This window comes from Rosa rugosa, chromosome 5, assembly GCF_958449725.1.
Source record: "Rosa rugosa chromosome 5, drRosRugo1.1, whole genome shotgun sequence".
In the NCBI taxonomy this organism is placed as follows: domain Eukaryota; kingdom Viridiplantae; phylum Streptophyta; class Magnoliopsida; order Rosales; family Rosaceae; genus Rosa; species Rosa rugosa.
The window spans coordinates 7859934-7976780 of record NC_084824.1 but is presented as its reverse complement, the minus strand read 5'-3'; the positions used below and the strand labels follow the sequence as shown (position 1 = coordinate 7976780).

The 116847-nt window shown below is 38.9% G+C and overlaps 12 protein-coding genes, 1 long non-coding RNA gene and 1 pseudogene across 14 annotated transcripts; 10 read left to right on the top strand and 4 right to left on the bottom strand.

The window, feature by feature from the left end:
- Window positions 1–9112: 9112 nt before the first annotated feature.
- LOC133711146 (triphosphate tunnel metalloenzyme 3-like) lies at window positions 9113–12742 on the bottom strand (annotated as a pseudogene).
- A 6220-nt stretch (window positions 12743–18962) lies between these two features.
- On the bottom strand, window positions 18963–21048 carry LOC133708246 (pentatricopeptide repeat-containing protein At1g08070, chloroplastic). The gene has a single exon (XM_062133707.1). The coding sequence runs from the start codon at window positions 21046–21048 to the stop codon at window positions 19300–19302; it is 1749 nt and encodes a 582-aa protein (XP_061989691.1). The 3' UTR covers window positions 18963–19299.
- A 222-nt stretch (window positions 21049–21270) lies between these two features.
- Window positions 21271–23488, top strand: LOC133708248 (caffeoylshikimate esterase-like). Its single transcript, XM_062133709.1, has 8 exons — window positions 21271–21588; window positions 21701–21730; window positions 21810–21939; window positions 22020–22166; window positions 22255–22388; window positions 22488–22625; window positions 22824–22922; window positions 23001–23488. Exons 1-8 carry the CDS (start codon window positions 21289–21291, stop codon window positions 23217–23219), a joined length of 1197 nt encoding a protein of 398 aa, XP_061989693.1. The 5' UTR covers window positions 21271–21288; the 3' UTR covers window positions 23220–23488.
- Window positions 23489–23713: 225 nt separating this feature from the next.
- LOC133708247 (caffeoylshikimate esterase-like) lies at window positions 23714–26278 on the top strand. The gene is made up of 8 exons (XM_062133708.1): window positions 23714–24095; window positions 24195–24224; window positions 24320–24449; window positions 24568–24714; window positions 24803–24933; window positions 25469–25606; window positions 25720–25818; window positions 25911–26278. The coding sequence occupies exons 1-8, from the start codon at window positions 23817–23819 to the stop codon at window positions 26127–26129; spliced, it is 1173 nt and encodes a 390-aa protein (XP_061989692.1). The 5' UTR covers window positions 23714–23816; the 3' UTR covers window positions 26130–26278.
- Window positions 26279–26881: 603 nt separating this feature from the next.
- LOC133708245 (uncharacterized) lies at window positions 26882–29523 on the top strand. Its single transcript, XM_062133705.1, has 6 exons — window positions 26882–27094; window positions 27567–27699; window positions 27815–27918; window positions 28224–28395; window positions 28502–28642; window positions 28976–29523. Exons 1-6 carry the CDS (start codon window positions 27045–27047, stop codon window positions 29315–29317), a joined length of 942 nt encoding a protein of 313 aa, XP_061989689.1. The 5' UTR covers window positions 26882–27044; the 3' UTR covers window positions 29318–29523.
- A 7575-nt stretch (window positions 29524–37098) lies between these two features.
- LOC133712296 (zinc finger protein JAGGED-like) lies at window positions 37099–39641 on the bottom strand. The gene is made up of 5 exons (XM_062138407.1): window positions 39383–39641; window positions 39121–39233; window positions 38654–38785; window positions 38274–38358; window positions 37099–38159 (listed from the first exon to the last, which is right to left on the bottom strand). Coding segments are annotated over exons 1-5 (900 nt in total). The 5' UTR covers window positions 39385–39641; the 3' UTR covers window positions 37099–37591.
- Window positions 39642–45666: 6025 nt separating this feature from the next.
- Window positions 45667–48190, top strand: LOC133709612 (large ribosomal subunit protein uL15c). Its single transcript, XM_062135404.1, has 4 exons — window positions 45667–45825; window positions 45909–46266; window positions 46403–46554; window positions 47782–48190. Exons 1-4 carry the CDS (start codon window positions 45760–45762, stop codon window positions 48004–48006), a joined length of 801 nt encoding a protein of 266 aa, XP_061991388.1. The 5' UTR covers window positions 45667–45759; the 3' UTR covers window positions 48007–48190.
- A 14735-nt stretch (window positions 48191–62925) lies between these two features.
- On the top strand, window positions 62926–65135 carry LOC133710427 (uncharacterized). Its single transcript, XM_062136493.1, has 4 exons — window positions 62926–63323; window positions 63590–63761; window positions 63891–63954; window positions 64367–65135. The coding sequence occupies exons 2-4, from the start codon at window positions 63622–63624 to the stop codon at window positions 64676–64678; spliced, it is 516 nt and encodes a 171-aa protein (XP_061992477.1). The 5' UTR covers window positions 62926–63323; window positions 63590–63621; the 3' UTR covers window positions 64679–65135.
- Window positions 65136–66342: 1207 nt separating this feature from the next.
- LOC133709718 (uncharacterized) lies at window positions 66343–67948 on the top strand. Its single transcript, XM_062135554.1, has 4 exons — window positions 66343–66520; window positions 66736–66901; window positions 66993–67056; window positions 67231–67948. The coding sequence occupies exons 2-4, from the start codon at window positions 66747–66749 to the stop codon at window positions 67519–67521; spliced, it is 510 nt and encodes a 169-aa protein (XP_061991538.1). The 5' UTR covers window positions 66343–66520; window positions 66736–66746; the 3' UTR covers window positions 67522–67948.
- Window positions 67949–81343: 13395 nt separating this feature from the next.
- LOC133712193 (uncharacterized) lies at window positions 81344–82030 on the top strand. The gene has a single exon (XM_062138297.1). It carries the CDS (start codon window positions 81435–81437, stop codon window positions 81843–81845), a length of 411 nt encoding a protein of 136 aa, XP_061994281.1. The 5' UTR covers window positions 81344–81434; the 3' UTR covers window positions 81846–82030.
- An 85-nt stretch (window positions 82031–82115) lies between these two features.
- LOC133712192 (ribulose bisphosphate carboxylase small subunit, chloroplastic 1) lies at window positions 82116–83442 on the bottom strand. Of its 2 annotated transcripts, none has more exons than XM_062138296.1 (3): window positions 83194–83442; window positions 82952–83079; window positions 82116–82580 (listed from the first exon to the last, which is right to left on the bottom strand). In XM_062138296.1, exons 1-3 carry the CDS (start codon window positions 83368–83370, stop codon window positions 82343–82345), a joined length of 543 nt encoding a protein of 180 aa, XP_061994280.1. In that variant the 5' UTR covers window positions 83371–83442; the 3' UTR covers window positions 82116–82342. The 2 variants fall into 2 exon arrangements, with proteins under 2 accessions (XP_061994280.1, XP_061994279.1); XM_062138295.1 differs by having other exon boundaries at window positions 82945–83079; window positions 83194–83433.
- A 6676-nt stretch (window positions 83443–90118) lies between these two features.
- LOC133712880 (uncharacterized) lies at window positions 90119–93327 on the top strand. The gene is made up of 3 exons (XM_062138991.1): window positions 90119–90476; window positions 92532–92737; window positions 92898–93327. The coding sequence occupies exons 1-3, from the start codon at window positions 90375–90377 to the stop codon at window positions 93163–93165; spliced, it is 576 nt and encodes a 191-aa protein (XP_061994975.1). The 5' UTR covers window positions 90119–90374; the 3' UTR covers window positions 93166–93327.
- Window positions 93328–110978: 17651 nt separating this feature from the next.
- Window positions 110979–112291, top strand: LOC133713077 (LOB domain-containing protein 42-like). The gene is made up of 2 exons (XM_062139202.1): window positions 110979–111241; window positions 111352–112291. The coding sequence occupies exons 1-2, from the start codon at window positions 111052–111054 to the stop codon at window positions 111870–111872; spliced, it is 711 nt and encodes a 236-aa protein (XP_061995186.1). The 5' UTR covers window positions 110979–111051; the 3' UTR covers window positions 111873–112291.
- A 2729-nt stretch (window positions 112292–115020) lies between these two features.
- On the top strand, window positions 115021–116847 carry LOC133707906 (uncharacterized). The gene is made up of 5 exons (XR_009845406.1): window positions 115021–115840; window positions 115973–116027; window positions 116400–116496; window positions 116596–116699; window positions 116790–116847. It is a non-coding gene; the product is annotated as an uncharacterized LOC133707906 (long non-coding RNA).

The following is a 116847-nucleotide window of genomic DNA, read 5'->3' as shown; positions in this document are numbered from 1 at the left end:
TATTGTTCAAGTAAACCCTATTTTGTGTTTGGTCCAAACCCTAGGTTACTTGACCTAGTGGTAATAGGGTTAAATTAGAAGGATCTAGATTCCTATTCAATGTACGATTACTTTCCTTGTATGATTAAGATTCTATGCATTGTAATCCTCTATATAAAGAGGCCCCTATTATCAATAAGAATAGACAGAAAATTTCTCTCAAATTCAGTTTCTCTACAACACGTTATCAGCACGAGCCCTAACCCTAACTTTAGAAACCAAAACCCCAGAAATTGATCAAGCTCCGCCAGATTTGCCTTGCCTGCGCTACTACTGCCCCCGCAGCCCCCGCGTCGCAACTCATCGCTAACCCTACCAGGTTAGCCTCGCTGCCCCTGTAGCGCCCGCAAGCACTGCTTGCCTTCTACCTTCGCGCGCGCTCGCCTGCCCTCGCGACCGCGACTCACCAGCGGCCTCGCGGCATCTCCACAACATCCCCGCAACTGTCCTCGCGGCCTCGCAACATCCTCGCAGCAGTCGCATCCCCACAGCATCCCCGCAACTGTCCTCGCGGCCTCGCGACATCCCCGCAGCAGTCGCATCCCCGCAGCGGCCCCGCAACTGTCCTCGCGACATCCCCGCAACAGTAGCATCCCCGCAGTGGCCCCAAAACAGTCCTCGCGACATCCTCGCAGCGACCCTGCAGTATCACTGCACAGCCCAACCAACATCTTTTCCGGTCAAGAATTCCGGCATCTTTTCAAGGTAAAATTTTCTAAAAGTTCCCGTTTTTGAAGTTTTTCAATTTCTTCTTCTTTTTCTCGGGGACTTCCAACATCCCTTCTTCTACCCCCCTTTCTTCTTCATAGGGGAGACCAATAGCCGAACTGTGGGGGTTCGTGCTCACTCCAAGCTTGGAGCTTGTAGAGTCCTCCAAACTTAGAGTTTGTTGAGAAGAAAACGATCGACCACATACATCGTCGTTTCTATCTAATCCAAAAACCTCTCTTGAAATCGGATTTTCTTGGAAGCGACTACGCTAAGAAAATCCCTAATTTCTTGGAAGCGACTCCGCTCAGAAATTTTATAGTTTTTCGTGGTAGCCTTCTTCGCTCCGAAACTAACCCTATTTTCTTGTTGTTTTTCAGGATGAATAACCTGAACAAGTTGAGCTTTGCTCCACTAGAAACAACAGGCGCTGGATACCACAAGTGGGTCCGTGATGTGCGTCAGCATCTTAAGGCTGATGGGATCCTGAGTACGATCCAAGAGCCAAGTCAGGACGTACGTACTCCTCAACAAGCTGCTGTTTTTGAAGCAAATAGAGCTACGAGAGAGGCGAATGAAGATAAAGCCATCATTCTCATGACAAGGCACATGAATGACATGCTCCAAAATGAGTACCTCAATGAGGAAGACCCAAGAAGACTATGGGTAGAACTCGAGCAGCGTTTTGGCAACGTCCGTGATTCCCTGCTTCCAGACTTAGAAGTGAGATGGCATAGCCTCCGCTTCTGTGATTTCAAGTCTATACTTGACTACAATTCAGAAGCACTTCGTATCAAGTCTATGATGGAATTCTGTGGACAGAACTGATACGATGTTGATCGAGAAAACTCTCTCCACCTTCCCCGTCTCTGCATTAATGATAGCCAAAAACTATCGGATTGATGTCAATGCTAGATGCATCACAAGATTTCATGAGCTAATTGGTGCCTTGAACGTAGCTGAAAAACACGACAACATACTTGTGAAGAACTATAACTCTAGACCCGTGGGAACCAAGTCAAATCCAGAGTCTAATTATAGTCGCGCCTCCAAGGGAGGACGCAAAGAGCGAAACCCTAAGAATAGGGATAATTCTGGACATTCTGGTCCATATTCTCGCCCTAAAGAGGAAGGAAACCGCCAAGATAGGCGTGCACGGTACCGTGGAGGTAAACGTGTGAAGAGAGAGAGAGGCCAAGCCTCCGGTTATGGTGGTAACGCCACCAAAGGCAATAACCGTCCTCAAAATGCTCCCAGAGCGCCTCGATCAAGGGAACCTGACCATAATGATGCTTGTCTCAGATGTGGATCAAGTGGACATTGGGCAAAGAAGTGTACTGCATCCCAGAACGTTGTAAACGCATACAAGATGTATTGTGAAGCAAGGGAGGCAAATTACATGGAACAAGAAGATCAAGATGGTGATCTCGATCTAAGGGTGGAAGACTACAAGGATCAAGACCCAGAAACTGGCGATTTTGATTAAGTCTTTTTATTTTCCAAGAGATGTAGGCAATTGCCATATTGGTTAAAGAAACGATGATGTAATTCCGTTTGGCTTATTAATAAAAGTTGAGTTCTTTTCTTTATGACTCCTTTTAATTACAAGCTTTTCTTTTAGGAATAGATGAACTTCAATGTCTTGCGGATAGTGCGACTACGCACACCATTCTACGACATAGGCAATTATTCTTGGAAATGTTGCCTACATATTCATCTGTGACTACGATGGCTGGGCCATCAGGTTTAGTTCAAGGACATGGAATGACCCAATTCCTTTTGCCTAATGGCACCTTGATTAAAGTCACTGAAACTCTCTACGCTCCTAAGGCAAATCGAACCTTATTGAGCTTTAAAGATATTAGAGCCAACGGATTCCATGCGGAAACGCATAGTGAGAACAGAATAGAATTCCTCTGCATTACCTCTAATGATTGCGGAAGAAAGCGCATCTTAGAGAAGCTTATGTGTCAATCTAGTGGACTTTATGTCACTACAATTCGACCTATTGAATCCAATAATGTCATAAGAGAAGATCTCTTGGATTCAGACACATATGGGCTTTGGCATGACCGACTAGGACATCCTGTTCGTGATATGATGCTCCGTCTACTAAAGACTTCACACGGACATCCATTATTCAGAGTGAGAAGAAGCAAGCATCGAAAATTGATTCCAGGACTTAGCAAGACCGCAACAATTGCAGCATCTGGCGCTGCAGCCGTCTTGGGGCGCCATAGGGCCGCCCAAGTCCCATGTGATGGCGCCAACCATGAGCATGACGCCATGCTTGTTCCTCCCAATGACCATGACACCATAAACAAAAATTCCCATGGCTCGAATGCCATGATGGGAGATGTAGTCACACATTTTGTTTCTAATAGCGCTACAGTCGCTCAGGCCCAACCAAAATCCTCCTTGGTTGCTTCTAAGGCCCCTCGCTCTTTCTGCAAAGCTTGTTCATTTGGGAAATTAGGACCGAGACCGTCCTACGCAAAGGATCCCAAAATACTCATTCCGTTCTTACAGAGAATCCAAGGGAATATCTGTGGACCAATTCAACCATCATGCGGACCTTTTAAATACTTTATGGTATTGGTTGATGCGTCGACACGCTGGTCACATGTCGCGCTGTTGTCCACTCGAAATGCTGCTTATGCTAAACTCCTCGCCCAGATTATTCGTCTACGGGCTCACTACCCTGACCATCCTATTAAGTCAATTCAACTTGATAATGCTGGAGAGTTTACATCGAAAACATTCGATGACTATTGCATGTCACTGGGGATTGATGTAGAGCATCCAGTTCCCCATGTTCATACCCAAAATGGTCTCGCAGAAGCCGCTATCAAACGACTGCAGATGATAGCACGGACATTGGTTATGCGCACCAATCTCCCTGTTTCTGCTTGGGGATATGCAATATTGCATGCAGCGACGCTAATTTGTCTACGACCCACTGCCACCCAATCTTACTCTGCGTTACAGCTAGTGACTGAGTACGAGCCTGATATCTCGCACTTACGCATTTTTGGATGTGCCATTTATGTGCCTATTACGCCGCCACAGCGTACTAAGATGGGTCCACAACGACGAATGGGCATTTATGTTGGATATGAATCTCCAACGATCGTCCGCTACCTTGAACCCTTGACAGGCGATCTCTTTACCGCTAGATTTGCGGATAGTCACTTTGATGAGATAGTCTTCCCATCGTTAGGGGGAGATAAGAACACATATGTTCAACAGGAACGACAGGAATTGTCGTGGTCTGTCCCCACTATGTCTCATCTCGATCCCCGTACCGCACAGTCAGAACTTGAAGTGCGAAGAATAATCGAGCTCCAGAACGTAGCAGACACTCTGCGGGATGCGTTTTCTGATGTTGCCAAAGTGACGAGATCACACATACCTGCTGCAAACGTGCCTGCAAGGATGGATGTCCCTAATACTGGACACCACGCCTCTCCTGTGACACCAGGAGATGGCGCCATTGCCCAACATGGCAATGATGTGGCATCTATGGCCGCAGGTCCCGCAAGAAAGCGCGGTAGACCGATTGGTTCGAAGGATACTCGCCCTAGAAAGAGAGCGAATGAGGCACAAACAAATCCTTTGATCATCGATACTCAAAATCCATCCCATGAGAATGTTCCGGATTATGGTTATGTCCAAGAGACATCATTGGGGGACGCCTCAATGTCAGAACCTATCCCTGAGAACGTAGAGATCTCTGTTAATTACACTAGTGTACATGGGACGTGGGAAAGAAACTCCATCATCATTGATGATGTATTCGCATATTCAGTGGCGCGTGAGATTATTGAGACCGATGACATCGAACCACGCTCCGTTGATGAATGCCAACGTAGAGTTGATTGGCCAAAGTGGAAAGATGCGATCCAGGCAGAACTTGATTCTCTAGCGAAAAGAAAGGTATTCGGACCAGTTGTGCCAATACCGCCCAACACCAAAAAAGTTGGTCACAAATGGGTATTCGTTAGAAAGCGTAATGAGAAAAACGAGATTGTAAGGTACAAAGCTCGCCTTGTGGCGCAAGGTTTCTCACAACGCCCTGGAATCGACTACGATGAGACCTATTCTCCCGTAATGGACGTCATAACGTTCCGCTACCTTGTCAGTTTGGTAGTTTCCGAAAAACTGAACATGCAGCTTATGGATGTGGTTACTGCGTATCTATATGGGGATCTAGATACAGAGATATACATGAAGATTTCAGACGGAATTCAGTTACTCAAATCAAGTGGCTCTAAACCACGGAGCGCGTTTGCGATTAGATTGAAACGCTCACTATATGGATTGAAACAATCCGGACGGATGTGGTATAACTGTCTAAGTGACTACTTGATTGGAAAGGGATATGTCAACAATGAACTATGCCCATGTGTGTTCATAAAAAGGACAAGTTCCGGATTTGCAATAGTAGCGGTTTATGTAGATGACATGAACATAATTGACACCCTTAAAGAGTTAAGGGAAACCGCTGAACACTTGAAATCCGAGTTTGAGATGAAAGATATTGGGAAAACACGGTTTTGCCTCGGTTTAGAACTTGAGCACCGTAGAGATGGTATCCTGATTCATCAATCAGCTTATACCCAAAAGATGCTTAGGCGTTTCAACACTGACAAGATTAAGCCTTCAAGCACCCCAATGGTCGTCCGTAGTATTGATCCAAGGAAGGATCAATTTCGTCCAAAAGATGACGATGAAGAAGTGCTAGAGGCAGAAGTGCCCTACCTAAGTGCAATAGGCGCATTATTGTACTTAGCACAATGCACAAGACCGGATATCTCATTCGCTGTGAACTTGCTAGCTAGATATAGCTCTGCACCAACACGTCGCAATTGGACTGGTGTTAAAGATATCTTTCGATACCTAAGTGGTACGATCGATATGGGCTTGTTCTATCCCTATAGAGAGAAGATGGATTCGGACCCATCAAGTGCCAGGGACGCCACACATGGTGGATTGCGTTCCCTCTCCCCATCCCAAAACGATATAAGTGTTTTGGAAGGTTTTGCTGATACTGGGTACCTCTCTGACCCACACAAAGGTAGCTCCCAAACTGGTTATGTTTTCACCATGGGAAAGACCGCGATATCTTGGATGTCTACAAAGCAGACCTTAGTCACTACCTCTTCGAATCATGCAGAGATTATTGCTCTTCACAAAGCAGTTCGTGAATGTATATGGCTTCGGTCCATAGTTACGCATGTTCGAAGCAATTGTGGTTTGAAGTCTACCACAGATGAGCCAACAAGCATTTATGAGGATAATGCTGCTTGCATTGAACAAATGAAGCAAGGCTACATCAAAGGCGACAATACCAAGCACATATCGCCTAAATTCTTCTACAATCAGCAACAACAGAAGCTCCTCAACATCAAAGTGAACCAGGTTCGATCTGAGGACAATGTGGCAGACTTGTTTACTAAGTCATTGCCCAAATCCACGTTCGAGAAACATTTGGCAAGAATTGGCTTGCGGAAATTATCTGAACTCCCATGATCGTAGTCATCAGGGGGAGGCGCAGACATCAGGGGGAGATGTCTACATGTTCGTCTCGAAACGTGAAGGGTGTGTTGTGCTCTTTTTCCCCTTCGACCGAGGTTATTTTTGTCCCACTGGATTTTTGTTACTCGGCAAGGTTTTTAACGAGGCAACGAGAGAAGCACCGCGTTTGGGCAACACAAGGGGGAGTGTTCAAGTAAACCCTATTTTGTGTTTGGCCCAAACCCTAGGTTACTTGACCTAGTGGTAATAGGGTTAAATTAGAAGGATCTAGATTCCTATTCAATGTACGATTACTTTCCTTGTATGATTAAGATTCTATGCATTGTAATCCTCTATATAAAGAGACCCCTATTATCAATAAGAATAGACAGAAAATTTCTCTCAAATTCAGTTTCTCTACAACATATATATAATTCTTTCTTTTTTTTTGGAGTAAAACACGGAAAATAATCCGTCATAATTTCATTAATACGCATGTCAATGAGACCATTATATACCTTCTCACTGCCTTCTATAGACAGAACAAGGATTCGTGGTGAAAACTACAATGATACATAGGAATAGACCAACTATATCCCTTGATATATATATCTTCTGCCTGCCTTTTAGTATATATACCATGCGTTTTGTCATATATTTATATATTGTTTCCCTTGGTAAAAAAACTACTTGAAAAAGCAGTGATTCATGTTTTACTAGCTAGTTCACCAAACTCTATAGCTCTATCCCTCGATAACGACCGAGTCGACTAATAAAATAATCTAATAATTATTAATTAACCCCGCTGATGATGCTATATATTGTTTACCCGTTCTAGCAAGGAGAAGATCACTAATACTCACCTTGTGTTTGGTAATATATAAGCACAACGAGTACTAATTAACCCATCAAGATGTATGATCAAAACCTCCCTGCTAAGATGGAGCACTATCCAAGTTCAAGCAGACGTTGAAACTTTTGATCTACAATGCCTATCAAAATTATCGATTTACAAGGTTCGTCAATCTCAAGGGGAGATGGATTGATCAAAGCGGTATAGAATAGTAATGCTTAGTGACAACACGAGGCTTATTTATGTTTGTCAAACCCTAAACCTTAAGCTCATATAAACTTGTCCGACCATAACAAGAAAAGAAACTATCCCAAGACTTTACCCCTCAAATACCAAATATTTCATTTTTATTTCGTCATTGAAATGAAATACCCAAGTAATCAAAGTAGCGAATAACAATAAGCTTTCAAATTTGTGAATCCTATCAATCATAATTTCAGTTATTTATGTCATTATGTGGACTGTAGGTTACTAACTACATATGCTTTGTATAAAGTCAAAATCAACTATTTTGTAAGAGAAGTCAAAATTAATTTAAAAAATAGAGATTCAAACAACAAGTAGGATCCAAAAATTGAGTGATGCATGAATTTGCATATATGAACTAAATCAACTAATTAAGGAGGATGCAATCCGATGCATTATTGTTAAATTGTCAGAAGAATTCAGTACAAGATGCATCTTTTCTCTTGCTTAACTCACTTGTTTAATCCAAGTCTGTTAAGAGTAATGATCTTTCTCTCTCTCTGTTCTCTTTTAATATTGCATACTCCAACCTCCTCTTGAGGAGGTTCATGCTCCTAAACCCATTTCATGCCTAAAACCCAAGTTATTGAAGCACACCTTACAGGCCTCCAGAGATTGCTGCATGCCATTCAGGGTTCATAGCTTGCTGTCATGGCTTAATTAGAAACCATTAAGATTGAGATTCTACTCCTTATAGCATAATTTTTGACGTAATGTCGGAAACCTAGCTAGCTTTGGCCATTTTTCTTTTCGGTCAAATCAAAAGGTCCTTTGCTTCATGATCAATGTTAGAGACAACAGTAACCTGCACTCAAATAGTAAATTACACATGTTGGTTCAAATTATGTGTGGCAGTAGCAATACCAATAGAAATAAGGCCCTTCGACAATATTCCCGCGTGCAGATACGTACTAGAACTCTTTGCCAAGTTTTTAAGTTGACCCCAAATTGTTCTTTTCCATTAGAGATTAAAAAAATACAAAAAAAATTAAGTTAGAATCTGACATGTAGCAAACATCAGCTGCAGCGAAGAACCCTGGCAGTCTTTTTTATAAAATTAGATACCTTTTTTTTTATTGCTAATAGACGCACAAACACACTAACACTAGTCTATATCCAGTTGTTCATAGTTTCTTATTGACTTGATTTAGTTTCCATGCTTACCAAGACAGTTGACCCAAAAAAAAAAAAATTAAATTCAGTTTACTCCCCTGAATTTTAGAGCTAAAATAAGTTTGATCATTCTTTCTGAAAATTAATCGCGATGGTTCCTATACTCTCAAATAACATCACCCGAGTCCAAAATTTGAATTTGGCTCGAAAAGTGACGTCATTTGCTGAGTTGGAGCCGACATAGGAGCCCACTTTTCAGACTTCAAACCCCCCAAGAATGGCAAAATGGACATTTCTAATTTAATCTAATTTTTAAATTTTTCTCTACATTTTCTCTCTTTTCTTCTCTCTCTCTCTCCCTCGTTTCAGATGAAAGACGACGTAAACGACGACGTTTCGGAGCTCCCCTCTTTCTCTCTTCGTCTCCTTCCCTAAACCCCCAACCCAAAGCCTCCTCTTCATCACCGGCCCTCATTTCGGGACCCGCCGGTGCCGTTTAGGCAGCGATGCACCGCCGCTCCCAGACATCCTCCAATGTGCCTCGAAGGCCTCATCAAGACCTCAGACCTGGTACCTCATTCTTATTCTTCTTCCTCGAGCTTCTCCTTAGCTCCATCTGGATCAACACTCTCACATTCAATCTGGATCAACACTCTCACATTCAATCTCATACTTTGTCGAATCCACCTCCAATTTCAACCCTTTCCAATCATACACATCCCTCAGATTCCCAGACCCTCCCATCCTCACAAACCCCAAATTCCTCTCTCACCTTCCTCAAAACCCTCGACTCCACCGCCATCAGCTTCTTTGGCTCGGCGGCGCATTCTACCCAATCGCCGGGTCCAGCTCCTTCTCGTCCTCCTCCACTCGACAGACACCGTCGACCCACGCCGACTTCACCTTCAGCGTCACCGTGCAGAGAGGGTCCCGGTCGGAGAATCGAAGACTGGGACTGCTAAGCGCGACGAGAGCTCGACTTTGGAGCCATTGAAGAAGAGATTCTCCTGGCAATGGGTTCCGAGGTGGAACGACGCCAGCGAGGTGGTGACTTAGCCGTGGGCGGAGTTAAAGGAGGAGGTGACCATTTTTCCGGTCGGAGATGGTCGGAGGAGAGGATGAAGTGGTCAAGGAGGTGTTTCTATGAAAGAGAGAGTTTGAGGAGAGAGAGAGAGTTCGTGAGGGGGTAGAGAGTTCCTTTTTTTTTTTTTTTTTTATGAATTTAGCTTCAGAGGTTATTTTGGGAATTTACTCTTCTTAGGGGGGTCAATGGCTGAAAAGTGGGCCCCTTGTCGGCTCAAACTCAGCACATGACGTCATGTTTCAAGCCAAATTCAAATTTTGGACTCGGGTGATGTCATTTGAGAGTATAGGGACCATCGCGATTAATTTTCAGAAAGATGGACCAAACTGATTTTAGCCCTAAAGTTCAGGGAAGTAAACTGAATTTAATCTAAAAAAAAATTACCAACTAAGATAAGGATTTGACCCCAACAACCAAAATTATTCAATCGTTCCATATAGTTTGATCACTAAACGATCGTTAAATTTCTTATGATCCTATACTGTAGAAAAAGAATTTGTAATCTAAACTGAAGAGAACGAACAACCTTACCCTTGTAATATCGAATCCCAACTATCTTAGTATATAAAAATTTCAATGATCCAAATTCTGAAGGGTGCTTTGCCAAAAAAAAAAAAAAAAATTCTGAAGGGTGCAGTTTCTTTTGCAATCATCATTCTAAGAAAAATCAGCTAAAATAAAAAAACATGAATTTCAATGATCATTTAACACATAGAGTTCCCCAACAAATTTAGTGGGAAAAGATAAAAGTGAAATAACGATGATAACATCAATTCCACTGGTGGATTTATCGATGAAAGAAAAGGGAGGATAGTGATGGTTATACAACGTGTACGAATAGAAATCTACGTTGAAGAGGTCTCACAACTGAACAATCAATAATGTATTGTGACAAATGATGGCGTGCATGAACTCTAGCTCCCATTACTCCATGCCTCTGTGTCTTAACTGGGACTTTGGGAGGCAAATAAGGATGGCATGGCCATAAGATCTTAGTTGATTGGTGGCGTTCATCATCGATCAGTCTCAAACTCTCGATATTGCGGGGGCCAGGCCAGGCATGTGTCTCTCAGGCTCAATATCACATGCTTGGCCCTTACAAGTTTTTTTATTTTTATTTTTTATATTTATTTATTAAAAAAAAATTCGATCAAGCAAGTGAAATTTAATTAATAAAAAGAAAATTACAAAGAGAAATGAGCTAGCATAGACATAAAAAAACACCGTTAACCTCCTATCAAAATAATACAAATTAACGAAATTAAAAATTAGAAAGACCTAAATGATCCCTCTTACAATGACTCACCATAAAATCTGGAGTTGAATCCCACCAAGTAAAGCCAACTGATGAAGCACCATATATAGTTAGCAAGGGCATCAGCAGCTTGATTGCCTTCATGAAAGATATGGCTAGATTTGAAATGCATTTGAGAGATACGATGCAAGTAATTGCTCCACTACACACGAAGCCTCCAAGGCACCATAAGAGAAAAACAAAGAAAAATAAGTTAAATTGTTAGTGGTTCATGTAGCAGCTAATGGTTACATACCTGTCTTCATGTTGCATTGCTGTTTTTGCTTTGTGTTGCAATATCATTCATTCTTGGCAAACTGCTCTCCGTGCACGCACTTAATGCATCACCAACTAGGTACTTAGGCCATCTCCAACCCAAAGGGCTAAAAATGGCTCTGGGGCTAAATTTTAGCCATAAATTCTGTACTATTCATTGATCTGACATCAACCGTCTCCAACCCGTCAAGGCTAAATTATAGCCCTAAAATATATTTAAACATTTTGGATTTTTTTTTTTTTTTGATCGGGTTAGTTGTTAGTAACTCACACACCCATGTAGTGGTATCCCAGCGCCAGGACACTTGCACCGACATTGCGGCGAAAGCCTGGCAAAGCCAGACTAATCCACTGCACCGCAGACGCACGAACCCAAAGGGTCCCTCAAATCTGCTGGCGGGATGGAGCTGGGATTCGAACGCTAGACCTGGGGGTTCCAGACTAGGCCATTCGACCAACACACCACACCACGTGGTTATATATATATATAACCACGTGGTTATAACATTTTGGATTGGTTATATATATATATATATATGTGTGTGTGTGTGTGTGTGCGCGCGCGCGCGCGCGCGCTTATTTTTTAAATTGACTTATAGTAATTGAAATAATTTATATGATAAAAAATATTTTTTCGGTAGTATTTTTTTTTTAAAGATAATTTAAAATATTTATTTTATTCATGACAAAGTAATTTTAATATTTATTTTATTCATGACAAAGTAAGAAAAGATAAAAGTTACAAGCAAAATTTATTCATAATAAATAAAAGTTAGAAGGAAATTTTAATAGATTATAACAATTTATTTGGGGGACAATACTGGCTGGTCAGCCCGTTCTGACCAATGCCACTCATGGTCCAACACGTGTTTTTTTGGGCCTCTCTCTTTCTGTTCTCCTTCTCTCTTCTCCATTCCCTATCGGCTGCTCACCCCGACCAAGCTGACCATCCCCAAACCTCATTCCTCCTCCTCCTTAATCTTCAACCCCTTCTCCACTCCCTATCGCCGGTTTCCAGTCACCACCACCGCACCCACCCTCTCAATCAAAGTCTACACCGTGGATCGAGATATCTCCTTACTTGTCTCCGGTAACGGCACGTCTCCGGCAACGGCAAATCCTCCTCCGGGGTACTACCCTGCTTCGCAGCAGTACTATGCTTGCTTCCTCCACCTCCATCCCCGTCATGAAGCACAGCGCCACCGACGGGATCAGCGCGTGTAGAAAGCTTAATTGGCTTAGGGGGACACGTGTCTCCCACTTAGTGGTTATGGTCAGCCAAAGCTGACCAGGTATGGTCAGCGAAGTATCTTCCTTATTTGGGCAACATTAATTACTCATCCGAGTCATTGAATGCCATTTCCGGGCAGTACTCATTCGACGTCGAACCGGATGACGGAAACAACTCACAGAGTCGAATTTTCTCCATTATCTCCCTTTTCTTTCCGTCATAATACTCTTTACTCAAAGGAGTAAAATTGATGGTTTGCATTGCTAAAATAGCTTCTTCCCTATCACGTTCTCTTCTCTCTTCCTTGAGTTGATCTCTTCTTGCTCTTTCCTCCTTTGATTTCTGGAGATCTTCTCTTAGTTGATTTAGGTGTGCCACCATTTCTTCTCCAACGTTACTTTCGGCTTCTTTTCTCTTGGCAAGTCTTCTTCTTGCTGCATTTCGCCCAATTGGCCTAGGATTTTCAGTTGGAGAAGTTGTTGGTGGAGAATGGGTGGAACTTGTGATGATAGGTTCAACATCATCATCTAATTCGAATGAAGAATTTTGTTGTGATGTTGGTGTGTTGTAAATAACTTGTGGTGTATCTTCAAAAGTCGCCCAATTACATTCTTTGACCAATTTGTAACAATTGAGAAAATTAAAAAATTTTCCTCTATTGTCGTCCCGAAAATACTCTTCGGCTTGGCGTTTCTATAAAATGGCTAAAAAAAAAAAAAAAATTCAAACCAACGGCTAAAAAAAAAAAACCAACGGCTAGCTGACGTCAGCAACTAGCCGTTGCTGACATCATGCTCCCGTCAGCATCAACTGCAGCCCGTGGGCCACCACCAATCTGATCCATTTTTTTAAAGAGGCAAAGTGCTACTCAAAGTGCTATATTTAGCACTACAACCTCACATTTGGCCCTCTATTTAAGCCTTTTGGTCCTTAGGTTGTTGGGTTGGAGTCCAAATGGGCTAAAATTTAGCCCTTTAGCACTTTAAGATCATGGGTTGGAGGTAGCCTTAGGTAGTTGTGTTTTGTTCTAAAGGGAGATCTTGTACTTGTTGCCTTATTGATCGGATTGGTGTTGTGCTTGGATCGGAAAGCCATTCAGTTTGTGCATCTTCTTATGCTATAGCCAGTCGGTTCAACAAGAATTTGAGTACGCTCTTTCACATATCTAGCTAGCTAGCTAGCGCGCATTTGGTACAGAAATGCGAGGTCGAGTACATCAATTGTAGGAATCTAAGAGAATAAAAGATCTAGAGACTTGAGAGAGGTTTGGCATCATATATATCAATCAATTCATAAAATTTAGACCCACAATCATAGGACCAATTGGAACTAGTAACTAGCCTTACTTTGAAGCTAGTGACACGGGTATAAGATAAAGATCAAAGGTACGGCTGCCGTTATTGGCCTAATGGCCTATAAATCACGGTCTAATTACAGCCTTTTACTAATAAATTTTTGGATGGTGACGGGTAAGGACTAAGGAGTTCTAATGCCTCTCTCATTCCCTTGTCGAGCCAAAAAAAAAAAAAGTGCAATATTATCATATAGGTATTGGATTCACAATGTCTATCACTAATGAATTGAATGGATCACGTTTCTTAATGCAATAATATCTAATTTTCTATTTATATGGGTTCGTTTTCTCAAAAGTAGAGTTTGACTGTTTGACCATTTGCCATGAAGTACGTGGAGCTGTTAGACCTAGTATGTGGAAACCATCTTGAACATCAAGTTCAAAAGTAGAATATTCAATCTAAACCAATATGCAAGAAGCAAAGAAATGAATCATGACGTACGTACATATCGTATTGTAAGACGAGCTCACTAGGTTTGAAATTCCCATGTATATATAGCCCTTTGGTGTAAAACTAAATCGTGTAAGAATGAGTTCGTAATGACTATAATGACACGTGTATTTACTTGGAATATGAATGAATTAAGGGTCCTTGACCCAAAGCACCAAAATCTACTAAAATTATCTCACTTACCCCAGCAACAAATTTTTATTCTCACTCACCCATTTTAGTGTAAAAAGTCAATTTTGCCCTCGTTCTAATTAATAAACTACAGCCACTGCCACTCTCTCATCTGTCTCTCTCATTCCGATTTCTCTCTCCGCGCGCTCTCTCTCACTCTCCTATCTCTCCTCCGCCGTCTCAAAGCGCTTTCTCCGCCGTCGACTAGCTTGTCCTGGCTCTCCAACTCCGTCTCCGCCGAGATCGAGCGGCTCCGGCAGCGCCTGATTGTTCTCGCCTTCACGGTTCACCTTCTCGGCGACGGGAAGGTCCGGCGAGCTTGGGAGACTCCAAAGGGATGGGAGGGCTGTCTCTGCGCGCGCGCGCTCTCTCTCTCTCTCTCTTAGTCTTTCCCCGATCTATACTGTTTCTGCATGAGACGGAGAGGAAACTGTCCTTTTTTTATCTTTCAGGTAGCATACATGTCATTCTCCGTGAGACGGAGAGGAAACTATCTCTCCCTCTTTGACCTTTCAGGTAGCATACATTTCCTCTTTTTTGACTTGGCGTGGGTTTCAGCATTCTGGGGCCCATTACTCTCTTCAATTCAATTTCAACCTCAGCTTAACACTTCCAGAACGATGTGCAAACATTTTTTTTGGCAATAGATGTGCAAACTTGTGGTTGCAAAATCGCATGCCTTTTTTTTTTTCTTCTTAATATCTTTCTGGCTTTAGGACCTGCTTTATTTTTACTGGGCCTTTATAGCAATATAACATGGATTGAATAAGATAGATCAATCACGGTCTGGTGATTTATTATGGAGGTTGTTTATTAAGTTTTGCTTTTGGAAATATGTATCAGTGAGTAGGATCGATCATGTTAATAGGGCAGAAGGAAAGAAACAAAAAAAATTGAATATCTATCGGGGGGCAATAGACGTCTATTGGAGGGCAATAGACGTTTTGAATTGATATAATCTCTTCATTTTTTTCTTTAATCAAAGTTTTATTTGTCTAATTTTAGGAAGATTAGTTCCCATTCCGACTACCGAAAGTTCTATTGGGGGGCAATAGACGTCTATTGGGGGGCAATACATGGCTAATAGACATCTATTGGGGGCAATAGACGTCTATTAGGGGGCAATAGACGTCTATTAGGGGGCAATACATGGCTAATAGACATCTATTGGGGGCAATAGATGTCTATTAGGGGGCAATAGAAGTCTATTGGGGGGCAATACATGGCTGATAGTCGTCTATTGGGGGGCAATAGACTATCGGGGCAATAGACGTCTATTGGGGGGGCAATAAAAGTCTATTGGGGGGCAATAGATGTCTATTGGGGGCAAAAAAACATTTCCGGTGAGATTTTCAGCAAATTCCGGTGAGCGGCAACCGGTGACCAAAATCCGGCGACCGGAATCCGGCAAAAGTTGGCCGGATTCCGGCGACCGGTGACCGGAATCCGGCGAAAGTTGGCCGGATTCCGGCGGCCGGTGACCGGGCTCCGGCGAAGTCTCCTATGGTTTCTCTCTCTTCCATTTTCTCTCTCTCTTTAAGTTTCAAAGGGGTGAGGGTAAAATGGTATTAAAAAAATTAAAAAAACAAAAAAAAAATCTTAATGGGGTATTAGGGAAGACCTCCTTAGAGTGTTTTGGGTAAGAGGGAATTAAAAAAACTTAATGGGGTAAGTGGGAAAAAAATCTCTAAAAATGGGGTAAATGGATAAAAACCCATGAATTAATGATTCTGATGTATGAGAAATTTATTGTGTTTACTAACATAGATAGGAATGTGAATGATTCTAATGTATGAGATTCATGCGTTTACTAACATATATAGGTATTAGAATGGGTGTGGGTCTCACCTCATTATCAGGAATCGATTCATGAATAACTCTTAGTTTGATAACCAAGGGAGGGGGTATATATGGGTTTAGGAATGATTCCCATATCGATTCTTTTCTTCTCCCATTCTAGTTGTCTCTAATTCATAATTTTTTCCATTTCAAATAAGTAAACGTGTCATTAAATGAATTTCGTATCATTTATATGATTGTAAATACGTACGCCAATCATTGAATCTAAACCATCTTAGAATGAGAATGAAAACGAGAACGTGAGAAAGAATACTTCTGCTGTATTGCAAAAATGTGCATGCAACTCTAAAGTAAAAAAGATAATGTACATTCAAGTGTGGTGCGGTTTTTTCTTCGTGCATGCACATCTGAAGTAAAAAGGGTGATGTGCATTAAAGTGAAGAAAAAACCGCATCACACCTTATTGAAGTCAATTTTAGATAGAGGTTGGGGTTCAGAAATTTGCCGCGCTTGGATTCTTGCATTTAAAATTACCAAAAGCTAGCCAACAATGATAATAGGATGACCGATGAGCAACTTTATCCAAGTCAAGCATATGGAAATTAGTCGTTTCAAAAGGGGATTCGAATTTCTATCAGATGGCTCGTGCTGCATAAAGTGTCAAAGATTTAGAAGCCGACTAAAAGATCAGAGATGGTGTTGAATATGGTATTCAAGAGAATTTTCCCGGATTCAATTAAAGCTCAAATAATCAACATCATCGTAATCATCATTTTCAACTACTGAACTTTCTCCCATTCAGTATATCATGTCTCTAATAATTAACAAGCTGCATCCAAGAATTGATTGACCTCTACCCAACATCCATTGATGTATACTAAAGCTGCTTAGATTTGACGGATAGTGACGGTGAGGAGGAAAATGACCCAGAACAGAAGCAGCAGCAGCAACTTTAACCTAAATTCTCTCCCTCTTTAAGCTTTATATCGATCCTCAGCGGGACTTTTGGGGTAAGCTTAATTAATTTCTACAAGCTACTTGAATATCCTTTTGACCATAAGATGAAAAGTTCTAATCAATCATCTAGAATGGCTCTTTCTAAGATTTGATACTGGGGCTTAAATATCTTGACCAGTGAATTTCGTAGTTACTACTCTTCTTTCCATAATATTCATATGCAGATTCGGATTCGGATTGCATATTGCAGCTTTTGAATTCAACAGGCATGATCAAGCAAGCAGCCCACATGCTAGGCGTGCGCGCGCTCCCAATACATATGAAGATCGATGATAATGTGATCGCGTCTGCTCTCGACTATTAATTATATCAACATCACTGCACTGCTCTTAATGCTGATGTTGATGTCGATGATCGAGCCAGCTAGTTGATGTTGATGCATGCTGTATGGGATAGATTGACGTCACTTCTCTTTCATATATTGTTTTTGTTTAACTAAATGTTTTTGATAGTGAAAGGAAATTAAGCTAATGAATTGGAAACCAACCACCATAAGTATGATGAAAGTGAGAGATGATCTATATATATATATATGATATACCTTCGTTTAGCCATCACTTTCTGGTATGTATATATACGGCTGGCCGGTGATGAAGGTTATTGCAAAAGAAAAGATGCTTCGTGCTTACGTGAATATGAGGTTGTGGAACTATTTGTTTCTTTACTTTTAGGTTGATGTAATCATTCAACATGAATTGTATTTGGAGGAGGATAATTTGTATCATTTTCTTCGATTTCACAACAACTTTCCTTAAATCTTAAAGAGCGGCCTATGATTTTCAACTGTTGACTGTTGAATTGCTTTTTGAAGTTGAAATCACCAAAATTTATGCTACAATCCTCAACAAATATATTGTTAATCCTCCGCCAAAATCACTCTCTAGTTCAGTAAGCTAGCTACTTGATCAATGTGTTACATACGAGTGGTTACTTGTCTTCTTCAATTCATACATACATCGCCAAAAGTCACATTATGCAGCAAGAAAATGAGTTAGTTTGTGTCTATTCAGTTTGGTATATATAATCATCCGATTCACATCCTAAACTTCTTTAGGGATCAATGTTCACACCAACTTCATACCGACTTCAAACGTAACAAATTTATTCGTACGTTAAATAGAAGTAAAAAGATACTCTAATAGTTAAAACACACACCCATCAAGTCCAAATCACACCCATTAAACTACTTTACTCTAATCCACATGCAAAATGAAAGAGACATAAACCAGATTACGTATACTAGTGTCAAAAACAAATATAATCATCTGGATTTATACTCTTTTATTGGTGAACCATATCGATATACTCGATAATTATAAAATAAAAAACTTGCCAAGACTACCCATTTACACTGCATTTGTTGGTCATCTAGGCGTCAAGAATGAATATATAACCGCCGGACTTATCTTGATGAAGTGTTCAGTTTCGTTTTTAAGTAGGGATTAGGAGAGATTAAGAGATTAGATAAACAAATGATTGTTAGCTTAAGGACAAACATATAATACCAACAAGTTAAGCATGTCATGTCAGCTAGTTTATTAAGTTCAGAGGATGATGGGTTAGGTTTCATGTTTATATATAAATGAAGCGACAACCTAAGGTTTTAAGTTCAGGAGCTGTTGAAAATGGAACCCACGAGCATCAAACTGAAAATGGCTTTCAATTATCTATTCATGAAAGTAATTAAAATATAAGCAAATGACAACTTATGGGCTACAGAGTTCAGGCATGAATTATTCTTCCCCAGCTCCATTTCTTTGATGTTTTAGTTCTGAAAGAGTCAAAAGGCCTATGGCCTAAAGGCATATTGGGCTTTAGCTTAAACAAAGCAAAACAAATCAAACTGATAAAGATCCAGTGACTTCAGAAATGGAGGCAATGCGGGTGAAGCTTTTTTCTTTTGGTCTGAGCAGGAGAAGCTAGTAATGGGAAATTAAACCACCACAAAATGAATAAGTTTATAAATGAAACTATAGAGTTACGGCAACAATATGATAAGGCTTAGCTAATTGGATTGAGCTCATTCTTAGTCCAAAAATGGAACAAAAAACAGAGATTTTGAAGTGCCATACCTGATGATTTTAATTCTTGCAATCCAACAATATCAAAGATGAATAAAAGTATTCCCTAATTTCGGTACTATGACTAGTCTCCATGCCCAAGCTCCAGAATGTCTGGTACATATCCAGATGATCTTAGCGCACTGGTCAATCCCTTCAAGGCTTCATATATTTCCTCGGTCTCAGGATGCCTCTTATCCAAGGAACAAAATTCAACCACACCATGATTGGCCTCAATAGAGCTAATACCGGGGAATTTTTTGAACCCGGTATCCCTGATTGCAACTTTTAATCTTGCCACATCTTTCCATCTCCCAAGATCACCATATATATTCGAAAGCATGACATAATTGGCAGGGTTTTTTGGTTCAAGTTCAATGAGCCGTTCAAGAGCCAACTCAGCCAACTCAATGTTCTTGTGAGTTCGACATGCTCCAAGTAAGGCAGCCCAAATGACAACATCTGCCTCTATTGGCATCTGCCTCACAAACTCCACAGCCTGTTCCAAAAGACCGGCTCGTCCAAACAGATCAACCATACAACCATAATGCTCAATTTGAGGCACAATTGAATAGTCACTAACCATTGATTGGAAATACAACAGGCCATCTTCGACTAATCCTAGATGTGTACAAGAGCACAGAATGCCTATGAAGGTGATCCCATCTGGTTTCAATCCAGAAGTCTTCATGTGTGAAAACAACTTTAAGGCATCACCCCCGCGTCCATGTGTTGCTAAGCCACATATTATAGTGTTCCAAGTAATTAAATCTTTCTTATCCATGTTCTTGAAGACATCTACCGCATTGTCAACAACACCACATTTTGCATACATGTCAATCAACGCATTCCCAACATATACATTTCTCTTGTATCCTATGTTCTCTGCATATACATGCACCCACTTACCCAAATCAAGAGCTCCTAATCTCGCACATGCTGACAGCACAGTTGTTAATGTGGGATCGTTAGGAAGCACATTACCCTCAGTAAGCATCCGCTTGAAAGATTCCAGAACTTCAATGAAACGTCCATTGCGTGCATACCCGCCAATCAATCCATTCCACGAGAAAACGTTCCTCTCAGGCATCTTCTCAAACAAATCCTCACAAGCCTCAATGTCTTGATTACTTGCATAGCCATTCAATACCGTATTCCAGCAAATAACATCTCTTCTCGGCATCTTATCAAAAAGTTTTCTAGCCGTTACCATATCCCCCTGCTCAATATAACCAGAAACCATAGTGTTCCACAACACAACATCTCGTTCTGGCGCCAAGTCAAAAAGGCACTGTGCAGAAACCATATCACCACCCAAAATGTAGCCATTAATCATGGAAGTCCAAGCAACCACATTTCTCTCAAACATCTCACCAAACACCTTATAAGCAGCTCCAATTACTCCCCCAGCCGCATACATTTCGATCAGCGTCGTTCCCACAAAGGGGTTTGCTCTAAACCCACATTTTATCACAACACAATGCACCTCTTCACCTTCTACCAACCTACTCAATCTCCCACAACATTTAATCACAACGGGGAATGTATAGCAATTTGGCATTATGTCCATGCTCTTCATCCTTCCAAACAAAGCTACAACCTCCCTATGACTCTCATTCTTTGCATACCCTCTCAACAATGCATTCCATAGAGCAAAATTTGGTTCAGGAATTTGATCGAACACCTGGTGGGCATAACCCATTTGCTTCAGTTCCGCACATGCCGTGACTAATTTCGGGGTAACGTAGCCGTTCTGTGAAAACCCGTGGAGGGTTACCTGCGCCTGTATCTGGTGAAGTTGCTTTATACTCTTACATGACTGCAAGACTGACATGAACTTTTCTTCAACGATTCTGTGAGCCGATTTTTGGGCCGATGTAAGCGCAATCTTCGCTATCTTCACCTTCACCACACAAGTGAGAAACCTAGTTGCTTAATTTGCAAGCATCTATCCTCATGAACCCTGAACTTTTCATTTCTTTTTTCCAGACAAATATAACTTTTTTTTTAACCTTTTCTTGGGTCACAATATAAATACACTGACTTGTATTGACTTTCTAAAAACGAGTCAATTATGAATCTTTCCCTGAGTTTCCGATCACCAGAGGCGTCTCTGTTTCACCGGAGATATAGCTCTCCGATCAAACACCTGCAAAAACAGCAAGTACCCAATTCACTCTCGCTCCCCAAACTACAATTTCCAGTCCCCAAAACTCGGCTCAGGGTCACGGCTCGGAAAGGGTCAGCTATAGAAGGCTTAAGCCAAGAGATGAACACCATCGCCTCGCAGAACCTGGATCACGCGCCTGCTCGGAGACGAGTTCGCTCGGCATTCATCGACGTGCATAAACAACTGGACCATTGCCTGTTCAAGGTTCGTTGAATTTCGATCATTCATCACACTACTAGTATGAGATTCAAAGTTTTGATCTTTTGATAATTGAACTTATAAAAGTGCGTTTTTCATGTCGGTGATATTTATTCAGATGGATCATGCTGGCATCAGAACAGAGGAGGTAAGAAAGAAATGAATTTTTCTCTGTAATCTCATTGGTTTTATTGTTATGGATTTAAAACTTGAGTCTGGCGATTTAGTGGTATGGAAGGAATTCAAGGGGTATGGAAATTTTCTGCAAAAGCTGGTTGCCAAAACCAGGTGATCAAATCAAAGCTGGCTTATGTTTCTGCCATGGGTACGGGAGTACTTGCACTTTCTTCTTTGAAGGTTGGCCTCTATGTCTTTTCATTTTCTGATTGCCAAAATTTGAAAGGTTTTATCTTTACGCGTGAAATTTTGATTTTCAGGTATTGCTAGGAGAATTGCTCAGTCTGGGTACGCTGTGTATGCAGTAGACTATCCAGGTTTTGGTCTTTCTGAAGGGTTGCATGGTTTCATCCCAGACTTTGATGAGTTGGTCGATGATGTTATTGAACAATTCACTAGTATCAAAGGTGTGAAATTGATTGGTTAGAGTGGTCTAATGGCATTGGTGGTTATAATATGGTTGCTATTGGCTAATTGCTTTGTTTTGCAATTCAGGAAGATCTACTGAAGTGAAAGGTTTGCCCTTTTTTATAATGGGGGAGTCGATGGGTGGAGCTGTCACTCTAAAGATTCATCTAAAGGAACCGCATGAATGGGATGGAGTGATCCTTGTAGCTCCAATGTGTAAAGTAATTAAGCTCCTCCTCTGATGATGAGATGATGATTTAGTTTGATAATCACAATCCTTATTCTCTTTTGTTTCACCGATTCAAAAAGATTTGTTGAAGATTGCAGATGATGTGATGCCTCCAGCAATAGTGCTGAAGCTATTAGCCTTCATGTCTGAAGTTTTGCCTCGGGCAAAACTCTTCCCACAGAAAGATATAGCTCATCTAAGCTACAGAGAGCTCGGAAAGAGAAAAACGGTTAGCCCTATGTGCTTCTCTCAATTTAATTTGACGTGTATGGTGTTGTACTGGAAGAGCTTAGTGTACAAGATGGTTTAGTGATGACTATATAGGCTGCAGACTCATTGAATCAACCTCAATCAATTGTTGGAATGACACATGCTGTTTCATTATTTTCAACCCCAACAAAATACTGATGCTAGTCTATCTACATAGGCTGGTTACAATGTGATTTCTTATAAGGACCAAATGCGATCAAGAACAGCTGTAGAACTTCTGAAGGCCACTAGCGATATTGAAATGCAGTTGGATAAGGTCGGATGATATTTGTGGTTTTCTTTGCCAATTTCTTATAAACCAGCAGGAATTGACCAGATTCTAAACATGTTGCAGGTTTCATCCCCATTGCTAATTCTTCATGGAGAAGCAGATAAGGTGACAGACCCTTTGGTGAGCCAGTTGCTGTATGAAAAGTCCTCTAGCAAGGATAAGACTCTGAAGCTCTATCAAGATGGTTATCACTGCATCCTTCAAGGGGAGCCTGATGACACAATTTCCACCGTCCTTGATGACATTGTTACTTGGCTTGATTCCCGGTGCTTCCGAAACTAAAATATATTGTCATTTCTAGCCTCCTTGTATTTTGCAGTTAATTCCTTTCTGTATATCCCTTGAACATTATGATACACTGTGCTTGAACTGAACCTGGTGAAAGATGATAATATTACGGAGTTACAGCTCAAAAGTTGGGATTACGAGGGCTTCCCTATGTAATTCTGTCATTTGCTTCCGAGCTATATGGGCTACTTTAGAATATTGTCGAAAGACATTAGACTACTTCATTGTACCACATTAATTACTAATAAATTCCGATTCTATAATTTCAATATTTCGTAACATTATAGAATTTTTGATTAAATTCAAAATTGAAACGGTTGCCTTAAGAAAATGTACACCGGCAGAGAATCACAGGTTTTTTTTTTTTTTTCCGACTAGATGTGAATCACAGTTGTAGCCGTACTTTTTTTTATAATGGAATACCAACAGACAATGTAGATAAATATTTTACACATGCTCCATGTGCATCTTCCAAAGAAAGCGATGTCCACATTGGACGGTCAAAACTCTAGCATCAACCTTAGTCATCTGACTCGGTTTCATTCGAACTCTGAGAGCTCCGTGCTTAACGTTTTCCTCACCAAACTCACCATGGAACTTTCTCGAGCTCTGAGATTCCAGCAACTGGAGCTTCCTTTCTGCCCCCAACAACTCCAAACCCAGAGGCCTACATTTTCAGTCGCCGCCAGAAGAACAAGTCAGATAATAGTTGCAGCGGTCAAGACCAAGAGAAGAAGGCCACCCATTGAAGGCGTTAGCGAGGAGCTCAATTTGATCGCCGATCAGAGCCTTGACTGTGCTCCGGCTCGGAGAAGAGTTCGATCCGCATTCGTTGAGCTGCAGCAGCAACTTGATCACTGCTTGTTTAAGGTTGGTCTGTGATTACCTTACTACCCTTTGATTTGTTATCTATGAGTTAGTAGTCTGACTATTTATATTGCTCTTGAATTGCAATGGGTTGGTGGATAGTTGGCTCCAACTGGGATCAGAACAGAAGAGGTAAAGCTTGTTACTTTTGCAAATAAGTAGGTATATGGATAGAATGTGTGTACAGTATTATTTACTGTAATTGTTTCTGGGTTTGTACCTTGTAGTGGTACGAAATAAATTCAAGGGGGCTAGGAATTTTCTGTAAAAGCTGGAAGCCAAGAGAAGGTGTTCCGATTAAAGGCGTATTGTGTTTCTGCCATGGGTATGGTGATACTTGTGTTTTCTTCTTTGAAGGTTTGTTAAATTGTGGAGCTTTCATCTATGTTCTTGATTTTGGTACATTGTTATACTTGAGCCACATTTTAAAGGGTTATGCACAAGGGATGGTATTGGTGATATTTGGATTTTTCAGGTATTGCCAAGCAGATTGCGGCAGCTGGGTACGCTGTGTACGCCATGGACTACCCAGGCTTTGGCCTTTCAGAAGGATTGCATGGTTATATCCCGAGCTTTGATCAGCTAGCTGACGATGTTATTGAACAGTATACAAAGATTAAAGGTTTGGCTTTAGTCTAAACTGTGTTCGTTATCAGGGGTTGCAGCCTAGCCTTTAGACTAACTAGTTGTTTTCAAATTGTGCCTGACAGCAAAACCAGAGTTGAAGGGGTTGCCTCACTTCATATTGGGCCAGTCCATGGGTGGAGCTGTTACTCTCAAAGTTCACTTTAAGCAACCATATGCATGGGATGGCATAGTTCTTGTGGCTCCAATGTGTAAAGTAAGTTCATCCTTGTTCCAATGTATACATCTATTTAGCATTCATCAACTTCATCTTCAGTTTCAGTTTCCTATATGATATTAAGCTCTGAAGTATCGTTGACTTCACTTAGATTTAAAGACTTCTGTCTCATTGTTCGGATTTATGGTTTTAGCAAATTGAGACTTGTAGGTTTCTACTACTAGTTAGCTAAGTCTGTAGTATTGATACTAGTTGATTGCCTATTTACATGGACAATCTTGACAAGTAGTAGTCTTGTGATATGTGTCCCGCTTCACTCAAGGGAAGTTAATTTACCCTGTCTTACACAAGGCATGATAGGAACGGTGAAATATGTCCGTAATGGTGAGCCATTCTTCAAACAATTAGTAGAATTAAGCCAGCATAACACAAGCAACTCACAGAAGATGATGTTGATTTCTTGTGTGCAGAATTTGCTTAATAAGCTGGTCCAGAAGTTGCAGGACCTAATTTTGTGTGTAGACCAATGTACTTCACAATATGAAAATTTTTGCTGACATTGAGTTGCTGAAAGATTGCAGAGGATGTAACACCTCCACCAGCGGCAGCGAAGCTATTAACTCTTATGTCCAATGTTGTCCCCAAAGCAAAGCTTGTCCCGCAGAAAGACTTGGCCGAGCTGGCCTTCAGAGATGAAAGGAAAAGGAAACTGGTTAGTACTTATCAACATGTTCTGCTTGTGGGGCAAAATGTTATCTTGGAGAAAACAACTCAGTATTGAATGAAGATAATTGAGTCAATAATGCTTTGCTCATTTCTAATCAGGCTGTCTACAATGTGACATGCTACAATGGTCCCGTGCGATTGAAGACTGCTGTGGAACTACTAAACGCTACTAAGGAGATTGAGATGCGAGTGCATAAGGTAGGTTTTACTTTGTGATTTCCTGAATTATTAGTCGTGTTTAAAGTAGCTTAAAGGATAAATTAAGCAAATGGGGTATGTATATGGCACAGGTTTCATCTCCACTGCTAGTTCTTCATGGAGCTGCAGATAAGGTGACTGATCCCTTAGTGAGCCAGTTTCTTTATGAGAAGGCCTCAAGCAAAGACAAAACTCTAAAACTCTACCCAGATGGCTTTCATTGCATTCTTGAAGGAGAACCTGATGATAGAATCTTTTCAGTCCTTGAAGATATTATCACTTGGCTTGATCACCGGTGTTTGCTCAAGTAGACAAAGTTCTCTATTAAGACATAACCATTTCATATATTGTAGTCCTTGATTGCTTCTTCTTCTTCTTTTTATTCTCTCTTTTCTTTCCTTTTATGGGTAATAATTAATCTTCATTTTATAGAAATAATCTAAGATTAAAGTTCATCCGATGTAACCTGTGTTCATTCTTCCGTGTTGTATGCAAATGGAAATGTCTCCATCTCTCCACTAAGGTTAATCCTAGTGTACTTTAATTTTACAACTTTTATCCCGCTAGGGATGACATTGGAGCGGATTGGAAATCAGAGTCACAATGTTCTCCGAATCCATTCCACACCTTAATCTACACCCTTATAAACCCCCCACCCTTCTTCGGGGTTAAGAATTCAATGGATTGAATAGTTTGTTTTTCGTATTCTTTTTTAAAATTTAAATTCTTGACAAAGTTACAAGCAAAGCATCAAATATGGAATCTTAGCAAAAAAAAAAAATTGACTAGTTTTGAAAAAAAATTTAAGAATATAATCATAATTTCATGCTCGCATCATCTCTAGTTTGAGATCGTGGATTTCACGATTTGACCCCAAATTTATCCTCCTGACGGTATCGGAACCTGACCGGAGATATTTGCAATCCCTACATGTGTGGGTGACATTAGATGCCATCCGACCATAAGTAAAATTTCTAAAGTGTAAATGTAAAATGTGAAAAAGATAAAAGTTAAAATGTGTCGGTTAAAAATGAGGGTACATAATAACTAAAAATTGAAGACAGCGAAAGCCAAAGAGAGTCCATCGTGGTTCAAGAATAGATATAGAGAGTAGTTTGGGTTTCTGCTATCGTCTTCCTTCCAGAAGCTTAAAAATATCGTAAAGCCTTTGGTGAGCGATCAAAAGATTACCTGCGAGAGGCTTCATCGTCTTCTTATACGCATCCATGTCTCTCTTGAACCAGCTCTTCAATAGAGGCGTTTTCGGCACAAAATGGTCAGTCTTGCCTTTGGCCTCTACATAAGCGTTTCTTCATTTTGATCGATTTAATCAACTGGGTTTTGTTTTTCTTTTGATTTAGTTGGTCTATGAATTTGAGTCGGTCAACTAATACTTGGAACACGCTATTCAATTCTGTAGTTCAACCTGTGAGGCGTGTGTTTTCGAAATTCTTGTTTCTGTGAGATCCCCAATACAGTGTGGTACATTTCAGCATGTGGGGTTTTAGTAGGGGCAATATTTTGATTGGTTTTTTTTTTTTTTTTTTTTCAATATTATTGATTCATTTCTGCTGTTGTGAGTGAATTTTGGGCTCTAGATATTCATTGTCTTTAGTAATGGGTTGTTTCAGCTGAGTGTGATTATCAAATTAGGAGGCTTGGAGCCAAAATTTGTATTCTTTTGCATTGCTCTTGTTGTTGTTGTTGTTGAGTGGGTGTAAATGTTGATCTTGATGGTTTGTTTGTAGCAAAACATGTCTGAACTTGGCAATTTCGCGGATTAAGTTGCTGCAAAACAAGAGAGATATGCAGCTTAAACATATGCGCAAGGAGATTGCTCAGTTTTTGCAGGCTGGCCAAGAAGCAATAGCTCGAATTCGGGTACAAGTTTCAAGAGTTATATGGAACAATGTTTATGCCTGTTTGTTTAGATTACTCTGTACTTGAATTGTGATAGATAATGTTGTTGAAGAATGAACCTTTCATAATTTGGTAGGTGGAGCATGTTATACGAGAGCAAAACATATGGGCTGCTTATGAGATATTGGAGCTTTTCTGTGAATTTGTCCTCGCACGGGTTCCCATTATTGAGAGCCAAAAGTAAGTCCTTAGTGGTAGTTTTTTCAGCTTTATAAAAATGCTGATGTACTGGGGGATCATCTTGTCAAAAATGATCATATAAATCACTTGTGAATTACTATTTACTTATAAAGACTTTGGAAAGACTCGTCTAGAGGACAAGGATATAATAGGATTTGAAATCAGTTTCGGCATTGTGGTTTGTCTTAACCTTTAACCAGAATGGATATTTGAAGCCTGCTTGATCTGCACAGTTGTATATCATTCCATAATGTGTTCATGCCATTGCTACTCAATTATCTGAACCACTTTTCTCCTTATTACAGGGATTGCCCACCAGAACTACGAGAGGCTATATCAAGCATAATTTTTTCTGCCCCAAGATGTTCAGAAGTTCCGGATTTATTGCAGATCAAGAATTTGTTTACAGCAAAATATGGGAAGGAATTTATAGCATCTGCCTCTGAGCTTCGTCCTGATTCTGGTGTCAACCGAACTGTTAAGTGGTTATATTGGATATGCAAGTTTGAATTCTAAAGAAACAGCCATTACAGTAGTCAGAAAACTAATACTGCTTTTTCAATACATGATATGATTTGTGCAGATAATTGAAAAGCTTTCAGTTAGTGCTCCCTCTGGAGAGGCAAGGCTCAAGGTATTGAAGGAAATCGCACAAGAGTACAATCTGAATTGGGATTCTTCTAGCACGGAAGCGGAATTCAGTAGAAAACATGAAGATCTGCTGGTACAAATCTCAATTATGTTATTTCTCTTTTTTCAAAATGATTAGGTGTAGCTTAAACTTCTGACGTTGTTTGGTTGTTCAGAACCATGACCAGATTATGTTATCGTTCCTTGGTTTTGTTTTGACACTTGTTAATCAACAGTTACCCTATTATTATTTTTATATGAGTTCAGTGCCTTAACAGGGACTTGCTCATGAAATTTTGAAATAGCATCCGAGACTGGACACACATCTTGTAACTAAATTTTTGATTGTGGAATTAGAAATTTATTTCAATTTCTATTCTCTGTCATTTCCACTGATTAAAATTGGACCCTTTGCCATTATATGTAGGGTGGATCCAAGCACATAAGTGGTGGAGCTGCACTGCCTTCTCGAGCTCCTGCAAATCAAGTGTCTTTTAGTTCTCCGCCTTCTAATGGTGCACATTATATTCAGACCGCAGAGATTAAACCAGAACCTCAACAACACATTCCTGCTCCAAGATCTTTAATTCAGACGCATGTGTCAAGTACCGATGAGATTCAGCCATCAATTAATAATGATGCAGTACCAGTTAGGGAAACAAGACCACAATCATCTGTGATCCTGGAGAAAGCTCGAGCTGCCATTGCGTCTGCTGAACGCGCATGTGCTGCTGCCCGTTCAGCTGCTGAGCTGGTTAAGTCATTATAGTACTCAAATTGATCATTTGATCCCAGTGCACGAGGCACAACACTAAAGAAAACACATGTTACTTCGGTAACACCCTTCCAAATTCTCTTCAAAGAACGTGAAAAAGGGTACACTACTGGTGAATATGATTTGTATATCTTGTGATGGTGAAGAACTCGCATTTTCTCTGACATTAATCAACATTTACTGCAACCTATTTTCTACTACTTTTGTGTTTCACTCCAAGTACCAATATGTCTAATCTATCAGGCCCTCCTTGAGCCATATGTTGTGAATCATGATTTTGATTGCATCATTCGTTACCTAGCATTGAGGCAAAAGCTCCGAATGGAATTTAAATCTGCTTCAATCTCCTCCGACTTACTCATTTGTTTGCTGGACAGAAAAATTAGTCTAGCAAAGTTTACTCTTTCTTTTTGCCAGGGGAACTGTTACGGGGTTTGAGGTTTCAGACTCCTTCTACCATTTCTTTGCCAACCAGAAATAGGCTTACATTTCTATTCGAAAAAGCTAAGTTGAATTCAATGAACATGGGTGTAGTAAACATGGGCTTGCTTTTGTTCAAAATTTTAATTTGGGCGAACTGGGTTCTCTAATTCTTGAGGATCGGAGCTTAAGAAGCATTCTCTTTATCACAGTAGCTTAAGTATTTCTTGATGAAAACATGGATTATATTCACCAGTAACTTTTTTTTTTTTGTTCAAATATACACCTGCAGTAATATCATAATTACCAAAAACACTAGTTTTATTTCCCAGGGGCACATCAATAACATGAAATAACAAACCCTGTTAGGTTATAAGTAAAACCAGAGAAAACCAAGTCTGTTATTGACTTGCTCACAGCCTCACAGATGGAGCAGATAGTAAAAACCAAAACATTCTTGTTTGCTTTCCCAGAGATCAAGTACTCCGATCTACACAACACTGGCATGCACGAGAGGCCCGAGAGAGGACCCTAGCAAGCTATAGCTCGGTTTACATATAAGAGATCTCTGTTGCATGCCCTAGGGAGCTAGGCTATATGTAAAGCTAGGTTTCATTTTCATAGATGCATTGTTATCATGCTGGCTGGCAATATATGGAGGCAGAGACAAGTTTACATTACCTGATGTAGACTTGTACAATATAGTCACACTTCTCAACGATACACACACACAATATATATATATATATATATATATATATATATATATATATATATATATATATATATTATACACACACACACACCTAGCTCTCTGATACAACCAAGGAACCACGTCTGTTTCACACAGGGCACTGGTATTCTCATGCATGAAACTTCAGCAAACTCTTCTGAAAGGCACACTAGCTAGAGCCGTACTTGTGTAATATTCACTGTGCCCTACCCCAGAGCGAGAGCGAGAGAGAGAGAGAGTAGTGTTAAAGTTGTGTGTGACAAAGATGTAACATGGATTATTTACAGGAGGAGAGAACTGAACTGGTAATAAAGACAGAGACGAAGTTAACAGGACCAAAAAAGAGAACCTGGTGTGAATCATAACATTGCCATAACAGGGGATGAACCGCGTGATATCTAAGACACTCAACAAAACCAACTTTGATAATATTGTTGGCAACTAATTGATATTATGCATGAGACGTCCTTTTCAGTCTTGAATTTCGTTTTAACACGCACAGTTTCCATTGGTCATTTCACACCCTAAATTGTTGTAGCTTCAACTGAATAATTCTTCATTTATATTACTTCGTAAAAGTATCGGCAAAAAAAGAAGGAAAAAAACATATCAAATGGAGTGTACAGTAGAACCTAGCCTAAGCAGTGGTTGGCGATAGCAAAAGTACCCTACCCCTGAAATCTACAGCAGATGTAGGTGGGTATGGATATAACTTCCCCGAACCCGACACTCTATTGCCTTTTTATGAATCAATGTGTATATTTGTGTAGCGGACATGATAAGCACAACGTTTTAAGTGATTTTGTGAAACATTATGTAAATCCTTCACCCCCCCCCCCCCAATCAAGGAAATGTCCATCAGGAGATAATTTAGGCTTTCTCTTCCTTGAGACTGAGGATAACATTTCGGTGGTAAAGTATTTTACACATATACTAATTATCCTGCGTTTATTTTGATTTGGATTTTTCAATGAAGAATATAACTTTTTCAGAACAAAAATAATATATGAATATTCAAACCGATCATCATTTATCAAACGGAGTGGGAATATAGTAATTCCCCCGCCTCCTTAACATTCATAATAGTAGTAAGTATTTGATTGTTCTAAAGTAGCCAAACAAAGGCTAGTTTGTGATAGCCACACATCATGTAATTACCATCTCGTTAGGCTTGTTTTGGTCAGTACCGTTTTGTAATTACCATTTTTTTTTTTTGAGAGGGAAGACGTCAATAGAACCACACACGCACCCTCATGCAGTGTATCCTAGTTTTGTCAAACTAATCACTGCACCGCAGACGCACGAACCCTCATGTTAACAAACAAAGGTCCCTCAAATCTGCTGGCCACGGAATGAAGTTGGGAATCGAACGCTAGACCTGGGGGTTCCAGACTAGGCCGCTCGACCAGCACACCATACCACGTGGTTAGTAATTACCATTCTTAACAGACATATATATATATATATATATATATATATATGGCACACTTTCATCATATAATTTGCAAAGATTCGTATACCTCCTTCATTTTCATGCATGATCGAAGCTAGAAGTTCACGTTTCAGAGTCGCTGCTTGCTTTAAATGCATGCAGCTAGGGGTAGTACGTGTACACATGCTTTTGAGCTAAATGAGCTAGCCAAGTTTCTACTTTCTAACTAGTCAAATCAATTACACTGTAGCTAGCTAAAGCTCTCGATCTCTAAAATTAAATATATCCTCATATGCAGAAAATGAAGTTATGAACTCAATACTTTTTTTTTTTTTGATACTTATGAACTTATTACCTTGTATAAATATTTAAATTCTTCTGGCCAATCATAAATGCTTAAGCTTAATATAAACTTCACATATATAACCAAAAGATCAACTACTCACCATGCCATGCTCTATAACACCACCTATTTCTTTTATATTATGTAGAATAATAATCTCCATGACACTAATTTTCGTTCTGTTCCAATGTCTTTAACCTTTCATTATAAAAATTATTTATGTCATTTTGTTCATGATACGTATGAGAATTGTAAGGAAGAAAAAAAAACAAAAGATTTGAGTTGAATTTCCATTGGTCCAATTGGTTTGCCTATTCTAGTTAGCTCTATAGTCTATATCTAGTTTTTCATAGAACAAGACGGAACATGCACTAGTAATTACTGGTCAATTATACTGATGCATGCCAATAATCAATGCCAGGTGAATATTATGAACTAAAGTCATAATCTTCTTAACCGGATAAAAGAGATAACTAATAAGCAAAACAAACTAATTAATTAATCAATTCCGGGTTAATATTACGAGCTAAAGTCATTGTCTTCGTACTTAATCGGAGAAAAGAGAAAACTAATTAGCACAAGTGCACAATAAACTGATCAGTGGAACTCTGAAAACGACTAGAGAGGTGGTGATGATTATCGATTTATTGACGGTGAATAATATATTAATTAACTGCAATACTTTTTTTTTTTTTTTTTTTTTTTACGAAAAATTAACTGCAATACTTATCAAACTACTCTAGCTTTAGAAATATTAGATATTTGCAACTTTTTATTTTATTTATGAAAAATGGATAATACGTGATATATCTCTTGGATCAGTTCTGGCCTTATACTTTGTACTATAGAACAGTAATACCGCATGCAGCTGCTAGCTAAGCTAGAGATTCAATTATCCATGATCAATCCCTCTCTTTTTCTGTTTCTCTGGCCCAATCTTTGTCAACCAACAATATATACAGTGACCAGTTTGCAGTCTCGTACCTTTCTTCAATATATCTCTATGTCGATCCCTTTGATCATCTTGGGATCGCTCCGGTAGATAGATAGACATATATATATATATATATATATATATATGTATATATATATATATATATATATATATATAGAGAGAGAGAGAGAGAGAGAGAGAGGTAGATAGATAGACATATATATATATATATATAGAGAGAGAGAGAGAGAGAGTGTGTGTGTGTGTGTGTACAGTACAGTCGCTCCATGTATATTAATCGTCCTTAACTTTATTAAGCAGCATTTAGACCTTAATTATAGACACAACACAGTGAACACACCGACAAATACCCCAATCGATATATAATTGTTAAATATTTAACAGTGAGGCTAGCTAGGGCATGCCGTGCATTTCACAGATGAATGCTTATTCTTTTGCTGTATAGCTAGGTAGCTGTTAGCCTTTTAGTTGTCAGTGAAGATTGAATAGAAAACAAAAACCAATGTCAATTAAAGATGCAATTCCAATCAAATCAATGTTCCTTATCAACGTTTTCTCTTTGTTTTGTTGTTGTACATTTATGGTAGGTCTATGGTTCTTTACTTATTACTAATTGAATGCCTGAACATCTAGTCTGACCTAGTTTTTGATTCGGTCTGTAAAGATGAAGATTTTGAGGCGGACATTTATAATTATATACGTTTACTCTTCTTCTTCTTTTCTTTTCTTTTCCTTCTGTTCTCTTTAACTCTTTAAGCAACTGAAAGCCAGAGAAAGATGAATTAATCCATGCAGCTCTACCAATACTATTAATTAGCTTCATCAAGAATAGCAGACAAGTATTTTACCAAAAAATAGAATAAAAGATCGATAATCCAGTATAGACTTAATGACAATTATTAACAAAGTAATGATTTACAAAAACTAGATCTCTGCTATGACCTATCTCTTCTTCATCAAAAGAATAGATTGAAATAAACGAACTGTGAAAGATCTTCAGTTATACGGTGGGTCCAGATTGCTAGGTTTTTATATAACCTCTTAACCAGAAAAGGATAAGCATGCAATAGCTAGCTTCTCAGCTAGGATGGTCCTGGTCCGAATCAGATTGATGTAGTTCCAGGCCATGAGTTAACAGACTGATTTGATTTTACATATACACAGCTGCTTAATTAAATTATGGATCTGCAACATTTTTGTGGCGCTAGTTCTGTAGATGTTGCAGTCCATCTTAACCTAACCTGACCTGACCTAAACTATGAATATATTATATATGTGCAGCAGGTTTAGTCTGTATCGAGGTATACATATTTATAAATTAGTGGTCGGTGTAGCTAGATAGCTGTTAGCTAGCAAGGGTTTATAAGAGCCGCTTTCATTGGTCTGTGTCTCTCGTCTAGCTCCTGCTGCTCTACCTCTCTCTATTACACTTCATCGATCACTTCAAGTTGCAGTTTTAAGCACCTGAAAGCCCTAAATCGTCTTCAGTTCTATATTCAACCCCCAGCAATTGGCCCAAAGAGAGGTTAATCTGGTCTAATTACTATTGCAAATCATGCAATAGATTAGGGTCCTGTTGATATTACACTACTTACATTGAGCAGACTAAGATGTCTGGGAATTCGATCATGAGAGTTAATTAATACGAACAGTGGAAATCTAATTAAATTCAAGTTCAGAGGCTGTTTTCTACGAAGGAAGACAGGTGTGTATGTATACTGTATATGTACATATATCCAATGGCTGGGGCTTTCCAGGTGTATATGTATACTGTATATGTACATATATCCAATGGTTGGGGCCATGGGCGTAGCTAGCTAATAACTAGAGGGGTCAACTGACCCTCCTGTCGTAGTACTTGCCTGTATCAATTATGAGGCTTTAGTACTATTTCCATAGCTAATTCTTGTAACTTTATTCACTTTACCCTCCTCTACTTTAGATTTTCTATTCGAGGAACAGTTGTTGTATAGTAAAATATATGTATAGTTAGTGACTTTTAATTTGACTAAATTTTGCATATTTAAGTATCTAAGCATAAATGAATATATTTACGAACATTGTTCTCCGAGACCACTAATGAGCAACTAAGAGGCACTAGATGGACTAATGGCTGACCATTGAGGGGTTTGTTTTGTTGAGGCAGCGAATCAGGCTGATTGAGTGATTGTCAATGCTTTCTATGTCCTCTGGGAACTACCCTCGTTTAGTTCGTAAAAGGGAAAATAATTTATTTATTTTTCATTGGATAGGAAACTAACATTCTCACAAACTCTTCATCTCGTATTGAATAACATTGGAGAAGTGGTAGAAAAATTGGTAGGAAATTCATAAGTAATGCGATCAAATATTATAAAATTAATGAGTGATGCTTATAATTCCTGACTTTCATGAACGAGTATCTTATGCACCATGTGATGTACTATCAATATTGAGGTTTAACCTCGGTGCAATAAAACTTATGTTCTAACAAAAAAAATATTATAAAATTAATAAGTTATTAATGTAAATTAAGAGTGCGAAAAAATGAATCTCTTAGAATTATGGGAAAATTAAATTTTTTTTTTCTCCTTGTGCTTTAGACATGAACAAATATATATATTTTTTTCTCAGGCCTCAAATCCATGAACCAAAAGAGCTAGAATAACTAAAAATATCACATGACTTTATCGAACTGGCCGATTACGCCCTCACAACAAGTTTGAAATCGTTCGCCCATTATTCACTTTTGGAAAAATAAGACAAAATTCCTGTAGTCCTCAAATAATATCTAGGTTCTCGTTGTGTTTGCAATTAAAATAAAGAGTTGTGCAAGGGCCATGGTAATTTGTTTATGGATAAAAATATCAGTTGTTTTGTTTTTTTCAAAACAAAAATGTCAAAGTGTTAAAACTCAGTTCCAACCATTTATTTCCCACCAATGTTTAGAAGAGATCGAGAGATAGATGAAAATGGTGGTGAGGTTTCCGAGGTACATATATAACAAAATTTTGTTAGACTTTTAACTTTTTAGAGCATTTTTAGCAGACTCTCTATTTTGGCTCCTTAGCTATTTTGAAGAGCATGTTTAGCTTTTTATCTATTTTAGCAGCTGCACCAGACTCCTAAGTGACTCTCTATTATAACTTTTAGTTATCTCGCTCCTAAATATAGAGAGTGGGATGAGACTCTCTATAATTTAAAACATTCATTTTAAATTATTTTATGTAAATTATAAATACATTTAAACTATTAAATATTCATTTAAAAAATAATATAAATTTAAAACTAGCTAAAATAGAGAGTTTTGATGCCGACGTAATTTTAAAGTGGCTAACTAAAATGACTTTTTAGCTAAAGTGGCTAAACATTAATAATGTTCACCTAAAGTAGCCACTTTGCATAGTTACTAACCTTATATATTAACTAGGTAGGGATACTTACCAACTCAATTATTTTAGAACGTATGCATGTAAGAGTACCATATCTGTAGCAGTGTCTTCTCTTCTCTTCTCAAGAGTGAATCTGAAATAATTCAATTGTGCGCACTGTGGGGTGATACAAGTGCTTTGGAGTTTGGACTCTCTGGAGGGATAATTTGCAAAGTGGATCTAACAGACACTAAAATATACTTTGATTGTTTTCCTGGTGGTGTGTAAAGAAGTTTGCAGGAAAAAGTAACAATGGAATTGTGAGTTATCAGCAGGTCATTGCCCCCTACAGTGCAGGCATGGTGTGACACAGTGACTTACATAAATATATGACCCAGCAAAACCAGGAGATCCCCAATTTTGGGTGCAGAGAGAGAGAGAGAGCCCTCTTTCTTCTCACGGTCAAAGAGGTGAAGCCATCTAAATACCATTGAATACTCCACAGGAAAAGTCATATGAAATGAAGTCATAGAAGGCAAAGGTTAAAATATTCAATTATAGCATGCAAAACGAACTGGAAATGCAAAAAGGGGTTGGGAACTTTCAGTTCATTTCTAACTGGCTGTCCCACATCCCCTCTTTTTCTAGTTCACCCCTCTTTTCCTTTTCAGAGTTGGGAGTATACACAGCTTAGCGCAGAGTTACACACACACACACAAGTCACATACACAAGAAACCCAACAACCCTCTTCCAAATCCCCACAGCTTGAAGCCAAACTTGCTGAGCCTGTCCATGACCTCTAAAGCTGTCCCTTAGTCCAGTCCTTCCTGTAGAGAAACACCAAAACTCAGTCTCTCTCTTCTTCTTCTTGCATGTTCATGACCCCATTTTGTCAGCTTCTTTTGAGTCTCTCATCTCTCCCTGTCATTTCTGCTTGGCGTGTCAACAAATAGCCTAATGATACTACTTCAGACTTACTTACTATAACTCCATTAAAATGAAGAAAAAAAAAAAAAACCTGTTTCAATAATTAATTAGAAGCCATGTTGAAATCGGTTGATGGAAGGAGGTGGAGGGGGTTGTGTTCCTGAGTAGCTCATAGCTCCACCACCAACACCGCCTCCTCCTCCCGATCCAGTCAACTCCGAACTCAGGCTGCTGCTGCCTTGCCCAAACCCCCCGCTATGCGTGACCGGAGCACCAATACAAGTATAGTTGTTGTAACCGTTGTTGTTGGACTGATGATGATCTTGTACACCCGCCGTGGCGCCATAGCTCACATTCAGATGATGGCCATACTGGGATGCACTAGTGTTGTTACCACCGAGGACATGACCGACATAGTAGTCATTTTGGTGTTGATAGTGTGAAGAAGGGTAGGACATGGGGCGTGAAGGAGAGGGGTATAAGTAGGGCTGCGAAGGCTGTACGGCTTGCGGTGGTTGACCTGGGGCCGCTGCTGGCGGTGGTGGTATGAGTTGTGTGGAGGGAGAACCAGAAAACATTCTTGCAGGGAATCTCAGAGGTAATGTTGTTGGGTCACCGGGAGCTCCTGCAATTGGGTGGGGATACCCTCCTGGAGATGTCATCGGATGGCAGCAGCTATTTAATCAAAACCATGAAATTTTAATTAGCAAACTAATCACTGAAAAGATCAAAATGGGGGAGAGAAATTTGATCAAAAATTCACATGCATAGTTTGCTTTTTTACATTACCCTAAATGTGGAGGGCCAGGAGCGGCTAGGTTATCGTTGTTGAAGACCAGCTGACGAGCACGGTTTAGTGTCTCTGTCTCCCTCTCTGTAAACAAAAACCCCAACACACAAATCAAATCACATCAGAAATCCACAAAGACTTTCAATAACAAACCCCAACTTTTGTTTTTTACATTTGACATGACCACGCTATAGGCTTCATGGCTAGATCGATCCATCATCAACCTGGCAGTATCCCCAATTTTTTTCTCAAATATAAAATTACCAACTTTTCGAACTTTATACGGAGAGAAAAAACAGATAGTGAGAGACTGGTGAAGTGAATAATTTAATTTAAGTTAGACTTGCCTTCAGACCAAAAAAAAAAAAGTTAGACTTGCCTTGGCGGTGGCGGTTCATGTGTCCCCCAAGAGCTTGAGATTTGCAGAACTTGAGGGAACAAAACCTACACTCGTAGACCTTCCCACTCTCGTCTTTTCCATCTTTTCCGCCGCTTTTCTTTTTTCTATGGCCTGCAAAACCAACCAATCAATCAAATCAAAGCCTTCTTCGATGAGACTAATCCTAGCTATCCCTAGCTAGCTAAAATTAATTACTTAATTAATTACCCAAATCTCATATATTAACAGACATCAGTTTTAAGGAGAAAGTTAATTAAGGAGAAAGTTAAAATGTCCATGCCCTATGTAGACAGTTTTCATGATTCAAGGTTGTAACTTGGATGAAATAACAACTTGTTTCTAGAGTTGAGAAAAATATAAAAAGGAGCTCTGAAAAAAGAAGAAACAAAGGTTCACTTTTGAACGGCCTACGGCCCCTTTGGTCGGAAATTTGTGTATACCGGTACCTGAGGAGGAGGAGGCGTCCCCGTCGATGAATTGTTTACCATTTTCTCGGTCTCTATCTCTATCTCTGTCTCGATTATGATCATCAGGCAAGTTGTTGAGGTCTAATGGATTCCTGCAAAACACCAAAATAACAAATCCTACTTTAACATTAACGATGTACTAGACTTTGTGTGGGTTCAAGATGGAGTTGGATGAACTAGAGAGGAGGAGAGTTTGAAAGGAGTGTTAATGGGACTCTAATTAAGGACGATGATGACTTACATGGTACCGACAGAGAAAGACAGAAACGAAAATATGAGGCAAAAGCCCAAACCCAAAGCTATTTGTATCTCTCTCTCTCTCTTCTCTGTCTGAGTCTCTCTCTCAGATGAGATGTGGGATGGGGTTGGAACTTGGAAGTGAGTAGTAAAGCTATAGCTTTTAAGAGAGAAAATAATTCAAGGGACTTTGAGTTGGAGAGTACTGCAATGAAGAAGCTGGTTGAGTGATGGTGGAAGATAAAGAGCTTTGAAAGTTCTCTATCAGTTTTCTCTGCCAAACCCTTCGGATTTTGGACTCATCTCCCTCTCTCTCTCTCATACAATAAATTAAAATTCAAAAAGGAACAAAGGACGACAGTACTGGGTCTCGTGACTTTAAAAACGGCTTTAGGTATGTGAATTGTGAAGTGCCATTTTGGGTTCGTTGTTAAGAGTAATTTTATAGTAGTTTAAAGTATTGAAAATCTAAAACTCATTAGATTAGTCATTATTTATAGTGTATTTCACACAACAAACTTATTTAACTGCTCCTAACACCGAAATGCTATAAAACACCCGCTGTATAATTACATGAGATTTTCAATTCCTTGTTTGCTCATAATATCCCCATTTTCAAAATTCATAATAATGAAGATTACTGCTCTTCACCACAGGAGGAGATATATGTACGTATGGGAATCAAATAGCTAGCTAGCTACTTAGCTAGTCTCTGTCTTTATGCTTGTCCTGTGATAGCGGTAGCTCTGCTCTAGCCAGGCATGTATATAATTAAAGCCAAGCCAGAACCAAAAGAGTGAAAGCTGGTATTTATAAGCTATGGAAGTTGATCAGGGCAATCAGTGAAGACATATATTACTTACCACTGTAGTGAATGATCAGTAGCTACGATCAATAAATGTTAAAGATATATAAGATCGAGAATGATATATAGATCGACATAGATATATATGATGAGATTATATAGGTTATGTAATGGATGGTCCACAGTTTAATGCACAAAGCTACTAAGCTAAAGACTTAGGGCTCCTGGGTATCATTGTACCACTTTGACTGCCATGGATCATGGAAGTGTTACTATCAATGTCTGATTATCAATATTTTCATGATCTAACTTGGGATGGGCTCAACCTCAACCCCACCTAGCCATGTCTTGTTTTATTCCTTACTAGTACCTGGGTTTTTGTTCGTAGTCATTTTCAACCAACGTCGAGATTAAGCAAATTAATCAAGGGTCGATCGAGACTATATATGTGAATGTCCCATCCAACCCCATATTCATATACTTATGTCGATGAATGAGTACTGGTTTGGTTGTCTTAAAACTTCGTAATAATGCAATGCAAAGTTACTTTTAGACAAAAGCACCAACGCCTCCATACCCACTATGGACCATATATATGATTATGAAAGAGAATGTTTGGCTACGTACATTTTGGTTTACAATATGAACGGTTTGGTACGAGTTCGCAATTGAATCTAATTTGATCAACTGCCCTCTCTTTCTAATGAAAAATCTTTGTCGATGCCGAAATTAAGGAGATAATGGGGATCAAATGTGTGAATAACTCGATTACTTGAGAGCATTATATATATATAGCTACCTAGTTGTAATCCCTTCGATCTTATTAGATAGCTTAGTGAAATGGACGGTTAGGAAGCTCTATACAAGATAGATGTTGACTTGCGTATCTATGGCGCAATACATATGACGCCATTTTACATTGAGCGAAATGGTGTGTTCTATTGATCTATCATGGAATCCTTGACGGCAAATATATAGAAGGATTCAGTAAAGTAGGCAGTAGAACCCCCCTGCTTATCTTTTCTTTTTCTTCAATCCATGTGGTTTTGCTCAACAAGTTTGTATTGTTTTGATCTTTTCCCTAGGGTGTTAGGATAACATATATGTTTAAATATTTCAAAGAGGTTCAGGCATCAGCAGCCAAACTGGACAAGGGATATACATGTTCAGTAACTCAGTAAGTACGTGAAGGCCGTGCCCTAGGAGCAAACTTCTTTATCCAAGCCCTTAAGCAAATATTTACGAATTAGTGGGTTACTAATCCAAAAATCTTCGGCAATATGACATATAACAATAGTGTTCATCTGATCACCCGTGGCCAACTCAACGAGACCGTGACAGATCACATATGATAACCACATTTTTAGTCAAAAGAATCATGATAACTAAGATGGGTATCTCATATTTAGAAAAAATCAAAATAGATGCTGATAAATACATAAGTATATATTCAGGTGGTTGATGGACCACTCTACACATAGACCTCGAGGTGGACTCATGATTAGGATTTCAAATACAAATTTGTAAAGTCCGTCCATGCAAGCATGCATAGGCCGTGCATCCAAATACTGAAAACATTGTTCAAGTGGTCCTCTCCACCAAACACCAATTTATATGAAACCATCTTCTTCTCTTTTCTTCTGTACTTCAGCGCAAGCTAGCTAGTTACCTTCATCTTCTAACATTATTCCAGTAATAATCGTTTCAGTCATCCTTGCCAGTCATACATCTCTTTCTCCGGCGCAATTGAATTCGATCATGGAGCCCAGATCGAGCTCTATGCAACAGTTTCAGATTTATTTATCATACACATCAATATTGCTGTATCAATTTATGAAGCTGTTACATAAGTAGTGGCACAAAAATAAAGGAAAAACGACAATCAAAAAAAGATAGAGAGGGAATCAATGTACTAGTTGCAGCAGACCTGCGCAGATTGTTGAAGCTTAAACGTTTATTCTTACTTGGATTAAAGAATGCAACTTTCCGAACTTCAGGTGTACCCAATTTGATGTTTTATCGCCATTAGTGTGAAAGTCAAAAGCTCACTTCTTCTGGGCTGTAATTTATTCATATGAGGCCCTGAATTTCAATCGCTGTACACATCAGGCCCAATCAAAGGCGTCGGAATACTAGCTATATCAGTATAGGTGTTCGATTTTCAAAACCTAAATTGCATCACTTCAGTGCAGTTCGGTTCGATTTCGATTATTTTCAACAGCGTTCTAATAAGTTGAAGTGTAATTCTAACGAAACATTTCCTTCTGCTAGTATAATAAAACAAATATTACTTATGCTAAAAGATCAATATTCATTATTTTAATTTGAGTCGACTGACATGCGTTGAAATATAAAAAAAAGACTAGAAAAACTGAATTTGTAAGAAATAAAGTAAGTAAAACAAAATTTACAATAACAAAAGAAAAGAATAATTTTAGTCAAAGACCCCTAGAACGATGAATTACTGTTTGAGAGCCTACAATAGAAATTAATAAGATTTTTTTTTTTTTTTTGAATCGAAGGAGGTCAACTATTTATTAAAATTGAAAGATTACAACGATACGATATCAAAAGACATGAAGAAGGGAATAAAACAGTACGAAAAGAAAAATACATAGGAAATATAAGAACTTAATAACGCAAGAGCAGCAACGTCGAGACGCAATGCTGATTTTACATACGGATTACAGCCGTGTAGTGAATTGAGTAGTCGGTGGTTTGACTACTCATCAAACTCCAACGCACAAATTGACAAAAATCAACTTGGCGTAGGAATGAAGGCACTCTCCCACCTAAAGATCGAAGCCGACCAAGGGTGTCAGAACATGGCCATGTTGGTAGACGATTTTTCACGAACAAATACCATAGAATTGGGTTCTGAATCTAATACCAGTAAATCACAGGAGCCCCAATCAATTCTAACGAATCATAAAAAGCCCAACAAAGATTGTGGGCTGCAATCCAAAACCAAACTCCACCCGGATCCCAGACCCGGATCCTGATGCCAACGATTTCGACAGCAGCGCTGTTGGACACGTCCCGATGACCTGCAATGGAGGAGACTGCCAAACTTCTATAGCCATCGCTGACCAACAAATCGCCGCCATCGAAGTCCCAACAAGCCGACACCACCTCTCGGCTATCGCCACTAGAACCCAATCCCCTCACCTCGCACCAGGATTTGACGTTCTTCAGCCCCGTCCAGATAGCGTCATAGTCGCGGAATTGTAGAGAGATACCACCGATCCCCTCTAAAGTAGATGAAGATCCAAATCCACCGACAGAAAAAGAAACCGGATTCCCACCGCCCTTATCCTTCAACCATCGATCCAACCAAGCACCACCGCATCTACAGCGAGACCTCGCCCCAAACCCCTGAGATCACCGGGGCTGCTTCCCAGATCTCACTCCTCCCAGTAATCACCGCCTACCTCCGATGGTGTACCAACAGTAAATAGGCCAACGAACACAGCCCCAGCAACACCCAAACTCCGCTCAACAGACGCACTGCCTTTGAAGACAACGAAGACGAAGATGAAGAGGCAAAAGCATGAAATTTTCTCTATGAATGGAGTAGGTATAGGTCACGACGAACCAGATGGGCCGCCGCACCACAAACCCTAGCAGAGCGTCCTGCTATGTCAAAGTTCAGAAATTAATAGGGAAATTCGTCCAAACAGTGTCTGAACTTTTCCAGACTATTAATTTTCATACCTATACTTTGAAAAATTTCATAATGGTACATGAAGTTTTGGCCCCGATCCAATTTTCGTATCTAGCAATAGTAAAGTCGTCAACGACGTTAAATTTTGAGGGGTAAATCTAGAACTTCAGTATTCATCCTCCTATCTCTCTGCAACTTCACGCTTTGTACTCTCATATGGTTTCCTTCTCCACACCACCCTCGCATTTGGACCAAATTCTTATCCTATAGTCTCCCCATCCTCAAAATCTCAGCCATGAATTCTCTCAACCCACCTTGTATCATTAAACACTGCTAATGCTTCTCCAAATATCCTATTATGAGAATAACAATTGATTATAGTTGTCCACGAGATTAAATCCCTCATGGGCATTTGATTAAACAACAAATCTGCAGACTCCACATTACCAAGTCTCACATAGCCGTCGATCATAGTATTCCAAGTAGCTGTACACCTTTCTATCATCTCATCAAACAATGTCCTCGCCGAAATCATATTCCCTACACGGCTACACGAGTATGAGAAGAAACCATTGTAGTCCACGCAAAACCATCTCTCTCAGACATTTGATCGAACACCTTCTGGGCTTCACCAATTCGTCCCAGCTTCTGGTCCTGCAGTCTGAACAAACTTATGTGAACCAAACCCACTGAAATGGACGGAAATCCCAAATCAGATCAACAAAGAAAAGTGAACTGATGATGCCCATTTCACAAAGTAGGGTTCTTGGACTACTTGGATTTTCTGCCTGGAATTGAAGGGCTTGAGGGAGACGAAGGCGTGCCTATGGATTTGAATGTTGCTTCGGCGTCGGAGGAGGAGTTGTCGGCGGTGACGGTGGCGATTTTGGTGGCAGAGACGAAGCGACGCTCGTCGAGGCCGGCACTCCAGCCGACCAGAAATTCAGAGATTATTCTCGTTGAGGCTGTCTCTCCAGCCTCTCCAGATCGGAGATCTTTAATTTCTCGTCGAGGCCGGCGCTCAGAAACTTGCCGCCTTGTCGGTGAACTGAAGAAGAAGGCATGATTTGCCAACTCCTGCAAAAACAAATCATAATCGAAATTGAAATCGAAATCATAGAAAGGGTTGAATCAAATTCGGGGGCGCAGAGACACCTCCGTGGGCGGGCGCATCTGGAGAGGGTTGTGGCCGGGTTTGGGTTCACCGGTGGCGCGAGGCACAAAGTCGAGAGAGAGAGAGAGCGTTTTGTCCTTGGTTCGATGCAACAGCAATTCGAAGAAGAAGAAAGAAAGACATGGCAATTGCAAATCGCGAGTGAGGCTGCATAGTTCGAGTCGAGCCATGGCCAACTTTTTTTTTCTTTTTTTTTTTGTCGATAATACCTAAAGTTTCAGATTTACCCCTCAAAATTTAACGCCGATGACGACTTTACTGTTGCTAGATACGGAAATTGGGTCGGGACCAAAACTTCAGGTACCATTATGAAATTTTTCAAAGTATAGGTATGAAAATTAATAGTCTGGAAAAGTTCAGACACTGTTTGTATGAATTTCCCAAATTAATAAGATTTAACTAATTAGGTTGGATTGTGTTTTTATTGGTTTTTAGTAAGTACTAATTGAAAACAGCGCCATAAGCATTCAGTTCGACTTCGGTTATTTTTAGTCGGTTCAATTGTGTTTGTGGGTGTTTAGTTCCAAATCCAGACATATGAGCCCCATTGGGTTCGAGTGTTTTGTAGTACACATCAGGCCCAAAATGATCTAACGGGCATAAACACCAGCTGTTACTATAGGCCCAGAGAGCTAATCATCCAAGAAAAAGAAAAAAGAAGAAGAAGAAGAAAACGCAGCTTATCCTATCTGATTGTGTCACACTCTGTTAGCTCCAGCTACAGTCTTTCTGTTATCCATGGCAGCGTCCCCGCTCTTTCTTTCTTCAAGCCCCGCCCTGCGTTTCCCTTCTTCGCCATTCAAGGTTTTCATTCCTTCTCCGACTCCTTGTCTCTAATTGTATGAATTGCCTAATTAGCTGAAAAATGCGTTTCAATTTTTCCGCAGGGAAATGTGAGCAACTTGAGGCCAAGCTTATGTTCAATCCCCTCGCTCAAGACGACTCCGACTCCGACTCCGACTCCTCAGAGAAGACAGCTGGTGGTTGTGAACAAGGCGGCCGCGGCGGTAGTCGGGGCTCCGACTGGGAACGTCCGGTTCAGGCTGGACAACTTGGGCCCGCAACCCGGGTCCAGAAAGAAGGGTAAGAGAAAGGGAAGAGGTATTGCTGCTGGGCAAGGCAACAGCTGCGGGTTCGGTATGCGGGGACAGAAGTCCCGGTCCGGACCGGGTGTCCGGCCCGGATTTGAAGGTGGACAGATGCCGCTCTACCGTCGAATTCCCAAGCTCAAGGGAATTTCTGGAGGTATTGACATTTCATTGTTATATGCACGCCAGGTGTTTGATGAAATGTCTGAATGAGCTTGTGTATCGGTTTAGGGTTTGTGCATTGCTCGAAATGTGATGTGTAATTGGTTGTGTGTGTGTGTTTTTGTTGCAAGGTATGCATAAGGGGTTGCCTAAATATGTGCCTGTGAACTTGAAAGATATAGAAGACGCAGGGTTTGAAGAAGGAGAAGAAGTTTCGTTAGAGAGTTTGAAGGACAAGGGGTTGATCAACCCTTCGGGGAGAGAGAGGAAACTCCCTTTGAAGGTAGTGCTTGCTTGATTTGTTTAATTTATGCATTTAGTGGTTAACATGTTTTACATCTGAAGTTTTCGACTAAGCTTTGCTGTCAGTAACAGTTAGTTATAGGCTGTCAAATATGATATGCTGCTATAGAAGTATGGGAATTTTCTTGTAAGAATAGAAGTTTGGGATGAGTGATATTAATGCGTAAGCTTACATATGGTGATCGTAATTATTTATGCTATTTTGATCAAAAGGAGAATGAATCCGCAGTTACTCTTGGACTGTTTGTACAGGTTCACTTAGACTAAGTTAATAAGTTAGACATACCAACCATTGTAGATCTAGCCTCCATACCAAATGCAGCTCAACCTTAAACTAAATGCACACAAAGCTTGGGAAAATCACATACGTTGAGATACCATCTGTGTTAGTATAATATGGCATGAGTAACTCTCTCAAATGAAGTATAGTTGGCTCTTGAGCTTGTAAACAATTATGTAAGTATTAGTGTCAATAACTTTCATGTGTGTGTGTGTTTTTTTATCTGAACCACTCTTTTTGAATAACTTTGTTACTTGTGATAAGTTGACTTTTGCTCCTTTAAGGAGGTATAAGTTTTAGTTTGATTTTTCTTTTCTGCATATCCTGAGGGTAAAGGATAAATATGGACAATTATAAAGTCTGTATAAGCATTGGGTGATGAATAATGCAACTTAATCTGTAGTGGTTGGTAATACCTATCATCCCTCTTATCAGTTAACAGCTTCTAATAAAATCTAGATTGTTTGATTGCTACCAATTAGTGAATCATCTTGCGTGTTTCATCTTCTGCTGATTCCTCAAATGTTTGGTCTTGTTTAAAGGAACCGATACTTTGATGCGTTCTGGAATTTCTAGCCAAAACTTGTCCAAACCTTCTATATGATCGGGCTTTCTAATCCTGGAACCAAATTCAGCTTCTTGCCACCTACTTGATATGACTGAAAGATGCATTGAAACTTTAACTGAAAAAACTATATCATGGTATGAAAAACTAACAGTATCATAAGGGGAATTCTGATCCCTGATTTGGCCCACTAAATTTTCAATGCATATGGGATAGCATATACTTTTTATGGGGTTAGTCAGTTATCATTGTGCACCTCTTAATCAATTATCTGCATATTCAGTGGAAGCATGGTTGATTGCAATTCAAGTCACTGGAATTATAAACTGATTTAAATTCACTTGACTTCTCTCTATTTCAAGATTCTTGGTGATGGGGAACTCAAAGTGAAGCTGAGCTTTAAGGCTCGGGCTTTTTCTGCAGCGGCGAAGGAGAAGCTTGAGGCTGCTGGCTGTAGTCTCACTGTTTTACCGGGCCGGAAGAAGTGGGTAAAGCCATCAGTTGCTAAGAACATTGCCCGTGCTGATGAATACTTTGCCAAGAAAAGAGCAGCCGCAGCTGCTGCTGCTGAAGCACCATCTGCTTAGTCCACTTCTTGGCCACACTGTTCAAACTTGTAGGCGGAGTAGTACATGGTAACACATTTAAGGCTGTTCAATTTTTTCTTCCCTGTTATTATTTTTGTTTACCAGTTCAGGATTATTGACCAACTTCTGGCTGTTGTTTCATATATAAATATCGAAAGTAATCTCGTCAATCCTTCACATTTAACCTCATCACTCCCCAACCCTTGAATATGGCTTGAGGAATCTCATCAATCCTAGGTCAATTCTTTTGCTAAAGAGACTCCTAGCTACTTGTTATAGTTTCTTGTCCTAAGCCGCTGACATTTTTTGGACTATGCATGACGTATAGATCATATAAGTTGGACTTTCAACTACGAAGCATCCACATCCCTAACTAGGAAACATTTTAGGATAAATTAATGATATCGTAGTTGATGAAATTGTTCGGAATCTTCTTTGCTTTCCATGTCGTAGATACCTTTGAACTCGATTCTAATTCATTTTTAGTGAGTAGTGGTATTATTGTTGAGTGGTGCTCTATATTTAAGTCATAGTGGGATCGTCACGCCCATGTTTGCTTAATCATAAGAAAAAGAAAGGCACGAGGCACGGGATTTTCTGCCATTTTGTCTAATAACTTGGATCTATATTCTATAATCTATTGCCCTTAAAAACAAGGGCAGAGATAGACCAAACCCAAAAATGATGGCCATACTGACTAAAGTCGTGAGATGGAATCATTTGGGTGTCTGTTTAGACGAGGCATGTGAGATCATTTACACCAAAAAAGCATGGCAAACCCTTGCTTTCGTACCCCACCAATGTCTGGATTTTTACAATAGTGGCAAAGCAGAGCCTTGCTTTCTGTCAAATATCATCCTAAGCTAACTTGCTCAATCAGAAAATGTAGTTGAAAATTTTAATGTTATAGGTATTTGATGTGAGAGAGGTAATTTATGGTAGTGGTTAGGGAACTAACTATATCAAATATTGTTGAAGGTTAGGATCCTATAATTGAGCCTAAACTTATCAATGTATTACAACACGTGATACTTTGAATTTTCTAGGACAGATGTACTTTGTTACCGAATTTAGCCATTAAAAAACCCGAACATCATGTTCACCGAAGTTAACGGTTGAAACTCAAAAGAGGATTGAATTTTCAGAACAGTTATTATCACAGCTCAATGAATTGAAGTGGTGGGGAGGATTCTCTGGTCCCTGAAATCGGAATGCATCGCCATCTATATCTTAGGAAATTGATAGCGGTGTGGGTCCAAATCCCATTTTATTTGGTAGTTGTCAATTGCTCCATCACCTCCACATGACTAGAACGTAACAGGGATGGCTCAAAATGCCGTTCCACTAATCAAGAAACGTGGTCAAATGTGTCATTTCCTTCGCCAATCGGAAACGATTCCTTCTACATGAAAAAAATGACAACCTCTCTTCGCCAGTTTTATATTTTACGCGGCTTAGTTACTTCTAATTGGATCCCAATCCACGAGACCACGACAATTTAAAAGGTTGATTATTTTTAATTAAAAGTGGTCGGTCATATGAATAACATAGAATAAATTGATAATGACCTACCTACCCTCCCTGCAACTAATACCATCCAACGAAAACCCCGCCCTTCGAATAAGTAATAACCATAAACTAGAAGAAGCCCCAGTTATCCCGCGGTGAAACTGAAAAGCCTACGGTAGTTACTGTGCGTGAAAAGTTGAATTGAAGCACATCGTTTCAGTGTTTTTGTCTTGTAAAATATCTAGGTGGTAGAGTAGGTTCTAGCCTGCAATTAGTTTGACTGTCAGCTTTTTACTACTACCTGTCCAAACGTGGGTGAGGTACTAGTACTGCTACAGATATTTGTGGCGGGAAGGGTTTTAAAATGTGCTATTTTACCGCCCACATGTGCTACTGCTAAAATGTGGGCTGACCCCACTTTTTTCTTCTCTTCGTTTTGTATCGCATTATAGATATTTTGTTGTAAAATACTAAATTATTCATAACCCAACACGATGATAGAAGACTTATTAGTGAGATATTTTGTCACACTCCGAATTCTGAATTTAAGTAATTTATATTCGAAGCATGAACCTCAAATACCCTGTTTATAATCTCAGAATTTTTTTCTCAAAATCAACTGCACATTACACCTCTCAATAATTACATAAACCAAATCCTCAAGCTACTTATTACAGTACACTCTCACCAAAACAAATTATAAAGCTCAAGAGAGCACAATTCTCCTCACAAAACAAATGCTATAAATCTAATACTAATACTCTAAACCGCACGATCACAGCCCTGATTCTCCTGACCTGTAGGATTACCCGCTACACATTTTGAATAGTGTACCGGGAGTTGCAACAACACAAAACCCGGTAAGCTTTTGACAGCCCGTATGAGTAAACAAGAAAGAACTATTGATTTATTCAATTATATTTACTATAACTCAAGTAAACAATCAACACACTCACAAGGTAACTCCAAAAATCACAGAAACATATAAGTATATTCTCGATGCTTTCTTTTAAAACTCCACATTTGACTGATCACAACCAACAAATATTGCAACATTAATATGTGAAATAACATTAAAGCAAAGCATGCTTGATTCTCTTTTCACTAACACCTTCACATATTAACAATATATCACCAATAGATATTTGATCAAAATAATATAAGTACACTTTTCTTTTTAGTGAATTTTCGGATTAACTGGTAACAAATCATAAATACAAGTGCTAGGATCCAACGTACTATACCCAAAGCACAAGTAAACCAGGTTGACTGGTAACAAATCATAAATCCACGTGCTAGGGTCCATAATACCAAAGCACGGGAATCCACGTGCTAGGGTCCATAATACCAAAGCACGGGAATCCACATGCTACGGTCCATAATACCAAAGCATGGGTAAGCCGCAGCATACTGAGGACACCTCCAAAGTATGTATACCCAAGGTAGACACCTCTTTCCTATGAGTATAATAGTGCACTATCTACAGGGACCAGGGCCCAGGCTTAACGTCTCATAACACCAAAACGCATTTACCAGTAATTCATTTAAGCACGGGGTTGTAGAAATCACTCGGCTTCACAATTGTACTTCTCAGACATAATCAAATTCACAAAATACAATCTTTATGATTTATAGATTGTATATATGTATATGTACACCCACATAAAGAGACATATTATTTCAAGATAAATCTTTATTTCTTAAAATAATTTCCACATAATCACAAGTGGGCATATAAAATAGCTTTCACACCACATGATCAATATTTCATTATTCAACAATTAAAATGCGAGATTAATAGCTTGAATAATATCCAATCCATTCTCAATCATTTCATCACACCAATCACACATCAACCAATATATATATTCCACGTAAATATATATATACGTAATCATCCGCTCAGGGATGACCACTAATACCAACTATAGTTCAAGCATAAAAACCGTGAAATTCATTTGTATAATAAAATCATTTTACTTACCTATGGACCGTAGTTGATCAAGTCCATATAATTTAAAACAAATATTTATTCCACAAATATTTTCACACAATTGCAACAAAAATAAAGTAATTAAATTTATTCGGTTTGTAATATGAACCACGTGAGGTTTACTCACCTCTAATCCAGCTGCGTCTTCTAAAAAGCCAAATATATCAATCCGAATCGTCCACCAAATCAATCCATCGATCACCTAATCCAATAATGATCTTAACTTAGCCAACAACTCATAAACGTACTTAAACGACGATCCAACGGTCAGATCTGAATATAATGATGATCCAATGGTCAGATTCAAATTAAACGATGAACCAACGGTCGGATCTGAATTTAATGATGATCCAACGGTCGGATCCTCACGGATCGCCTTTAGGACCATCCTCCAAAATTATCACGAAGATCCAACGGTCCAATCTTCCTGAATTGCCCTTACTAATATCTCCATAATTTTATATGAAAATCCGACGGTCAGATTCTCACGAATCGCCTTCCGAATTACTGTTTTACAATTATACGAAGATCCAACGGTCGGATCTTCACCCGTGACCTCACAAAGTCATCGGTACAGTCATACGATCAACATATCTAAATTTGAAGCAAAACCAATGGTCTGATCTTCGCAGATCGTAAACCGAAGATAAAACGTAAAAACCGTAAATAGTAACGTAAAAACGTAAATCCACTATTTATCAACTTTTTCTAACATGACCATGTTATATATCAAAACGCTCGTATGGATGCATAGATCATCGCCTAGATAATGAAAACTCGAAATATGGTCTGACGCGCCGCCACAAGCGGCGGTCAGTGGGCGGTCAACGCGGCGGTCAACTCCGGGTCAACCACCTCCGATGGCAAAGCGACCAACTACAAACTTGTTCAAAATGAAAGGGTGATCGACTTCCATACCTGGAGCTAAGTCTGGTTTGGCCTAGATCGTCCTAAATCAAGCTTGGAAGTTGGATTAATCCTGTGCGTCCGATCAGATTTCAGATTAAATCAGGGACGTCGAAAAAGTCAAACCTTGATCTAGTGTTCTACACTCAAAATCGTGATGAAAGACTTATATGGGGATGATCAGGGGGAAGAGAAGATCACGAAAATGGGAAGGATCGGCCTCGGAGACGCCGGAAAAGTGGAGTTCCGTCCGGGTCACCGATCGGAGGCTGGGTTGCTTCGATCCAGGTCTGGGGGCAGCGTCGGAGCAAGGCGGTGGCACCAGGAGACTGGGCGGCTCACGGCGAAGCTAGGGATGGCCGGGTCGTGGCCGGAGGACGCCGGAGGACGGAGATGGATCCGGGTCGGGTCAGTCGGGTCGGCTGCGTAGGGAGGAGAGAGAACGGAGAGTTTGGGGGACCAAATTGCAATTTTGAGAAAATTTCGTCCTTCCGAAAAATTCAGGTTTTCCACCTATTTATAGAAAAATCCCAATTTTAAAATATTCGTAACTTATTCATACGAACTCCGAATATTGCGTTCCATATGTCCACGAACTCGTATCGACGAGCTCTACAACTTTCATGAAGTAAGTTTTCCCAAATTTTGAACGTATCAAAAGTCAATTTCCACGAGCCCCTAAATAACGTTCGATTTCGAAAATAAAATCGTTCGAACTAATTCCACAACTTTTCCAAGCTTCGTACTCGCTCCTACTATCGTGAAATCATTTCTAAAAATCCATGGAATTTAATTTGGATTTTTCGGGGTATTACATATTTATCTTCACAGTTCACACCAGCAATGTTATCGTAGAATTTGCTTAGTGAAAACAAACATTCGGTAAACCCTATTAGGTAGGCAAACTACTTGTTGAAAAAACAAAAACGAAAAAGTACATGCCATGTTTTGTACTTATAATTGTAGCTTATATATTTTTTTTTATCAGAAATTGTAGTTTATATTGGATAATGATGTGTATTGATTCTTTTAGCTTCATAAAAAATCTCCCCACCCTTTCAAAAGGAAAAAAAATAAAAATAAAAAATCTCCCTACTACTTTTAACTTGTTTCCATACACAGTCTATAATCCGTGTTAGTGTTCTTTAATAGAACTCAAACATATTTAAGATTTTTTAACGCAACTTTTGTGAATAAAATATATTCTCTTAAATATTTTGAATTAAAATTAAAAAGAAAACGTTCAATTCAGTTTTCAATTATTGAAATTTAAACGCACAAGTGTGAAAAATAATTTCTCGTGCCGTCGTGTATATAAATTTCTGTTCCAAAGTCAACAAATGAAATATCAACTTCATATCAAATTTTGATTTTCATGAATATATTCACCGAGTCTATTACATCAATTTTAATTTTAGAGAGTGAAATTCATAATCTATATTTTACAATCTACACTCATTTTTTCATTTTTGATTGAAATTCTTATAAAAAGACAAAACTAAGTTATTAAAGACAAAAATTTAAATTACTAAAAAATGAAACATGGAGTATGAAGAAATTGGAGAAGGTTACCAACACTAATGAATATTTGCTTCTCAAATATTTGCTTCTTGTTTTCTTGTTCGGGGTCTTCTGCGTTAGCAGTAGTGGTGGTAATCCTGGGTGGCGCGAGGTCGTGGCGTTGGGATGTGATCCTGGCCTATCTGGATCGGTGATGGTCTCGGGGTCTCAGCGTTTGGTGTTGCCTGCGCAAGAAGATCAGGCGACTGCGATCGGCTGGGGTGCGGACTGGAGATCTGGGCGGTGGCCTAGGGTGGGTTCTCGTTTTCTGCTGATGGTGGTCGAGGATTGCGACAGAGATGGCGATGTCCACTGCCTTGGACTGAGGTTGCCTGCGGTTTGGTGCGGCGAAGGTTGCGGTGGGCTGCTGGGTCAAATATTTTCGAGCGCCGTCGTTGAAGGGAGGCAGACTGGTGGTTGGCGGCTGATGGATGGGGTGCCAAGTGGATGGGTGGCCTGATCAATTCCAGCTGGGCTTGGTCCTCTGTTGGGCTTCCTTCTGCTAGTGTTTCTTGTTTGGGTCTGGGCCTATTTCTTTGGGCTTGGACTTTATTTATCTTTTACTATGGTTATATTGTAAGGACTTCGTCTCCTCTGGGGAAGGAGTTTGTAGGGTCTCTCTGAGAATATGTCGCCAAAAATGTCCGTAGCATCTGTGCCCCTTTGATTCTCATGGATGTTTTAGGGTAGTTTTGGCTGAGCTTCATGATCTTTAAAAAGGTTGAATTACTTAGGTAGTGACTCTTTTGACAGTCCCACAGGGATGGGTCATTATGTGTAATTTCGCTGATCAATGCAATGAGTTGACAATTCTCTCAAAAAAAAAAAAAAAAAAAACACTAATGAATAGTTGGATAACATTAAATATATTTTTTAATTATTAAAAAACTGTTAATTATAAATATCAGGAGTTTAAAATTGGGCCAATGATAAAAGAGGTCATTTTAAAGTACTATATTATAATTCAGGATGCACAAATGTCTCCGTGATAATTAAGGTCACCTCTTCACAACCTACTACTAGAGTTACATTTAATTACAAAACTGCCATCGACAGCTCTCTCTCCCCTTCAAGCCCGTCTAAACCTCTCTCTCTCTATCTTCTTCTTCTCCACACGGACACATACCTCGAAAGAGTGTGAATGGCGAGGATCGGTGTACGAGTTCTTGAAGCGGTGCTGACTCGCCGGTAATCGGATCACTCCAGATTGTTCAGGTCGATCCGGCGTCATGCGACTCCACTTCATCTCTTGATGTACTCATCATGATCTGAGAGCGTGACGTTGAAATAGAACGACTAGTCGCGCTCAACGAACTGGAGGCCGATGAAGGCGTGCTTGCCGGTGCCGTCCTCGATCTTAAGGACGAAGAAGCGTGACGAGTCGAGCACGGTCTCGACGGAGGTCGTTGGAGTTTGGATCCTCTGGTCGGATCTCGCGCTGGTCCTTGCAAGACACTACCCGGAGCTGACTCATCCAGATCTTGTCGGACTTGAGCCACTCGCCGCAATTGTACCTGCTGGTTGTCGACCGCGGCGGGGTTTTGTACACGGCGACCTCGCGCACCAGCAGCAGCTTCAGAATCCTCGTTGCTGTTGTCATCCATCTCCCTCGTCACTGTGAGTTCTGGTTTTTCAGTTTTTCAATATTATTAATTAATTTTCACATGCTAGAATGTATCTATGTGCTTCTGTTTGGTAGATTACTTGCTTTATTGCCTGAGAATTTAGAGATTCTGTTTCCCATAATAGATTAAAGTAGTAGTATTGATTATATGCGAACAAATCTTCAATTTGCTTTGACTTTATCTTATGGACTACCAGAACTGTTAATCTTGGTTACTGGCTCAAGAAGTATATGGGGTTAGAAATTGATTTTCTGTTTCATAATAGTAAACGCTGCTGCTATATTGCTTTTAAGATGTCATTATGTTTGTTGCTAATGGTACCTCTGCTTCATTTTTGATAAGGAAACAATATTATGTTACTTCATTGGTTCAATCTGCTTTGTACTTTTATGTGGGCCGTCATCTTTTTTTAATCTACTGAAGAAGATAAATTTCCTTTTTATAAATGATTAGAGTTTATCATCCAAATATAAAAGGTGAAAAATTTAGTTTAGATTGGTGTTAACTTTTAATCATGATATATTGATATATAAAGATTGGTCAGTTATGATGTTGTTTGCATGTAAGTAATGAAAGTTGTGATAGAGAATATAGCAATCTCCTGCTTCTTTATTAAATTGAAAACCTTTACCACATGTTTATACTGAATTAAATATCCTGTATTATTGGTTCTCCATTCCAAACTTATTGTTCTTCGTCATTCGTTGGATTGGGTTTTTTTTCTGGTTTTAGTTTTCCAAATTTCTGTTTGGTTTTTGGTGTATGCATTTGTGCTGTGCATCACTTTTCTTCAGAGAGAGAAATTGAAAAGATAAAGAATTTGCTGAATTCATATTAAGGATAAATAATGTTGTTCCTATACCTAAGCAGGATCAGAAGTTCCTCGAGTTATGCAGGGTGCCTGTGATTTATATTGACCCAATAGTTCATTCTAGGGACATCTTACCTTTGATGATTGAAATTTGAGGGCCCAATTGTAAGAGCTGTTCATAAAGATTACCACATAGAGGTCTGAGTAGGCATGCATTCTTGTAACCTATTTACTGGGCTTGTCACTCATCCCCTTCCTCTTTGGTTTAACTAGTAAGGAGTACATTATCTGTTAAAAGACATTGGTTTGGAGTGAAAGGAGATGGTTTTACTAGTTTCATAATCCCACCACTTAGCCCTCCCTGAATAACTTTTTTGGTTGACCCCGTTACTTTAACTAGTAGGAAGTGCATGATATCTTCAGGCAGTGCAGACATCAGCATTGCAAATCCAAAGGGTACTGGTTTGTAGTATAAAGATATGGCTGTACTAAAACAGTGAACTAAGTTTCTGCACTGCATTATATTTTTTTTGGTTGATCTGCAATGAAACTGACTTAATCTGCTAATAATATTACAGTCATTGAATGCCCAGTCGCGAGCAATTCTTATGCACAAACTGGATCGCAGTGGCAGTGGATCTTGTCTTTTCTAATTGTTGTATTTTTAATTGTTTTGGTTGGGCTTACATGTCATCACGGCTGTTGGTAGACTCTTGATATTGCTCCATATTGTCTCTGATAAAAATTACTTATTCATGCAGTTGCCTCAGACCTATGAGACTAAATTCCTCGAGAGCCGGTAGGATTATGCACATTGGGAATGTGAAGATGGCAACTGGTATGCCTGTTAGTTCCAATTTTCAGACGATGGAGTATTTAATTGTCCTCATGGCTTTGTGTAACAAGAAAGAATGTCATGTAAGAATGTCATGTTGAGATGAGAAAGTTGCATCTACATCACTTGGAATTTTTCAGTCAATGTAATGTGAAATTACAAATACTGTTTATAGACTATTTTTTTTATTAACTGTTATACACATCATTGATTAAGTCACTGGACAGTTAAGTCATTGGCTAGCCTAGGTCCCTAATTAGTGAGATCACTGGTCAAATCACTATTAACTTCAAGTCACTGATTATGTTACTAGCAAAGATACTGGCCATGTCACTGTTAACCTCAAGTCACTAGCCATGTTACAGTCATGAGGTTATTGGCCAAGTCATTGTTAACCTGAAGTCACTGGCCATGTCACAGTCATGAACATTTCACTATTAATCATTGGCCAAATCATTGTTAACCTGAAGTCACTGTCCAGTGAAGTCATTGGTCGAGCCAAGTCCCTAGTTAATGAGGTCACTGACCATGTCATTGTTAATCTCAAGTCACTGGCCATGTCACTGTCCATTGAAATTAACAACCAAGACTGGTATGGATCTCTAATGATGGTATAACAGTGACATGCAATGTGCTTTCCCAGTGACTTGGTTAGTAACTTATGTACAACAGTGACCTAGATTGTGAAAATGAAAAGATCATCAGTGACTTTAATAGTTACATGGTCAGTGACTTGTAATTGACTGTGACATGGCTAGTGGCATAGCCAGTGAATTGAGGTTAACAGTGACCTGACCAATGACTTCACTGACTAGTGATATAGTTAGTGACTTGGTTAGTAACTTGTGTATAACAGTGACCTAGTCAGTGACATGCAATGTGTCTTCCCAGTGACTTAACAAGTGACGTAGCCAGTGACTTGAGGTTAACAGTCACTGACCATGTCACTAACCAAGTAACTGTCAGTAGCCAAGTCACAACCAAGTAACTAAGTAACTGACCATGTCACTAACCAAGTAACTGTCAGTAGTCAAGTCACAAGTTAATAGCCAAGTCACTATTAATCACATGTCACTAACTAAGTAACTGACCATGTCACTAACCAAGTAACTGTCAGTAGCCAAGTCACTGTTAATCACATGTCACTAACTAAGTAACTGACCATGTCACTAATCAAGTAACTGACCATATAATGTAACATGTCAATCCACGGCCATGTTACTGGCCATGTCACTGTCACTAGCCATGTCACTGTCAATCCATGGCCAAGGCCCTAGTTAATGAGGTCACAAGCCAAGTCATTGTTAACCTCAGGTCATCGGTCAAGTTACTGGCCATGTCACAGTCATGAACATGTCACTGACCATGTCACAATCAATCCATGGTCAAGTCACTGACCATGTCACTGTCAATCCATGACCAAGTCACTGTTAACCTCAAGTTATTGGCAAAGTAACTAACCATGTCACTGTCAATCCCTGGTCAACTTAGTGACATGTGTATAACAGTGATGTAAAATAGATCTCTTGTGCGTCGTAAAATTTGGTTTAAGGCATGCTTTGCAAGCCGTAAAGTCAATTTTTTTAAATAAAAAAGAAATCAATTCTCTATTGTTCCAATGTCACCCAAAAATTTTATAAATAAAAAGAATATATAACAAGTCTGTCTAATTCTTTGCTTGTTGCAATTTCATAAGAGAACTTTCACTTATATAAAAAGTTGAGCTAGTATACAAACAAATGTTGTGGAAGCAATCACAAATGAAGCTTATAGCAAAACCAATACAAATAAAATGAACCTAAATTACATAGGATTAAAATATGCAAGCTTGCTTTATATGTGGTAGTGTAAAGCCACTGAGGTGGATTGCCTCAAACATTCACTGCACATTCCACTTCAAATACATCTTGTTTCATAAGAAAATAGCTTCACTTTGGATCTTCATGATAAATTTCAACACTTACGGATGCCTCTTGTTTCCTTACCACTTCATTTCCAGTAGCAAATCTACTAGCAAAATCCTTCAGCAACTTCTCAAGAGCTACAAATAAGAGAAATGTATAAACAACTAAATTATGTAATCATCAACGAGCAACAACCTGTAATGGTTTACATGATGGAAAACTAATGTATGTGATACGAATAAAAGCATTAACACAACTAAAAAGTGGTGATTCACACATGAGATTAAAAACATACTCTACTTGAAGAGCTGTCAATCTGCAAAGTGGTAATTCATACCAGCTGCTATTATACCAGTCCTAGAAATTACAGAATTTTAGCGATGCATAAGGACACAGAAATATAGAGGATACAACAAAATATCCTGTATCACAATTTTCTGTAAGCAAACAAAATGTGTGTGCTGCAAATTTTTAACCAACAAAATATCAGATATCACAGTTGCACCAATCACAAGCAAATAGCAAATAAAATCCAAGCTATTTGAACCTTTGACCTGCATCTCCATCCAATTTCCAGCAGCAGTCCAATAGATGAAGAGGATGGTAGCAGGTTCAGATTTCAGATCCTATTAATGAAGCTAGTGACTTTATGTTCTTCCACTTCAATTTACTATCTAGTACTAAAATACTGTATCCGAGTGCAATCATCTTTCAATTTTCAGTTTTGAGTAGAATGTAGCACACTAAACATCAATTTCTCAAACAATTTTATGAAATGCACAATTACGAAGAAGCATGATAATAGAATTGATTCAAACAGTGGAGGCCAACCTTCTTCACAGCCAATCTCTACAACTTGGGAACTCTTTAAGCAATCGAGCCTTGGCCCTACGAATCTCGGCATTCATGATTTGTCAGTCTGACAGTCAGTACCTAAAATTTAAATTGGCTTGGGAATTCAATGCCAGAGAAATGCTTATGTCTCTACAAATGTACCCCTGATAATATATTACTACTTTTTTTTGTAAATGTTATTGTTGTTGTTTATCACCAAATATTATGATTCTTATTACCACAAAAAAGATGTTGTAGACCTGTTGAAGCCCTAGGTATGAAAGAATCTAGTAAACCACTATGTCCTGTATAAATGCACACAGCCATGATAGATTACGTACTTGTTGAATTTGAATTAGCACTATCCACTCTTTTAGCAGCACTACCAGGTTCAACTAGGCTACAAGTAGATGCAGAGTCACTTGACCTCTCCTTAGACACATCAGATGAAACATCTGGCGTATCTGGCAAAAGGATTCAGCTCAGATTTGCTATCTGTATAAATTGAGAACAAAAGATCAAAGTGTTCTGCTCAAATGAAATTAGTTCATTGTTAACAATCCTAACGACTTTCCTTTGGGAATAAAGGTAAACCAGCTATCAGACCCAAGCTAAACTATATCCATGGACCTATTGCACCAGCCATTCTACTAACTTCTTGATTCCAGTTCTTAATTTGCACGTATATCACTACGTAACGAAAGCTACTAACAAGTGAAGAATAAGAAAAGTAATGTTTGATAAATCATCTTTGACTTTATTTAACAGCAAAACAAAATTAAAAGAACAACAAAGTAAACAAAACCTAGCTATAAGAAAATGATGACCTTCTAGCACTACACGAGCATTATTCCCTGAAGCTAGAAAATTAAACCGGCCATAATAATTTTAACTGATTCAATAGCATGCAACTAGTATTTGCTCTAGTTAGTATTGTTATTAGAAGATCCTTCCGGGTGATACATAGCTAAGTGTAGATTGTTGTTAACCTCTGTGAAGCACCATTAGCTGCAGTGCTGCACCATATCACCGACCTGAAAATTCTCAACTTGCACCATAACTTGCACCATCCTTGACCAGCCGCTTGTTAGACCATACCTGAGGTTTTGATACCTTACAAGGGTAAAAAAAGTATTAGGATGCCTAGGTGATAGGAACCACAATGGAATGGCTTGGTTCGAAGCAAAATTAATATCTACGTTGCATAAGAATTGGGGTAGAAAGTGAATATGTGGAGGGTTGGGAGAAAGTGAATATGTTCAAATAGCATATTCAAATAGCATAACGAAATTATGGGGAGTGAATTGGGGTAGAAAGTGAATTGCAACGACTTTCCTTTGGGAATAAAGATAAACCAGCAATCAGACCCAAGCTAAACTATATCCATGGACCTATTGCACCAGCCATACATAACATAATCAACGTTGGGAGTCTCAATTTGCAGAAGTATGTTACATATACAGTAAAGTGAACACATGACTAGCAAATATAAGTGTTACCTTCAAGAATCAACATGAGGATTCTGAAGCAAATATGTAGCATTATGCAGCATAGCACTAGCCTCCTCATTCGAAGCATCAATCGCGCGCAACTCTCTGATCTCCTCCTACCATTTCTCCATTTCCTCCTTGTGAATCCTACACAAAAAATTTCAGTCAGGCATAAACACAAACACCTTCCGGTCACTATTGAGATACATTTTCTTGTTCCTTTCGAAACTCACAGATTCAATCTACAATCACAGTCACTACTATTTCTCACAAGCATCTCATCAAACACCTTATCTGCACAAAAATCTATGCCTAATTCAACGAACCTCTCTTTGGAGTTTTTGCCAGAGCTCATTGGAGGAAGCTAATTTGGCCTGAAATTCATGCAACCTCCGGCCATATTCTTCATCAGATTGCTTCTGTTTCTGTATCTAAACACTTAAATTGATATGATCGAGCAAAAAAAAAAAAAAATCAATCGAAAAAATGCTTAAAGTGAATTTCAGAGCAAAACCTGAACAAGGAGCGACGAGACGTCGAGGACGAACACATTATAGAGCTAGGCGCAGCGATAGTCGACGACGTTCTCGTCAGCCGTTGTTTCGAGATCATGCCGATTAACTCTTCTTTCCTTTGTTTTATCGGCTAAGAAAGCTTCGATCTCTCCTTCTGATCTCGACCGTATAGGCATTGCCGGAAACGGTGAATTTGACGCCCCCGGTTCCCGATCGGGCTCGGGTTCGGGCGTGGAAGAAGGCAAAGGACAAATGATTGTCGCCGAAATTCTCATTGTCGGAGGACGAGGCTTCCAGGTCGATAGGCACGGCGGAGGAGATTCTCTCCCCGGACTCGAAGAAGCGGTCATCGTCTTCTTCGTTGTGGAGGTCGTCCTAGTTCATAGTGATAGTCCTCTTCCGCTCCATGGTCATCTTGTTGCATTTAGGGTTTCAAATTTCTGGGCAATCGGGCTCTACTGTAATGAGAATCAGAAACATGTATTAGGCTTTAAGAGTAGAATCGGAATCAAAAAATTAAAAACTGACCTTTTTTAACATCAACTTATTATTCATAAAGACTAAATTAATATTATTAACAATTCACAATGGACCTTTTTATCAAGTGGGAAACTAGATGACTTTTTTATCATTTCACTCTCTAAAGTGACCTTTTCTTTCATTTCCCTTTTAAAATTACTTAATAATTATCAGGAGTTTGAGATTACTACCCTAAATTTTTCGAATTTCGTGCAAAACAAAACCGCTTGGCATTTTCGGAAAAACAAAATAAATTAATACTTTCATTAAGATGCTGTACGCACGTGACACGTGGGAGCTACGGGTATAGTCAAAACAGGGGGAAATAGCAAGTTAGTTTCGGGTGCCAATATCGATGAGACTTCTCGCGGGAGGCACCGCCTGCATGAGAAACCCATTGTAAAACTACTTCATTATTTTAATTAATGTAATTTTAAAATCAAATCCCCAGAAAAAAAAAAGACGACATAGCCTCTGTGGTTCTTGTCTCTCTTCTGGCACGCTCCACACCTCTCACCTTCCCCACTTCTCTCTCTCTCTAGCTGTGCTGGTAGCCTGTGTTGCCCAATACCCAACCCTCTCTCTGCAATTTATTTATGATTCTCTCTTCCCTCTCTTTTTCCTTACCCTTTTTGGCTCTATAAATTCTGTAGAGCCCCCCCTCTATTAACCTTCTCTCCTGAGTCTCCTCCCCTTCGCCTAACTTTGCTTCCCTTCTATTCTCAATCTTTCTTTTCCACTCTGTTAATTATAGTATAGATTTCTCCCTCATCGGACACAGCTCAACCAGCTTAACTCATCACTCTTAGCTTAAAGGTAAACATCCTTCTTCTGTTTTTGGTTTTCTACTCCGAATTGTAACGAAAACGCGTCGGCGGTTTCAATTCTATGGTCATGGATCTCGTGCTTGTTCGGAAACGAACGTCTTCCAGATCTGCGGCTTAGTTTGGCCGGATCTATTCAATTTTTTTTTTCTTTTTTAATTAGATCAGATCGATTTTGGCTTGCCCTGATCTCTTGCAGAAAATTGGAAATGATTTTTCTCCGGATTGAAATTTAATTATTGATTTTGGTTTGACCAGGTCGTGCGTTGACGTTTCAAGCCGAGGAAAAGATGAATCACTGTGCGATTCAGCAGAACAACGCGTGCGAAGAGATGAGGAATTTCAGAGACGGCGTCGTTTGCCCCAAGCCTCGACGTTTGAGGAACGCAACTCTTCACGAACCCGTCAGATCTTATCGATGGCATCTAGGGTGAGTAGTTCACAATTTTTATTTTTATTTAATCCACTTTTGTGTTTTTTTTTTTTTGCTTAAGGGTTTCGAATAAATGGATAGTCGTATGAGCCTTTTGTTTATAATTTTTTGTTGATTGAATTTCAGCCACCAAGCTGAGCTCTGTGATGGGAGAGCAGGGTCAGATCTTTTGGAAAACCTCCTTACAAAGGTACAAATCCTTTTTTACTTGTAAGAGTTTCGGATTTGCAATTAAAATTATTGTTTGTAGAAAGGAAATTTAGGTATGATTTGAGTTACCATGCTCAAGTTATGTTTCGATTGTTCAGCAAGATAGTTAAATAGGCAGTTCAGGACATTCTGAACATCATTGCAGATTTGCAATTAGATTTAGTATCATTAGATCTGTTCTAGGTACCATGCCTTGTTTATTGGCTAGGATAGGAACTACTCGAACCCAATTGTTGTTCTTCCCTTGTCAAGAAGCTTGATTAGGATTTTTGGGCATACAGAAATCGGTGTGAATATGAGATGAGCTTTGTTATTTGCCTTCCTTGTGTGTGTGTGTGTGTATAACTTGTATGGTTTTCTAATACAAGTGTTTGTATTGTATTTTTGTGCAGGGTTCTTATGGTGTTGAACAATTTTACTGTACAGAAATAGCCTCGTCGCACCCATTTTATAGCGGGTCGCCACCGAGCAGAGTCGCTAACCCACTAATTCAGGATGCTAGATTTGGGGACGAGAAGCTCACCCCATCTTCACCACTGTCACCTATACCTCCCCCTTCAGGTCTGTCATCGTCTCCATCATCCTCTACAAGGAAAGGAGGCTGTGTTCGGGTCAGTTTTGGGAGCAAGCCAGCAGTGAGGGTTGAGGGGTTTGATTGCCTGGATAGGGATAGGAGAAACTGCAGAATCCCTACCCTGGCATAGAGCTAGCCCACTCAACAAACAATGGAAGAAGGTACATAAGATGAGATTAAGCTAAAGTTTGCTATAGACAATTACGAAACTTGGATAGCGTGAGAGGTAATTTTGAAATTCTCAAGCGAGGATGAAGGAGATCCTTCTGCCTTTTGTAAATATGTTCAAGAGATTTGTGTAAATGAGATGTGTCATGTAAGTATATGAGATGTTAACCAAATAAACAGGGGTCCTAGGTCCAATTTTAGGAGAGGTTTATGAGGGGGTGAAATTTGGTTTGAGAAGAGTCTGCACCACCCTCTTGTATTGTACATAGTAAGTCTGGTGGAAAAATTTTCTTTCTGTTACCATTTAGGTATTCCGGAGTTCCAATGAGCGGCTTATGAAGTGAATCTGTACAAAGGAAGTTGCTGTTGAGTTGATTTAAACAGTTATTGTGTAAATATACCATTTGTGTTTTTTTTTAGTTTTGTTCTGCTCTCCTTGTGATTGCATTCACCTGCTTTTCTAAATCGTGCTGTACCATGTTATTCAACTTCCATCCCCGAGCAATGTTCAGTACTAATTGGTGGTTTTGAACTTTCGATCTTTCATTTGTGGACTTCTCTGTTTATGAATTCGGGATCCTGAATGCTGTTTTAATCATTGGAATTGATCTCACAAACCATTCCCGGATGTTTATGGATCTCTAATCTCTTACAGTAATACACACTATCTGATGTTTTAACAACTCTCTTGGAGTAGTAATATAGGATGGTATAATATTGGCAATTGCAATTCCGAGGGATTCCAGGCTAGAGGGATGTCTAAGACTGCAACAGCACAATATGGGAAGTGAAACATGCAAAATTACAATACCGCCAATAGGGGATGTGATTGCAAAAGTTACTTATATCGTATGAATAATTCATAATTTCAAGGGAAAAATTCTCATATGGTACCTGTACTATGGTCTAATGCATATTTTGGTATTTAAACTTTCAAAACTACTCTAATGGTACTTGAACTATTGCTCCGTTTTTCCATATGGTACTTCCATCCAATCTGCCGTTAACTTTGCCTACGTGGCTCGTTCTTATAGGATGACATTCATCTCCTAAAAAATAAAATTACTAGGCAAAGTTAAATTACAGAATCTCATAAATGTCATAAAACATTGATGGGACTAGCAAATGTCATAAAACCTTAGATTTTTAGAATCTCCTAAATGGTATGGTAATGAGAATGGGAATTCCTAGAATCTTTGACAAATGACATAGGAGATATGAGAGATTTATTGGAGTTAAATTACAGAAAGAATCCATAGCAGCTCATATCTCCTATGTCGGAGAATCTTTGTATACATAAACTCTTATCGGAGAATCTTTGTATACACAAACTCTTATCGGAGAATCTCCTAAGTAATGAGAACGAGAATTTCAAGAATCTCCTAGGTAATAATAACGGAGAATGTTTGTATACATAAGTTTTACCAAACTGGTTACTTATATAAGACGGTTTGTAATTTAAAGTATCTAGATAATTTCCTTTCCTTCTAGCAGGAAAAAAAAAAAACATTTGTGTAACACAAAATTTATTGCAAAATATCAACTAGATTCTATTCGATTTACAACGTAAAAAATTGCTGAAAAAAATTTAATAATTCAATAAAAACCCCAAATGAGAGGAACCGAGCGTCGGTTCTCTCCTTTTATATTTCTTTCCCCATTTGGAGTTTTGGTTGTGCCTCTCTCTCTCACTCCCTATAAATCGCCTCCATGCCCTCCGTTCTTTCCCTTCGCTTATGTTTGCCTTCGTTTTCGTTCTAGTCTGAACAGACCCACCTCACCTCCAGCTCCACTCAAACTTGAGGTACTCCTGCCTTTACTTTCTCTCAAATCCTTCTCTAATTTCAAACGATCCGGTGCATTTTTGTAGCTTTCCAGATCCACGTTATCAATTTCAGTTTTGGATTTTCTTGTTCTAGATCTACCGGATCTAATTTAGCTCAAATGCAATTTCGGACGGTTTGGTTTTAATCGATTGCAGAATTAGCTGAGAGTTAATTGCTGTTTTTGTTTGAGCAGGTTTTTCGAAGATGAACCACTGCGTGATACAGCAGAGCAGCGCCCTTTCGGTTTGCGAAGAGATGAGGACGGCGAGAGACTCCGTCGTTTGCCCCAAACCGCGCCGTTTCGGACTCCGAAACGCCACCTTTCACGATCCCGGCAGATCTCTCAGATGGCATCTCGGGTAATTCAAATTTTGCTTTACTGTTTCTCAACATGTTTCCAAATTATGTGGAATTTTTGTTTTATTTATTTATTTAATTTGAAAATTCCAGCCATCAAGGGGAGCTCTGTGATTCAAAGGCAGGCTCTGATGCTTTGGACTGTATCTTAACAAAGGTATGGCCTTTGAATCCCCTTTTACCACATATTGTAATTTCAATTCGTAAACAAAATAAAAAAAATAAAAAAAAAGATTAGGGTAAGAAATCCATTTTTATTGGTGTCTGTTACATGTTGGGGTTATGGTTGTTAATATGCTTTATGCTTATTAAGATTGGATTTTGTTTGCAGGGGGTTGAACAGTTTTCTTGTACAGAAATAGGCTCGCCGCACCCATTTTTCAGCGGATCGCCGCCGAGCAGAGTAGCTAATCCATTGATTCGGGATGCTAGATTTGGCAGTGAGAAGCTCACTCCAGTGTCACCGCTTTCACCGGTGTCTTCATCGTCTCCATCATCTTCCACAAGGAATGGAGGAGGCTGTGTTCGTGCTATTTTCGGGAGTAAACCAACAGTGAGGGTCGAGGGGTTTGATTGCCTGGACAGGGATAGCCGAAATTGCAGCATCCCTTCCCTGGCTTGAGGGGTACATAGGAAAAGATTCAGCTTTAGAGTGTGCTATAATCAATCACAAAAATTGAGAAGAATATTGGAAATTCTCAGTACGGGAATGGAGTTGGTCCTTCTGCCTTGTGTAGATATGTTTCAAGGATTACTGTAAATGAGATGCGTCATGTAATTACATGAGAGTCTTTAGGCAAATAATTCAAGAGGTTATGAGGGGTGGATTTGGTGGAGAAAATGAGTCTCTGTACTACCACCCTCGTGTATTGTACAAAGTTTTGAGTCCATGGTTGGAAAATTTTCAATTTGTTTCCATTTAGGTGTTTTGGTTTTGATGAGCGGTTTAAGGAGGAAATCTGTACAAATTGAAGTTGCTGTTGAGTCCATGTAAACAGTCCTATACAATGTATATATTCCATAATTTACAATTTTACATTTGTCTTTCAGCCTTTTCTGTTTTCTGGATTTGTTCAACACGTTCAAATGATGCGACCAAGCATGCTTACGAATCACGCTAATTTGCGCCGTTACAATCTTTCAGCTGTTGGTCTTCAGCTATATCTGTTGATTTTACCTTTGATTTTTGTTTTTTTTTTTTTATGATAGATTTTAGCTTTGATTTGCGGACAAGTCTATTTGAATAATTGGAATCGATCTTACATCATAGATGCTTTATAAAAAGAAAGGATCATTCATCCATCTGTATGATCTGCTTTTTTCTACACACCTTTATTCCTAATGTTGAGCATCTATGATCGAGTAGTGGACCTTTTGTTTCTGAAAGCAAGTTGTCTTGTTGAAGCTAAACTGTATTGTTGAAATTTTGCCAATTGATTCTATCAAATTTGTTGAAGAACTTCTCTCTGTGTTTTGTGTTTCCCTTTGTGCTTAGCATTTTTGGGTCTGGTGTATACCAGAAATTGAAGTTTGGTACCGACTAACAAGATTATTTCACAGCTAATACTCGCTTGTCGTTTGTAATTGTAAGACAGACTCGGAAAGTAGATGCAGTGGTTTCCAATAAGACAATAAGTCAAGTGACTACTAACAACTTACTAGGGAGGATCTCACTTTAATACTTCGGATGGGTTGCACATGCATTGTCAACCAATCTCATCATTACGCACAAACTTTACTGCTGGTGTCGTTGAAATTAAGTAATCTCTTTTTCAATTTTTTTGTTCAAAGAATTGGATCTCAAATAAACATTAATCTAGTCTGGTACGGAGTTAATTTAATAATAATAATATTATTATTATTATTATTATTCATCCGTGAAATTAATTAAAATATCAAGGGTTATCTGTTTTTTTTTACAAATAATCATATAGATTTCATTAATACGGTAATGCCAGAATGATCATTACATATCATTCCGCTACCATGTGAAGATAGACAAGAAGTTGTGATGCAGTAAACACCACGTTGATACATAGGGTAAGATAATTCATTCGACATTTCATGCTCACTTATTTAAAGCGAGCCTATTAACTATAAAACAGTACGCATAGTAATAGGCCAGCTTAAAAGAAAACTAACTAGAGGGTGGGTATAAAAACCCACAATTCATTCTAGACCCAAAAAGGTCAGGCCCAGAATCTATCTTCCAGGCTCCAGGCTGAAACAGCAACCCCTCATGGCTAAAAGCCCCACTAGAGAGTCTAGACCCCAACAAAAGTCCAAAACTGACTAGGGCACCCAACCCAGATGGAGGCCCAACAGGCCTAAGGCCCAAAAGTAACTTCTCTGCTGGAGACCACCATGACGACGGCGCCGCCATCAACTTTTGCCGATCAGACATCCACCACGAGGAGAGAACGCCTGCCATCGACACCACCCAGAATCGGGTTCGATCTCGGGTCCAAAGACAACCCACCTGCACAGCCACCCAGACTAATCTGGACATCCAGAGCCACCACGGGTCCTTGGTGTCACTGCCTCGAATCACCGCCCATATGTTCCACCATAGCCAGCGGACTATAGTCACTCGCTTCTCCGTCGTCAACAGAAGCCAGCCCAAGCTTAGATGACCGCGAGTCGTCTTCCTCCAAAAATCTATATTGTTCTCTGTGCTTCGCCACCAGCTTTGAATGGAATCCAAGTCCAAGCGACAGCCCAACACCGCTTCGATTTCAAGAGAGAGAGCTCCACCGACACCAATTCGATTAAAAGATTGGGAGGAGTAAGGAGGTTCATCCTTGAGTTAGAGGGGGCCATTCACCTCTGGAAGGACTAGAGAGAGACTGCTTGGTGGTTCGATGCAGCCGGAGCCGCTGTATTTGTCGCCCCCGCAAACAAGTTGCGTTAGGGTGAGCGCAAAGAGGAGCGTCGCTTGGGAGAGAGTAGGGTTTCTCATATTTTGCATTCAAGGGTTATCTGTTGAACCGTGTGCAATACTATATATACTTAAGAGGAAAGAAATCTATATATTAACAAAAGGGATCCGGCTTCTCTGCTATAATATTAGATGTTAGGATCTGCTAGACTTTTTACGTCAATCCACCACGTCACCATAATATAATCGAATGGCTAAAAATGTTTTTATAAAATCAATTTCTCTCCCTTGCTCTGTAAACCAACCCAGAAAGATAAAAGGCAGGACCACACGAGAGACGACCTGATAAGACGTCAAGCATGAAAGATTGTATTGAAGCGCTAGCCATTTGAGTAAAGACAGAGAAGAGCAATGACCAATCCAGAGGAGACCATCCGTTTGAAAAAAAAAAAAAAAAGAGAAGGAAAGAAAGGAGAGGGGAGAGGGGAGAATAATCTTCTGCTTCAACGTCAATATTGGAGTGCTGAAAATTTTTCATCTTGAACCATTAGATCGTGGTTTGCTGATGTGGCAACCTTATATTAAATTATAGCAAATCTAATATTATAGCAGAGAAGCCGGATCCTAACAAAAGCATCTGCATGGATAGGAAACTGAATCAAATTAGTGCTCATCTAACTCTGGACGCGTTTTCTAGTGAGAGAAACTCCTCCTTCTCTCTAGCCAACCCAGCTTCCAGCTTTCCCCCTCCTCCCCCCTTTCTTGCTAGATCTAGATCTCTCCGATCTGGATCTTTGGCTTGAAAGTTGGGGGAGATATTTTCCCTCTTCGCGAGGCTTATCCCTACCCTTCTCGTGGTAGCTCCCTACTGCCCTGGTGGTGGCAAGTATGCTTTCCCTTTTGTCTTTGCTTTCCTGTCCTTCCCAGATCCCCTTTTCCAACCATTCCTAATCTTTAATTTTCAGCATACCCATCTCTCTTTGTCTCAAATATCTGATTCATCATGGTTAAGATGCACATCCTCCTCACCCATCGGACTCCACTTCACCAATTACTCCTTGGTCCATCGGAGCTCTGTCGTCGGCGTTGTTTGGATTGTCTGTTTTAACGGGTTTTTCCCGTCCCTGAGCGTAAACCCTTTGAATACGGTAGTGCAATAAGGGTCTGCACGGTCTTTGGCCGTCTGTCCCTTTGATCCCTCTGCGGATCAGTCTCCTTCTCCTTATCTTTTTTTTTTTTTTCTTCTGCTTTGGTTACTGTCTTTGTTTCTGAGGATGTTTTGTATGGTTTAGAGATTTGGGTTATGGAGATCTTTCGATGGGTTCTATGCTGCTGTACTTGCACGGGATTGTTTTGGTTGGACTCCAAGTCTTCGTCGGCAGATCTGGTGACGTTTCTGTGTCACCTTTGGGCTTGGCTGGTGGCAGCGACGTCACTACGTCATCTCTCTCCTGTTAGATCTGCACTGCGGCTGAAGATTGTAGGGTTATTTGGTTTTGTTTGTTGTTGTTTGTTGGTTTTTATTTTGGCCCGTTTTGGGTCTTTTGTTTGTAATATTGTTCTTGTTTGAATAAAAATCTTTCCATCACCAAAAAAAAAAAAAAAAACAAAAGCATCTGCATGAAGCCATTGATTGGTTGCCTTTGAACAAGTGTGGCTTAAAGAAGTGCTTTTGCTCATAAGTATTTGACTGGCCAGTTACTTCTCAGCTGGCTTGCCCTAGCCTCAAAGGTCTCCCCAGTCCCAAGCTTAACCATTTCATTTCAATTTGGGGCAGTCCCTCTCTTTCTATTAGTTCGTTGCTGACATAAAATGGGTGGCTGCTGCACATGGCGCTTCCATCACAGATAATCATAATAACTCACTACAGTCTGTGCACAGTTAAAGAAAAGGAAAGGCAATCATGTAAGAGATTGTTAGGGTACGTGTACGTCTAACTGCCAAACCAGAGAGGCTGAGGCTCTCCATATTCAAATATGATAAAGTAACTGAAGCCCATATCTTACTCAAAGTGGGCTGTGGATGGCGGCGGTGGAAGGTTGTCCTCTGCTGATAGGGTTGAGGCGTTGAGCCACATTTCCTAAAATATCTAGGAATGTTGTAGACATCACAAATATCTCAAATCCAGTTTATATGTTAGCAATTATTCATAAAGATCGAGTTCTGTGACACCACAATTTCTATCCACGTTCATGAGTTTCGCAGAGTTGGTTTTAAACAAATTCGGGATCAATTGTAACTTACAGAGGCAAATAGTTACTTTGATTATAAAGGCCGGGAGAAGTAAATTATATGTTTTTGTTACTTTATAAAGACAAACGTTTAGAAAATTAAAGAAAAATAAGAGAGGAAAACAAAAATTAAAATAGTTTGAAGATCCTATAAGGAGCCTAGAGGGGGGTCAATAGGCTCACAACGAATTTTTTTCGTTCAAAAACTTTCTCAGGAATTGCAAATGGATGATCAATCATGAGTACTGATATTGAACATAATGTATGTAAAATCAAACAAGCCAACAAAAGCAGTAAAGAATACATGTTTTGTTGACACAGTAAAACCCTATCGAGGGAAAACATTTGTGTAGCTTTTAACTCTTGAAAGACCAAAAACAAATCACTAATGAAAAACATATTACAAATTTACAACACAGGGATTGCACTGATCGCGACAATCCTTCCTAGACTAACTCACTTGGCTGTGTGTAATCACTCATTGCTAAATGTTTATACAAGTGATACACTCAGAAATCTTAGCTATGAACACAGCAAGTTCTTCTTGGAGATTTCACCTTTAAAGCTTGCAGAACCCAAATGACCTCATGGGATGCAAGAGATGAATATGCATGAATGAGTGGTTTGTGTTTTTCAGATTGCTTTCAACATGGAACAAGACACTTTGAAAAACAGAAAACCAAAGAGAATAACTAGTGAGTAACAAAGTGATTGAAAAGCAAAACTATTTTCAATCCAAGAGAAGGAACAAAGTTTCCATATATATATATATAGAGAGGAGGAAGAAAATCAGTTCACCAAAGAGAGCCCCTTAATATCAGTTGGAGTAGGTAAAGCCATACTCCTAATTTCATATTGCAATAGTAAACCCATACCCCTTAATTTCAATTGGAAAAACCAATTTAGAAGTCAACACCCAAACCCCTTAATCAAAGCTGACACAAGAATGGAGGTCAAAGAAAGAATCCATAACTTTGTAGCAATTGAAGGACCAACGGATGCCATGCATGAGCTTACCTGAGCCATGAGTATGAAGTGTAAGACTTAATGTGGACTATCAATATTCGTCAAGTATTACAATAAATAAGCTGCATACTTATAGAACAAGCAAATAGACATTCCTAGTGTTAATCGGTTCATGTTAGATTTCCTATTGATATCAGTACTGATTTAAGAGGTTACTTTGCTAATGAGGTATACCTAATTGCATATGGAACAAGAATAAGGTTGGCCTAAATGTAAAAGGATTAGGAAACCTTTATGGGAGACACCTAATCCTCAATGCCTATTTATAGACCTTGATCTCTGCTCTAACAATCACATACAAGCATTCAAGTTCTCTGCCCCATTAGTGAGATTGCCTTCATCAGATTGTTCAGAGGAGAAGATCAAACATGTCTTTTTCAGGTTAGTGTTACGTGCTTTACTTTTTAGTCATTACTTGTATTGGTGTGTTCTTAAATTGAGTGCAATATATACATGTTTATGTTAATTACTTCTTACATGAAGGACAACTTCTGTTCTTCAACCTTGATCTTCGACATCAAGACAACCACAATAGAGAAGAATATTGCAATTAAACAACGAGGTCTTGGCTTTCAGACTTGGACTTTAATGGGTAGAGTTGTTTTGTTAAAATAAGGAATGTCATATACATTTTATACTAACACAGTCAGTGTTTTTCAAACAAGGAAATAAAATAAAAAATGCATAGATCAATAAACTGTGTGGATAAGAATAGGTGAAATTGGGTTATTTTGAATGGTTGAGTTAGGAGGCTAGTCATTAGAGAAGAAACATAAGGAGAACTACCAAAATTTTATCTGAATAAGCAAAATGTTCGAGAATCGTTGTTGCGATTTCGTAAACTAAATTTAGATATACAACTTTCACAAGTAAAAGATGTCATTTATGTTGTCACGTCTTGTAACACATATAGGAACCCATAATAGGGGTCATTTTTTCGTGACTTTGCAAACAATCAACCTTTCTTCTAAGGATAAGTATACACCACCAGAACTTGTAGGATAAGATGGGCATTTAGACATAAGTGCGATTCTTCAATTCAAAGTTTTATGACCCAACTTGGCCGCCAGATTAGGCCCTATATGAGCCCAAGGGACAAAGCCTAGGTCGGCCAGCCACCACTCAAAAGCTGTCATTTCAAATTAAACAAGTTGGAGCTATTTTACTGCCCTCTTGGCTTTTGCTACTTGCCACCAACAACTGGAGATAGCTTTCTAGTTGTTGTCACAATCGAGATATATAAACATTATCGTAGGAACCTATTTATTCCACAGACACTGTTATCTAATCGTAAACAAATATTTGGGAACTGTCAAATGACAACGTGTTTGTGAATCCTGATGACTGCACAAAATCAAAAAGATCTATTCTGACCAAAAAATGATGGCGCACAGAAAATCTTGAAAATCCCGACTGTTATCTCATTATAGATGCAGAGGATCAAGTTGATCAACTCCCACTCCTGATAACATAGATCTACAGTCCCATATTTTTCCCCAACAAGTCTATTTGTAATTGTTGAAAATAGACCACGATATATGAGAATATATATATATTAGCATTTCTCCATACATGCTCAAGTTATTATTATTATTTTTTAAATAAAAAATAAAAGAGTTGCTTATTGTAGAGAAAATAAAATAGGAGAGAGAAACGTGGGTTGTGGGTTTTTTTTAAAATTTTTTTTTAATAAAAATATATTTTATAAATGTCTTAATTATCCTTGTGATTTAATTAATTCTCAAAATTTATTAATATTCTATGGTCAATTCTGTCAAAATTTTAGAGTTTGACTAACAAAATCTATTCTCTTAATAATAGTATATAAAAACTTATCACCAATTTGGCTGAAATTTTACAGAGATGATCTATACATTAGGACCTAAAAACTGAACGGTTAATATGTAAATGTGTGATCGGAAAATGGGGAAAAAATGGAAATCCATTCCTTTTGCTTAGGTACGGACGTCCGCACCCAAGAAGCTCTGTATATATAAATTAGATTCATCTAGATCGCTCTATTTATTGTCAACTGATTTAGATTGATGACTATAAATTTGATAGAATGAGAGATGGATTTGTATTATTTATAGTCATGTTATAAATCTTAAAAAATATTGCTCAAATTAGGGCTAGTTTGGGATTGTTTTGACTTAAAAAAAAACAGTGTTGTGAGAATAATCAGCTGTGAATTAAAACTATTTCATGTTTGGTAAATAATACTTTTAAAAGTGATGTCAGTACATAAAACAACTTCTAAAAGTTACATTTGTGTTATTTCTAAAATCTACTTCCAGTGACCTATAATTTTCAATTAAAGCAGTTTTTGTTATAAAGTAGAGAAAAGATGAAGAGAGAATAGTTGGAAAGAAGTAGAAGTGTTCTCATCGAGTCTCATTAGCCTCCTTTATATAGAGGTAGGGTTTACATCAAAGTACATAACTAATGAGTATTTACATGGACATCCACATAGATAATAATATTTACAACACTCCCCATTGGATGTCCACCAATGAATGATGATATTGGACGCGCTTATTGTTGCCTCGTTAAAAACCTTGCCAGGTAACAAAAACCCAGTGGGACAAAAATAACCCTGATCGAAGGACAAAAAGAGCATAACGCGCATATGTCCTAGGTAGCATGCTTCTAGATGCTCCCCCTGATGAGAATCTCCCCCTGATTGTTGCAAGCCTCATTCATGTATGCGATAAGCTACATGTACCATGTATAGTAGTTTGATGTGTCTATCACTGAAGTGAGACCATGTGTGCTTTGCATATAGGGGCTCATCACAAAATTTCATACCTGCAAAGTTAAAGCAATACTAACAAAGCTGGATGATTTTCAATAAACCTTACCTCATATGATAAGGTTAGGAAACAATCTCATATGCTCAAAATCATACACAAAGTAATAGCTAAACAATATAAAGAAATTGACACATTTAACTTTGTATAGTTTAAAACATTGAAAAATCATCATGGCATACCTAGCCATACACATCAATATCTTTGTGTATTGATATGTCTCATATAAGCTCTTCAAGAGCTCTAAGTAATTCATAACTTTGCGAAAGTTAGAATATGTTGCAACATTATATTCATAATTCGAATTCGATAGTAGTCTCTTCATAGTACTCATTAAGGCAATTTAGATCTCGTTGACTAGAACGAAATAAGTACATATGATGAGCTAGCTTTAGACTCTTTGATTCCATGAGTGGGCTTCAGGCTCTTTCAACCTTTCATGGACTTGAATCATTCATGTATTTGAATCCCTTGAGGATTTGATAAGCAATACGCTTATTATGACACTTTGCTTTTGAGATTTTGCTTTTAGCAATATGTCTTTAAGATCTTCATAATATACGATGACAACGTGCCATAAATCTCTCGTCAATATAACAGCTATATGTAACACTGTATTTATAGAAAATTGTCATTCGTATAAGGGAGCTAGAGAAGATGTTCACAATCTCATGTCTCTATAAATAGACATTGTACGTGTCATAGTGATTTATCTTCACTTTTGCAAATACCCTTTTGTGTACTTGTAGGGTTAAAGGTCTAAGTATTTCATCACATTTCAAATATTCAATTTCATTGGAATTGCCTCTTTCCAATTTGGCCAATAATATACTTTGTCGACATTCATAATGAAACGTGGTATAGCATCAATACAGCCCTTAATGATTTTTGGTAGCTACCATATGTAAATTATCATCAATGATCATTAATCATAGATCCCACACATTCTTATATGCATGCATTAGCTGTAATAAGCTTATTGATATTGGGTACCCATGCCACTTCTGGGGCATATATTGTCACTTCTAGGACAATCATCTCTCATAGATGGATTATGTCGAGAATGTGGATCTTTTTACTTATAATCTCCTGTAGAGCGTTATAGGGCTTGTATGAACTTCTCTCTTTGGAAGCTTATAACTTTAGACCTGGTGGATACATTCCACACAAATTCACGCCGTTATTTAAATGACAGTACTCTTTCCTCCCCCTAACGGCGGGAAAACTGTCTTATTTTGACCATGCTCAAAAGATGCGTTCAAAAATCTATCACTTTCTTTAGAGTGAAGATGTTCATTGGCTGGTGGCGAACCCAAACCAAGTTTTAGGTCAAAAATGTTTTGTCCATTAGCATCAACCATATTGATATATTATTGTATCACTAAGACATCATTTCATAATGGCGTACTTACACCCTTTGTATGTGTAGCCATATTAGGAGCTGTGATATTGTTTAATGACATTCTCTTCAAGAGAACCATGTCAATTGGATACATTTGCATCCCACAAATCAAATGGAGTCTAGATTGTTTGTGCTAATATGGTTGGTTTTAGGGACTTTAACCCAAGCATGCATATGCCTTTGCATTAAGCATATAATTGTCACTTTGTTTTATTAATTCACTAACTTAGGTATTTCTCAAAATCAAAATGAGACGGTGGATAAATATCTCACACAAATTCATATAGTTCTTCAGGAACAATATTTCTCCCCCTCATTGCAGGAGGATTGTCTCATTAAAGTGACAACTCACAAATATGCGGTAAACAAACAATTTGCTTGTGAGTAAGGTTAGCAGTCATCAAAACTTGTAAGTAATTCCATGCAACATGGTCGACAAAGATGACGTAACCGGTCAAACCAAAATTGTGTATTTGGTTCAATGAACTTCTGGTTCATGACATTATATGCCTAAATTTACTGTATAAATTTGACACAACATGTATGAGGTAGCAAAACAGTCTTCTCCAACCATATTGGAGGTACTTAGTGTGTCAATATTTCAAATTTGGTACCATGATAGTAGCTCATTCGGAGTGATAAATCAAGATCTACAACTCTTGATATAAATGTTACCTTACCTTTAGTAAACATCAATTGTGAAATATTGATAATTGCAATGGACCAAATTCATTTTGAACTGCTGGCCAAAATGATGTACTCGAAATTTCGAGTTAAAGACTACCATTCATAAAACTTTATCACATGGAGAACCTCTAGTTCCTTGTCACGTATATATGTATAGTCACTAAGAGGAGGAACTTCAGGCCCTCATATAATCATACAATAAACTTGAGATTTCGATTTTCTTTCATTTTATAACAATCTCTTGAGGAACATGACGTTCTAAGATAATCAGACTCAGAAACATTTAGTTTCAATGGGAACTCAAGAGGTTACAAATAACACAATAGTGCTTTCAACTTTGCTTATTGTAAGCAAAAGACATCAAGGATGTGTGATGATCTCAATGTTCTTATTAGTCAATGAAATTCAATTTGACTAATGCCCTTTCAAAAGTGGCTTGATAATCATCCACCATATAGTGTACCATAGGTGACACACGCCTAATTTACAATTTCCTCACATGTGTGGATGTTAGGGCAGTATTTACATTGACTCCTGATTTCTCTCTTGCCATGATCCACTTCTGGTGGCATTTCATGGTGTAGCCATGTCAATCGGCTTTCTTGCTATATAATGAGACCATGATAGTGTGAGATTGTACATCATTGGTAATAATATTATGTGCTCTTCTGGAGCCAATAATCAGATATGTAAAATCTGAGATGATTATTATATTATCTTCATGACCATAACTTAGAAATGAGGGACTTTATATTGTCATCTAGTGAGTATGATCATTGAGGAACTGAGTTCCTCATGTAATTAAGGATCAAGGAACTACATGTTCTGATCTCTTTTAATTACAAAATAAATGATGTTTAAATCATGAGTAATTGAGGCTTCAGGCTCGAATTTTTGTTCTACGAACTGTAAGTTCTAAGATTTCGTAATTTGAACTTCAGGTTCAAATAAATTTGATGCTCGAAACTTCAGGCTCGAGGTAATTAAACTGAAGTTTTGATTTCACTTTTTAACTAATTTTTATTTTGTACTCGAAGCTTCGGGTTCGAGTTTTTACTGTTAGAACTTCGGGTTCTACTATGTGGTACTTTGAACTTCTGGTTCAAAAAATGTACACTCGAAATTTGGAGGTTCGAGATATCAGATTGCTGGTCCGTATAAAAAAAATTACTTTAATGAAAGAAAAGAAATTAATAGAATGCGAGCAAATAAATAAAATAATAATGGAAACTTCTGGTTCCATTAATGAAGAGAATACACAGAACTTCTGGTCTGGTTCATGATAATCTTCTATCTTTCTTCAAATTGCACAAGAACGTAATATTGTCTTCTGGACAAATTCTCTTTATAAAAAAAATGTATAGTCAAGAGGCTTCTGGCATTGACTTGGTGTCCATCCTCGAACTACAGCTTCTGGAGGTGGTTTGAACCCCATTATTGAAAAAAAATAGAGGAACTTCAAGCCCTCTTATAATTGGGGATTAAGATAAGTTTATATATTCGATTATATAGCTCTGAGGATCTTCTGGCCCTCGTAATTGTATAAACTCTGGGAAACTTCATGTCACAATATTTCACTATATGATCCTTGAGGAGCGTCCTCTTGTAATCAGATAAAGAGACTTTAGGTCTCAATCAATTTTAATTACAGAATAAGATGGTCTGATCAATCAATAAATCAATAAAACAAAGGTTAAATAAAAATATACCTTAATCAGTTAAGCTCACCCATACCGGGCTTGTAGACCAAAGGAAAACTAGTCCACTATTTCTGGAATAATCAATTGTTTTGATACAGAACCAAACAAATTTATTTCCTCACCGAAGACTGCAACAGTTATCAACTGTGTGTTCTATCAACCAATTTGGTTAATAACTCCGTCGTGTACGACTTAACCTTGCATATGTAAAAAGATAATCAGTAACAAAGCATATATGAATTAACTAATTGATATGCTGTAGTAATGAAATATATATATGTGATAGAGAAAGAACAAGTCTGTTCTGCATGATTATCAAGTCATATATTATATAAAATAAACATGATATATAAGACTCATAGGAGATGTATCAAACTTGAAAACAAAAACAGAAGAAACAGGAATGTCATGGTGCGATTAACATATATGAAACAGGAATCAATGGCACCCATTTATGATTATAAGATTTGATTAAGGGCAAAGTGGGCTGCGATTCCTATTATCTCATAATGGAATCTAGTGAAAGCAAACGTATAACATATATAAGGAACAGTGTTCGTGCAATGAGTAATTAACAAACATCAGCTAGATTATATACGATGCCGTATATCTTCATAAACCCTTATATACATAATTGACATAGATTATAAATAAACTCATAGATCATGAGTTATAGTTAAGAGCAACAATGTTGCACCATAAAACTCGTAGATCATCATAGAGTTTTCAGAAAAATGAATAAGAGCAAAGCGTGCTGATAACGTGTTATAAAGTAGAGAAAAGATGAAGAGAGAATAGTTGGGAAGAAGTAGAAGTGTTCTCATTCAGTCTCATTAGCCTCCTTTATATAGAGGTAGGGTTTACATCAAAGTACATAACTAATGAGTATTTACATGGACATCCACATAGATAATAATATTTACAACAGTTTTTTATTTATTTATCAAACATAATAAAATCTAAAATTTTAGACAAAAACTGATTTTTTTTTTTTTTAAAGCGAAGCAATCCCAAAGAGAGCCTTAAAAAATAAACAGTTTAAATTCTTTTAAAAATATATCTCTGAAAAGAGAAAGCTAATTTTTTTAAATAAAATTAAAAACAAAATATCATTTTCTCATTCAACTTACTTTAATGAGAATCTGTTACATGTACATTTTGTTAATTCGGTGCATATTCTCATATAATGACAACTACTTTGAAAAACTCATAAGTAATCGTATGTTAAAATTTGCGCTGAATTATAGAATCTCACGTTGAAAAATCTTAAACATCAACCAATTAATTTTCGAATGATCGAAAAATGCCTGATTCTTTTACATAATTGGTTTATCAAAATCTTCTTTTATCCACTGAAAATACATCGAATTTGACACCATTCAGTAGAATGATCGGTGTATGAATATTTTAACCAAACTGGGCTTGGCCGACATTCATTCAGCTAGTTGCCCAGTTGTCCTCTGGAAAGTTCAATAAAGAACTGCCACTACTTGGCCTTTTGGTAGTTTTTAGGGTTTACGCTTCGAAAACGACAAGGCAAAGGCACGTGAACACTCTCCACAAAAATATCAACCACTACCGCGCTGCCTCCAGGCTCTGAATTGAGTCAATTCTAATCAAACTACTTGTCCAGATACCAAAACAACCGTCCATCTTTACACCAAAAAAAAAAAACAACCGTCCATCCCTATATATACCTATATAAAGTGTTATCATCATCAATATCTTCTTGCCGTCTCATTCTTCGCTTCTTCTATAATAACCAGCCTTCTTTGTAAGAAAGAAAACCCCAATTGCATCAATGAAGAGGCAGAGACGTGTAGATCATGGTGGTGGTGCTACCGCGGAAGCTCCAAAGCTTGACGCTGCAACAATGTCAATGCCGCGCAAGAAGCCCAAGATCAGAGCCGCTGCCAAGGTGAAAGAAGAGGCGGCCATCAAAGTGGAAAATGTGAGTCTTGATGGTGGAAACGATCAAATGGTGGCGGCTCAGGTTGCGATGGCGGCGGCGGAGGAGGAGAATTACTCGTGTAGTGATGGGTCAGTTTGGTTGGATGAGCAAATGTCATGGGGGTCAGTTTGGTCACCATTGTGGGATGTGGAGTTCATGGGTGAAGCACACTATGGATTGTTTAGTGATCATGTGGTTTGGGATGATGATATTTGGGGATTAAGGACCACCAGCAAGGAGATTCCAATTTCGAACCGATGAGAGTGACAATTGATACGTTATCAGATCAACAATTCTGCTTTTGTATAAGATCTTTTTCCATAGAAGGAAAAAATATATAGTATGTGGCTGTAGAAAAATTGGAGTTATGTAGTAACATCTGGTGTTTGTATATGAACAGAATATTCAGGCCTCTAATTTTGAAATCGAAATGACTTGTCTGCAAACCCCAGCCTGCAAATACATATTAGATCATATATAGTTCACTTGTCTTCTAGCTCTATGCATGAAAAGTTTGAGACAATAACCATCTGATGGAAATTATTATAACATATATGCGGAAGTTCATAAACAACAAACTCACTCCATTATTACCTCAGTTCTCAGAAGGAAATCAGAAGAGTATACAGACGATTACAGAAAGGAAACAGAAAAAATGGGAATTGCTACAAAACGAATGATACACTGCAGACTCTAGATATTACACAACTTGCAATTCAAAAGCCATATATGATAGGTTTAGTATCATGAATATGGCTTTAGAACTTAGTAGCTTGCTGGCTTGTAGGCAATGAAACTAACACACTGTACTTGGCGAACGTTGTCAAATCCGATGATCCTGATGAAGGCTTCGGGGTAAGTCTTCTTGGCCTCTTCGAGCTCAGCAATAACCTGGGAAGCGTCGGTGCATCCGAACATGGGGAGCTTCCACATTGTCCAGTAACGTCCGTCATAGTACCCGGGGGACTTGTTGTTCTCACGGTAGACGAAACCGTGCTACATCACATCCATCAACACAACAACGAGTTTAAGTCAGTACATAAATTCTATAGTAACCTCTTTCAATAAAATTCACAAGCAAAAGTCCTTTCAAAAAACTAGAAAATAATTGTCGGCAACTTTTCTTAACAAGTCGATATACCAATACACATGTAATATCAGCTTGAGGACAAGCTGATCCTCACACCTAAACTGTTAAAATGTTTTTGAATATCTTTATAACTAGTTATAAATAAGTAAGATGGAAAGTATATCGTATGGTTTTAGATTTGGTAACGATTCATAAAATGATCTTGTCACACTTGTTATCCAATCACTATAATAATTTACATATTTTTTTAGAAGAAATGAAAATAGTAACCTCCAACTCAAATTCCAAGCAGGGAACCCATTTGTTGCGGAGAAGGTACTCTACTTCCTTGGCCAATGACTCGACAGTTAGAGGAGGAAGGTAAGAGAGGGTCTCAAACTTCTTCAATCCAACTGTTGGCCACACCTGCATTCATCAAACCATAATTTAGTTAACTGTAACCCGATTAATCACCCAACTCTAAACCACCTCAGAAGTAAGTTACTAATTAGTGTGTAGCTAGGTAGGTTATATATGTACCTGCATGCACTGGACTCTTCCACCGTTGCTGGCAACAGAGGTAATATCGTTGGCCTTGCGGGTCACAGGGAAGGCGGAGGCCGACTTGAGCCCGTTGAAGGGTGCAACCATGCTAGCCTGAACCGGGGCACGGTTAACTGAGGCAACGGTTGCTGAGGACATCATAGAGGAAGCCATTTCTGCTCTATACCTTAGCTCTCCTCCTCTTCTTCAGCTAAGTAAGTTTAAGAGGACTTGGCAGTGTTTCCTACTTCTTTCTATATATAGTAAAAACCTCAATTCTACAGTCCAAAACTGCCATCCAATGGTCACAACCTCATCTACTGGTTTTCGCGCATCTATCCGCCATTGGATCATGCTTGGGGTGACATTACAGCTCCAGGGCCACATAATTGGGGAAAATTGAATCCACAGCCTTATCTTATGCACTCCATAGGTTATGACACCTGGCTTGCACACATATCTTATCGGAAGCTATGAATTATTTTCCTGATGTTCGTAATGTTTGTGAGGCTTAGATTTTTATCTGTTGGGTTGTGGGGAGGCTAAGATTTTTTTGGTTGGTGTAACTTCAGTCGATTGCGATAGAATGAAAGTAACTCCCAACTTGCAAATGCCTACCTCTACCAAAAACAGAAACTCGAAATTTTCCGAAATCGAATAAGTTTTTGACTCATATCCATGTCACAATTATTGCAGAGACAGTGGGAACTAATCAGAACCAGTACTTTGCTCTTGGCTGGAGATAAGTGATGGCACCTCTCCATGGTTGGGTGTGGAAAGAAATATCTAAGCCTCCTGACTTGGCCTATGTCGAAGCCTTTTTTGAGATACCACTGAATCTCTTCGTGTGTTCTAGCCCACGAAAAAGATGGGAAAAAAAATGGAAGAGAATTTAGCAGCCCAATAAGGCCATAAAGAAACTCTGTAGTCCATTACCTTTCTTGGCAAACAGACATGAAATTCTGAAATGTCAGTTTCTTTTTGTTTATTTATTTTTATTTCTTCTCAAAAATGTTGTTGTGCCCATGAGTCTGTGAACTTTTTTTTTATAATTTTTTTTTAAATTTTTTTAAGAAAGAAACTTGCAACGAAAAATTTCTACAACAATCCCCTTCCTATGATTTAACTAGCAACGGTGTTCACATAACATTGGTAAATTTGAATAACTATTAGCTAAGTTATTAAATGTCAAGAAGGTAAAGCATTATCAATACAACCACATCAATGAAGAAGGGGATTCAAGATTTTATCGACAAAAAATTGGCATAGGCATAACACCTATGCGTATTAAGATACTCGTTCAAGATATTAGATGTTTAGCTTTTTCTTTTGAAGCAATTCTTAGATGCATTTTTATAGAGACTAATTTTAAAGCATGTGCGGGTATTTTCAGCTTTTCACAAACCAAGTAAGACGTGTTCTGAGTAACAATTTATTATTTCAAAATGTAATAAGTGAGATGGGGTGATGGGCATGTAACATAACATGACTGATCAATTAAAAACGTCTTTCTCATTTTATTTTGCCTCTGTATAAAAAAAGTGTATAAAAAGAAAAGGGCTCATGAAGGGCAATATAAGAATATTACTACCGGCAACCCTCTATGGACCCAATGACCCAATCCAAAGGTAACCCTTATGCTTTAAATATAGGGGAAATGATCATTTACCCAATTTCAACTTAAAAATTGCCCACTTGCTCCACAAACAGTTTTTTAACCCCATTTACCTAAAACACTCTAAGGGATTATTTCCCTAATACCCAATTAATTCTTTTTTATTATTTTTATTTATTTTTGGGACTTTTTTGCCCTTTCCTTCTTTCTCACTTAGAGAGAGAAGTCATCCTCCACCTTGCTGTGCACCGGTGACCAGTGGCCGGCCGCGGTCTCCGGTGACCGGAGTCCGGCGTCCAGTGATAGGAATCCGACAACCAGTCACCGGAATCCCGAATCCGACTGTCGGACTGGTGACCGGATTCCTTCGTCTGATTTTATTACCCCCCCCCAATAATCATATTATTGCCCCCCAATAATCATATTATTGCCCCCCAATAATCATATTATTGCTCCCTAATAAACTTGTTATTGGGGATCAATAATTAGTGAAAAATGAAGATGTTTTGAATTTTGAAAGCTTTCGGAGGTTTATCCAAATAAATAATCTTATTATTGCCTCCCAATAATCTTATTATTGCCCCAATAAACATTTTATTGCCCCTCAGTAATCTTATTATTGCCTTCCAATAATCTTATTATTGCCAACCAAATCATAATAAAAAAAGCAATCACTACTGGAAAAATAAAATTAGACCAGCCAGGAAATGTAGTGGGTAGCAAAAAAAAAAAAAAAAAAAACTAGAAACTGATTTGGGCACCTAGTAAAGCTCTGGGCACCCAATCACCATCTTCGTCGGCACCGTGGCTTCGTCTCCGGCTTCTGAAGGCTATACGTCGGTCGACGTTCGGGTATGGACAACGAGTCAGTCGTTTTATAAGCCGTCGATCGCTCTTGGAGGCTGAACAAGCTCCAGCGCCGGCTCCGATCGCTGTAATTTCAGGTCAGCCACATCGGGCGTTCGGGTCGATTGCGGATCTACTAAGGAACGACAAAGCCTCCATGGATGGACGCCCCCGTCCAGTCCCCAACGTCGTCCAATCCCCAACGCTTAGCTCCTGACGAACCGGTGTCCAATCCTCGTCCGGCAAATACTGCAGTGAACTCGGCGTCTTCGAGTCGACGGAGGTGGTGGTCACCTGCTCAGTTGGCGTGACAGGGGGGAGAGGGAGAGAGAGAGATCCGGCGAAGACTGCAGTGAATTGGCGTCTTCGAGTCGACGGAGGTGGTGGTCACTTTGCTCAGTTGACGTTACAGGAGGAGAGAGAGAGAGAGAGAGAGAGAGAGAGAGAGAGAGAGAGAGAGAGAGAGAGAGAGAGAGAGAGAGAGAGAGAGAGAGAGAGAGAGAGAGAGAGAGAAGGTTGTAATTTATTAATTAGACTGGGGGTAAAAATGTCACTTGTGCTTAAATTGTGTAAATGAGAGTAAAAAACTCTTAGTGGGTAAGTAGGCAATTTTCAGGCTAAAATTGGGTAAAAGTGGTCACGGCCCCTTAAATATAATTTATTACCATTCTTTTTTTAATTTTTACAATGTTAAAATGTAAGAGAATTTCCATGTGTTTCAAAGAAAAAGAAAAAGAAAGAAAATAAGAGTAGTTTACAACTGAAATATCCGTCTCTCGTTCAGAATCCAGAACAAAAGACATGAGCTCCGAGTTTGGTTTCTAGACTTCTGAATAGCTAGATGGAAGAACAAAATAGTGATGACTGATGAGAAGCAAATAAGGTCTAGTTTCAAGGGTATGCAAGCAAAATAAAAAAGACAGGGAGTCATAGCATGGAACATTCGTCGTTTCGTGCCATCCTTCAATTTTGATTCAAATGCTTGTTGTCTATTTGTGACGGTGCAGGGCCTACAAACTCACAAATGTATGGTGAGATCTGCTTCAGATCCTTAGAAGCAAGTGTCTTCAGACTTCAGGGTATTTTACCCTCTGCAAAATGCAGAGGTCCCATGCCTAATTATACTTTTAACCCCATTATATCTTTGGGAAATTATGATCTTTATTTCTCTAGTTGAATAAGAACAATCTTAGACCTTGTATTATAGATTACAAAAGACACATTAAAGAATGAAGGGTGGAATATTCAGACTTCTTTCATTGTTTTGGTTGATATTTTTACAGAATATAATATTTAAGTTATTAAAAAAAAAAATGTAATTGTAAAATAAAGAGTGTAAATTTCAGTATCTTATAGAATTAGAGGTAGTAGTACATCATGTATGTTCTTGGATATTACTCTCTTAGATTACTAAGGAGACTTTCAAGTATATTGGGATGAATGTTTCTACAATCAGTGGTTCAGCATGATGTTTGATACTTTGATACTGATGTGGATTGCATGATGCTCAAAATTATCAAGTTAAAATTCAGGAAGGTTTCATTTTTCTTTAAACACTTTTTTCTTCTATTGTAAAAAAAAAACAAAACAAACACATTTGTTTTTTTTTTTCTTATTAATTAGGTATTTGGTATGAGAACCTTTTTTTTTTTTGGAGTGAGAAACTGAGAATCATGTCAACTCATTTATTGATCTACGAAATTATACATAACTACTTTGTGGGGCTAACAAAAGAGGTAGTACCTAAGCAATTCAAACTTATTAAGAACAATGAAGTCCATCCAAAATTACAACACTCATGGAACAATCAAAATGACAGAGGAGATGTGGGTACTCTTGGTGACATATCTCAAACCTGAAACTAGAAATACCTTTCCTATAAGAGAAGGAATTCTTCTAAATAATGATGAAAAAAAAAGGACAAACTCAGCCCAAAGGCTAAGGTTCATACCCATTTCTTGTAAACCTAGGCCCATCAAAAGATGACAAACCCTAGAGATTCTGTCGTAGCCATCCCCATGATCACGTTGCTAGTTGCAACTCCGTACAGCGCCCAGGCCAAAGATTATTCCCACCGTCGCTAGTAATCCACACCGACAATAATGATAGGTTAATGGCAGTACGCTACGACACCCAAGTTGAATCCATAATTCATCGATCATTGATGTACATGTCCATCACCAAAGTCTTGAATAACGGCCTAGTGTTTGTAGCCAACTCCAACCCCAGTCCTGTTCATTGTTTTTTTTTTTTTTAATTTTTTATCGAAATCACATGGTATCTTTAAAGGCTTTCTAGACCTATAGACTTAACTGTGCTAGATGTCATGTCAAAAAGCATCATCCCCCTTGACCACAAAGAATAGATTGAGATTTAAACTCTAATCAGCATCGACAAGATTCGAACCCTAGTATGGGAGTTCCACTCCTGAAGGCTCTTACCAACTCGACCACATATAGTGGTTTGGTCTTGTCCTTGTTAACCTCTCCAACAACACCAAAAGGTCGTGTAGGATATGTTAACCTTAGGTTCAATACCCCAGCCTTCCCGATCCGACGAAATATGATCTCTTCCTTCTGCTATCACCCTTCCCACATCACTAAAAAACCCGAGTAAGAGAACCACCGCAGAGTTGAAACCTATAACTGCAAGGTAATGGCTCTGCAAACCGCCGCCGCCGCCCTCAAAGAAACCATAAAGGAAGAAGAGACCCCCCCCCTCTCGCCCATGATGCCAAATTGCCGCCAAGGGAACCAGACGACTGCCCCCAACCTCTTAAGAGTTAGTACAGTCATCATGTTACATATTAACTTGGTAAAAGAAGATTTGAATCTTATACCTTTACCATAATTTTCATCGGGAGAACTGACTAATTTATTAGACCAAATACTAGTTACTTGAAGTAATATTTTTAAATTACATATATACATATGCCCTTAATATAGAGACAGTGTGAAGCTACATGCTGTAAATCCAAAAAAAAATTCTCTGAGAAACCCTAAGACCGAGGTTTCGCCGTTTGTTGCAACATCAGTCTCGTCCGGCGGCGCCCGGGCATCGGGGTGGCCTCCGGCCTCACTGCCGTCTTGGGATGTGCTGCCGGACGGGGGATCGATAGCTACTGCCCTTGGGACTCTGTCGGGGAGGTTTGTTCTTGGCTTTGTCAGTTTTGGTTTGGCTGGGCTGGAGGCGGCGGCGGTGGGCTGCGTCGTTACAAGCTGCTTGTCAATCCCCGTGGAGGTCTTCTTGGACCGACGGCGCCGACGGGATTTTCGATCCATGGCGGTGCGGGGCTGTGAGGAACCGAATCGGGGACTGCGTTTGATTGGTGGTGATGCAGGTCGACGATGTGCTCGAGGCGGTTTTGATCGCTGTCATGGTGGTGTGGACGCGACGAGGCGTGTTGGCGGCAGGGATCAGACCAAACTAGGCTGGAAAGTGACGCATGCTGAGGGATGGGAGCAGATGGAGGACTGGGTCCAAACCGGGTTGATGGGCTGTGGGTGATCTTCTTGGCTGACTACCATATTGGGCTTCAGTTTGTTGGGCTCGGGTTTCTACCCTAGTCCAGTAACTTCTAAATTTGGGCTAGGGTTTAGGCCTTTGGCCCAACCCTATGTTTTTAGCTTTTGTCTAATTACTCTATGTTCCCTGTTTTTTTAGGACCCAAACGAGTGTTTGTTTAGGCTTGTCTATTTGCTATGTTTTTCCATAGCTTATAGGCTCGCTTTCTTGCGAGCGATAAGTTCAAATATAGTCGGTCTATCCTATGTATCACTGTGGCTCCTCCACGAAGTCTTGTCTGGCCATTGTTATGTGTCAGCGGATGGGTATGTAATGACCTTCTTGGCATGCGCTATTATCAATGGAATTATCCTTTATTCAAAAAAATATAGAGACAGTGTGGAATGAGAATCTTGTAAGAATGACTATTAAGCACTCTCAAACACAACCATTAGATAACTAGTTGAACATCTTAAATCTAGATTAAGAAATTATCGTAAGTAATCATTACAATTCTCTAACAAATAACTATTTCTACATGTACATGTTTTTTGAATGAATAGATGTTATCCTCTTTGAATTATTATGTTCCTAATCTTATATTGGATTCGCCATAATTACGAATTTGAACTCATTAGTTTTTCTCTATATTTTGATTTTTCTCTATTTTAAGGGAATTGCATCTTTTGCTCAAACAGATTCCTATAACTATCTAAATTTTAGGGATAGTGAGGAAAAAGAAAACAAAATTCCCTAAATTTACAGCAATCTCTAAAATTTTAAGAAATAATTATGTAGATTTTAGAGATTACTGTGAAATAAGAAATTTATTGGAGTTGATGAAAAAAATCAAGTAGAGTTTTGACTTTTAGTTTCCTCTAAACTTCCGGTGGAAACCCTCACATCTCTAAAGTGGTTTCTTTAAACTCGAACCCGCCTCCTCGTTTCTCCTACTAAACACACGACCCACCGCTACTTCCCCGCGTGGCCAACACTTTCGCACAGCGGCGGAACAGAGACCACCGTCCTCTGTACTTTGACCCTCGCGTGTCCTCAACTCTTCACAACCCTCGCGTGGGTCGGAGAAGCTTCCCCTTCCGCCAATACAAAAGCGCTTTTCCACTGCTTTTGAGAAAAGCAAAGTTGTCACTTTGCTGTGGTGCTGTTTCACTCTGTGTCAGTAGGCACCGGCTTACAGCGTCTGATTCCGGAGATGGGAGAAGGAAAAGGCTCGACTCTGGTGCACCTTCTGGTCGTCGTTCTCAGCTTAGTGGCTTTTGGGTTCGCCATTGCCGCCGAGAGACGAAGAAGTGTGGTATGCCTCTCTTACCCTTTTTTGCTTTCTACTTCGCTCATTTACTGTTCCTCTGTACTTGGGGGTTAATGTATCTACTAGCTACTTCTTGTCTTTGTATCTTGATCTGGGTTTTATAGTGCTTACATATCATGGATTCTATGTTCTGTATTTGAAAATCTGTTGTGTGTACTCTGTGAAGGATTAGGGTTCTAGAATGGCATGGGAGTTTTAATCAGCGCCCGTTGAAAGTGGGTTACTTAAGAATTTTTGAGTTTGGATTTGCTGATATTGAAATTTGGGTTTGGGGCTTCTGTGATGGATGCACAAGTTGGGATTTTTGATGTTGAACTTAAAAAAAATATATATAAAGAATATATTCATTCTGCTTCTAGGAATAAGAGGGTTGAAAATTTTATATGCCGCCAGAGCTGATCTCCCTTCTATTGATATAATGAGATTTCACTATACTACAGATTCTTCTTGGAATAGAGAAGGTTGCTTTGTACTGCTTGTGGTTATATTCTTGTTTCAGGGTTAGAATTGTTGCAATTGTCAATCTGTGATCTATGATGCCAGAGATTGTTTTTTTTTTTTTTTTGGTGTTATTTTTAATCAAGTATTCTAGCTTATTCGTACTATAGACTGATGTTTAACATGTTGCTGACTTAGTGACTGCTGACTGTGTATGTTTAAAATGATTCCTGGCCCTCTTTACTTATTGGCTCTATAGGCTTCATACCATAATTTTCAATTCATCAGTCCGGCGGTCCTTTTTTTAAGGATGATGAAATTTTTTGTGAAGAATTATGCACTTCCATGTAGGCATATAAGAGGAGTCAATTCATGCGTCATTGGATTAGCTTTATGAAAGCCTGTATCACCTTGATTCAGTTTTAGAACATTTCAAAAGTTGTTTCTTTTTTTTCAAACAAAACATTCAAATAGAGAACTCAGAAAGAAACTAACAGCTTGCAACATTTACCCTGTTCTAAATATCAAATGTTGTGCTAGTAGGGAGCAATGTTATAGGTGCTATTACTTTCAGTTTCCTATATAGAGTTTCACTTTGTAGATTCATTAGTGAAATCACCTGAGTTTTTTCATTTCTCTGGTAGTATTGGTGTAAATATGGGGAAGGAAGAGTGGAAACTGGAAGGAATATATGTCACAGTATTCTGCTTTGTTTTTCTCCCCACTTTCTGCTTCTTTTCTTTTTAGTTCATTAGATCTGGTTTCATTACCATTACTTGGTTTACTTTTTAATTATTACTCATCTTCATTAAGATCTCCTGTCAGAAGCATATGGGGAGTAAGACTATCATATTCTTTGCTCCCTCTCTGTTAATTAAGTATATGAAGTTGTCTCTCGTTGGATGATGTTGCAATAATCCAATTAATTCAAACCTTTCAACCATATATTTGAGTGAATATAAGAGCCATATGGTCATTTTTGTGGTTTTGGCACATGAATGTATAGATTTGTATCAAACAGGACTGGATGTGGTTGTAGACTCGAGGATCTTATATTTGTTCTGATGTATCAGAAGAGATAAGGTTTTCAGTGATAGATCTGTAATCGATACTCATAACAACTTTATTTTAGTTAACTAATGAGAATAGTCCCATTACTAAAGAAGAAATAGAGATAGTATGACTCCTTTACCAAAAGGTTCAAAAATAGTATAAGGGCTTGATTTTTTTGTTCTTAATACCTCCTTTAATTTCTGAGTTACGGATGGAAGATATTCAAGCATTTCGGCAGTATCTGATTGCCCATAGCATTGCCATTTCTTCAGATGTCTTTCATCTCATGTTAGAATCTTAAACAGGCTGACATATTTTTTGTTGGAAAAAAAAACTTTAAATAGCAGCAAGTAAAGTACAGTATGTACTATCTCCAAGTCAAGTATGTCAGTACAGCTTGCATATGGAAAGTAAACTGGATTTAAGGATTTTTGGTTTAACTTTGTTTGGCAAATCTATGTTGACATTTTGGGATTAAGCTGGATTGTGGTGCTTTATGGTCTCAAATTTCTGTACCATCAATTTAAAGTAACCTTTGTTTCCTGGCAGGGTGTAATATATAAGGATGAACGAACAAATGAAACTTACTGTGTCTATAACTCAGATGTTGCTACTGGTTATGGAGTGGGCGGCTTCTTGTTTCTTCTCTCGGGGGAATCCCTACTCATGGGTGTCACGAAGTGCATGTGTTTTGGAAGACCCTTAGCCCCTGGCGGAAATCGAGCTTGGACCATTATATATTTTGTCTCATCATTGTGAGAATGCCAGTTTCCTTTGATACCATGGATTTACACTAATCATATTTAAATCAAAGCATGTCAGAAACTCATAATCAGATCATATGGGATTATTTGCTGCTGCCTAGATTGAATTTGGTCTCTTGGATTAAAATTTCCTCCATTTTTGCATCTGCAGGGTAACTTTTCTGATTGCAGAATCATGCTTGATTGCTGGTGCTACAAAAAATGCCTATCACACCAAGTACCGGGGGATGATATATGCTCAGAACTTCTCCTGTGACGCATTGCGAAAAGGCGTTTTTATTGCTGGAGCAGTATTTGTGGTTGCAACAATGGTCCTCAATGTCTATTACTACATGTACTTCACCAAGGCAATCACTACTCAGGCAGCTCACAAAGCAAAGCGTACAAGCTCAAACATCGGGATGGCTGGGTATGCATAGATAGAACCAGAACTACGACAAGCTAGATAGCTTCCAAGTCGAGTTTTACGTTTTGATTATGATTATTGGTTTCTCAAATGTTATATGAGTATGGGATGCCTCTGTGATTGCAGACTTGGTATGTGATTACTTTTAAATATATAATTAGATTACATTAGTTTATCTCATGGTTTATAACTTTATGGCAAAATTTTGCAAACAGTACACCAAGTAAATGCCACCAATAATTCTTATACATAAAGTTCCAAGCCAAATATTTTGGTACACGAAATCTGAAACTTGACCCACTATCAGTACACGACGTCAATTTTTGACACCAAAATGTCCATTATGCCCTCAGTTCTTTTTTTTTTTAATAAATTTTTTTTTTCCTTCGTTTTTTCTGTTATTTTTTTTCCTTCGTTTTTTTCTGTTAATTTTTTTTCTTCCTTCGTTTTTATCTCTTTCTTTCTTTTCACATGACTAAATATTGGCTGAATTACAAATATAAGTTGTAGGACCATAAATCTCACCAATTGGAGGGCAAGGGCGGTGTTGGAAGCGAGGGAGTGAGCCCGGAAGAAGGAAGAAGGAAGAAGAAAGAGATAAAAACGAAGGAAAAAAAAATAACAGAAAAAACGAAGGAAAAAAAATAATAGAAAAAACGAAGGAAACAAAAATAACAGAAAAAAAAAAAAAAAAAAAAACTGAGGGCATAATGGACATTTTGGTGTCAAAAATTGACGTCGTGTACTGATAGTGGGTCGAGTTTCAGATTTCGTGTACCGAAATGTTTGGTTTGGAACTTTATGTATAAGAATTATTAGTGGCCTTTACTTGGTGTACTGTTTGCGAAATTTTCCCTAACTTTATATACAAGTGCCTATATGAATAATCCTTAGGAAACAAGAAGCCCAAAAGTTACCAATCATTCGGTAGTTTATGGTGGTATGAAATATTACCCATGTGGTTTCAAAGCATCTAATTATGATTTGCAACAGTAATCCAAGTTTTGTCCAAATGAAAGTCAACTTTTAACCTTAAATCACAATGTCTATTATGAGCAGGGGCGGTTCAGGATAGAATTGGGTGTTCCTTCGCAAATGGCCGCATACTGTAAGGGGCACCAATAAAGTTACATGTTGATTATGCATGTAAGATTTGTTCTCATATAGAACTTAAAACTATCTCTATTTCTCTTGGTTTTCGAACTGAGAAATTGTACATATGAAACTTCGGGCCGGCCCCCCTCAATATGACCCCTTCTGGGAAAAGGAACCTTCCCTTGACATATTGGTCACAACTAGGTCACCTCTGCCCAACTGAGCCATTTCATTTCAATGGTGTACATCCTGTTGGAATCGTCAATCAAATATTACGTACCTCTGAATTTACAGTACCTCTGGGAGGTGCCATGAGTCCATGACTTAAACCGCTGAATAATCAAATTACAGGACAGAGCAGGATTATATGAGGCCAAGAAGAAAATGGCAAAAGCATTAAAGCCGGGGGTAAGAGAAGACTGAGAAGTGAGAAGTAGTATAGGGTGCTCAGTGCAAATGGCAAAGTGGAATGGTTACTGCAAGTCAAAATCTCTGAGTGTAACTAGTATGTATTAAATTTATATATACACCACAGCAAGAGCCATGGAGGAGGACTAAGTCCAAGTAGAAGCTAAAAGGTGTCAAATTTGGCTGCAGATAGCTAGAGGATCAGATTTGAGATAGGGTAAGCTTTTTGCCCTTTTTTAAGACTATAGGCTGTTGCCCTTTTTTGGCCTTTTTCCAGCCATAAAACAAAACACACTTTTCTAGTTTTCTTTCTAACAAATTACATATAAGTTATTGACAAGAGATGACTTAACAAATACATCCATTAAAGATTGAATTAAACATATAAGGACTAAATCTTACAAATAAGGACAATGTGCTCTCCACTTGCCACATGTTATGAGCTAATTTACTTTTTTACCCTTAACTACTTCTTTTGACTTCTAATCTCTTTACAAGGATTAAATCTTACAAATAAGGACAATATGCTCTCCATTTGCCACATGTCATGATTTAATTTTTTTTTTTTTAACTACTGCTTTTGACTTTTAATCCCTTTATGTAACTTTTTTTTTTTTAGAATAATCAATTTATGTTACTTTTTTTTCTGAGAATAATTCATTTATGTTACTTTTTTTTTTTTTTTCTGAGAACAATCCGTTTATGTTACTCTTTTTTTTTCTTGAGAATAATCTCTTTACGTTACTTCACAAAACTTCACTCTCCTACTACTCTTATCTCATCGCCTAATCCTGCTACTGCACTCATACTCGTCCAATTCTGCTACTGCACTTGTACTCGTGTTCTACTACTGCACTTGTGATCGCCTAATCCTGCTACTGCACTCATACTCGTCCAGTTCTGCTACTGTAATCGTCATCGCCTAATCCTGCTACTGCACTTGTCCAATCCTGCTACTGTACTCATACTCGTCCAATTCTGCTACTGCACTCGTCTAATCGTGCTACTGCACTCGCTGCACTCATATTCGTCCAGTTCTTGAGAATAATCTCTTTACGTTACTTCACAAAACTTCACTCTCCTACTACTCTTATCTCATCGCCTAATCCTGCTACTGCACTCGTCCAATCCTGCTACTGCACTCGCTGCACTCATACTCGTCCAGTTCTGCTACTGCACTCGTCCAATCCTGCTACTGCACTCGCTGCACTCATACTTGTCCAGTTCTGCTACTGCTCTCGTACTCGTGTTCTGCTACTGCATTCGTCCAATCCTGCTACTACATTCATACTAGTCCAGTTATGCTGCTACAGTTGTACTCATGTTCTCTTACTGCACTCGTCCAATCCTGCTACTACACTTGCACTCGTGTTCTGCTACTGCACTGGTCATCGTCTAATCCTGCTACTAACTGATCCAATCCTGCTACTGCACTCGCTGCACTCATACTCATCCAATTCTGCTACTACACTTGTGCTTGTGTTCTGCTACTACATATTGCTTGTACTCGTGTTCATACTTGTCTCAATTAGTTAATAAAAGCAACCAGCTTGCAAATCATACAAAATGTTTCAAATCTGTTCCAAAGAAGCAAAGATCAATTACTAATTACTACCAAACCCAAAAAAAAGCTTCATTTAGAGAATTGTCAGCGATAACTTTGATGGAGGAACAAGAAAACAAATTACATATAGGTTCCGGATTGAACACCTAATCCCAATAAATTCATATTGCTTCACATACGCTAAACACACCTAATCCAAATCAATTCATACCAATTCAGCAAACCATGAAAACACAAATTTCTTTACTCAAAGTCAACCCAATCCAGCTAATTCGTACGAATTGGAATGCATAAACACACACATACATAGGTTCACCATAAACATCCAAACACCCATACAATAAACACATCAAATGGATCGAATTCGATTCCAGTTTTTAACAGATCTGAGAACCGCTGGCGTTGTGAAACTCGGTGTCGCACGGTTTGCTACTCGGAGTCGTTGCGAGCCTGAAGCCCAGCAGCTACCGGTGGTAATGAAATTGGAGGTCCCAGACGATCTTGGGTGAGGCGACGCCGCGAGCCTGAAGCCCAGCCGTTACCGGTAGTAATGAAATCGGAGCTCCCAGACAATCTTGGGTGAGGCTGTGGAAGGCTCAACGATACTGGTGGCCGAGAGAGAGAGAGAGAGTCTACTCTATGGCATCGTAGTAATTTTTAATAAAAACTTGTTTTAACTTGTAATTGCACATGAAGAATCAGTGATTAGGCCTGCTCTATTCTTCTTGGGTTTGGGCTCATGTCCTTATTTGTATAAAAAAATTTGTAAGTGGGTTTTCTGTGTTTACATCTTTGGTCATGTGCTATTATGTAATTTTCTATTTTCTTTTTGGGTAGAAGAAGAAGACGACCAAAACAGAACCAGTGTTATCAGACACTGATAAATTTAACCATTAGACTTGGTGTTAAACAACACGACTATGTTTCACGTGCTCTTCTTCGTTTCCATTATGCCCTTGGCTTTGTATCGAATTTACCAATTCCACCACTGCAAATTAATAATTGGAATTTACGGTACCAACTACCAAGTACCATAAGCAAGTGAAGAAATTGCTCGAGTCCCGTCAGAGTTTTTACATGGAAGTGACGATTGCTGAATGAATAGAGAGCAGCCGTACCCCATTTTAATGTTTTATCAATTCGGCAACGACATGCCGGGTTGGACATTTCCCTCGATCTTTTCCATTTTCATTATTAATTTTGACATTTTCCCTTTGTTTTTCTCTACCAGTCGGACTAAACCCCAAGCTAGGCTACCTTTTTCACATTCAGCTCGAGCTCTCTCTAGCTTGAAAGTGCTAATCAACCCTTGGTTTTTGACTCGACACAAAAAAAATTATAATACTCTGAAGTATCAAATTATGGAATTGAAAACTTTTAATCGATCACTAATTTTTCTGGTGTGTCTTTGAGCTATTTCAACGATTTTTGACTAACTACGGAGCACTATAGAACGCTCCGCGCTTGTATCCTTCAACCTATCACTCATAGTACTTCATAGCGCATATTTAAATTAGGGTTTTCACTAATAATTGAGTAGCCAGCAACGTATGTCCAACTTGTGGTTAGGCAATCTGTCTCTTCAAGACAAGACGTTACCTTCCCCACCATCTCTCCGTTTCCTCCAAATTCCAGTTTTTATGTGTCCTGAAGCCAATTGTGATCAACATTCAAAACCCCTTTTACCTTCCTTCTAACGAATTCCTTTTTCTTGATTCTCCCTTCAGGACCCCATTATTTTTTGTCGATGCCCTCGAGACAAACCCCTTGCTTCATCATTAGCAAATAGCAATCGATGATCATGAACTGATCATTATCTCATACATTACTCGACGCGTTATGGTTCCCTTTCTCGTTGGCTCGATAATGAAGTATATGAGCTGGCCAGAGATTGATTAATTGGAAGTAGGTTCGAGTCTATTTGTTGTTGAATCGTGATCGATCTAGAAACAGGCATGTATGGCACAGTTGTGCTTCTCTACTTCTGGGCAAAAGATGAAAGATATGTTCGTCCACCGTCCCCATTAACCCTCCTCACCTAATACCATGACTCACGAAATTGAAAGCATTGATAAATATTGACCCACTGAGGACACTGGTCATTCAAGCTCACCTCCCTCACTCACTCACAAGATTGCATTAAATTTGGCAACCTCTAATTATAATTAAGATCGTACGCAAAGGTATTAATACACGTTTAATGAATTAGGTACAATTGTCTCCAACACCCCGGCGGGATTCCCGGCCACCTCTCCTCTTCCTCCTCGTCTGCTTATCCCCATGTTTTTGCTTCTCCCTCTATTCCAACTTCTTACTTAATTATTCAAACAAATTCCAAGCACATATATATAATTCAAGTGTGCATTTCCACGCTTTGCTCGCCGCGTAGTTCATCTCCGGCGAGACATTGCCGACGAGAGCCTTCTCCATTCTCAAGCATCGACTACTGTGGTCCTCAGCTCGCAATCCTACCCAATGATTTTCATTATCACAGTCTGACAAACCGAGAGAGACTCATGGCGCGTGGACAGTTTATTATAATTACACTACTGTTACTCACCGACATGCAGAGGATTGAAATATTACGTAGTGATGCATGAGTAGCATTAAGGTTTATTGCTAATTAATATGCTCCGAGGTTTATGCAGTTTACGTAGTTTAATGCTAAGTTAGTAAATAATTACTCCATTTTTGAAATTAATAGAGGGAGTGAGAGAGACCGTGGACATAGACTGGCAGAGACTGGTGCTGTTTTCTCTTCACGTGGGCCAGTGCGGGCAGGCATACAATACAAATCACAACACCAATAGCCGTCAATCCCTTGCTCACAGGTCACAGTATTTAGACCCCAGAGAGAGAAAGAGAGAGGGAGATAGATTAGCTTAGAGTGAGAGAGAGAGAGAGAGAGAGAGCGCTAGGAGTTTTCAACAGTCAACACTTCTTCTTCATGAGCTAGCAGCTAGTTTTTTAATTTTTAGAATTCTAGAAATCTAAGAGATCATATCTATCTATATATCGAGTTGTTTGCATTAGCGATTTGGAGGAGGGAGGCGCAGGCAGGGCTTTAATTTATGTAGCGGAGCGCATATTTTTCCGGTAATGTCGTTCGCCGGCGGCAGCAGGAGGTGGCAGTTGCGGTATTCATCTCTGGCGGTGGCGTTGATCGTGATGTCGGTTTTACAGATTTGGGTCTGCTCCGACGACCGGTACTGCAAAGCAGGGGCAATTCGGGTACTTCCCCCACCAGGAAATGTAAATCAGCATCATCATCCTCATGTAACATCACAGCACCAAGAAGAACATGAAAAGAAGAAGAAGGCTAATAAAGAGGAGCTGTTTCGTAAGTTCTTCAGCGGAATATCATCGGCTTCAAAATTCAACAAAACCGAAAAGGGATTCGAAGATAGCAAAAGAAGAGTGCCCAGTTGCCCAGATCCTCTCCACAACTAGTAAATTACATTTTTTTGTTTGTTTCATTTCTTTCTTTCTTTCTTCTTCTTCTGTCTGGAAAATTTTGTTGATCGATGGGAGTTGTTACCGGCCAAAATACCCGCGTTTTTCTCACCGTAGTGATTCCGATCGATGTTGGGTTACTGTCTAATTCAAGTGGGAAAACCGAGGGTATTTTGGTATCCTAGCTAATCAAATCCCCTAGTCTAATTTATTTATTTACTTAGAATTAATGGACGATCATGATCAATGACAATGATGTGTATAGAATCAGTAGTGGAGAATTAAATTTCCATTTTACTTTTATTTCATTCACAGTAATGACCACCGGCCATTCTGTAGCTTTTGTACTACTAGCTCCTAGAATCTCCCTTAAGATCTTCTCCATTGCCTTTGATGATTAGAAGAAAAGACTGTATGCAATCAAATAGAGATTCCTTTTTCTTTTCTTACCATGCATATCTAATCAGTCTCAGTAGTAGTACTTCGGAAATAAACCATATAAAGACAAATCTTTTCATTTCATATTTGGATCAAGAATGTTAACTCTAGCTTTTCCATAGAGCGAATAAAGTGAATGCTATTTTGGTGAAAAGCTCTGGTCATCCATCTCAGATAGTTTCTGGCTTTTATTATTATTGATCATGAAGTTGAAATGCATTGTTGACCTGGTAGTCCTCTAGCTTTTGTGATGAATGACGATGCATCATAAATTAGTAGTAGATCTCTCGGTCGAGTAGTTTGGCGTATGTGGTAAGTTTTACTCTGGAAGTCTGAACATGGATAGGTTTTCGATCCTGTCCTATTACTTCAACTGGTAGAAAAGAAAAAGAAAAAAATTTGAATGTTCCATCACTGTCCTCTCCTCTTTCAGAAATTGTCTCAAACCCAATTCTTGCATGACCCAGCTGGTCATTATAGTATTGATTTTGATGCCTTTTGCTGTTCTAATGCAACATATATATATATATATATATATATATATATATATATATATATAATAGCCTTGATGAGATCGCTTTCTAATTGAGGTGTCTGAATAATTGCTGGACAGTTGCTTGTTCATATATATATATATATATATATATATATATATATATATATATATATTCAGGCCTTTCTGCTAATAGCTATCCGTTGACTCTTTGGTCTTTTAAAACACTTCATAATTTACACTAAAAGTCTAAAACCCAACAAGTATGGCTTTTATCAAACCTAGATTTTCACTTTTGTAACTTTAGCAGAAAGTGGCATTTGACGGCCATACATGGATACGACCTAGCTTTAGGTCAAAGAAGAGAGGAGTTAATCTGTATTAAAAAGAGACATGACGGACGGTGTATTAACTATTCATATATAAATTGTTATACATTAATAAATTAGTTCAATGCAGTGGTAAACCAAATTCATATGAACGCTTTAATAGTAAGTCATATCTCCATAAGTTGAGTTAACTCCCCAAACAACTAAGTTTTACTTATCGAGGTTAATTATTTTCCAAGGAAGTGGGTTTTCTTTTGGGATGACTTTCAAGCTAGGGATAATGAGTGGGATTTGTAAACGTGGGAGTCATCCACTGCAAAGATGTGAAATGATTAGACTGTAAAAAGGGTGCTTGTGGTTTACCCCGTGGTTTAATGTTGGGTGGACTCTAGTGTTTGTAAACTAGGGTAAATACAGAAAGTATATGATATCATTCTAGTTTTGTGGTTTTCTTGCAAAATCTTTTTTGTCAGGTTTATTATATAGCTATAAATGCATGGAGACAAAAGTTACCACCATCCAATTGAGAATGAAAGGGAGGTGGAAATAATAGTAATTAACTGAGGTAGTTTAATTCTTCGATTTTATAATGCCCGTTGTTTGCATATGGTTAAAAAAAATTGATAGGGTTTGTCTCGTATTCTGGAAATTTGGGGTGTTTATAAGTTGAAAGAGGGAGCAGAGAAACCGATGTGAGAAAGGGTCACGTATTATGCGGCGAAGATGGTAGAGTTTTTTGTCTGCTAGTATTTTGGATGTGGAATCTATTTCTAAATTCACAACACCCATTCATTCGTTCATTCATTAGCACAACATGCAGTCAACACATTTTAGCTCATCGATGCATTAATTTCTAAAAATAGTACTCGTAGTCGTATCTTAGATCTTTTTGTTTTTTCTTTTACTTTTTTTTTTTCAATTAAAAACTTTTTGATTTGAAATTCTTGAGTTCAATTATAGTAATTCAAGTTGATCAAGTGAAACGGAAGTTATCGAGCTTAGTCACCGGGGCTTGTGTAATATGGAGAAATTAAAGTGTGGTTTGTTGGAGGTGTGGAGATATGTCATGAATTGAAATTTCGGTAGAATGGGCTCCACAACACCCGTGAGATTTTGAGATCGATCTATAATGGATCAAATCTTCTATTTAGTTTGCTAAAGCATTTTAAAGAATGTGTGTTGCCACTCTCATCCATGACTTAGCTTCTTTGGATATCTGGGGTGGTTATCAGTCATTTTAGGTATCTCTTTGGCTACTAGTATTGGTGAAATTTCATAAAATTAGTTTGGTAAAAACCTTCTTTGCGTATCATAATTGTGTGTATAGGTAGATTAAGAACGTTCACCTTCTTTCATGAAATAATTTTTTAATTAAAAAAAGTTGCAAAAACAAAAGATGAAAACCCTAGCCCCAGCAACGCTTATCCTCGCGTTGACGCTAACGCTGCATTCTTGTTGTAGCGTCGGACACAGCGGCTCCGTCCGACTTCCAACCCCAGGGGACTTTCGTCTGGATCATTTCCCATCCTTTAATCCATCCAATTGGGTACCTTTTTCATCTACATGTCTCAGGCTTTGCCACTATTATTTATGATCTTCATTGCAGCGGAGCGAGGGATTCAAAGGATTGGCTGCTTGATTGGCCTGATGATCATCCTGTGGTTGTCCGGTGGTGTCCAGCTCAAAGCGGCGGCTCGAACCAGTTCGTGATGGCGACCATATTCCCTCTCCCGGGTTAACTCCTAAACTTGGGCTTGGGGATACAATCAGGAAGAGACTTCCGCAGGTGGCGGTGGCGAGGCTGGTGGTTGGTGGCTATGCGACTGGAGAGATGATTCGCTGCAAGGCTGCGACTGAGGTGTCGCGGATTCTGGCAGCGGTTGTACGACATCAAAATCTTCACTTATTGGAGTTGCGGAGAAATATGGCGGGTACAAGTCTCAATGGATCAAACTTGGAACCAATTTGGATATTATTGCTTTTGTTTGCAATTGTCACCGAACTGATGATAGTACTGATGATGGATGTGTAGTTGTGAAAGGACTCGCCCAGATTTTACCTTGAAATATGAAATGGGAATGTTGGGCCCACTTTAGGAGAAATACTATTGAAAATTTGGCAAAAGTTCTCCTAAAAATGGACTACCCAATCCAGCAAAACAAACTACTTCTAATAGTACTAGGGCTGACAAATCCAACCGATCCAAACCAACCAACCGAGTCTGTCCCGAACGAAGGGATTCGGTTACCATCCATATGGGTTACCGACATTGTGGTACGGTACAACCGTACCGAGATACTGTAATTGGTACGGTATCGGTATTGAATATTAACAAAATACGATATACCGTACCGTACCATATATTTAATATAATATTTAATTATTTTAAATATTTATTATATAATCAATCATAGCCGTTGATTTTTTTCTGTTTTATTCCATATTAACTAACAACCGTTAGATTAAACTTTCCAAACCCTAATCCTAAATACCTCAATCCCTCTCTCAGTCTCTGCCTCTCTCCAGTCTGGACGACTCACCTCGTCTCTCACTCTCTCTCTCTCTCTCTCGAACCCGATCGAAAATTGACCTGAGCCTCTGCCTCTCAAACTCTTGGTCCAAACTCCAAACCGGCAAACCCTCAGTCCTAATCCGATCCCTAATCCCTCAGTGACTCAGTCCATCTCTCGACCACTCCCTCAGTCTCTCTCTCTCTCGAACTCGAGCGAGGTTCTGACTTCTGAGCCTCAGTTCGAAGAATCGAATCGCTCGACCCATTCGATTTCATTTCACGTCAAAGCGATTCGATTCACATTAGTCGATCAATTGTTGCAGTACTGCTGGTGAGTACGAGCTCGGAGCTTCAATTGTTTTGGATTGTTGAGTTGAGGTTCGAGACTTCGATCTACCCAATTTGTTATATATTATCTTGAGATTTACCAATTTGTTATGGGTTTTTAACTTTTAATGGTTTTTCTTTTGTATAGGACGAGGGAATTTGTTCATACGGCTGTGTCACGATTCTTGCTCATTGCATTAGGTGCTGGTGTTGGTTTGGGAGTAAATATATTGATATATCCCATCTGGGCTGGTGAGGATCTACACAACTTGGTTCAGACATTCTGAATTTCTGTTCTTTTCCATTAGTCCATTCCTCTGGTATTTTTATTATGGCAATATGATGATGCATAGTTCATTGCATTAGTAGAAGTGATATTATACGTATCTTTCTCAAAAAAGTGATATAAACATATTATCTTTTTCCTTTTTATTTTGTTTGAAGATGGCAACCCAAGACTCATTTACAATTTTACTTTTTCAGGTGTTCTAATCTCGAGTGCTCAACAATTCAAGAAATCTTACAATCTAGGCTTAGAAGTTAGAACTGGAGCAACGTAGGAGCACTGCAGTTGGTCGGTTTGGACCTACAGGTCAGTTTCTTCTTCATTGATTGAATTTGCAGAACTACCAGCATTCTTATTCTTTTCAACTAAAATTGATTTGCAGAAACTTTGAGTCTTTGAGTGAGGCAGGGAGCACAACAAGCAAATATGAAGTGACGATGAGATGAAATTTGAGTCTTTGAATACTTTGTTTTAAACTATTGTCCGCTTTGTTATTGTATGATATTCATTCATTTGTGTGAACTGTAAGTGATGATATGAAGTGATGATGAGATGAACTGTAAGTGATGATATGAATTATGAACTGATGATGAGATGAACTGTAAGTGATCGATGAACTGAAGTTGATGTGAGAGAATGAGAGAGTGAGAGTTATAAGTTTTTTGATTGTTTTACATTTGTGTATGGTCTGGGCCTTTAAATTCATAAAAGTTATTTGATTGTTTTTCATTTGCTTTTAGTTTTTCAGTTGTTGACAGGTTAGGGATTTAAAATTTTCATTTGGGCCATAGCTGAAAGCTGGCCCAATCTTAAACTCGGTTAGAGGCCCAACCAACCGGTACCGAGAAGTCGGTATACCGACTTTTGTGGCCGGTAGTGGTACTTCATTTTGTGTACCAATTAGTTATGGTACGGTAGGTGGTTTTGGACTTGAAGGTTCGGTACCGTATCGAACCCAGCCCTAAATAGTACAAGTCCAACCTCAAAGTCCTGGAGCCTACCTGCTCCTTATATAACAACCACACTCCAACTAAAATATATGTAGCTCACAACCAATGAATCTCAATAACTAAATTCCAGTATAAACTAAATAGTCACATTCAGAGAAATCTATTTAAACCAAAAAATCGATAGATGTCTCATACATCATCAATTATAAAGATTTCAAATTAACAATCCTAACGGCCACAAGTCCATCTCCTTTCTTCTAGTGCCACAATAATATCGGCCACCAGCTCTCTCCTGGTGCCACAACTACAATATCGCCAGTTCATCCCCTCTCTTCTGGTGCCACAATAACAACAATAGTCACTAGTCCATCCTCTCTCTCCAAGTGCCTCATCTTCTGCCATGGTCACCAGTTCATCCCCTCTCTCCTGGTGCCAGAATAACAATAATGGCCACCAGGTCATCCCTTCTCTTCTGGTGCTAGAATAACAATAATGGTCTCCAATTCATCCCCTCTCTTCTGGTGCCACAAATCGAGACCAGTACTAGTCCATCCCCTATCTCTTAGTGTCTCAAACAACTGAACACGTTCGTCGAGTTATTATAAAACTGACAAACATAAAATACTCCAATCGATAATTATAATGTCCATAAATCATAACCAAAATTCAATCAAAACATTTATTCCAATCACAACCAAGCTCAAATGCGAGATATTTATTGAAGGCCATAAAAAAAAAATCCAAACTATTTATTGGAAATCATAATTTATAATTGAAACATGATCCGCATTATTCATCTAAAATCATAAATCATATGTGAAATGAAATCCAAAGATATCACAAATCGAAATTAGTACTCACGTCTGACATTCTCGTCGGAAATAAATTAATATTTAACTATAATCGTGTTCATAGGAAACTCTGAAACCCTAATTTAATAATTCGTCAAAATTCTCGATATTCCGAAATCACACCAGGATCGTCTCAAGCTTCAAGGGTTTTGTAAATTCGATATTTCTAACATCCTAATGAAAATTCACGATAACCCAACTGTCGAATCATTACGAATTGAAATTCGAAATTTTCAAATTTCAGAATTTTCGATCGATTACCAAACATTCACTAAATTCAAGAAAAGTTATATCAACATGCTCGTAATTGTTTGAACCCAAAATAAACTGGAGCCAAACAGTAATACTAAGCTCTACGCAATGCGATAAAACAGAAGTTAAGAAGAGGCGGCGTGGGAGTCCTACGCACCACCACTTTGATTACCTAATTGACCTGCAAAACCTAGGCCAACAGAATCCCAACTCACTCAACCATTCCTTGAACTACGACAAAGCTAGAAACATAGCCAATCGACCGGAATTACCTCGAAGAGAAATCGGAATCCCTAGAATTTCCATAGCTCGATTTCACCTCCGTACTTCAAATTGATGCAAGCCATTTGAAGGGTGTTGACACCCAAAAATCCAGCAAACAAGCCCAATTCGTGCTTTAAGCCCAATTCATATTTTGAGGCGAATCACACCTTCAACCATCACACCATGCATGTGGACCCAAGCCATATTCACGCATTTGGAGCTTACAAAGAATGGATGTGGTGTGGAAGGTTACAGAAAAGTAATAACTCATCGTTAGTTTTAGACACTAGTAATTTTGGACTTGGGAACCAAAATTCAAGCCCAGTAGTCTAATCCTAACATGGGTAAGTGAAGAAGAGAGGGCCCAAATCCTTTAGAACCAAACAAAATAGTAAATGCTAAACATAGGATTCTTGATCCCAGCCGCATAACAGAATCCCATAGAGGAACATAATCCCAGCAGCACAGCAGAAATTCTGGGATTGCAATCTTACGAGGAGATTTAAGCATCGGGAATCCTGCAATAGTAATCCTAGCAACAGATTTCACGGCAGAAATCCTGGATAGCAATCCCAGCAGCAGATCTTAGGGATTAGGATCACAACCATACACCTAAAGCAGCAAGAGTAATGAGGCATCATGGCCCAACTCCTATAAATTCGGAGTTCTTGTTGCTGCAAGGGGGCATTCAGAAACAACCCAAAAACACCATGCATATGCAAAGCAATCCCAAGAAATTCCCCAATACTTATCCCAAAGATCCAGATCCCTAGAAACACATATACAAACCAAGAAACAAACCAAGCAATTCTCCCAACATCTATCCCACAAAAAAAAACCATTTCCAATCCCAAACTCATCAACCACAATCTGAAACCAATCTTTTCTAGCTGTTGTAAATCTCTCATCTTCACTATAAATCATGCTTTTCTAGCTCCCATGCCATACGCATCTTGCTAAGCCTTCTATTGAAAGATAATACATAACCAGTTAACCACCATGAATGAGGAAAGAGCTGTCGCGAGTGATACAACAACAAGCTTCCTAGGATACTCAGTCCTTCGAAGTTTGCTGGGCTTAGTCTTTACTAACTCAGACAAAGGGGACAAAGATTTTAGGCTCAGCCATGGTGATTTCACTGTTGTATAACCCTGATCAAAAGTGCCTCTATCAAGGGATTTCTAGACGTCAAAAGGGCTTCCAAATGAGAGTGGTCGTGTCGTCGGAGGTTGCTGGAGAAGTGAGTTCCGATCGGGACACACAGTGAGGACTGCCAAAGCCTAAATTGCTTCAATTCTCATTCTATAATGCAAATCGAGCTAAACGAAAGGCAGAAAACGAGGCGGCGTGAAGAGGCGTAACTAATCAGACCGGTGTGGCGGCCTGGGTGGACCAGACGGCGAGAAACCCGTCGGGTCTCCGGTTAGAACCGGTTGCATCTGTCTTTGGGTATACAGCCTGAGAAAGAGAGGTCTCCCCTCTCCCCCTCCCCCTCTAAATGGTCGAAAGAAAAGTATAATCGTCATTTATGGTCCAAATGACTGGTAAACCGGTAACTCTAGGTACGGGGCATAACAAGTTGGTTAGCGCCTGTCCGGCCTGTGGGGTCAAGGTGTAGGCGTCTTTTTTTCGGGGTGTCCATAGTGAAGTAGAGTCTTTGGTTTTTGGGATTTGGAAAAGTTTGGGTCCAATATTAAGCTTCTGGTGTCTGGATTTGGAAACTTTGGATATGTAGTGCCTTCTCTTCTCCTGCACCAGCGATTTGCATATATCGGCCAAGATGAGGTGGTCGACATATCCCTACTCTAGCTTGAAGGGCAAGGAAAAAAATATTGGTTTATGTGGTGCTATGCGTTGATACTATGTCTTAAAAATCTCCATAGTTATAAACTTGCTTTAATAAGTAAGCGTTGAATTCGAATATAGGTGGTCTATTCTTATGTATCATCGTAGCCATCTTGACATGCGTTTATGGAAATTCACATTTACTCAAAAAAAAAAAAAAAAATGTTGGCAATGTGTTTTCCTAATATGTAAATTTTTTTAAAAAAATTTATTTATTTATTTTTAAGCTTGTTGGGTTTAGGACCATATGCCCAGGGCCGATTAAATGTATACAAGCAATTAATAAGCCGAGAAGAAAATTTTCGAGCTCAATCCAATGGGATTGTTATCCAACATGAGGGAATTTGGGGAGGTCAGCATGTACCTTGGGCCTAATGCATAAATAAGTCCTGTAAATAACCCTTTTTCGAAAGAAGAAAAGGAAAAAAAAAAAAAAAAAAAACTAAGAAAGTCGCATCATATCGACATAGGGAAGAGCGTCTCAAAACAAAAATGTAGGGGTGGGCGCGGTTCGGTGCGGATCGGTGTTAGGCCAAAACCGCAACCAAACCGCTTCATTCGGTTGTGCAATATTCAAAACCGCAACCGCATTTTCAAAAGCCACACCGCTTACTTCGGTTACACCGTTTTCCGGTGCGGTGCGGATCGGTTTCGGTTGTGTTCGGCTTTTGTATAATATGTTCATTAAATGAGAGTCAAATAACCTATTCTCATTATAGAATTCTCTTGTTCTCTTTTCATCCAAGCCGGCAACATTATCATTAAGCTGTAGTGTGTTGATTGGATTAGTTGGGCCATGTCCTCTGTTGAGAGAGATGAGGGAGGCAGAGTCGAAATGAGGGGCTGAGTGGCTTGACTTAAGGTTTGCTTCTATGAGAGCAATTAGGTGTAACGAGAAGTATGTGCAACTTGATTTCCACCAATTAGAATTCAACAACTATCAAAATAATATTAATATAAATAAAAATATTAATTTAAATAAATATTAATTATTCGGATCGGTTCGGTTTTTTTTCCGGCCGGTTTACTCACTAAACCCGCTTCCAAACCGGAGAAATCCGGTCCGGTTCGGTCAAGTCATTTTTTCCCCCTTATTTCATCCGATTCGGTCCCCAAGCTGGTTTTTCGGGCCGGTTCGGCCGGTTTTGGACCTCCGGTTCGGTTTATGCCCACCCCTACAAAAATGTAAGGTGTTCAATAATTCAGATGCAATAGGAAGCCTCTCGTTGTAGACATTATATGAAAGTTGAAAATGCAATTTCAAATTTTTCTTGTAAGAAAGGAGGAAAAGAAAAAAAGGCCAAGAAAGGATGTGGCTTATTTCACAAGGAGGAAAAAGATGCTTAAAGTAAGCTTTCACCTTAATTTAGATGAGATTGAGAACATTTAACGACTATAATCACAATTTTCTCTCTACCAATTAATATACATAAAAGGACCTCATAGTTTCATTATAGAAAATATGACCCCATATAGTCCCAAATTATGAATTGGCCTTCCCAATTACGAAACAAAAAATGAATTGACATATGTAGCCACGTGATATATGTCAACATCAAATGACACTTATAGTCAATCCATATATAACATTGCCACATAAATTGGAATCTCAAAATCAGGTGCTCCCAGAGTCTTGATTTAAACATTTCAACTGACACAGAGAAATTAGAAAGGAATTTAATTTGATTCCGGAAACTAAGCCATCTTGGCATCTTAGAACTAATGTCCACGAAGCTTTGCATATGCTCAAAACTACTAGCACAAACAATGGGCTTCCCTCAGAGCCCGGCCCACGTAATTCGTGTGGACTCCCAACGACCAGGAGTATCCGAATTTCATAATTTTCTTTCTATTGTTCACCATAATAATATATTCCATTACATGGCTAGAGATTTCATAAGTTTTGTTCACCGTTAATTAAGTATCTGCCAAACTACATTTAATCTTGGGATTTATCATACATCCCACTATCTTCGACCTATTCCTTATTTAATTTAAGGTTAATTTAATTCAAAGAAACAGCTCATTGATTTATAACACATATTGCGCAACTATGTGCGCTCCACGATTACATTGTTGTAGCTTATAATGAACTTTTGTAATTTACCAAACTATTAATAGAATTTAAATTTTCTCCGCGACATAACCGATAGTTTTGCCCAACACGATAAATTATTTTAATTAAGTTGTGGCTTTCATCTTTAACGCGCACAATTTGGGCACTCTTTCATCTGATGTGGTAAAAATCGAATAACTAATTATCACTCATTTGCATCTAGGCAAAACTCTTTCTGCAACAAATAACCAAATTTCCTATATACCAAATCGAAATATTGAGAGTTGCGGCCAAAAAGTGTTCTTCCCATTTCTGATAATCCATAGTTTGAATCACCTAAATCCTGGAATCCATCGTGTTTATGAGTTGGATGGTATTTCCATGTATAACCATAAAAGCAAAGAGCAGTTAATTACTTAATCAGTTCAAATTCCTGCGGTTGGGTCCGTAATAAAGTCCTGCATGCAGGGTTTTGCTGAAACAAGAAAACGCAAAAACAGTGCAGCTGGATTTTCCGGTTTTTCCTGAGCGCCTTTTACCTTACTGGGAAAAGGTACCTCCCATACCGCTGGTTTTAATCCCACACTCCTCAGGAAACAACTGCGCCCCCACACACATTTCCCGTTTTGCCCTCACCAACTCTGCTCATAAATACACCCTCTATACCCCCTCCGCATTTCCGTACTGTTCCGTATGAGTTCATGAGCCTCTTCTCTAATCTCTGATTAATTAGTCTCAAGGGGAGTGTTTAAGGGGGGAGGGGGGATAATTAAGCCATGAGGACTAGCTGCAATGGCTGTAGGGTTCTTCGCAAAGGTTGCAGTGAGAACTGTGAAATCCGACCCTGCATTGAGTGGATCAAATCGCCGGAATCCCAGGCCAATGCCACTCTTTTCTTGGCCAAATTCTACGGCCGTGCCGGGCTTCTCAATCTCATCAACGCCGGAGCAGAACACCAGCGCCCAGGTCACTTTCAAACTGCACCCAGTTTATTCGAGACTTTTTCCTTTTTCGGTGTCAGATTTTCATTAATCAAAGATGATTTTATATATATGATTGTGTTGGATTGTCAACAGGGATTTTCAAGTCGCTTCTGTACGAGGCATGCGGAAGGATTGTGAACCCGACTTTTGGGTCGGTGGGGTTGCTCTCTTCCGGGAACTGGGCCCAATGCCAGGTCGCCGTCGACGCTGTGCTCGCCGGCTCGCCGATCGTTGAAACCAATGCGCCAGTCCCACACCGGAACCCTAACCCGGTTCAGGTTCCTCCTGCCAACTCCTGTGACATACGCCACGTGTCCAAGGACACGAGCTTGGGTAAGACGAGGAACCGGTTCAAGAGGTCCATGACCAGGCCGAAAATCCAGCTCGGCTCGATCAACGAGGCGGCGGCTGGATGGGGGCTGGTCAACCCACATGAGTTGGGCCAGAGTTCTAGCGGAGGTGGAGGGGAGAGGAGTATGCACTCTGTGGAAACAGTGGAGGCTCCGTGGATGATGAACCGGGGCGAACCGGACCCGGTTGGGAATGATGATGAGGAGGTCGGGTTGGAACTGACTCTTGGCCTTGGCTTCGGGAAATTAAACGGAAAAGAGTAATCATCAAGTTTGGTTATTCTGGGGTTTGGTTTTGACGAGTGGAAGGTAGAGTTAAGACAAGTAATTACAAGTGTGCTTCATGCAAATGCAAAGAAGCATATGTTTTGGCGGCTTCGAATTGGTCACCTGCTTTTCTTTTTGGTCTTTTCCAGTCTCTGTGTTCTTTCTGGTTTTCTTAGGAAGTTAAATTTGGGTTCATGTAAAATTAGGTGGAGTATCTTTTGGGTGTAAAACATTAGCACAGATCATAAAGATTGTAAGAGATACAAGATGGATATGATGATACATCATATGCAACTATACAACTTTTTGTTAAAAATGTAACAAATCTTCACCGTGAGTATAAAGAAGAATAAGCTTCTCTCTTTTTGGGTGTGTTTTTCGTTTCCTTTCTTTTCTTGATGAGAAAGATGATACATGTAACCTACAACATTTGCTTTTAATGAGTGCTTTTATTTTATTTTATTTTTATCCACTTTTAGGTGCATTGGAGTACAAATATTAAGATTTATTGAAAAGTTGGAGAACTTTTATTTTATCTCTACTTGTAGAGGCCTCAGAAAGAATGTGCGGATGTTCATAAAAGTGACTAGACTAGTTGTATTGACATAATTAATATAAGTATTGCTTGATTTGGTTTCAAACACACCTGAGATCCACTCTAGTGGCAATTTGTATCTTTATGTTCTATTAATAAATATTCATAGATTTTTTGAAAATAGGGGGCTCTATAATGCCAAATTGACTAAAAACTCACATGCCCATCGAATAATTTCTCATAGGAACAATGTCAGTGACAAATTCTCCCTTACATGATGGACAAATGCTAATGTTTTTTTAGATTAAAAATCTGTCTGAATTGATAGATAAATGGAATAACTCATTTTGATGAAATGGATCAAATTGGTCAAAATCTTAAATGCAAATTTGGTAAAATAGAACTTAAGAATGGAGTTTGACATAATAATGCTTGACATTTTACAAAATTCCAAAATGGTCTAATTGATTATTGTAGTTAACTTTGGCTCGCAACTCGGCCGTTGTCACAATTGCAAGATTCATGAAACATTTCATTTCATTTGTAATCATAGTTAGTAAAAAAGGGGACGTATATAGTACGCGAAACCTACGTACTGACGTACGTGTATATATTATTCGGACATTTTATCAAATTGTTCGTTGAAAAGTTCGGCAAAATATTTTTAATTAATTAAATCAATATTATTTTTAATTAAAAATATTAATTTATATTTATTTTTGTTCAATAATATGTGTAAAATATGGAAAAAAAGTAAAAATCATGTATAATATATGTATAATACTTTTGACTTCAAAAGTACTGAAAATTTAACGAGTCCCTTTTAAAAATACGAAGTACGGAAGTATTTAATAAAACAACCGTAAGTATGTGTTTAATTCACGTATAATACAAAAAATTACTTGCTATGTTTATAATTAAATTGCCATGTTTCCCAAGTAATCCCCAATTTGCTAAGGCAACTGTTTCACATAAAGAATGAGATTTGATGCTCAACTTGATTGACTCTGCCTTCTCTCTAGAAACTAGAGAGAGAAAGTAGATCTAAAACCATCCTCCCCCTTCTCTCTTGCCGAGATCTAGATCCAATCGGATCCTGATCTCCGGCTTGAGAGTCGGGGGAGCACTCTCTTGTTCGGGCTTCTAGTCCCAGCTCCTTTGTTGTTTTGTTTGCATCTTATTTTTCCCTTCCCACCTCTTCTCCGGCTAGTGGCGGTTCTGGAGGGGATGATGGCTCAGGCTACTGGCGTGGCTTTTAGGCAGGGATGCGGCCCGGGGTTGGTGGATCGGTGCTCGATGCGGGTTCTGGCGTCTCCACTGGTTCTGGGATCGGGGAGGTGGACGGGAGCTAGTTCTCATAGCAGGGTCGATACAGGGGTGGCTCTATTCCTTTCTTCCGGGTTCCAGGGTGGTCGGCGATGTGGTGCGGTGGTGGTGCGGCGCTGGGCTATGGCGCGACGGTGCAACGGCACAGCGATGTGGGGCTATGGCGCAGTGACGTGGTGTCGGCGGCGTGCGCTGCCAACCGGTTTGGTGTGCCACAGCGCCTCGGAAAGTGTGGTGGTTAGGCCGAGCATCTGTTTATGGGCCTTGCCGGTGGTTTGTTCTTCCTAGTTGTTCTATATTTAGTAATTTCTTTGTGCTCGTTGTTTTATTGTTAATAAATCTATATCCTCTTGGATGGAATTGGTCACTATGGATTCCAGATTTGCTTCGTTCTACACCACCCCTAAACGATCTAACGCCCGTTGGCGGTTTATTCGTTCCCCAATTGCGTGTGGCTCGATTGCTTCGGCAAACACACACTGCTAGGTTACTCGGTGTTTCATGGGCGTTCTTGAGCCCTATGAGTGTCCCAACCGGTGTTGAAAGAGGCAAGATGGTGCTATGGCGGCTATTTCTCTTCCAGCTAGGATATGGAATCGGCGGCAGTAGGGTTCTGAGAAGGGAGACGTCTTCCTCTTGGGGCCTGATAGCTATTTCTGTAGGGTTTTCTTATTTCAATGTTTGCTGGGCCTGTGTGCCTCTGTATCTGGGGTCTTATGTACCTCTTGTATTTTGTTATCTGGGGCCTTTTGTGCCTCTTTATCTGGGGTCCTATGTACCTCTTGTATTTTGCTTGATCCGTTGGATCTTCTAATACAATCATTGACCAAAAAAAAAAAAAGATGCTCAACTTGATTGATGAATTAATTTGAATCAGTTTTGGTAATACAAAGAACTAATTCACTACTAGAAAAATGGCTACTAGCCACCCCCCTTTTGGATACACTTTATCAACCATGTCATTTGATACAGCAAATGACACCCTTTTGTATTTGTGGTATTATTTGTTTTATGAGTACTGCTAACTGTGACAAAATAAAAAACATAATCGACAAAATGCTTTACAAAAAATACAAATTTGAATAAACACAAACATCCGTATTCATTGCTAAATAAAGGGCTAAATTAATGTATTATTATTTAATTTTTAGATAAACATCTTATATAGATATGGTTAAGGGTGTGAAGTAATGTTAACAAACCACTCTTTTACATTTAATTTATCCAAATTTACAAATTAATCATCCCTTGTTTGCAACAGTAGTTGAAATACGCCAAAATATATTATTTTTGACCTTTTTTCTATATAAAATTTATAAAGAGATTTTCCTATTAATAATTAATTTATCCAAATTTACAAATTAATCATTCCTTGTTTGCAGCAGTATTGGAAATAAGCCAAAAATAATATTTTTGACCTTTTTTCTATTTAACATTTTATTAGAGCTTTTTCTATTAATAATTTAATACACATACTTGCAAATTAACTACAGATATATATAGGTACTCAATGCACTACCATTTTTTGCACACTAGTATCCGTATTCATAGTTCATTAGCCATGGATTTCTGTATGAAGGCATAGCAAAATGTAGTTGATTTTTTGGGCCGTTTTAAGATAATAAATTCACATTTATATATGTTCCATATAAAAAACAAACAAATTTCTCATTAACCACGGGAAACCGTAGTTGATGTTGATTAACACATAAAAGAGTATCCAATATGATTTGTATTTACGTATGAAAAGGATTTCCATATATATCCAATGTGTATCCAAGGCTTTAGTTTTTTATTTTATTTTATTTAATCATCCAATGACTTTATATAATCATAACAATTCCAGATTGAATTATCCATATATAGTATCGATCAGCATGTGAACTGGAGTAGTCCTTATCAACTTCTATTTCTTCAATTTCCCGCTTGTACGCCCAAAAAGAAAAAAAGAAAAAACAAGAACACGAAAGAGAGTGGGAACAAAAGGAATTTAGGCGGGACGATTGGCGCCTGATAAGAGCCCCAATCCCTCAAACCTCGCTAATCGATTAGATTAAAAGGGCGTTCTGCTTTTCACTGACCAAGGAAGCATAGGGAAGTAGAGGTTTGGCTACTGCTCTTCTCTTAAACCCGAATTTGTTCATGTTCCCTCTCGTGCACTTGTCTTCATTTTTTGACTGATTTTGGGTATGTCTTGCGCTTAATCGCTTATGATCGATCTTTGTTTGTTTTGCAGGGTTTGCGAAATCGACATGGCTGGGTTTTTAGGAAGCGGGTTCGTGTGCTTTTAGGTAGTATTTTTTACTTGTATGTGCCATTTTTGGTCTTATCGTGCTTGGGAATAACGTCTTTGGGTTCTCTACATGTGGGTTGTTCTTGCTTGGTTTTATCTTCTTGCTATTCTTAGCATTTACGGGTTTTCATGAAAATGCATGTGCTATTCTTTTAATACAAATAAGTTGTACAGTGTAAGGAGTTAATTTGCGTGTTTGAGGGGGAAAAGTCAGTAACTTATGATTAAATAGCATGCTTGATTTCAGCATATCAAATGGTTTGGTTTATTGTTTAGTAGTTTATGTACTTTGATAATATCTAAATTCGAATGAATTAGTGCCAAAGCAATATGCTTTGTTCTAGCTAGAAGTAATTTATGGATCACACAGAGGATGGTGACCATCAACAAGAGGAACCGGTCTCAAAAGAGAATGAATCAGTCAACAGGGACACGAACCTATATATGCTAGTTTGGCTCATGAATATGTAAGTTAGTCTATACTTTTACTTATTTTCCATTTTATTGACTAGAAATTTTGATGTGTTATCTTTATATAATATGTACCATCCTTTGAATTGCACAAGAACTTCTGCATGGTAAAAAGCCAGATAGATGGGAATTGTTCAAATTAACACACCAAAAGGCAGGAACTCAAGAGCCAATTGATGCAGCAGGTGCAAAAGCAATTGTAAGTGCTATATGAAATATTAATGTTTATTTAACAAATATGAGACTAGTGCTATTCTTGAATTTATAATATAATATTTACATTTTGTAGGCGGATTTTGAAGAGGCCGAACAAAAGAGGCTAAGCATGAATCAACACATCACTGCTC

Coding starts and splice junctions, on each gene's coding strand:
- LOC133708246 (XM_062133707.1), bottom strand. CDS start 21,048: ATGTCAGTCTTGCAGTCATGTAAGAGTATAAAGCAACTTCACCAGATA.
- LOC133708248 (XM_062133709.1), top strand. CDS start 21,289: ATGAATCTTTCCCTGAGTTTCCGATCACCAGAGGCGTCTCTGTTTCAC. Junction 21,940..22,019: donor TTGCACTTTCTTCTTTGAAG/GTTGGCCTCTAT, acceptor TTTGATTTTCAG/GTATTGCTAGGAGAATTGCT. Junction 22,167..22,254: donor ACAATTCACTAGTATCAAAG/GTGTGAAATTGA, acceptor TTTGCAATTCAG/GAAGATCTACTGAAGTGAAA.
- LOC133708247 (XM_062133708.1), top strand. CDS start 23,817: ATGGAACTTTCTCGAGCTCTGAGATTCCAGCAACTGGAGCTTCCTTTC. Junction 25,607..25,719: donor ATGAAAGGAAAAGGAAACTG/GTTAGTACTTAT, acceptor ATTTCTAATCAG/GCTGTCTACAATGTGACATG. Junction 25,819..25,910: donor TTGAGATGCGAGTGCATAAG/GTAGGTTTTACT, acceptor TATATGGCACAG/GTTTCATCTCCACTGCTAGT.
- LOC133708245 (XM_062133705.1), top strand. CDS start 27,045: ATGTCTCTCTTGAACCAGCTCTTCAATAGAGGCGTTTTCGGCACAAAA. Junction 27,095..27,566: donor GGCGTTTTCGGCACAAAATG/GTCAGTCTTGCC, acceptor GTTTGTTTGTAG/CAAAACATGTCTGAACTTGG. Junction 28,396..28,501: donor ATTCTGGTGTCAACCGAACT/GTTAAGTGGTTA, acceptor TGATTTGTGCAG/ATAATTGAAAAGCTTTCAGT.
- LOC133712296 (XM_062138407.1), bottom strand. Junction 38,359..38,653: donor CATGAACCGCCACCGCCAAG/GCAAGTCTAACT, acceptor TTTTGTTTACAG/AGAGGGAGACAGAGACACTA. Junction 38,160..38,273: donor CCTGGCCCTCCACATTTAGG/GTAATGTAAAAA, acceptor TTGATTAAATAG/CTGCTGCCATCCGATGACAT.
- LOC133709612 (XM_062135404.1), top strand. CDS start 45,760: ATGGCAGCGTCCCCGCTCTTTCTTTCTTCAAGCCCCGCCCTGCGTTTC. Junction 45,826..45,908: donor TCCCTTCTTCGCCATTCAAG/GTTTTCATTCCT, acceptor ATTTTTCCGCAG/GGAAATGTGAGCAACTTGAG. Junction 46,555..47,781: donor AGAGGAAACTCCCTTTGAAG/GTAGTGCTTGCT, acceptor CTCTATTTCAAG/ATTCTTGGTGATGGGGAACT.
- LOC133710427 (XM_062136493.1), top strand. CDS start 63,622: ATGAATCACTGTGCGATTCAGCAGAACAACGCGTGCGAAGAGATGAGG. Junction 63,762..63,890: donor TCTTATCGATGGCATCTAGG/GTGAGTAGTTCA, acceptor ATTGAATTTCAG/CCACCAAGCTGAGCTCTGTG. Junction 63,955..64,366: donor TGGAAAACCTCCTTACAAAG/GTACAAATCCTT, acceptor ATTTTTGTGCAG/GGTTCTTATGGTGTTGAACA.
- LOC133709718 (XM_062135554.1), top strand. CDS start 66,747: ATGAACCACTGCGTGATACAGCAGAGCAGCGCCCTTTCGGTTTGCGAA. Junction 66,902..66,992: donor TCTCTCAGATGGCATCTCGG/GTAATTCAAATT, acceptor TGAAAATTCCAG/CCATCAAGGGGAGCTCTGTG. Junction 67,057..67,230: donor TGGACTGTATCTTAACAAAG/GTATGGCCTTTG, acceptor TTTTGTTTGCAG/GGGGTTGAACAGTTTTCTTG.
- LOC133712193 (XM_062138297.1), top strand. CDS start 81,435: ATGAAGAGGCAGAGACGTGTAGATCATGGTGGTGGTGCTACCGCGGAA.
- LOC133712192 (XM_062138296.1), bottom strand. CDS start 83,370: ATGGCTTCCTCTATGATGTCCTCAGCAACCGTTGCCTCAGTTAACCGT. Junction 83,080..83,193: donor GAAGAGTCCAGTGCATGCAG/GTACATATATAA, acceptor TGATGAATGCAG/GTGTGGCCAACAGTTGGATT. Junction 82,581..82,951: donor GTTCCCTGCTTGGAATTTGA/GTTGGAGGTTAC, acceptor GATGTGATGTAG/CACGGTTTCGTCTACCGTGA.
- LOC133712880 (XM_062138991.1), top strand. CDS start 90,375: ATGGGAGAAGGAAAAGGCTCGACTCTGGTGCACCTTCTGGTCGTCGTT. Junction 90,477..92,531: donor CCGAGAGACGAAGAAGTGTG/GTATGCCTCTCT, acceptor GTTTCCTGGCAG/GGTGTAATATATAAGGATGA. Junction 92,738..92,897: donor ATATATTTTGTCTCATCATT/GTGAGAATGCCA, acceptor TTGCATCTGCAG/GGTAACTTTTCTGATTGCAG.
- LOC133713077 (XM_062139202.1), top strand. CDS start 111,052: ATGAGGACTAGCTGCAATGGCTGTAGGGTTCTTCGCAAAGGTTGCAGT. Junction 111,242..111,351: donor AGCAGAACACCAGCGCCCAG/GTCACTTTCAAA, acceptor GATTGTCAACAG/GGATTTTCAAGTCGCTTCTG.